The sequence below is a fragment of the Harpia harpyja genome, chromosome 20 (genome assembly GCF_026419915.1).
Source record: "Harpia harpyja isolate bHarHar1 chromosome 20, bHarHar1 primary haplotype, whole genome shotgun sequence".
Taxonomy (NCBI): domain Eukaryota; kingdom Metazoa; phylum Chordata; class Aves; order Accipitriformes; family Accipitridae; genus Harpia; species Harpia harpyja.
In genome coordinates, this window is record NC_068959.1 from 6,475,834 (window position 1) to 6,605,980 (window position 130,147).

General features: G+C 43.9%; 6 protein-coding genes across 25 annotated transcripts; 4 read left to right on the forward strand and 2 right to left on the reverse strand.

The window, feature by feature from the left end:
• The first annotated feature begins 10,595 nt into the window (after positions 1 to 10,595).
• Positions 10,596 to 26,907, forward strand: RUFY1 (RUN and FYVE domain containing 1). 4 transcript variants are annotated; one of them, XM_052816641.1, is made up of 18 exons: positions 10,596 to 10,893; positions 14,379 to 14,552; positions 14,899 to 15,016; positions 15,637 to 15,738; positions 16,068 to 16,191; positions 16,618 to 16,676; positions 17,401 to 17,466; positions 18,104 to 18,173; positions 19,227 to 19,328; positions 19,757 to 19,873; positions 20,561 to 20,728; positions 22,278 to 22,375; positions 22,825 to 22,944; positions 23,779 to 23,908; positions 24,742 to 24,836; positions 25,292 to 25,340; positions 25,529 to 25,606; positions 26,287 to 26,907. In XM_052816641.1, the coding sequence occupies exons 1-18, from the start codon at positions 10,626 to 10,628 to the stop codon at positions 26,512 to 26,514; spliced, it is 2,166 nt and encodes a 721-aa protein (XP_052672601.1). In that variant the 5' UTR covers positions 10,596 to 10,625; the 3' UTR covers positions 26,515 to 26,907. The 4 variants fall into 4 exon arrangements, with proteins under 4 accessions (XP_052672601.1, XP_052672602.1, XP_052672603.1 ...); XM_052816642.1 differs by having other exon boundaries at positions 10,597 to 10,893; positions 26,316 to 26,907; XM_052816643.1 differs by having other exon boundaries at positions 10,721 to 10,844.
• A 1,535-nt stretch (positions 26,908 to 28,442) lies between these two features.
• HNRNPH1 (heterogeneous nuclear ribonucleoprotein H1) lies at positions 28,443 to 46,805 on the reverse strand. Of its 13 annotated transcripts, XM_052816103.1 has the most exons (15): positions 46,702 to 46,805; positions 45,979 to 46,091; positions 37,751 to 37,810; positions 36,511 to 36,648; positions 35,484 to 35,639; positions 35,142 to 35,285; positions 33,479 to 33,617; positions 32,297 to 32,475; positions 32,004 to 32,075; positions 31,791 to 31,924; positions 31,483 to 31,618; positions 31,230 to 31,313; positions 31,045 to 31,095; positions 29,846 to 29,938; positions 28,443 to 29,233 (listed from the first exon to the last, which is right to left on the reverse strand). In XM_052816103.1, exons 2-15 carry the CDS (start codon positions 46,025 to 46,027, stop codon positions 29,109 to 29,111), a joined length of 1,560 nt encoding a protein of 519 aa, XP_052672063.1. In that variant the 5' UTR covers positions 46,028 to 46,091; positions 46,702 to 46,805; the 3' UTR covers positions 28,443 to 29,108. The 13 variants fall into 13 exon arrangements, with proteins under 13 accessions (XP_052672063.1, XP_052672075.1, XP_052672067.1 ...); XM_052816115.1 differs by lacking the exon at positions 46,702 to 46,805 and having other exon boundaries at positions 45,979 to 46,377; XM_052816107.1 differs by lacking the exon at positions 46,702 to 46,805 and having other exon boundaries at positions 28,443 to 29,336; positions 45,979 to 46,278.
• LOC128154900 (deoxycytidine kinase 2) lies at positions 38,617 to 45,161 on the forward strand. The gene is made up of 7 exons (XM_052816116.1): positions 38,617 to 38,831; positions 39,747 to 39,862; positions 40,342 to 40,535; positions 40,810 to 40,957; positions 41,504 to 41,619; positions 43,210 to 43,309; positions 44,818 to 45,161. The coding sequence occupies exons 1-7, from the start codon at positions 38,732 to 38,734 to the stop codon at positions 44,839 to 44,841; spliced, it is 798 nt and encodes a 265-aa protein (XP_052672076.1). The 5' UTR covers positions 38,617 to 38,731; the 3' UTR covers positions 44,842 to 45,161.
• A 9,037-nt stretch (positions 46,806 to 55,842) lies between the features above and the next one.
• On the reverse strand, positions 55,843 to 60,550 carry LOC128134398 (leukotriene C4 synthase-like). 2 transcript variants are annotated; one of them, XM_052772071.1, is made up of 5 exons: positions 60,231 to 60,550; positions 59,316 to 59,415; positions 58,163 to 58,233; positions 57,847 to 57,928; positions 55,843 to 57,407 (listed from the first exon to the last, which is right to left on the reverse strand). In XM_052772071.1, the coding sequence occupies exons 1-5, from the start codon at positions 60,286 to 60,288 to the stop codon at positions 57,209 to 57,211; spliced, it is 510 nt and encodes a 169-aa protein (XP_052628031.1). In that variant the 5' UTR covers positions 60,289 to 60,550; the 3' UTR covers positions 55,843 to 57,208. The 2 variants fall into 2 exon arrangements, with proteins under 2 accessions (XP_052628031.1, XP_052628032.1); XM_052772072.1 differs by having other exon boundaries at positions 55,843 to 57,457.
• Positions 60,551 to 82,828: 22,278 nt separating this feature from the next.
• Positions 82,829 to 102,290, forward strand: CANX (calnexin). Of its 3 annotated transcripts, none has more exons than XM_052816601.1 (15): positions 82,829 to 82,909; positions 90,878 to 91,066; positions 91,519 to 91,592; positions 92,143 to 92,201; positions 92,546 to 92,687; positions 93,977 to 94,058; positions 95,485 to 95,677; positions 96,603 to 96,792; positions 97,541 to 97,654; positions 98,148 to 98,304; positions 98,630 to 98,845; positions 99,248 to 99,367; positions 99,479 to 99,614; positions 99,762 to 99,853; positions 100,465 to 102,290. In XM_052816601.1, exons 2-15 carry the CDS (start codon positions 90,881 to 90,883, stop codon positions 100,516 to 100,518), a joined length of 1,815 nt encoding a protein of 604 aa, XP_052672561.1. In that variant the 5' UTR covers positions 82,829 to 82,909; positions 90,878 to 90,880; the 3' UTR covers positions 100,519 to 102,290. The 3 variants fall into 3 exon arrangements, with proteins under 3 accessions (XP_052672561.1, XP_052672562.1, XP_052672563.1); XM_052816602.1 differs by having other exon boundaries at positions 82,899 to 82,958; XM_052816603.1 differs by lacking the exon at positions 82,829 to 82,909 and adding an exon at positions 83,049 to 83,071.
• Positions 102,291 to 104,663: 2,373 nt separating this feature from the next.
• MAML1 (mastermind like transcriptional coactivator 1) lies at positions 104,664 to 129,579 on the forward strand. 2 transcript variants are annotated; one of them, XM_052816489.1, is made up of 5 exons: positions 104,664 to 105,177; positions 114,933 to 116,342; positions 118,699 to 118,968; positions 122,860 to 122,974; positions 125,141 to 129,579. In XM_052816489.1, exons 1-5 carry the CDS (start codon positions 104,809 to 104,811, stop codon positions 126,130 to 126,132), a joined length of 3,156 nt encoding a protein of 1,051 aa, XP_052672449.1. In that variant the 5' UTR covers positions 104,664 to 104,808; the 3' UTR covers positions 126,133 to 129,579. The 2 variants fall into 2 exon arrangements, with proteins under 2 accessions (XP_052672449.1, XP_052672448.1); XM_052816488.1 differs by having other exon boundaries at positions 104,665 to 105,177; positions 114,930 to 116,342.
• The last annotated feature ends 568 nt before the right edge of the window (positions 129,580 to 130,147 follow it).

Below are 130,147 nucleotides of genomic sequence, written 5' to 3' on the forward strand. Positions count from 1 at the left end.
AAAAGTAACAATAAGCCTCACAACTATAATCGTGAAGAAGGTCCCTATCCTGAGGAAACTTCCCAAAGCAAATTCTTACCAGCTTTCTGTGGCTTCTGTCCTGTTCATGAGTATAAATCGATGTTACTTCACAGAGATTCAGATCTCCTATCAATTATTCACTGCAGATATTGAAACTTTGATTAGCAAGATCTAAAATCACTTGGTCACATTATGTTTTTTTGTTTCCTTCTCTAAAAGCAGGGATCATATCTTTAATTAATGCCAGTGAAGTTCATCTTCATGAAGCAATATAAATTTTAGCTAAGAAAGCAATGTGATCATGACACCATGAACTCCGCTCACTTGGGGAACATAAACGAGGAAGACAGATGCAAAAAGCAGAATTGAGATCAGAGTACTCTGAGGGCCAAAGTTCAGATCTAGGCACCATCTCCAGTCTATCACAAGACTGGTTTTAATAAATTTTGGAAACACTTTAGCCACAAAGCAAGTATTTTCCTTTGGACTCTGTACTCAGAGCATCTCAGAGCTGCTCTAGAAGTAAAACTTTACATAATGACTAAAATCAGAAATCAAACAGCTCACTGCTCTGATTCTGATCTAAAATTGAATTTAAAAAGAAGTTGGCTAATTAGGAAGCTCTACAGAGTTTCATAGTCAAATGAAAAGAGATCTGTACCAGAAATTATTTTAAAAAATAGTTAACTTGCCACCTAGATCCATAGTTCCATTATTTTTTGTATCCACACTAACCGGAGATTAGCCTGAAAAAAAAGCTGGTTTTATGCTAAAATTGTGGCAACGCCTATATTAGGAATCAAACTGTTTTTTTCTTTAATTGGGTTTTATGAAATATGGGCACAATGGTGAGAAAACATAGTAAGTCAGTCATATAAGGAAAAAATATTAGAACTTTCCTCTATTATCATACAGTCCTAGTCCTCTACAATTGCACTACCAAAAAGTTGAAGTATGTTTAAAATCCTTTCTCACATCCAGTCTGTTCAGGACAAAATTTTGCTGTTTTTCCTTTCCCTCATCTTTCTTATTTTGGCATCCATCATACCTGCATCATTTCTCAAGTACATATGGATTTTGCAGCTCATCCTCTACAAATAACAAATAACCAAGATACTTTACTTTCAAAGACTTGTCATGAGCTGAAGTTAGAAGCCTGTGGCAAATATAGTTGGTTTTGTTAATGAAAATTTATAGCTTTCATTGTAAAACATTTTCTCTACAACCAGATATAAAAGTAACCTTAACTGGAAGCACTCCAACTCAACAGCAGCACTTTACGATAATTTTTTTTTAAAAACAGTAGCATTAAATAGATATCTACTTACCCAAACCACATTAGCTCTGATTGTGCCAGGCATGATATATGCATTTAGTAATACAAGAAGAAGTCCCCATTCAAAACAGCCTGCAGTCTAAGTAGAGAAAATGAAGATAGTGGCTATTTTGTAGAAAGAAAACTAAGGCAAAGTTCTGAATCATAAACAATATAAGCATTAGGACATAAACTACCACACATCTGGGAATAGAACAAAGATCTTCTAAGTCCCTCTCCAGTGTCTTAGCCATAAGGCTTCTCCTTATGAGTAAAATGCAGTATGACTTAGTATTGAACTGTGAAGTTTTTTAATCAAGTAGTATTTGTCTTACATACAACATTTTCTTCAAAAAGCAAACCCATTTTTCTGACACCATGCAACTCATGAATGACTTTTCAATTTACAAGTAAAATGCAACCAGCTGTGACTGCCTTTATATCCCATTTACTCATCTTTTTCAGCAGCATATCCAGATTTTCTCCTCTACCTGAAACTACATGTAGATTTTTCAGAAACAAAGAAAACATTAGTAGTAAAACTGAGATTTGCTCATCCTGGGAGCAGACGCCTGACTGGCAGGAACCATCACATTTGGAACATTTGGAGATGCACCTGAAATGCCATCCGTTTTTAAGAGTTCCAAGACAGCAGTGGTAACACACCAGTACAATACTGTGAAACAAAAGAAATCTTTTCCTTCATTATTTAGAGACTCCACAAGGCAACCCTGAAACAGTTAAAGACCAAAGTAGGGCCTCAGTATTATGTGAAAGTTACCACCTTGGGTGGCCTTACGCCCTAAACCATTATAAAGCATTGACTCAAGGGAGATCAATACCAACATATCCTGGCAGTACTGGTGTTTGGAGCTTATGAAATCTGACAAGATCACACCCTGAAATGTTAATTGGCAGAGAACGACAGGATTTTTTTATCGCTCTTATTATACTTAAAAAATAAACATGTTTAGTTTATGTTTATTGGAAAAACAAGAAAACTGTTTAACTTCAGCCTTTATTACTATTTTAGGGCCTCACATTTTTCTTCCTTGCTTCAGTCAATAGGGCCATTTTCAGATGGGGGTTTGGGGGGTTTGTTTTGGTTTTTAAAAAAGGGAGATTATTTAAATACAGGGCTAGAAAATTTTGCTACAGTTACTAACACCATATTTCGAAGCAGCAGTCAGGGCAATGTGTAAAATCTTCTGGAATTAATAGAACAAAGAGGAAAAGGAAAGATGGCAAGACACGGTATCTTAACAGCTGGATGCCAATTACTACTCTCTGTTAACAAAACACAGCCATCTACCGGAGGTTTCTTTGTCTCCCCAGTTGCACAAAGTGGCAATTCAATTAGAGGTCTCTTCCTTTCACACAGCTCGAAATTTTAAACAAGTTTCACCTAAAAAGATTAATGTTCTCCACTTCATTTCATTGAAGCCATTATTACACTTCTTTCTTGCCACCCTAGTTATTATAAATTATGGCTCTTTCACCTTTTGATAAATTCTGTAACTTTCATCTTTGTGTGCTTTTAAAGTTCACCCGTAAGGAGGAGGTCTTCTGTATAAAAAGGAACTCTCTTGATCATGTGAGATAGTTCAAAGAGATCTGTATTACATGAGGTGAGGTGTCAACAGAAATTTGCCATGGTATGCACTTCTTGTTAATGCCACCTGTAGCACACTAAATGTATTTGGTGTTATTAGACCCTTCTATTTTTTTTCTAGCTGAAAAATTTGTAATGCTTCCTTGGTTGCTCTGTTTCTCAGGATTTAAGGAAGGAAGTCACACATGCCCATATGACAATACCGCCAGCACTCAAGGTTAAAAGTATGTCAGGAACAGTATAAATTGAGGATCTTAATAGAACAAATTTGAAAGAATAATCATTTGAAGGCTTCTGGGGAGGTTTTGCTTTTGGGCATACAAGCCTTCAGTCTACACTCAGATCGTGTTTTCTCTTTATTCTCTTTATCTAACGGTGGCTACTTCAGATGCAACTCCTAATCACAAAGTCCCTAATCCACTGTTTACTAGATGCTTTGGGGATTTACCAAGGCAATGATTCCTCTTTCTAATTCTGGTCTTTCTTTCCCTATGCGTTCACTGCTGGTATGATGCCAGGAGGCCCTATGATTGACAAAAGATGGAAAGAAGGATGTTTAAGATAAAGCACTCCAGTAGTAAATCTGTCATCCATTTTACTAATCTGCCATGTGGAATCTCTGTGAAGAACTCAGGGCAGGCAGAAAATTGGGGTTGAACAGGACATCCATATAGCAAGCAATTCTTCCAACACACAATTTGGAAAATATGAGCTGTTTCAGTGCATTAAATCAGCAGAAAAACTATTCACTTTTGTTGTATTAGTTTTCTGCCAATGCAGTGCACTGACATGGGTCAGCAACCCAATGACCAAGGGAGTCGGGAAAAGGGTTTGGCCAGAGGCAAGAGATAGCAAGAAGGCAGCCAGCAGTTAGATTGCCTTAGGCTGCTAGAGAGCTACAGCCTTAATTTCCTGTCATTTTTTACCTTTGATTGCCTTATCAAGAGGTCGGATAGGGAGCAGTGCTATTGTAAGGAAATGGGAACACACAGCTGGAGGAAAAGGAGATCAGCAGCACTCCAGTGGCCCAGCTTAGATTAGTTTAAACCACTTGAGTCACTAGTGTCCTACGTTTTTCAGTTCCGTTTCCAAAGGTGAGATACTTACATATGATTAATTCCCTCAAATGGAAGAGCAAAGATATTTCTAAAGGATTGTTGGTGAGAGATCGCTAAGAAATCTCACTGTTAACATCTAACCTGCCTACCCAAGTTTCCATCTTACTCTTGATGCATGGAAAGGCCTTAAGAGAGATTAGCCTAACTTGTAATGTGAGGGGAACTGATAACAGAGAAACAGTGAAGGTAACTGAGCTACACGCTTGCATTATCCAAAAGCCTAGGCTTCCCTTTGATTCTGTCAATAACTAAGGTGCTTTTGCACATCTGTAAAATACCTAGTTCATTTTTCCCTTTTTCTCCCCATAAAAATTCCTATTGAATCAAAGGGTCTGGAAGGTATCCGTCTGGGAGTTATCCTTAAGTGTGGCAAACCAACTATTGGTTACAGCTCTGCAAGGATAAAAGCTCTGAGGAAAGAAAGGAAAGAGGAGAGAGAAGATATTGTTTCCATTTAAAACAGAAAATCTAGCTAAAGATTTATTGACTTCACTTTTAATTTAGGCTCTCTAGATATCTCACTAATTAGTATGCAGCGTCATGCGCAAAGCAATCGGAAAACTGAGAAAATCAAAAGCAACAAAAAAGTCAAGAATTGCACTTCTCACACTACCTGTTGCAATATTTTTCAGCTGTTTGTTTACTGCATCTTACAGATGTGACTCAGTTGTAAGACCTCAATTATTTGTGGAGAAGACTTAGCCAGTTTGTGCCACATTCTGCCTCAGGTGCACAAGCGCAGTGTCACCAGAATTGTATGCAAGCACCTAAATGTTCTTTAGTATCTTAAATGGAAAGGATTCTTTTAGTATTCCTATTGAAGAAGAAACTTACCACTTAAATATGTTATAGGAAACTTAATATCCTTTGCCTAATTTCTCTTTTTTCCTTTTTTACTGGAGCAGCAAAACACTGTGTTATCTGATATGTGCTGTACTTTGCAAAACTTTAAACTCCTCTAGAACTCTGCCATTCTTATAATACCATTCTTTAGTAACTTTAAAATAATTTTGCATACATTTCTATTGCTTCCAGCGAACTGGCAAATTTACAAAGCTTTTCAGAAAATGACTGTGTAGCCTAGAACAACCAAACTTCTCTCTGTGGTTGGGCAGGAAGGGAAGGAGAAAAACCTGGAAGTGTAGCTGGATGCCAAAAGGGTACTTGGCAGAAAAAAATACTAGGAACTACTCACGACAGATGAAGTGATTGTCTCACAATTTTTTGGAGCCATGATATAGCAAATCATGCCATTTTATTGGAGGGGGGAGAAATTCACTTTTAAGTAGAAATCTGAATTTTTTTCAACCTTCATGGATAATAGATTAAATTTTTAATGAACTTCCAATATTTTGTTTTAAAATATATGACTAAAATAACTAACAATGTTTTTGTGTAGCATAAAGGTGGTTTTCTAGACTTGTCTAGGGACTACATAATGTAATTCATTGGCTTATCATCTAATATCTAACAACGTTTTATTCTGCAACTTGCAACATTTCTGTTACATTAATAGAAGGATATGAGCCCATTTCTTCAGCTAATTAAGTCACAGATAAGTATTCTCATGTGTGTTAGTTGAAAACTTCATTAAGTAGCAAAAATGTCAGCACATTTTAAAGATACTGCTTTCATATCTTACTAGGATTCAGCCTGTAATCACATTTATAATTCCTTTGACCCTACACCCCTCAGTTGAGTCAATTTACTCCACTTCCATAAAACCTTCGAAATTATACTTGATCCAAAATTGTCTGCATGTAATAGTAGAAAAAAGCCAAGCTCGTAAGAGCCAAGGAAAAAAAAAAAAAAAAAAGCAGATAAGCCATGAAAAAATGTAACCCAAAACCACACAGGTCATGAAGTCTATAAATTACACTATTCAAGCACATGTGCTCTGATTTCTGATTTGGTCTGTAGACTAAACCAAATTATACCATTTATCCAAACATCCCGACTCTTGTAAAGTGCTTGGAACGTTATGTAACAACTTTTAACAGACCAAAATCTTTTGTAAAATACTAATCATTTCATAATCCCACATGAAACTCTAGAACTGGTAAATGACCCTGAATTAATTAACAGCTAGGATGACGTTAGCAAATATTCCCAGACAGATATTCAACAGTCACAAATTGAACCTCCTATAAAAGCTAGCCAAGCAACTACTTCCTTTTCCCCAAATGGTCTCTATTAGCGCAGCTTATATCACAGAGCACTACAACTTCAGGAGTTGCTCAGGTAAGCATCTTAGCTTGTTTCTTTTCCTATTTGAAAAACTTTGCTCCAAAAAAGTAAAGCTTTTAAAGAGACGTTGTACTGTTGCTCAGTTCTGTTCCCAACAGAAGACCACTTAAAGATTATCTCTAAAATCCACGTGGTCTTTTAAGGCTGGCACAAAAGATCTGATATTTACAGCGCCTGCTGGGAAGGTGACACCTTGTGAGCTATTTGTTTTTTCCCAGGTAGTTTCACAACATATTTGCTCTCAGTATGTCCTTGTTGTATGTCAGGTGCCGCTCTGTGAGTAAAGTAGTGCCGTAGTGTCACCTAGTGGCAAGTTCTGTTTGCTGCCTCTCTTTTTACAGTACCAATAACGTGTTAAATAACAAAAAGGAAAATCGGTGTCTTGTTTTTACCTGTTTTCTGATATTCCACATTCCAGGCCACTATACTCCTACTAAAAACTTTTTTTTTTTTTTTGCTAAAAAGCAGGCAATAGTTAAGAGTAGAACAATACATATACTACAATTTTCCTTGGGCTGTCATTTAATATATATCTGGTGAGTATTTGGTCTTAACTGGTTGATTTAAATATATACTGAGTTCTGTTGCTGTTCTTTTGATTCCATGCCAATATCTTCATGCAAGTTTCTCTTCAATATTCTACTCTGTCCTTTCCTTTATTTACTACAAGGACACACATTTCCACCTAATACTATTTCCACTTCCTCTCAGGGACTCTAATGACCTTTGAAATGAGTTTCAAACAGCTGATTCTTTCAGTAGTAACGAGGAGTTTTTCAAGGATGGCACTAGCTGGTACACTGGGATCAGAGAGCATAAAGTTGTGGGGTAAAAAAAAAAAAAAAAAGTAATGATTGCTTTGACTCAATACAGATGTGATCACACAACTGGAAATAGTACCTTTTTTTTAATCACTCTTTGATTAGAAGTGATTGGAAAGGATGTTAGCTAATCAGCTGCACTAGAGGTAGAACAACAGCTAAAACTGTTGTCTCTAATACCTTAATCACTGTTATAATGGGGGAATTTATTCACTGCTGTAGAATTTTTTGAGGGGTTGGGTTTGGGGGTTTTTTTTGATGACTTCCTAAAAAAAAAACATGTTATCATTTCCTATTATTGTTTTACCTCAACTGGCATTCACTTACCCCAGTGCAGAAGAGGAAGATTTAGTGGTTTAAGGAACAGGGAGGGAGGGAATAGTACAACACAAGCAAGGAACCTTTTATTGGTATTTGACACTGCTGTCATCACTGGAAGATGACTTTTGATAGTTGCACTACGTACACATATAGCTTATTGCTATCATGTTAGCACAGAGTGATTGCTCAGAACTTGGTGGATCCCGCTCTACTCAGCAACCACTGAATTCTTCTTGCTAAATACTGTGATTTGTATTGCTCTGTGAATCTTCTATAATATGCTGTTAAACACACAACACGCTGGGGGGGGGGGGGGGTTATGTTATTCCAACTACAGCTACACTTGGTATTTATTACTACTAGCCTTTTAAAGGTCAAAAACTTGACTAGCTCATTTGTAATGTAATCCATGTTTTGCTGATTGAAGATGTTATAGGAATGCAAGGTATAACTGACAGCTTATCATGAAAGTTTACCCTTTAGCATACAGTAGTATTTTTGCTGATTTAAAATATTTAAAGTGTGTGATTCACTTGAAATGTTAAATGGCAAAAAAGTTTCTTAAAACATTACCCCCAAAACCAATAAATCTGAGATAAAGACAAATTGACCAAATAAACTGTCTTGCTAAGTACCATTGCATGAAAATTAATATTCCTTTTAATATCACTGAATGCAAATAATATAGCTTCACCTATTCTAAAATTAACTCTTCCATTTTGGCTAATCAGACTTTTGTCTTAAATGTACAGTTTCCTGACTAAAATAGGAATCCCTCAGGAATAATCTTCTTCTATACTTTAAATTCACCATTATTTAAATATTTCAAATGTGATTTCTTCTGCCTCCCCCCCTTCAGAAGACAGAGGAGGGGGGATGGTAAAACCAAACAAGGCCATGCAAGAGCTGCATGAAAAAGGAACTGAATTTCACTTAGCTCAGGCAGCTTCATAATGATACTTTTTCTTTAGAAGCATCTTGTTGATTTCTATGGTTAGGAAAAGCAAAAAAGTAGTAAGTGGGTCACTTGGTTCCCTGACTAACTTTTCAGTGAGCCCTAACAATTTAAGTCTCAAAAATTCTATTTTTGTGATTACACAGAACTGACATTTATGTACTCTGGCAGACCTAGACAAGCCACATAATGGGCTTTCAAAAGAAACCACCGTTCATCTTCACATGAGTAGCAAGAGCTGGACTAGTGGTCTGTAAAGAGACTACAGTGCTGAAATATCATCATCTGCAGAAGACAGAAATTAAAATAAGCCCACTCTCGAAGCTAAAAGTGAATAGTTATTCATGCATAGTGCCCCTCCTTGATAAATCTGTGAATCAAAACCAAAGTAACACCACTTTTTTTTTTACTTTTTTTTTTAAGTGCTTAAAGCTGTATCCTGTATAAACTACATCCTCCTTGGCTGCCCCAAAGGCTTACTTACAATGTTACAAGACTTCTTGCTTGCTTTAAAATAAGAAGTGTGAGGGGAAAAGGGCATTTAATGCATTCAATGGCTGACTTCATAATATTTAAGTCATTTTGACCAAATAGTAATAAGTGAAGCACAATTAAATCATATGGCTGTGTAGCAAAAATTTTAGCAAATTTCTTATGTACAGAGTTTCCTATCTGATCTCAGCAGACACCTGAAATAAAATGATCAAATGTTTCTTTAGTAGTAACTTAAGAAAAGATGATCAGCATCTATGTGGTAGTTTCACTTAATATTTTTACGAAGTAGCTAATTGTAAGGCTGTAAAGGGGAGTCTGATGCATCATTACCTTATGGGAGCAACGTACTGAGAGGTTAAATAGGAGTCTTGCTTTGCTCTTATTTTCTGGTCGCAAAACTTTTATGCCCTATTCTTCAGATGTATTAAAAAAGAAAGGTTATTTCAATGCTTAGAATTATGCTTTGCTTCTCTAGCCAATAGTGCCCTAACCCAAATATTGGGTGCATAGTAAAAGGCAGAAAATCAATGTCAAGTCTTACTCAAGTCAAACAGAGGTATATTCATATAGTCAGCTGCAAGATAGCAACCTACAAAGCTGTTAGATAATACTTCCTTATAAACACAGCCAAATACTGCTGGAGTCCACAAGATGGAGTAAAACTTATCTCTATAAGCTTTTAGCAAAAGTAGCTTAAGGCCTATACTTAGCTCATATGAATCATGGGTGAATAAGAGACTGCTGATCTCTGAATTCTCAACAAAAATATAAGAGTTTCCCTGTGCTTTGTGGGGAAAAAAAGTTGTTAAATTTTCAGTGTCTGAGAAGCCAAGAAGACAGAATCAATCTTAAAGTAGCTTATAGTAGGAGAACAAATAAGATACAGACCTGAAGATTTATTGTGCTGCAAGACTACTGAAATTACTCTCTCCTATTCCCTCCTCCTCCTTACATTTCTTAACAAAAAAAACCCCTTTCCTCTACGTAGCAAAAAAGCTAATACGCAGCATCTACTATCTCATGACTAAATGAGTGATGTATCTCAAGTGCATACAGTTGCTGCATGGAAAAATGGATAATAAGCCATGCATCAGTAGGCTACATCAGTATTTGAGACACCCAGTAAGGTCACATTTTCATACTAGGGCAATTTTAGTTCCCCTTCATGATAAATCTTTTCGACCAAACACAGCCGAAATACATTACTGAAGTAGCCTTACTGACTACAGTTTTGTAATGTCTGTGATGCGAGCAAGCACTTTTCACAACAGTGAACCTGTCATACCAATCCACCACTTTAATCAAGTTACGATGACTTGAATTATATGCAGAGTAATGAAGATCTCTTTAAGTTGTCACAACTTAACTGCCTAAATCTGGGATGTCAAAAGATACTATAAATTTTCTAATAGAAAATGATGTTTGGGAACACAGATAGCAATAAGAACCTGTAAAGTGTATTTTTGTTACTTTCATAATTTGTTTAAAAGTAAAACTCTTTCTTCTTCTTCCGCCCCCCGGAGTCTTTAACTCAGAACATCAAGCAAACTGCTCAGTTCTGGAAAAGCCTGTCTTAGAGTCCTGCTTATGCATGCAGCTGCTTTAAAACCGTTCAGCTGGCTCTTCGGTACCTGCCTTCCCACCGGCAGGCAGGCAGGCAGGCAGGGCGTGGGGCTGCCGACTCGATTGCTCATGACTAGTGTCATATGACACGTTAAAGATGGCTGAAGGGGAGAGTTGCACCGCATCTGCCGCGGAAATAAAAGAAGACTTTGAGATTATTGACAAAAAACAGATTCCTAATACGACTGAGTTGAAAAACGAGGAAAAAGAGAAAACGGAAGAAGCGAGGTGGTCTGCTCCCATCCTGTCGCTGGCCAAGAAAGCCTCGGAAAACTTAGCGCTGAGCTATGGCAACGCTCTGAAGTCTGCATCTTTGGTAGGATTCATATCCAAACCAGTCAGCAATGACAGCACAGCAAAAACAAGTATGGTTATGCTTATTTAGTAAACTTGCTTTTATGGTGCGCAAATAAGTTTGCTCCCGTAAGTGCTGTTGCTTAGTGTCCGTGATGCATGGTTATTACTTTGAATTTATTTTTTAAAAACCTGATGCTGCAGTTTTTTATTTAAGCAAAATTATACAAACAACACAGATGTGGAACAAAATTTATTGCAATCAGAAGATTCCTAAACTCTTAATATATTTGGGAAAACTGACTTTAGTCTTATGCAGTAAGCTTTTATTTGATTCCTTTTCTCCCTCTCCCTTAAAGTTCACCTCAGCAGCAGCCTGACTGCACTCGTAAGTGATCTAGTCAATTCGTTATCCTTCCTAGGTGTGCTGGTTCGGAGAAGGAACTATACTGTGCTTCTCATATAGCTTTAATGTCAGAAAGTGGGCAAGTGAACCAAGATGCAGATTTGTTATAAATTACTTCTTAACTGCGCTAAAAATGCCTTCTATTTAACCACAGCTTGCTTTACTAAACATCTGTATTCATGGGTATAGCAACCATACAGATTTATACAACAGGTCTCTTAAAACTGAATTAAAAGGGCTTTAGTTGAATTCATATGGAAATTAAACCTCAGTGATATTCATAACATGGAAACAAAAACATTCAAATGTAGCAATAATTGGGCCTAGAGTCTTGTACTCCAGAGTCTCAGACTAGTACTTAATGGTTTTGGAGCAATAGAGCTGAGTTTTGCTAACTGGTGCTGACCTTTTTGTTTTTAATGATATTAAGTATTCAAGGTGGAGTTTTGTGGGGATGAATTGTGACTGCGTGGTGAAATAAGTTACTGCTGATGGACTTTTTTATTTTTTGTGAAAATTCCTCAGTGTCGCATAGTCAGAGTTAAGATTAACTCTGTCCTGAAAAAAACAGATTCTTGTCTTTCTCTGCATCTCTAAGTCTCACACCAAACTTTTCACATATTTGTTTCCTGGATGCCCATCTTGAGCACCTGGGATCTAACCTGAGGAGGGGCAGAATATCCCATTTTCTTCAGTTGCATTTGGAATAATGCTGTGAATAGATGCAATTCAAAACAACATACAGCATTTGGCAAGGGGTGGGGAATAAAATGTTCTCTTGCCTGAAATGGAGCCCCCACACTTAATGGAACTTTTACCATAATCTTTCAGCTTCTTATCTGTAAAATAAGGGAATACAACACTACCTCCCCAAATTGTTCGAAGTATTCAGATAATACGTTGATCAGTTTTATGGAAAATTCCGTACAAAAAATCTGTTCATAACTTAGATACGAAATGTGAACCGGCACTAAATCACCTGTTCTGGCTATTCATTATTACCTTTGACCAAGCACTATAAATTCAATTTAAAGCAGGTATTTTTAAAAAATAAGCTGAGGCCTGGAAGACCACTTGTGGAAAACTAGCAACTTGTTCCCTGCTGCCATCTTTTTCCAGAGATTTTATAACCTCTACCTGCTACTTCAGATCTGTTGATCACACGTAAACTGTGCTGCGTGCTATGCAGTCAGTTGGACATACAGAAAGGCACATCATAAAACCAGTGCTGCTATTGAAGAAACTATGTCCTCCTGCCTTGCAGAGAAGGCCGGGAACTACAACTCTAAAGAATACAAATCAGGAAAGACTTGCAGTCGTAAAGACCAAGAAATGGAGAACTGTTAGCTTTTCTTCCTGCTTCAGTGTTTTCTGACTTCAAAGCGTACTGAATAATTACAGTAAACAAGGCATGGGGCTTCAAAAAGATGTTAAAACAAACCTGTTGAATGAGATTCTAGACTGTGTGACCGCATTCGTAAAGATTGCAGCATAATGTCTCTGATCTTTTGCACTTAGGTAACCCAGTTCCTAATCTTTGAGGCTTGGCTTTGGTAATGTGTCTAATATCTGCCTATTTTGCATGTACCAACCTGTTCACAGTTTTGCAAAAGATGTACTTGACTGTGTAAATTTGCAACAGTCTAAAAAATATCATTCAAGGTATTAGTTAACTTAATACAAACCCTTATTAAGACACTGTTTAAGTTTGTGTTCATAAAGAACACTTCACAGGTTTGGTTTTGTTTTGTTGGGGGTTTTTTTAAGTCTTGTGGATAATACATGTACCTTGAGCAAGGCTTACAAGCAAAATATTCCTGATAAAGTAAAAATTCAAATTCAGGAAACCGTCAAAATAAGTTGGCGTTGTTACTGAAACACCGCAATACCCAAAGAAAGTCACTGATTTTGTGTTTCTGCAGTCAGCTTTTTTTCTGTTCCTGATGTGTACTTGACAATATTGACATCAAAATGTTACAGCCATTTTAATCCTCAGTCTCATCTCAAGGCATTATATGCAATTTTGAGGCATCCACTATGTTGACTATAGTCATTGATACAATAGGCTACTGAGAAGACAGGACTTGGTGTGCTTTGTGATTATCAAGATCAATTTGATCAGAATGACTCTTTTCACTCTTCTGATAGTTTTGCTCGGTTTAAATCCTAAATTAAGATTATGTGCACAAAAAGGTAGGTAATAATGAAAATTAGTACCGAAAGAGATTTTTGCACACTGTTAGGAACAGTGTTAACAATCTTGCGTGTGACTGACACAGGGGCTCTACCTGTTAAGACTTGGGTCTTCTGCAACTGCTGTTTCTGCAAGGGAGTATGACCATGTTTGATCCACAGGTGACAGCAGGATTCTCCTACTGCAACAGCGTTGGCTCAAAAGATCATTTAGGTGGCCACTGGTCTGCGGTTGGCAGCTTCTGTCAGAATCTGTTGTTGACTGAAGGAAAAGTGGTAGCTGGCAGCCTGTTTTTGTCTCGCCCCCCTTCAGGTTTAAGGGAGGACAGCCTGGCCCGCCTTGGCGGGGAGAAGCAGCAATACCCGTCTGGGGGGGAGGAGAGGCGCTGACGAAGGGCGCTCGGCCCCCCGGTCGCTACCCGCGCCACGCACCAGAGACTCTTTCTAAAATGGCGCCTGGCGCAGCCCGCCCTCGCCAGGCTCGGTCTCGCGAGAGTTCCCGGCCGGGGTGGCGGGGGGGGGGGTAGTGGTGCGTGTGGTGTTGCCGTGGTAACGCGGGCGGGGAGGGGTCGCCTCAGCCGGCGGGGGGGGCCGCGCCCCGCCGCCCAGGTAGGCCCCCTCCCCCCCCGCCCTGCGCGGCCGCTGAGGCGGTGCTAGGCCCGGGGCGCAGGTGCCGTGTCCCCGCGGGGGGCGGCGGGTGCTGGGAGCGGCAGGGCCGGGGCAGCGGCCCCGCTCCCCCCGGGGTCAGTTTTCGATCCGTGCGTACAGCCTGTTGCGGGGGGGGGGGGGGAGGCGGGATTCACCCGTGTCTTACACCCAGCTCTTCTCAAGCCGTTCACCTCCGCAAGATGGAGACCAAGCCGGGGAGGCACCGCTCTTGTCAGCGCTGTGAGGGGTCAGGAGGCGTGCGTTTCTAAAAGCAGCTTTTCTTTCTCCACCCGTGTCCCCCCACCCCAGGTGCGCGATACCACGCCATGGAGGAGCGTGCCAACCTCATGAACATGATGAAGCTCAGTATCAAAATCCTGATCCAGTCGGCCCTGAGCCTGGGCCGGACCCTGGACTCCGACTTCCCTCCCTTGCAGCAGTTCTTCGTGGTGCTGGAGCACTGCCTCAAGCACGGGCTGAAAGGTGGGCACCCGCTCCCCCACGGCTGCGCCGGCTGCCACGCTGAGGAGAGGCAGATAAACGAGCCTGTGTCGCGTCTCGCTGTGTCTCCAGTTTGACTTCTGTGTGACCTTAATATTAATCGCATACGCCGTGTGATGCTAATCAGTATTACAGATATAACTGTGTGGTTACCTTCTCATATACCCTGTATTCTGTGCCTCCTAGACTGTCGAGGTATTTTTAGTGCCCCCTTTTCGTTGACATGTTAAGAGCTGGTAAGACAAGTAAAACGTAGACTAAAATTTGTAATTCTGGAGTTGGAAGCCTGTCACTTTTCCTCACAAATTTCTCTGTATACTCATTTTAGTGAAGAAGACTTTTATTGGACAGAACAAATCGTTTTTTGGTCCTTTGGAGCTAGTGGAAAAACTTTGTCCTGAAGCATCAGATATAGCAACTAGTGTTAAAAATCTGCCAGAGTTGAAGTAAGTTGATGGTTGGGGATGATGCTTTTCACTTATACTGCTGGGAGAAAGAATCCTTCATATAGTCTCTCGCCTTCCTTAATGAGATCTTGTTCCCAAACAGAAAAAGAGGGTATGTAGGAGGCATTGACTTCTTCAAGAGATAAGAGGGATATGTCAAAATACCCAGTGCTTCTGATTCAAACAATGCTGTCAGATTAAAAACAGCATTTGGAAACATCTATAACCTTGCTAAAAATAACCGTAAAGTCTTCACAGCTATTTTCTTTCCTCTTCTTTCCCTCACTTTTATGACTTTCTGTCATTTTGTGCATGTGCTAGTAGTACTTAATTTGGGTAATTCAGGGTGATGGAAAGAGACTAGTTTTAATGCTAGGATGCATCAATAGTTGGGTTATGGTGGGAGCTGAAAATGTTTGCTGAAGCAATGGGATATACTTAAATGCTTCTGTGTTCTGGAGACAGCACTTCATTTCCCCAGGGATTTCTTCTTTAATTTTGGGGGTTTTAGTAAATAACAACCTTCATCTCCCTTTGTAAAGGAAGAATTTTGAATTGCACACATCTACTTAAAAAAACGCCTTTTTTTTTTATACCAAAACATGCACCTTCCATTTTAGGACTGCTGTAGGAAGAGGAAGGGCGTGGCTTTATCTAGCACTCATGCAAAAGAAACTGGCCGATTATCTCAAAGTACTCTTGGACCATAAGCATCTATTAAGGTAACAGTACAGACATACGTAGATTGTATTCACTGAATCACTGAAACCTTGCGTTGCTGTAGTGAGAGGTCATTAATTGACCAGTTTAACTTTAAGCTTGTTCTTGCAACCTGCAGAGGAGCAAGTTGTTCGTTGTTTTTGCGGTGAACCTACAGAAGAGCGAGTATTCTCTGTGAGAGTTCTGCATCTTCTGCCTTGCGCAATAAATTAGCGAGAAGGGGCTGATCAGCTGTGCTTTATAAGGACTACATTACTGTTCATATGATTTTAGTGATGGAAGTACTATTATCATTTTGATGTGCAGTGATGCCTTATAATATTTCTTTTAGTGAATTTTATGAACCTGATGCGTTGATGATGGAGGAGGAAGGAGCAGTCATTGTGGGTCTGCTAGTTGGACTGAATGTTATTGATGCAAACCTTTGCTTGAAAGGAGAAGACTTGGATTCCCAGGTGAAGATTAAAGCTTAGATAACATCAGTTGGTATGAGATTCTAATAGAATTAAGCACATCCATAAATACTTTACTGAGATGGGTCCAGAACTCTGTCCAGAATGTCCTGTATTGAAGCTTGTCATGTTTCCCACATTGAATCAAAAAAAAGTACATAGGTATCCATCTCTTTAAGTGGCAGTTTATGGAAATGCTGTCAAAACTAATAACTGCTAGGAAACTGAGCACACTGAATATGGTTATTTTGATGCTTTTATGACAAGCACTAGCTTGCACATTTGCTTCAGCTAGGAAGAATATAGGTATTACCTGTCTCTCTAAACTTCAGCTTCAGATTTTTACCTTTTTCCTAATATAAAGTAATGCCTGCTGCTATGCAGAATTGCACTGTGAAGGTGTGTTAATATTTTAAATATATTTTTCAGGTTGGAGTGATTGATTTTTCCTTGTACCTGAAGGAAACACAGGACAGTGATGGCAAACAGTATGTATGGTGAATTTATGATTCTAAGTTGGTATGGTTTTTGTAGAACAAACCTGTCAGTCTGTGGGAGCACATGAGTGTTAGAAACCTCAAACTCTTTTTATCATCTGAAAAAGAGAATCCAAAATAGATTTTGTTAGCTAAACCAAAGTACTAATTTTCAAAGGTCGAGCCCATGGTAGTTTTAACAACAATACAGTGTGGAGAGTTTGTGTCTTGAGCTGGGACCAAATTAAAAGCACCCAAAATTTTAGATTGTGTTTTCATTTGATTTTAGGAGGCATGATCTGCCAGGTCACCCACTACTAAATCACTGCTTTGTTTCTAAGCACTCTTTCAGAAATGCTCTCAGTTAAGGAGCTGTCTTTGTAGGAGAGATCATTTATGGAGGAAAAAAAAGTAGTTTTAGGTGAAATGTTATGTGAATTAGAGACTGTAACTGTTACTATCACTGTATCCAGAAGACCTGTAGTGAATGGAAGGGACTTCATAGTTTGTGTGCTTCTGGTACTTCAGAGCACTTTACTGTATAGCTGCTGAGGAGAAGCTGATAAACAGCTGCTTCATCTCCCTAGTCATTCCGGTCTAGCTCAGGCACAAGTATTTTTATAAGAAAAGGAGAAACTCAGTTTGCAAGTCTATGCTGAAAACCCTAGTACAAACTATAACACTTTAGAATGAAGGAGTTTCTTCTCAATCAACAAAGTCTCACTTTTACAACTAGAGATGGAGGGATTACAGCTGTCCTTGACCAGAAGCATTATGTGGAAGAGCTCAACCGACATCTAAGGTGGGATTTTCATCTATTCTAATATACAAACACTTGTCCTGTTTAGCTTTTCCAGTATGGCTTTGAATGTCTCTGCTTACAGTCTTGTAGATTTTTGTCTGATATTGAAATGCCTTTTCTGATTATTTCCCAAAATCTTAGTTTAATCTTGTAATCTTACTCTTCTGATGGCATATGCAATGCAGAAAACAAGTCTATGTAATAGTAGTTTACTTTTTTGAAACTTATTGGTGACTAACAGAAGATTTTGGAGCTACTTTTTCAAGAGAAAACTATTACAAGTGCATCTGGAAATTCATTCTTCAGAGGAAGAGTCTTTATTCTTCCCCCATAGGTTATTCAGTGGGAGGAGCAGGCCTCACTTACCCTCTTGAACATGAGAGGTGTTAAGACTGCAAAAGCTAAGCCAGAACAGGGCTGCCAACTAATACAGTAGGCTGCCAACTGTAGGGAAATGCATGGTCCTCTCAGTGCTTAAGAGGGACAGTTATCCTTCCTCCAGATTTTTTGCCAGCTCACCAAAGTATTTCATTGTTAACAAATGCAAGATGGTAAAAGCATGGTTTGAGGATAGGAATAAACGTTGGACATTGGCACTTCTTTTATTGTTTTTATGCATCTCTTTTCCTTGCTGCAGTTGCACGGTTGCAGATCTTCAGAACAAAATAGACTGTTTAGAAAAGACCAATTCAAAACTCCAAGAAGAGGTTTGTGTCTGGTCTGTTAAATATTTCTCATAGCTCTTTTCCATTAGAGGCAAAACTCCCTAAGAATATACCTTAGACCTAAAATATTTGAGTTGATACTAGTGGAATCTGGGGGATTGGTAGGACTGGCATGAGTCAGCACATGGGGAAAGCTCTGTGGAAAGCTTCTACGTTATGTTAGCTGTTAAGATGCTTTTGGGCACCTATTTGGTAGACGGGTTTCCTTAATCAAGTTTTTTGTCTTGCAATTGTGTCTCCACCCAAAAGTAATCATACCACTGTAATGAACATGACTTGTCCCTCTTCCTTCTGCACATACACATGTGTATGTATTTGTCATGTGTGTTAAACAGAACTTGGAAAAAGAGAAGGAAAAGAATCACACTTCAATTAGGAAATCTTTCCTAGCTGGGAACTGAAATAGAATCCAGCAGCATGCATGATAGTGGTTGTTCTGGGTTTTGTGGTGGTGGGGTTTTATTTTTATTTTTATATATATATATATATATATATATATATATAAAAAATGTATATGTGTGTGTATATATAATGTATATATATGTATATATAATGTGTATATATATATGTATGCATGTATATGTCTTGTTCAGAGTGTATCTGTGTAGTCCAATTTCCAATACTTTTTGGGGTATCTCCACTTGAAAATGCCATAAGGTTCCAGCAGTGAATGTCAAGCCTGACTTGCTGTATGACTTCTATTTCATACCAGAATTAATACCACAGATCACAGATCTGTGGTGGATTTTAGCCTGTTACACTAGGATGCATTTCTTTGCACAGTTAATATTTAAAAATAATTATGAGGGTGTGAAGCAGAAGTCAAGTGAACAAATGTTGGTGGGCTTATTAATTTAGGCTGTATAGTGAGTGTGGCTGCAAAAGGGTCAGGCAGCTTCTGGGGAGAATGAAAGGGACAAAAGGGGAAGTGAGCAGTGCACCTGCTACAAGGGTTGAGCTACTAACTTTAGAATTCCTCCAGATGTTGCATGCTTGTACAGTGATTAACTATAGATATGTTCTCTTTGTAAACAGCTTGCAGCAGCAACTGACCGAATTGGATCACTTCAGGAAGAGCAGCAGCAGTTAAAACAACAAAATGAATTAATTCGTGAACGGAGTGAAAAAAGTGTAGAGGTGGGACACCTATTTAAAGATAATGAGGATCCTTAAAATAAGTTATCTTTTTTGATCGACTGTAGTTAGTGCTTTCAAAAGCACTTTGAACCGGAATGCTAAGCACTGTTTAGCATGCTACTGCGTAGATCACTGTTTTTGTGCGTGGTAGGCACAGGTGGTAGATTTTGCTGTTCTTTACTACACACTTAAACATATACTTGCAGAAGGGAGAAAGCATTAAAAGTATTAGAATGGTTTATTTTTATTTTTGCTTTATTCTTTGAAACTTCAGCTTATTAACATTTGCCAGCTTATTACTTGTAAAATAGTAGGATTTTACTTGAAATAGCACATAGAAATATTGTGTTACGCACAAGAACTTAAGGCATGCTTTAAATACATAGCTTTGTGATCTTATGTGGCTTTTTTGCTGATGTTTCCTATAGGTAACGAAAGAGGATACAAAAGTAGAATTGGATACTTACAAGCAGTCACGCCAGGGTCTTGATGAAATGTACAGTGATGTTTGGAAGCAGTTGAAAGAAGAAAAAAAAATTAGGCTGGTAAGGAAGCTTAACTATAGAAAGTGAAATGAAAAATACAGGATTCTGCATCATTTAAGGTAGCATTACAAGTATAAGATGTATGCTGTGCACTTTTTGCAGCTATTCAGAATTCATAAAGGAATTGCAAGCAAGATGCTGGACATTGGTCATTAACAGTGTCTGTAAAGAACTGGAAATTGGGGCTTTTGGAATGCTGAAAATAAAAGGTCTTTCCCTGTTTAAGAACCTACCAGCATTATTATAGCAGAGACTAAGATCAAAACACAAGAGAGGCAACTGTCTTTATGGAGGAAAATATGGTATATGCACAACAGTCACTTGCACAGTGAACTGCTAATTAGTGACTGGTGAAGAGATTGCCCAGGCTTGCTGAAGCCTATGGTTCTAAGTCAACCCAAGTCCAGCTGCCCGGAGAAATGCTTCATTTGACAGGCTGCTAAATTACACACAGAGCTCTACGCTTCATGCCAGCAGATCTGCACCCTTGCCCTGATCTGGAGAGCTGAAATAGTATTTTGGTCTTGCTAACTTAATGTATTGTTTGAGACCTAGTTCTTCTGTAAAATCATAGTTCATTATTATATCAGAGTAATACATAGCTTGTGTATGAGGTTATATGGGTTTTGGAAATGCTTATTCCTGACATATGACTACATAGCAGTAACTAGGGAATCTCTTTGTAAGGAACTAGAGAAAGAGTTGGAGCTACAAATTGGAATGAAAACAGAAATGGAAATTGCCATGAAACTTCTGGAAAAAGATACTCATGAAAAACAAGACACTTTAGTTGCACTTCGCCAACAGTTAGAAGAAGTGAAGGCTATTAACTTGCAGATGTTTCACAAATCTCAGGTATGTACATAGTGGAGAATAGAAAGAACAGCTGTAGTGGTGGTCTTTACGTGTTAATCGTGCACTGAGGACATGTAGGCACTTATATGCATCTGAAGTAATACTTAGATGCAACAGTTTTCTTAATACCTGTTTTAAAACTGTAGAAGGAATTGTTTAATTTTTTAATATGCTTAGTTATTGGTATGATATTGGGTATGTTTGGAAAGAAAGGGGGTTTCCTTGAGTATGCTGCATAGTATGCCATAGGATCATCCAACAATCGCTGAGACAAATGGAGAGCTCTCACAGGGGAGAAAGTGTTTGCAGAAGTCCTTTGTTCTAACCACTGAATGATCAGTCTTTAAAAAAATGACTTACTGCAGCCAGGAACTGTCTTGCTTCTCCTTCCCATCTGTGTTGTCTTGCCTTTCACCTGCACCACATTTAACACTTTACTGTAGAAACCAGCAATAAGCCTCTCTAAACCATTAGAAAACTGTCAGTTATTTTTGCCTATCTCCTGTAGTCTGTACCCAAATGGTCAGCTGAGTGCTAGAGCCAGTGGAAAGGCAACACTGGATTTGGGGAGGGAGGAATTCTGTGGTCAGGCTGGCCTCTGGAGCTACCAAAAAGTTGTTGGACTGGTTTAGGAATTTCATTATACCCCCTTTAGCATAAGACCTGGCTCTCCAGATGTAAGATGGTTGCAGAAGTAAAATGAAAAAACACTTTGCTTTCTGGGCCTGTCTTCCTTACCCTGGCAGTTTTTAGAGTTTACTTTCTCCATCCTTTGTGTCATCTATTGCAGGGGTTTGGGAATGTTTTTGTGGGGTTTTTTTTGTTGTTTGAGTGGGTTGTGGTGTTTTGTCTTGTTTTTTTCAATTGGACAAAAAATGTACCGATAGGCATTTCTACAAGGAAGTGATGGAGTGGTAGTGTTCATACAAGATATACAGAGCTTGTCTCCATTAATGCAATAAGAGTTTAGCTAGACTTCCCCTCCCATACCTGGTGCCAGAAATCCAGAGGGGATTTCTCTCAGTTTTTATGGACTGTTTCCTCATGCCTGTTCAGGCTTTATCCTGGCCTTTGCCTCCCTCACAGATGCACAGAAACTTGCAAGGCAATGGCCAGTGAAACCCCAGTGCTGAGGTATGCCTTTGCTTTCAAAAGCAGTATTTATTTTGTATTTTTTTTTGTCTTTCTGGTTCCATGCTGACTGAGTGCAGTTGTTACATTCAAATCATAATTGATATTCTTATCCTGTCAATTCAGTCTGACTTATTTCTTCAAACTTGTTTCTAAAGAGAAGATTTGGGGCTTGTAGTCGATCTCATAGGTCAAAACTTAGTACAGTTAAGTTTTCTTCCGAGCTCTTAACAAGTTGAGGAGTGTCTGCTCTGGCATTATCAGCATTTTGTTTGTACGTTCCACTTAGACCCAGTCATGGCCATGTGACACGCTAAACATTGTTTATCTAGTGGCAGACTTTCATTAAACACTAACACTTTGTGCTTTGGAAAACTAAAATGTATTACCTGGAATATCTATTCACTTATTCCTACAGAATGCAGAGTGTTCATTACAACAGAAAACGGAAGCAATATCCTCTTTTGAAGGAAAAACAAATGAGATGTTGTCCTCTATGAAACAAATGGAAGAGAGGTAATCATTACAAGCTCAGACAGTCAACACTGAAGTTGGCAGAAAGTTTCCAGCTGAAACCTTTAGAGGATGACCTTCCATACACCTCCTATAAACATTTGGGCATGCGTGCCAGCATGACGTTCTTTTTCCTTTCTCCTTCTTATCACCCTCTGTGCTTGCCTTGTTCTCTTTTCCCAGGCAAACATGCCCATAATTGACACCATTTGAAAACCATAGCTCTTTCCATAGGCAGGCTGTTTCAAAACATGTTGACTTTAGTTTGAGAACAGGTATGACTCTTGCTTTTGGGTTTTTTTGCAGAAACAGTTGCTTTCAAAAGTCATTTTCTTCTCCTCTAACATTTTCAGTTCAAGCTTTTATAAAGATCTGTATGGTGAACAGAATGAGAGGGTGTAGGTAAGGAGGATGTGAATTTACAACAAATGTATATGTTCCTTACTTTGTAGATTGCAGCATGCAGAAAAGGCAAGGCAGACTGCAGAAGAAAGATGCAACAAGATGAAGCAGGAGCTTGCTGGCAGGCTTGACACTTGTCGGCAACAGATGTCCCAACTGGATAGTAAATGGTATTTAATCTGATCAGTTTTTTTTCCTTCCCTTCTGCCATTTCTTTAAGAATTGCTTTCTACTCCTTTTGTGCTAAGGTCTAAAGAGGGGTAGATTTGAATTATATTGGGTTCAGCAAGTATTGACAGAAGTATGCAAGATCTAGGAAAGCACAGCGCTTCTGTATAATGCACAGTTAGCATGAGGATTTGGAAATGTTTTTTCCAGAATATCCAATTGAGAGCACAGAGTGCCAATAGAAATCTGGCCATTCAGACTAGCAATGGAGCTTTCAATGGCTTTTTTGCTAAATCTGGAGATAGGTACTGTCATGCTTGTAGGATGAGCATTTAAGTGACTGTCATCCAAATGCATTGGGGTTTTTGGAGGGCTTTGGGGGTTGGGGAGTGTCCTGCTGTTCTTAGGGAATGTTAATCCTCTAAAGACTTCTAATACCTATAGAAAACATTTCTTTCACTGTTCAGACTTCAGGGTAGAGTCATTTTTAAACATGGCTGTTTAAACACAGGTAGTCAAGTATGTACTTGTGGGGATTGGTTTTGGGTTTTTGTTTTGGGGTTGGTTTTTTTGGTTGTTTTTTTTTTTTCTTCTAGCCATTCATTGCTGCTTGTTTTCTGTGACCTGAAAATGCTAATATCGTTTTTGATGTCTGCTGCCATAACACCCCTGTTCTTTCATGTCCCAGAACACCACTCTAGTTTTTGCCCTCTTTTGGGCAAGGTTTCTTCTTCTCATAGTGTTGCTATCCTTAAATGCTATAGAACATTTTTCTGCTATCTAAATGCTATAGAATATTTTTCTGCTATTTCTTAGAATTAATTATTTTTAAATAGCTCAACTCTGGAAAAGGAGTTAAAATCTGAAAAGGAACAGAGACAAACTTTGCAAAGAGAACTACACCAAGAGAAGGATGCTACCACTCTGCTTAAAACAGAATTGCAACAAATGGAAGGACTGAAAAAGGTATGCGCAGTGCCAACACGCCCCATGTTCAGGATTAAAGCTGACTTGGAAGCAGTGCAATGATTGCCTCTGTAGCAGAGTGTTTGTTCTGTACCACTGTCCCCTGAGGGGTTTCAAAAGCTTGGCTGGTATTAACACAAGTCTGCATGTGAAACGGCAACGTAGGGCTCAGGCGATGAAAACAGCTTAGCAACCTCCTAGGCCACCTCAAGCTATCTGCCCTGCCCAAGCTGCATGAGTGTCTGAGCCACCACCAGTCAGCAGCTGAAGCTGAGGTGGGATCTCTGGGGACAAAAAGCTCATCGGCTGTCCCGTGGTGAGGTACCCCTGCTCAGGTAGGAAATGGCAAGTTCACGGCTTTCAGTGACTGTGTGAGGTCTTTCAACTGTATGTAATAAAATAAGAACACGTTTTCAAGCATTTAAAACAACTGAATGCAATTTATTTTTTAAGCGCGAACATTCTTGTTAACCTGAAGAGAATTTGCTCCTGTGTATCTAGCAGTTTAGATTTTGAAGACACAATTGTACACCAGTATCTGTCTATACGCTCGTGTGTGGGCATAGGACTGCTGCATTCTAGCTATGCTCACGGATGTTTAAAGCCTGAAAATCTTTCTGGTAAATATGGTTAAATGATTTTGTTGTTTGTGCAGAACCCCTGGGTAGTTCACCCATGTAATTCTAAAAATCAAGCCTTAGAAATAGGTAGGTTTGGAAAGGAGCTTATTCTTGTGAAGTGCTTGGGTAGTTTGGATAGACTGATCTAGGTTATAGGTCAAACTTAGCACACAAAAAACTTTTTATATCTAATTTTTTGCTTGATTTTTATAGGAACTGAGAAAACTGCAAGATGAGAAGCAGCAGTTAGAGAAAGTCTGTGAGGAGCAGGAGCAAGCTCTTCAAGAAATGGGACTTCATCTCAGCCAGTAAGTTCTAGGAATTGAACTGCTGTAAGTGACGTAACCTGGAGGATGGAGTATCAAAATAATACAAATAATTTTAAAGCGCATCCAGTTATAAAAATCAATAAACATGAGAATTTTAGGAGGTAATTACTATGCACGGGAAACTAAACAGCCATGAAATAAAAGTGAGGGATGACCTTGCATGAGTAAGCTGGCTGAGATAGGAAACAATACAGTAAATGCTGAGTTCTGGCAGTGGAACTGTGCTTTTCCCACATTCTTCTGAATATACTGAAAAGGGGGCAAGCCCCAAGGTGACGAAATTTCCTGGTGATACTGAGTGGTTCAGAGTTGTAACAGGGAGCTAACTGAAGAATTAGAGTTTAGATTCAATGGCTGGACAGTGGAATGGCAGGTAAAACTGAAGACAACTAAATGTAAAGTCATGCAGAGGGAATGATTTTGCTTTTTTCCAGATCAAAGTTGAAGATGGAAGATATTAAAGAAGTAAATAAAGCACTAAAGGTACTCTACCTCTCATGGATATTTTGACTAAGCGCATGCATTTCATTTAACACCTTCACATTTCACCACGGTTATCCTACTTAAAAGATGGCTTTTAAAAAACACCAACAAAGTTGGTAAACTGCCTTTGAATTTTATTTTATACATTTATTTGAATCTACAGTGAGGTTTTCATTCCAATTTTCTAGGGCCATACCTGGCTGAAGGATGATGAAGCAACACACTGCAAGCAATGTGAAAAGGAATTCTCTATCTCGAGAAGGAAGGTAATGTTGTTCAGTGGATTATTTTTTCCTTTTGTCACAGAAAACAAAAATCGTGCTGTTGCACAGTTTGCTAGGGAAGACTGACGCTGCTTCAATTCCAGATCTTCTGGCATGATAACTACATAGAGAAGTAATTTGGCATTTCCCATCCTAAAAATAACGTTCTTCTGCTTGGGTGCTTTCCTTGGTAGGGAGCTGTTACGGGCTGCGTTCTCTTGTGCTGAGGTTCATCTCCCTTCCCCCTCGAGCCGTGTGTCCTGGGGACTGGATGCTGACGGGCCGTGCTCGGTGCCTTTCAGTCGCAGGGGACGGCCGCTGGGGCCCTGCTGCGTGGTTTGGGACAGCTCCGGGTGCCTGCGCAGGCCGCCCGGCAGCACAAGCACCAAATTTCTTCCCTGTAGAGCCGGGCCTGCGTGTGCTTTCCTGAAAGCACGGGCCTGGCTGCGTGCTGATCCAGAGAGCTGCTTAGTGGCAGCGGAGCAGCTCCTCCAGCCCCTGGCCAGGCCTGCTCCGCCTGCAGGGCCCGGGGCGAGCGCAGCTCCTGGCCGCGTTCAGGCCTCAGTGCAGGCAGAAGTGCTGCTGGGAGGGTTGGGCCGGTTGGGAATTGGAGGATGATGTCAGTGGACTCCGAACGCTTTTTTTAAGGTCTGATTTATCTCCTCGTGACGCTCTGTTTTTAGGCAGCTGTGCTTATTCTCTCTGTTTGTAGCATCACTGCAGAAACTGCGGGGACATCTTCTGCAACACTTGTTCCAGTAATGAACTTGCACTGCCATCGTATCCCAAACCTGTCCGTGTTTGCGATACTTGTCACACTTTACTCCTTCAGCGCTGTTCCTCCAATTCCTCCTAAGGCTTTCGTAACCTTGACCACCCTAACATTGGAAAGTAGCCATTATTTTTTTTAATTCTGAATTCCAGGCATCTTCTGTGCAGCAGACTGTCTGGTCTCTACTATTTTCCACTGTAAGAGCAGTGTGAAATAATTTGTAGGGATTATGCAAGCTAATGTTTCTCCAACTGGAATAATTAAGAAAATTGTATCAACTGTAATTTCCCTTAAAGTTCTATTTGAAACTAAAATGCAAATTCACTTTTCTGATTTTTATAGGTATTTGTATTAAAATTTGTATATGGCATTTCTATGTTTATTCGATCCCGCTAGATGCCACTGTCTTTTTGCACATTAACTTCAGTTTCTCTGTATCATCACTATAGCTGCTCCTGTTCGTTTCACTGGCTAGTGTACAGTTTTGTATTTGCTAAGGAAAGTCAATTTATGAATTGTCTATAGAAGGAAAGAGCTTTATGAATGTGCCTTCTGTCCACTGCAGAGTCAAAAACTACACCTTGTACTTGTTCTGAAAGTCGCTGTGAGCACATTGCTGTAGTTACACAATTAAAGCCTTTTGCAAAAACTGAAAGCAAAATTGAAGTTCTGATTTTTAACAGCTGTCAGTCACAGATCCTGGAAGAGAATGTTCTTGTAGTGCTGTGCATGTCGAGGGCTTAAGCTAGCGATACCAGAATGCATCGAGAGTAACTGACCAACATGTGCATGCTCAGGGACTGCTCCCAAGGAAGCCAATGCTCTGCAGGTGTAACTGCTTCTGTGCTTCCCCAGGAGAAGGGCAGTGACTCCAGCTGCTGTGCCCAGCCCCAGCACACAGCCAGGCTGCTGCCTCAACCAGCAAGGGTACTGCTGACTTCTGCCTGTCTCTCATGAACGAAGCCCTTTTCTCAAGGCTGAGCAAGGCTGCACTTAGGGCTGAGGCAGGCTGGTTCAGTGGCTCAGGCTGTAGTACACAGGGTGGATGGAGCACCAGCTCCACTGCATGTCAGGGTAGGGAGCTGCCAAATAACACCAGTGCTAACAGTGAAGGCAGCACTGTCCCCAGCTGTGCCTGTGCTGCTCATGGAGTGCTGTGTGGTGCAGAACAGCTCTTTGCTAAATGAGCACGCCATTGCGTACAGACTTTCCATCGAAGGTTTCACTTGGAACCATACAAACCCCGGCCAGATGCACACGCTGCCCCTCGCCTGTTCCATTCCCCCCAAGTGCTGCTGGAAGCTCAGCAGGGACACAGGTCTGGTGAGCTGGGCTCTGGCACCAACCCTGCTCCCTCCCTGGTTTCTGCTGCAGTCAGCAGCCAGTTGATGAAGCAGGTGAGAGCACCCTGGCTGCAGTATGGAGTGCTCAGGCCTTTAACCCTTATCACTCCACTGCTAGAGGGGGCAATGGGGTTCTCTACACTGTAGAAAAGGACCTCAGATTTCTTTCTACCCCTTCACAAAGGGGTTAAGAAAGCACAATTAGTGTTAATTAGAAAGGGCAAATTTACTATGGCAAATGCATGGAAGCAGATTCCATACTATTTCAGGGGAAGTTCCAGCATTCAGAAGCTGTAACTACGCTGCTTATAAAACCACATCTTTAACCACAGCCTTGCCAAAGTTGAATTTATTGAAACACAGTTGCACAGAGCACTTTTGCTCCACAGGAGAGACCCCTACAAGGAAGTACAGAATTACCTCTCAGCCCCCCCCTGCGGCTCCACAGAGCCTCAGTCACATCCCAGCCTTGGGGCAGTCAGAACCAACCCCCACTGGGCCCCCGCAGCAGCAGATGCTGGTTTTCTTCACCAACCCCACTGGGGTGACAAAGAGTTGTCACTCTAACACCCCACAAGGACAGCTTTCAGGTGAGAACCGTCCTTGGGAGCAGTCACAACGCTCACAGCAGACGCATGTTAAGAGCACTAGGGTCACCGAGGTAGGAACAATAATGCTGTAGGTATAGCTATACCATAGAAGCTGGAGGGCAAGAAGAAATGAGTTCCAGTTTTTAAAAGGAAGATTTATTTAACAAGTTTCACTTAGCGCAATACACCTAAAAAGGAAATCACAATACAATGAAAGATTAAATCAAGGCCTCAGAATTTTATACGAACACCAAGACCAAAATCCTAAAGTAGCCGTATTGCGTCTCAACACGTTTCCCCCATTAACTTAAAAAAAAAAAAAGCTTTAACGTGCCTTACAGGATATTAAAAGAAATAAACTAGAACTAACATGCCAAATGTTCACTTTGAATTTCAGACACAGCTCCTATATTGTTTCTTTACAAAAAAGCATGTCTCTCTCAACATGTATTCAAAACAGTGTTGGATGTAATATGGTATAAGAGCAACATTTAACGTAATTCAAACAGCTTTAACCTAAATACGCTTACTGCTTAAATACACTCCTACAACAAAACTAACTTGAGAAACGCTCAAAATTGTTTAACAGTTATAGTCTTTACTCAACTTGGTTATTACATCCTAGATGAATGTTCATTTCTGTATGTTCAAAAATACTGAACCTGAAAGGTTTTAAAATAACAATCCTGAATTCACTTACAGTAAAGCATAAATCACAAGCTTGTATTGCAAAACTGTTAAACTTAGTTTTTTGTTTTTTTGTTTTTTAAAAAAAGATGTGACCAAAAGTCAGCGATGGGTTACATTCCCCAGCCACCACTCATGTTGGACATGTTCGACATGCCGCCCATGCCGTTCACTCCCATGGACGCGCGGTTCCCGCTGCTGTAGTAACTGCTGTTCATGGCGCCCTGGCTCCCGGGGTCTGAGGGGAAAACCGACAGCAGGTTCACAGCTGGTTCAGGCCGATTCGAAGCATCCTTCCCCCAACGCCTGTCCTTGCTGGGCCACCTCGTAAATACCGCCTACTGTGCCCAATACTGCAGAGTGTCAGTGTACAGCTCCATACCCAAAATTAAGTTTATCAGTTGTTCAATGAAAGAGCCAGCTCCACCTTGCCCCCCCTTTTCCATTCAGCATTTTCCATCACCCTTCCATGGAAGCGGGGAGGACCCAGCCTCCCATGCACCCTCCCCCGTTTGTACTCGGTCTGTACTGTTTTTAAACCAGGCTGGTCCCCAGCTTCTGTACCAAGAAGAAAGCAATCAGAGTAATGGAAGTCTGGAGGCTGGCATTTCCCCCCCCTTTCAGAACAATTTCCCACATTCCCCCCACCCAGCTCCAAGTTCCTGCTTTGAATTTATTCCCCTCCAGTTCTCCCGTTAGTTCTAAAATTCACAGCAGCCAAGACTTCAACTGTCAGGGCTTGTGCTGCCCCATCTGTAGCATGACCCCTCCACACCAGGGGACAGCACCTTCAGACATGCTAAGCCAGCTGCACCCAGCCCACCTAAAACCAGTGAAGAAATGCTCTTACCATAGCCACTCATGCTGCTCTGACCACCATATCCTCCTCCATAACCCCCACTCAGCTGCTGGTTAGCTGGACCACCGTAACTGGATTGGCTTCCTTTCAAGTTAAGGATAAAAACGTTAAGAGCTCGCCTGTCACAGTCTGTCCCTTATCAAAAAAGCCCCTAACTAACAGCCCCTGTACTCTGGCACTAGCCCTCTCTCTCACCCGGGTAACTTTCTTACCAAGTACATAAGGCAACAAGCTCAAAGGAAGTGATCAGGTTTCTAAAGACATTCCTACAATCAAGTGGCAGGCAACAAGAACTTTGAGAACTACAGCAAGTGCTTGAAAGTCACAAGCACTTGCTGTAAGAGTTTACTTTTGCCATTTCTAGGGCTATACGTAGCAGGATCAATCTGCTGTTGTATATAATACACACCCCAAGAGACTTAAACTGGGCTTTAAGTGACCTCACACAGGACTGCTGCCCACAACAGTACCCAGCCCTTCAGGAAGCATGCTGACTCATTAACTGGAGTCACTCGTTTGTACGCGGTCCTGACAGAGACCTGCTCCCGTTCCAGACTGCCTGTGCATCGCAGCAGCACTATGGCTCACCCCTTGAGCTCACTAACTACTGCTCTCCACCTCATCACTTGCCTATCCTCCCACAAAACTCATCTGAAGTATCAGCATTAGACTTCAAGCATTTTGTAATCAAAATACTAAAAAAGCAGCAGTGTATCTACACAAACACCCCCACCCTCCCACCCTCAAGAAAGCCCCCAAAACCAACCACCACCTCAATCTCTAAGAAACCAGACAAGTCAGGTATCAAGAAGGGTATCTGCATTATCAACACAACAGCGGCAGTCATTTAGACTTGTGTTGCAACACGCACTTCAGATTTTCAAACAATTTTGGAGTTTGTTAGAGCAATTCAGACAGCTTCTCCAAATTCCAAATAGATTTTCCCTCACCACCAAGACCAGGCTTGAATGACAGGTCATGTGCCACAGATACATCCTCCATCACCAGACTATGTTCTGGTCTCCAAAAAAAGGGAGGGGGAAGGAGAATAAAAGGACAGGCATCTCCCACTTCACTTTCACACCACCACGCTCCCAGGAGCCACTCATCCCACCATGCACACCACATTCAGCACCACAGTTTATTCAACCTATTAGTTGTTCAAATGTATTCCCAAAAGGTTTATATACCTGGCAATGTGCTAGTGTTCCAATCTTGGACTACCCCTTCCGATTCCTTGACTGTGTGATTAAGACAGAATGTTGAATTTCAGTTTTTATGCCAGGCATAGAATAAGCAGGAGCTGCATAAAATCAGCCAGCTTCATTAAACATCAAGTGCTTGTTTAAAGTGCAGTTAGACTGTTTACACATACCCATTGCTCCCATCATTTGACTGCCATAGGCACCACCACTTCCTCCTGCTGTAGAATTCAAGAAGAGTTCTACATATCTGTGTTCTGGAAGAAGAAAGTTTTGCCATGAGAGCATTTCACACCAAACCCACACAGTTTGTCTCACTGCAAGTAAGGCTGCAATAAAACCTTTGGCTTTCCAGCTACAGCAGATGTGCTACACTGCCGTGCTGTATCTTCCCTAAAGCCACGTGTTCAGAACAGTCGTACTTACGCATATTTGCTTTGTCTTTGGACATAGCAGCCACTGCATCCTCATGAGTAGCGAATTCAACGTCTGCCTCTCCGGTTACTCTGCCATCTGGTCCGATTTCGATGTGTACTCTTACAGGGTTCAGAGGTGAGAAGAACTACATACGAAACAGTCACACAGATTAAAACGCACCAATGCAACAGCTGAGTTTTACAGCAAACCGTTTTCTCTAAAGGAACGCTCATTAACTGCAGTGCAGTTGACATGTCCAACACGATCACAGAACCGTAAAGCCATGCATTTAAGAGAGCAGCAGATTTGGAACTCACGTTATAGATGTCGTTCTCCGTAGCTCTGTAAGGCAGACCTCTCATGTGGACGCAGTGGCCGGTCGTGCTCTGGAAGGTGGATCCCCCGTCGCCGTATCTGTGGTCCGACATTCCTGCAGAGAAAAGAGTCCATTCTAGGTCTTTCAGATGTATTTTAGTTTCTTTTGAGATGTATTGAAAGTTTAGTTACTATTCCTATTAGAGAGATCTTACCTCTTCCAAATCTATCAGAACCAAAACCATAGCCATCATTATACCCATTGTAGTCATCATAACCTCCATAACCTACAAATAGATTGGACAACATGTTCATTTCAACTACAGAAAGATCCAAATATACATGAACACACTGCAGACAACTAGGATTAGAAAGTTTCATTTCTTCTAGATGAATTAAAACCAAGGACATATACAAACCAGTAGTTACAAAGCAGGGAAGACACTACCCGGTCCAAGTGTTGCTGCTTCTCAGATGAGCAGCTCCCTCTTGGACTTCGTATACTTACCTCCTCCGTAGGCTCCACGCCTCATTCTTTCCAAGCTACTTCCTCTACCAAGACTGTTATATCCCCGCGTAAGACCAGGTCTGTCGTAAGGACCGGGTCTCTGCATTGCCAACAGCTTGCGTGGAGGGTCGTAGTGAGTGCGCACTTCCGCTCGACTACTCTTGAAGATCTCAATGTACCTAGAAGTGTTTCCACAGAGAGAAGTCAGTCTTCAATTCCTTCCACGAATACCTCACAACTTTACATTAAAACAAGCCATTTAGTCATAGCCTTGAAACTGGCAATGTATTTTAAGCCAGGTTTCTTTACATTATGTAGGCAATGACATACTATTGTAAGTACTACATTACTTTCAAATCAGTGTTTTTTCAAGAAATTACAATTACTGAAGGGTTTCCATGCTCCTCATACTTCACAGTATCCCAACCTTAAGGGTGGGGGAGCAATATTGATTCCCCACCCTCCTCCCCCCAATTTAAAAAGTGTTAGTCAAAAAACATAGGAGGGACTGACGTCCGCTCAACTCAGCACTGTTTTGCTCATGTGGCAATGTAAACAGAGGGTTAAAAACCCGGTCTCCACCAAGATTTTAACCCATCAGGATGCTACAAAAAGCTCTGCATGTGCTAGTGAACCCAGCCTATGCTTCAGTAATTCAGCGTAGGCAAAAAGTGCATGCTTCAATGAAAAATAGTCACAAGTAAAATAGAATAAAAACCCTTTGTGACAATTTCTTGAAAGCTATGCTTATTACATTGAAGATTAATACAGTAAGAAAATTTGTTACATTTCAACTTATAAAACAAGTTTAGAAAGTATCACATTTTCTTATGGTAGTAAGAGTACTGTGCATGTCTTTAGAGCTAAAGGCATAATTGGTGCTATTTGAGAAGTTAAAGCCATAGTCTCTCAACTTTGTTGCTTTCAAGCTATCAGTTTTGCAGTCCTCTGTTATTACCCAGTTTCCAAAGCACACTTAGACTTAGCCCAATTTTTATCTTTCGTTTTGGGTAGATCCAAACAGTCTGTGCCATACGCACATTAGCAATACCTTTACTTATCACCGAGTTAGAGACCAAAATACTATTTCTATTCAGATGTTAACACTTTCAGAAGAGAGAATATGGATTTAATTGTTTACCATAAGAAAAGTGACATAGCCAACCAACCATCCATCCCCACCTGTGCCCTATTCTTTCCTTGTGTTTCTTTAGAGCCTTTTCAGCTATTTCCTGTGAAGCAAACTGCACGAAGGCCTCCCCCGTACTCCTCCCCTGGAAGTCCACCGGCAATGTTATCCCATTTGGCACGATTTCCAACCCTTCAACCCAAGGACAAATAACCCCAGTAGGGGGGCAATATTAACATCACAAGCCCAGTCATGAGTTTTTCTTATAGCTTTAAAAACACCAGAATTTTAACACTTGTAAGTGAATGGTATGTTGATTCTAGAACACTAGAAGAAAAAGCATGTCAACAAAGAGAGATCCACGATCACATACCATTCAGTTTACGTTCTTAACCCACCCTGCAGAGCACAGAAATGTTCTGAGTGTCAGGGACAACTCCTCAGATAAGGCATCTAATGCAGGGTGCATTAAGAAGTTCACATATTATTACAAACCTCTTCAATTCTGTGAAAGTATTTACGATGAACTTTTTAATATAACTTAAATTCAAACACAGCAAGTTAAACAGCTTTATATATAACAAGTATTTCTACTAGAAGTCACTCAGGTAAAATAGTCTTACGCAAACATCAAGTTTCAGCATTAATTTTTTTATCTTTAGGAGTGCTTAATTAAGAAAAAATCATGAAGTAATTTCAAAAGTATTAGTTTCTGAACAGAAGAGGCACATTTTGTATATTAAGCACGTTAACAGTTTTCAAAGCTTGAATCACTTAACCATGTAAGAAACAACTTAAAATGCACATGCTTAGGAATTGCTCTTGTTCACAATATATTACTGATTCAGAAAACAAAAAACAAGTTCTGAAATTGTAAAATTGGAAATATTTCTACTGTATTTTAAAGCAAAACAGTAAGCTCAATTGTATCTTGTTATAGCAAAACATTCCAGCTATTTTTAAACACTCACATTTAGAAATCTACTACACTGAAAACACTAACAAGTTAAAGTCCTAGATAGGTCAACAGATTTCATTCTTAGGCATTTATAATAGTATTCCGGTTCCTAAAACATATAACAGCTGCAAAAAAGTGAGAATGAGTCAATTCAAGACATTATCTCTTCATCCATAAAAACTTTAAGCTAGACAACTTCAAGGGATTTTTTTTTTCCCCGCCCCCTAGGAAGTGGAGGGGGGAAATCTGTACTTGGGTGGAGTTCAGCAGGTTGGTTTTTTTTCCGAACCTTATTCAATACTAAATCTACATTTATAGTTGTGGGCACAATGCGTGTCCCTCCTCAGATCCTGCTCCTCGTACTGAGCCCAGCAGTAAGGGTGTTCTAAATCCTTCACTGAATAGCGTGAACCAGCTAAGACTGCAGGTGGAAATATCCTCCCACCTAAATTGTTCACTTCTCATTTAGAAAGCAAGACACATGTTTTCTGTTATCCTTACTTGGAACAGTATGTCCTGCTAAGTTAGAGCAGCTTTTTGGAGTTCCCTCGATTATTAAATAAACAAGTACTTTAGGAACTGATCCCTCAAGCCCAGATAACTAATAAAGTATTTCTTATTTACTTTTAATACCCATCAGTATACTGTTGGAAGTACTACTGGGCAATCCATGGTGGGGGTTTTTTTCGGTTTTTTGTTTTGTTTTGTTTTTTAGCATAGACCAATAGTGCTATAGCTACTACTTTTATCCAACATACCTGAAAAAAACTGTACAATTTCTTCTTTACTACAGCCAAATGGGAGTCCTCTAAGACGTACAAAACCATCATTAGCCGTATCAGGGCTGTTGGGACCAGTATGCTTCAGAACCCAATCCATTTCAACGTTGTTTGACTTGAAAACTGTAAAAGGCACTTAGAATTAATGCATTCTGGAATACGCAACAGTTTTAAAAGTCATTTGCCTTGAAACTAGTCAACTTATGATATACAAGTCCATTTGTCCTTTCACATGCATTTTAAAGAGACAGAAAAGCAATTAACCAAAAACTGATCAAGCACAAACACATTTAGTCAGTTACTAGACCAACTGAGTCAAACCTTCAACATATCTGTGTCCCATTGTTTCTCTGTCTTTTTTCAGTGCCAATTTCACATCCTCCTCCGATTCAAGTTCAGCAAATGCTTCTCCACTTGGTCTGCCCTCCCTGGTGTAGATGAAACGGATACCCAAAGCCCCGTTTAGAATTTTGCAATCTGAAAATGAAACAGGAAGGCCAAAATTAGTTTAATTATTACAGGAACGTTGTGACTTTAGAAGTTTCAGATATTCTAAAAGGAAAAAACAACGATCGAGTTACATCAAGACGACAAAACCGGCAGTATTCTTGTTCTAATTTTTACAGTGACCAATAAACTAAGGGACTAACTAAAATCAAGCTACCCTTCTCGTCAAGTCCGTAAGGATAAATGCAAATTAGCTATCTGTTTTCAAGGCTTTGGTGCCTCAAGTTGAATGTGCTATCTGCTTTGGATTGTAAATGACTTAGACTTTCTCATCAGCATTAAGTGAAATCAGGAGTAGTAACTAGAACTGTAATGAACTAAATCAGAACCAAGTCCAATACCCCAAACTCCTCAAGCAGCTTTAAAATCTCCAGTCACTGAAGAAAGCATGTATTTATCACCACTATTTATTACTGCAGGATGTCAATAATTTGGGGGAAGGACACAACACACTGAACACTTAACACAAGGGAGCCTACTGGGACAACACCGAGAACTAAACTGATTTAGTCCAACCTGAAGCAAGAATTTTGAAGTTTTCTTTAAAATGGAAGCCTCTCTCTTCTGGCTGCTCATGAAGCTAAGTGGCTCAAGTGCTCAAGAAGTTGTGGCTACCCCAGCAACTTGCAGACTAAGCTCCTTTGCGTCTAGTTCCCACTAGCAAAAGCGCAGCTTTCCAGGTCCCAGCTGAGGCACTTGCTGCACTACAAACTTCACTAGCTACTGAAGTGCCCTGAATGCGTTCTGGAACTGCTCACTGCAGCACTCCCACTGCCACAGCGTCGCCTGGAGAAACCCAGAATTGACAACAGAGCCCGGCCTCCCCCCCAGTTCTGCTTACCGGAGAAAAACCTCTGCACCTCCTCGGTGGAGCAGGACCAGGGCAGCCCCCTGACTTTCACCACATATCCCTCGCTGCTCTCCGTGTTGAGCATCACATTGGGGGTGAGACTCGGCTCCGTCTCCGTTTCCGTGGTTGCTGGAGAAGACCAAAACGGGCCCTTTGAGACGCCGCACAGCACGGCCGCCACCCGCACCCCCTCAGAGCGCCCGGCGGCCCCCTTGGCCTGTGCCCACCCGCCCCCGAGCCTCCTCTACCTCGGACCGCTGCCCGCCTCACACACACAGAGCCGCTCCCGCCCGGCGCACGCCTGGCCCGCCCCCCCGGCCCGCGCCCAGCCCCCATCCCCGCACGCACACATGGTGGGGCTCCGCGGTGGTTCTAGGGCTCCGAGCCTGATCCGCTGTCCGGAGAGCGCCTAGTCCCAGTCAGGCGGCAGCGAGCGGGCGAGCCTGTGGCGAGAGCGCGCTAGGAAATGGCGGCGGGTACTCCCGCTTCCGCTGGGCCGGGCCTTCCGCCGCCGCCGCCGCACAAAGCGCCCCGGCCCCAGACACCGCCCTGGTGGGCCCGACGACTCGGCAGTCCCCGCCGACGCGCACAGCGAGCCGTGGCCGGCAGGAGAGGAGCGGCGGTGGCGGCGGCCGAGGGGCGCGGGCTGCCGGCGCCGCGGCCTGGCTGAGAGTAAGGCGCGGGGGGCGCATGCGCAGCAACACCCGGAGGGCTCCTGCCCCGCCCCCGCAGGACCCACCTGCGCATGCTCTCTAGTACCACTGCGCTCCGCCGCCCCGGGACACACACCCGCTACTCAAACGCTCCCCGCGCCGCTCCCGCCAGGTTGCGCATGCGTCCTCGCTACTCTACGGTGGTCTATCACCACCCACCGCCCCCGGTAGTTTGTGCGCATGCGTCGCCTGCCTACCACCCCCCCCCCACCACCCCCCCAAACAAAGCCACGGCGCGGACTCCCGCGCAGAGCGCGGGTCGGGCCTGCGCGCATGCGCCTCTCAGCGCCGCTCTCCAGACTGCGCATGCCCCGGAGGCCGCACGCTGCTTTCCCCCCCGTCCTCCCCCCGGGGCCGCGGGTGTGCGCGGCGGGGGGGGGGGGGGGGGGGGGCCGGTCCCCGTTACCGACACTCGCCGCCGCCGCCCCCCTCCCCCCCCCCGCACCAGCACGGCACGCCTTGCAGGGAGAGCGAGGAGTCTGGGCTGAACAAAGAGGTGTGTGGGAACTAGCACTTACCAGCTTCAAATGCTGACGCTACCCCACGTGAAACAATCTGCTCGCTTCGGTCACTGAAGCCTGGTGTGTTTGTAGGAGATGGGGAAAGAAGAGACATGGGTCACAATTATCATAAAAGAAAGGAAAATATAACTCCCTCCCATCTCCTCCAAACACACCAGACCTAGCTAGATTTCACCCTGAATCTCATTATCACACAGGCAACAGAAGTTACAGCAGGAACTATGGTCACGCAACCCCAGATAGTTGCGCCCATAAAAGCTATTGCCCAAGAATCCTCCATCCCCTTTTTTCTCTACCCTGGAAGGAACAAGCAGTTCACATTTCAACTTGCCCAGGCAGGTGATAAGGAACCCACGCCAGGAGTTCAGCCCCAGGCCTGCCCACACCAACATGGGAATTTTGGTGCTGAGAAGCAAAGCCGCTCAGAGCAGCACCTAACCCTTCACCCCGGCGTGTTTCCTCTCCAGTCAATGCCCGCACTAACCTATGGCCCTCGGCTGAGCTGTGCCAGGGCCTGCCTGCAAGTCCACACGGCCTCATCCTGCATGTAAAGTGTTTAGTTTAACAGATACCAGTCCGGGCCACTAACGACTACCTCCCCCCAAAGCTAGAGGCTTTTTGAAAAAGAAAAAAAAAAGAGAAGAAAGAATACTTTCAAGTTTATGCCTGTAAATCAAACAACAACACGGAGAACCCGTGTAAGTTAATGCAAATCGAAGCAGCATGTGGAACCGTTTTACGGTAACTTCCCGAACGCGGCAGCTCTGCTCCATTTTGCTCGCCAAACACCCATTTCACAACACCCCGACGAGCGGCAGCGGCAGGAGCGGCCCGCAACCCGCCGCGGCGTGGGAGGGGGCATCGCCTCCGCCTCTTCCCGGGGAGGGAAGGAGGCGGCCATCCCGCCCACCGGCTGGCGGGAGACTTAAAGTGGGCTGGAACAGCCGGGAGCCCCGAGTGCTCCCGCTCTGCGCCGCCATGTCCACCCCCGCCAAGCGGCACTGCCGCAGCCCCGCCGGCTCCCTCGACTCCAGCTTCCAGAAACGCCTCAGGAAGATTTCCATCGAGGGGAACATCGGTGAGCTCGGCGGCGGCGGGGGGGGAAGTCGGGGGTTGGCTCCCGCGGCGGTTGGGACCGGGGGAGGGGAGCGCCCTGAGGTGGTGGCACAGATGGGCGGCGGAGGGGCCGCTCCCACCCACCTCCACGGGCGGGCGGGCGCGGAGGGGGGGGGGGGGGATATCTTGCTGAGGGAGAAGCGCGGCCGGCGCTCATCCGCCGCCGGCGACACTCGGAAATTGGCGCCACGGCCCGGAGGAGGGGAACCCCGCCGCCCTGCCCGGGCGTCTGCTACACCGTTCTCGTTGGCGGCTAACCGCCGCCGAGGTGGGCTTGAGGAGAATAACCATCCCGTCCCTCCCGGGCTCAGGAGAGACCCCCTTCGCCTGCCCGCTCCCGCCCCGGGGACGTTCGAGCTCCAGGACCGAGCCTTTATCGCCGAGGGCCATGCCCGCGGCCGCCTCCCGCGTACCCGGCGCTCCAGCCCGCCGGCGCCAGCTCACCGCCCGCGCCGCGCATGCGCAGCGGCATTTCCTCACCACCTCGGCCCCGCGCCGCGCAGGCGCGGCAGCCTCCCTCTGCTCCGCCGGCTGCCGAACAATGGCGCGCACTAAGGCCCGCCCCCCCCCCGGCTGAGCCTGCTCCTAAAATGGAGGCGGCAGGCTCCGCCGGCTCCTTATCGGCTGCCCGGCCTAGGCACGGCCTGCTGGCGCTGGAGATTAAGAGCCGTGTTCTCGGAAGGGGCGCTTAACACCGTGCAGGCGGCCCCGCCGGCCCTTCCCCAGCATCCCAAAGGCTTGCCCGGGGTCCCGTGCAGCTCTGCACCTCAAACACGGCAGCCACGCTGCCTACAGCCTCTTAAGAAACCTCACAACTGCCACTCTGCCTTTGTCGGTAAGGCCAGTCTAATCCACACCCTGTTCACATCTTCCCCAGCTGCAGGGAAGTCAACATTTGTCAGGCTACTAGAGAAACACAGCGATGAGTGGGAGATCATCCCTGAGCCCATCGCCAAGTGGTGCAACATCCAGACAGCCGAAGATGAATACGCGGTAGGTGTGCTGGATGCGGGAAGCTGGGGGGGAAGGATGGGGCACAGAAGAAACCGCAGTGGTTGGCTGGGGAGCCATCCCAAAATCCAGCTATGCTGAGTCTAGAGCACCTGGAGTCATCCCCACTATCACACCATTTGGTCACTCAGAAATTGTAGAGGCTACTTAGAACATACTGTTGAATGTGTATTCCAAGTAACCACCCCTACTCCACAGGAATCACATTAAAGTCTGAAACTCAGCAACCAACCTATTCTAAAGAAGCTGTCATAGAAGACTACCATCAGCTGAGAAACAAATCTCTTTACTCCTATGCCTCAACATTTTCCTAAAAAACAAACAAAAAAAGCAAAAAAAACCCCACAAAAGCCCCACAACATACAAGGCCATGAATTCTTTCTTCAACATACCAGAATTCTGGATTAAGAAATAAAATCCTGCAAATACTCTGGTATTAAGTTTTCTCTCTTGCCCCCTAGGAACTTTCAACATCTCAGAAGAGTGGAGGAAATCTACTTCAAATGCTGTACGATAAACCTACAAGATGGGCTTACACATTTCAGACTTATGCTTGCTTGAGCAGAGTAAGAGCACAATTAAAACCTGTCTCAGCCAAGCTACATGAAGCAGAACATCCAGTGCAATTTTTTGAGAGATCTGTGTACAGTGACAGGTAATTACTCTCATAGTGCAACAAGAGTTCAGATTAAAAGCTCTAGGTCTTTATGCTCAAAGACATGGAGCTGGGGAAATACTTGATAATAAACTAGAATCTGCAATGAGCAGGCTTGATTCAACAGGTGAGAACTGGATGGTATTAAGAGTAGTTTTACAGATGTAAGAGCAGGCAGCTATTTTTTCAGTACCACAACTCTGATTCTAGTGAGAAGTGTTTTAGGAGTTTGCTTTGGTCATTCCTGGCATGTGACTATTGTCTTCCATTGCAGATATGTATTTGCTTCCAACCTGTTCGAGTCTGGAAATATTAATGAAACAGAGTGGGCTATTTATCAAGACTGGCACACATGGCTTTTGAATCAGTTTGAATCAGATATAGAACTGGATGGCATGATCTACCTAAGAACCACACCTCAGGTACGTTCACAGTTTTCACCTCCAACTTTTGTTTCCAGGAGCTTAAGAGGGGTACAAAACCCTAAGTATTCATGACATAATACTGCAGTGACTTAACACTGAATTAGCTCCCCCTCACAACACAACAGGAAGCCTATCGTAAATTCAGGTTTCATTCACAGGCCAAATTAAAAACCCTCCCTTCTGAGCTGCTCTTCTGATGTCAGCCAATGCTACAGTTGCTAGCATCCACCACTCTCAGTAAGGATCCAAGGATGAAATTGAACTAAAGTTTGACTTCCCTTCCCATACAGTCCTGAGCTGAAGTTAAGATAATTTTTAATGAACTACTAACATTTAGCTAAAGTGGCTCAAGTTTTGGTTTTTTTTTAAAGAAAAGTTATTCTAGATTTAACTCACATTCAGCCAAACATTTAAAATTAATGCTTACTAATGTCTAGCATTAGTCCTTCTCATTTAAGGACCACTTGATCTCTTTAGCCGATTTAGCCTTCAACACATGATTAATGTCCAGGCTTGTACCTTTTTTTTTTTTTCCCCCCTCAGAAATGCATGGAAAGACTACAGATGAGGGGAAGAGAAGAGGAGCAAGGAATTGAGCTGGAATATTTGGAAAACCTCCACTATAAACATGAAACCTGGCTTCATGAAAGGACTATGAGGTATGAAACCATTTTCTGTAGACAAGTTTCAACTTACAGGCAAGGCTCTTTCCTACCTTACACTAAAGTTGATTAGGGATAAAACTTAAGGCTTAAGTCTAGCTTCACTCAGGCACAGTTGGAAGGACTTATCTTTAGACCCACTCCACATTTCTTGGCACAGATATTATTACTCTAGGTTATATGCAGAGGGAAGGTCATCTCTTGGCAGGGAAGTAAAAATTGCCAGGAGATGAAAATTCATCTAATTTGAAGCCTTTCTTTGTTAAGCATTAGCTTCAACTAGAAAGCTATGTAGTTCTGACTCCAGCAAGGATATGATGTTTTTTAACTGGAAGTACACAGGAATAGGATAGACTTGAGATTGTGTTCAGTGGCTGATCACATAAATTATCTACTAAACAGCTTCCAGTTCCAGTGTAAGGGAGGGCAAGGTCCCAACTACCTTTAAACTAGGATGACTGTATTTCAACAAGGTTTAAATATTAATCCTAGCTTCAAAATAAACAATGATCAGAAAGGCTTTTGGCGGGCGCTGTTACACACAAGAAACCCAGCCAGCGACTAAGCAATCTCTGCAAACCTTCCCCCCAACTTCCTTACTGACTCTTACTAGCTTTCCCACATAAGGAATCTCTAAATATGAAAGCAGACTTCAGATTTTCCCCCAGAGGACCTGAAATCCTCTACTGACTGGGAAGTGTAACAATTCCAGGAAGAGTACGTTATCGGTCACATCTACTTTCTGAAGTTTCATGTGGGATGACCCAAATGCTTAGGAGACAAGGCGGCACTGCATATTGTGGAATTTTGAGAATGTTTACATTGTGTACTCATTCCAAACTTGTGAGCAAGCATTTCCTGTGTTTTTCACAGGAACACTTAAGTCTGCAAACACAAGTTAACAACCTTGATCAGCACACTTACTGCATTTTGGAAATGCTTTTCACACATAGGAAGAGAGAATAAATACTGATTTAAGAGCACAATACATCCACTTGCACAACTACTGCTCCCATCTGCTCCTAACCTGTAGACAAAATGGTCTTCCTTACCTCCGAGCCATTTTAAATATCAGTCTTACAACCTGTTAAAGAGGTCACCTCCATGAAAGGAAGCTTTAAAACTGCATCTTAGTAAATGGATTAGCAATTAACTAGAAGGGGGTGGGGGAGACACAGGGCAAGTAATATTTTAAAAAATATTCCCACTTATCAAAATCACATTCCTCATAATTGATCCTGTAACAAAAAGAATGAGGTAAAGGAAATTAAGGTAAGCAGCATCAACTATCTTCCCCCCCCACACACTGGTACAATAAAAATAGCTATTAGAAGGCCAGAGTTGTGAAATACATTAAAGTTATGGTGATACAATGTTGACAGGGTTATACAAGAGCAATTAAGTATAAAGCCCAAGTCAAGTCTGTCCTTAAGTCATGGCCATCAGCATTAACATCTCAGGTGCACATGGTAATCTGAGTAATGCTGCACCCTTAGATGACTTGGGAAAGCAACTGGAAGAGCTAGATTGTTTTATACACAGTACTTTATACCATTTTTACTAGCATGATGTTCTTCTACTCAACAGAGTTGATTTTGAGAACCTTAAAGAGATTCCAATTCTCGTTCTGGATGTTAATGAAGATTTTAAGAATGACAAGATTAAACAGGAGTACCTGATTGATAAAGTAAGTATTAAATGTTTCCTCATCTGCTTTTCTTCTGCAGTAATAGCTATAAGTTATCAATTTACATTCTTGAAATTTGTAATGAAGTACTTGTTCAGGGCTAGTAGTCTCCTTCATACACTTAGGAAGCTACATGGCTGCAGAGAAGGCTTTTTGCTTTCCTTCAAAAAAAAATCATAGGGTATTTTTAAAGAGGGGCAATTGCGGGGGATGCAAGTACACACCAGCTGAACTACTCAGACTAATCTCTGCCAAGTCTGCACTGCCATACCGTTCATTAAATAGTTCACAGAATGATACTGTCCAATTCATGTCAGCCATGATGTCCTAAAAATCCTGCAGTAAGCTTAGAGCTATTTATGCCCCCTCACATTCGAGGGATCTAGGCTCTTCCTGGAGAAGAGCACAACACATTGACAAATGCAGAGATAACTGAACCTTGCACACAGTTCTAAATGCATGAAGTGACACTTCCAAGCAGAGCTGGGAGGGAGAATCAACAGCCATTTGAGGAAACAAGGTGGTAATAAATAGGTCACAAGTCAAAATGGTGTTCGCTAATTCCAAGGAAAGGCAAGACTTGGGAAGTAAATGCCCAAAGAAATTCTTCTGCTGGAGCCACGTGTTGTGTGCCCCAGTCCACAGCAGGGGGGGAAGCAGCACCTCCTAATACTTAAAGACACAGGGCTTATCCCCAACCCTCCAAGCAGAGCTGTAACATTACTTACTTCAATCTCTGGGACGCTTTAACCTTCCTTTCCCCCACTGCCCCAACAAGAGTGTTCTTGCAAAGGAAAGAAGTGCCCTCCTATCAAACTGTATGAACTGTTTTTTCCATCTCATTCTGGGTCATCATTACTGAAGAATGACTCCTTCAAGCTAAGCCTAATTCTCCCAGTCAAATAGCTCTACATAAGCTGGGGAGGGGAGCACAATGTTCAGTTGTGGAGGTAATTTGTTGTTAAATTATATCCTCCTGGAAACCAGCAGCTGACAGCTTGGAAAGTTACAAACCAGACTACACTCATAGCTGCTATCTTTTTTAACTTGTCCCACTGAAAGGCCTCTAGCATTGTCTCCACCAAGCTCCCTTCATCACCCAGCGTAGGAAGAGGTCAGCTCTATGTTCAGCTTGGGGTAGTGGGTACAGCACCATGCTGCAAGCACTACCAGATCTTTGGCTTGGTTTTCAGACAATCCTTCTCTTCCTAAGGAACTCATTTTTCTTTAATGAAGTAACACACTGTAAAGCATTCCAGAAGCTACCTTTCATAAGTACTTGCTATTTTCCAGTAATTAAGTTACTCAATTCTACCTAGTACTTAACTTGCAAGTCTTGGGTTCATAGCCATCTGCTACACTGAAAAGCATTTCAGGTCATGAATTATATGTAGAGGCAGAACAGCACAGAGTAACAAACCATTTGTTCGCCAAGAAAGGAAGGGAAAAGCCTAATGATTTAGCTTTTCTTTTAATGCCTTAAATATGTATGCTTTTTGTTTTCACAGGTCAAGTCTTTCCTGACTTCTTAAGAAATGAAAATTAATTTGGATGACAAGTTCCTGAAGTTCAAGAGTTAAACCTAACAATCAGTGTGTTCTTAGACAATTTAGTTTAACGGAATATATTACCTGGATAACTTGTTTTAAGGCAAGAACTGAAGTGCAAACTATGGTTTTGGGGGTTTTGGAGTTGTTTTGGGTTTTTCAGGTTTTTTTTGCTTTTGTGGTTTTTGATAGAATTTTCTGCATAGCTAAAGCAAACAAATACAGAGTGCTTTGATAATGTACTTTGTGTATATTCTCTGCTGTTTAATAAAGATTTTGAAATAAAACTGACTAGTAACTGGCTTTAACAACGGAGGAGTTAACCGGTTATCAGCGGCTGACAACCCAGTAAATAGCGATAGCAGGCGCTGAGACAGGGTTGTTTTGCAATAACTGGCATAGTTCACCATTTTAAGACGAGACTGTTATGGCGTCCAGAAACCTTTACTTTCAACTTCTGCTTTATTCAAGAGCTGTTTTCACAGGATTTACGCTACTTAAGGATGGACGTTACTGTAGTCGCAAGGGTTACACCTGCAATAAACTGTAATTTACGCGTATCTTGTTCACGACCTCCCCCCCCCCCGGGGGAAACGAATTCCCGCCCACCCCCCCCAAAAACGGTCACGGCAGGGAACGGGCAAGGAGGGACCCGCCGGCACTTGCACGGGCGGCCGAGGCGGGACAGCAACCCCCAGAACTGCTCCCACCACCCCCCCAAAATGCCCCCAACCCCCCCCCCCAACCCGGAGCGCGGCCCCCGCCCCGAGGCCCCGCCGAGCGCCGCGGCCGCCACGACACACGCGGCGGGGGGGGGGGGGGGGGAAGGGGGAGGGGAGCGGCGCACGCGGCCGGGGCCGGGCCACCGCCGGCAGGGCCGCCCTCGCCCGGGGCCGCGCCGGCAGGGCGGTGCGCGGCCCCCGCCGCCAGCAGGCGCCAAGGCGGGGGCTCGGCGGCGCCGGGGCCCCGGATCGGGCGGGACCGACCGGCCGCCCCTCCCCCCCCCCCCCCCGCCGCCGCGGCCCGGCCGCCCCACCCCCCCTCCCCCTCCCCCCCCCGCGTTTCCCGCTTCCCCCCTCGCTACCGCCTCCCCCCCCCCCCCGCCCCGCCACCAGGCCTTACCCAAGCCGGGGATCTCGCCCTCGGTCTCCTCTGTGTGACAAGGATCCATCTTGGCCGCGCCTTTCCCCACAGGGGCCGGGAAAAGAACAAAGCTCGGGGGGGGCGCTCGGGCGCTGCGCAAACGGAAACGAAAGCTCAACGGCCACCGAAGGGACGCTCCGGCGAAGGCGGATCGCGGTTTTTCGGTCTCTTTTTCCCTGCTCCTACGGGGATGAGGCGCGATGAAGCCGGCGGCCTGACCGGGCCCGACCCGCCTGCTCGCTCCTTCTGCGCAGCGCCCCTCCGCCCCTATAAATAGCCGCACGGCCGCGCTGCGCAGCGCCCTAACGTCACGCACCGCCCGCCCCTCCTCCTTCACCGGCCGCCAGCCAATGGCAGCGCGACAAATTAAACTAGCCAGTCACGTCCGGTGGCCCCGCGCGGGGGGAGGAGGGGGGCGCGGGGGGTGAGGAGAGTGCCCCCCCCCCCAACCCCCACGGAGGGTCCCACAACGGCTGCGGCGGGGGGGGGGCGGCGACGAACGCCCGTGCACCGGGCCGGCGGGCCGGGTTCGACCCCCCCGCTCGAGGGTCCGCCTCGCCTGTTTTTCTCCCCAAAAACATGGCGGCGGCTTTGTCCCTCCCCGCCCGCCGTGCCGCGCCGGTCGTTCCCCCTCCCCGTCTTCCCCCCCCCCCCCCCAGCTTCCCTCACCCCCTCCCCTCTCGCCTCAGCACCCCCGCTCACGGCGGGCTGCGGCCGCGGAGCTCCGGCGGCGATCGGCGGCTCCGCGCTCACTGCAGCAGCGCCCGCCGCCGTCAGGTGGGCTGGGCTCCGCCTCCCGCCGCGGCGGGGAACGAGAAGGCGGGGGGGGGGGCGAGGGGGGGCCCTCTCCCGCCGGGGCGGGCGCCGAGCGGCCCGGTCGGGTTCGTCCCGAGGGGAGCTAGGCCGCAGGCCTCTCCCCGCCGTGAGGAGGAGCGGACGCGGGGGGGGGGGGGGGGTGTCAGGCAGGGTCTGCCAGCCCCGGAGGCGGCGGGGGAAGGAGCGAGGGGCGCCGCACGGCCGGGCGGGGTGAGGCGCGGCCGGCGGGAGGCCCAGCACCGAGATGGCGGCCGGGCAGGCTGTGGGGGGAGGAAGGCAGGCAGGCCTTCCCCGGGCAGGCCGTGGGGGGAGGAAGGCAGGCCTTCCCCGGGCTGCCCGCGCACCGTCCAGATGAGGGTTTGGGGTTTTTTTTTTTTTTTTGCAAGCCCTGGCGCGGAAACGCGAACAATGGGGATAGTAAGCGCAGCGGCTGAAAATCTGCCAACCCTGAGCTTTCCAGATCGTGCTTTCAGAGTGACCGTTTGTTTGTTTGTTTGTTTGGGCTTAGATGCAGGCAGGTTTATTCGCTGGATCTCCGGCTGGAAATCCCCCAGCAGGGTGGCGGGAATGGCCGCTCTCTCGCACGCCCTCTGCACCCTGCAGTCCTTTCGCCCTACACCCAACCGGACCAATCCCCTCCGCAAAATACTGTTGCAACGAATCATTAGCTAAAACAACTGTAGATTAAAATAGCTGTAAGGGAGCCAGTGCGATTGAACAGATAAGTGGTGACCTTAGGACTGTGGAGGTGTGGCATCTATTCACAGCTTTGTTTCTGACCCAGTGGTTAGTGTAAAGCAAATCCCCTTGCTAATCCCCATTGAAGCCTTTGCATTTCTAACAGTTAATGATCATTTTTGTCTTCTTATAATGTATACTAATAATCGTACACTGGGGTACGTTTACTACGTGTCATTTTATTAGGCCGATTGGTCTTTCTAGTCCCCATTACCGCGTTCGAATAATGACGGAAAATGGGCTCTGTTTACGCATCATGATCCACGTGACTTCATGGCTTTGAAGTGGGCTGTACTGGCTGATTTCTTGCTACCTTATTTTCAGTGATAAATAAAGCCTGGTTTGCCCAACATTTTCTTGATCGTACGTTTATTGTAGTCAAACAGCATTCTGACTTAAGTTTTCTCTTTAGAGGTCTCTTAGGAAATTAAAATCATCCTGTGTTCACACCGGGAAGAAGTTCTGCTGCACGCATAGTCTTCCAGTACTAGAAGAAAGGTCATACGACTTTTTTGCAAATATGTAATTGCTGTTAAGTGTAGGCAGAATACCTGCCTGCCTTGAAACTTGGCGCATCCAAGAGGAAGTTGGGTACAGCCACTTCTAGGGGAAGAATGTGGCTGTGAACAGCAGAGGCAAACAAAGACATAAATAGTTATCAGAAGAATTATAATTAGCCAACATATATGCGGTCTTTGAAAGATGAAAATAATTAACAATTGCAGTGGAGTTACTGTTAACAGCAGCAGCCCTTTTCCTGAGAGGCCGTCCCTGGTAAGTGCTTTTGCAAGTAGGGGTAGTCCCATGGTATGTGAGCACTTGCAAAGAATGAGATGGGGCATAAAAATCTTGCTGGGAACATCTGATGCAGGATTTTGTTAGGTTTCTTGAGCAAGGATACAACTATGTATGTATTTTACACATGTAAACTTGCAGGTCTTGCTTCTGTGATTTCTTCTAGGACTCTGGCATCATCAGTTTACCTGGCTTTTTTGTTTTATGGTGCCAGCCTGACACCTGTACCTTCCTCTCCAGCAGACACAGCTGAACTGTAGTGTCTCTGTCAGCATGTCTGTCAGCAACTCGAGCTGCAGCGTCAGGTACTTGTTTTTCTCTGAAAGGGCTTTGTTCTACTTCAGAATTTCACTGGCCCGTTCCTGTGAAGGGGAAAGGCCCACCTGCCGCCCAGATTGCTGGGGAGGGGAGCTGCTCTCATTTTCCCACTTGCATTCCCAGATGATAAATTTCACCTTGTTCAGTTCAGCCTGGGGAGGGCTGTAATCTAAGCTGAGCTCAGCCTGCTGGGTTTTGTAGTCCATTTGGTAGAAAATGGGCAAAGTGGTGGCCTCCTGGGTAGAAATCTGCTGGAGAAGTGATCTGCCAGATAGTCACACAGCCCCTGTCCAACATCCCCAATTCCCTCACAGTTCATGGCGAGCGGGGCTGGGAGCAGAGACCCGCACCAGGACAGCATAAGCACTGGTCCAACCTGCGGAGAGATGCATAAAGCTGAGTAGACATGTTAGATGTTAAGCAGGACCAAAGTAAAGCTCTTCCTTGAAGCCTGCTACCTGCTCAGGACATTTCTGTTCGGTACCAGTCATAAATCTCTATTTGTTAGCTTGCTTAAGTTTCTTTCCTGGGCAAGAAAATAATGAGAAAATCCACAGCTCTGGTTCAAGGGTTTTATAGGCATCTAAGCATATGGAGACACTTTGCGTGCCTGGAAGTGATGCAGGTGCTGATTTCTGAGTAGGTTTTGCAAATGCAAAAAGCAATTACCAATAATTCTTCTATCGGTCCGCATTTGCCATTTCAGGGAGAAGAGAACAGTGATCAGAGTTTAAATACCTTCTCTGAAAAGATGACAGAACTCATTATGCACCATCCTGATCCCATTGCTGTATGCGCCTTCCATTTCTCTCTTTCCTAGCTAGGTGTTACCCATTTGTTCTTCTGGCTCCATCATAAGCTTCATCCTTCATGTCTCAGCTATGTGTGTTGCATGTTCCTTGTGTTTGCATGTAAGCATGTATAATTCAGGATCTTACAGTTAATCTGCAAACCTGATTAACTCTCAGCAAATACTGCTAGCAGCTGACTTGCTTTATCATCTGAGGTCTGAAAACGGGGAATGCATGGAAGTCTTATACTACGAATGCTTTGTAGGTTTCTCTGTATGTGTGACCTCCAGTCAAAAGCCCTAGAACTCAATTATAACCTTTCTGTCCCTACCCATAGCTTTAGAAACAGCCTCTAACTGTGATGCTGTGACAAATACAAGCTAAAAATGCTATTAAATATGGATGATGTGTGTTCTACTGTATTAGATAACATGGCCACGTTCAGCATGTGCTAATGCTGCCAATGCACAGCTTTGCTAATGCAGCTTCCCTCTCGCTTTTGCTTTGGGCAATTTAAGAGGCTTTTTGGTTACACTTTACTTTCTTCCTTTACACTTTTTTTTTCTTTATTCATTACTCTGAAAATGGTGGTCTGCAGCAGAGACTGGTCAGAGCTCATGTTTCCCAGCTTTCCTAAGCTGTAGTTCACCAAGAAGCCAAGCCGGTCTGGAAACCAATTGGAGAGGTTGGTAGACAATGCTTTAGTGAAAAGCAGATACCCAAGTCCCTCCTCCTCTCTGAGGCCACTGCTGTACTGTTTGAATCTATCACCCTTCCCTTTATACCACCAGCTTATCCACAGCTTACGGTCACCATCCTTTGTCAAAAGGGAATGGAAGAATTGCCTCTGTTCTGCTCCCTCGGTGATCGCATCCTCTCGGGGCTCAGCTGGGAGTTCACCTGTCTGACCTGATGCTTTTCTGTTCATTAGCGTAACTCAGGCCTGTTACCATTTCAGTTTTGCAGCATTATAATTATGGCAGTTGGCAGAATGCCTTTTGCTTTATACTGATACGGCTAGCTACCTTGCTGTGAATGCAGTTACAGCAGTAGAAGAGCTGTCTTCCACCAGCATACTTTAGGTATCTGCATGTTTTGCCTGACTCTGAGCTAGGTGGGCATGAGTCAGCTCTGATCCAGAAGCCATCTGGCCGTGCAGTGCTGTACTGAGCTCATCAGGCTGCTCTCTGAGAAGGTTTCTTCGCTCGGGCAAAACATTTACAGCTCTTTGGCAGTTCAGCCATGTACCCGTCAGGAGAGAGGTGGGCAAGTGTCCATTTGCATCCCTTGCAACAAGCCTTGTCTGCATTTCCTTACGGCCTCCCAGAAGGAGAATGAGCTGTAAAGCTGTAAATACTTTACAGTGGGGTGACCGAGTCCAGTCTTGGGAGAGCGTGCTGCGGTATCTGTATCAGGGCAGATAACACAGTTAACACAGATAACACAGCTCTCTCGTTATTCTAGCCACACGTGTTCATGAAATGGAGCCTGTTTTAGCCACTTGCCAACTGCAGGTTCAGGAGCAGTGACCACAGCAGCTCACTGGTTTTGTCCTTGCTGACGTGATGATTCCCGACTTCCACCCCTTGCAGGTAATGTTGCCTTAGCTGTTTGGGGTCACCCAGCTTTCTCTTGTCAAGTAGTGCAATGTCAAAGCAATGCAGCTGATGCACATGCTTCTGGCACAGATCCTCTTCTACTCTCTCACTCCAGAAGTGCTCTGAGAGTCCTCCTGAGTGCTGACCCTACTTTTGCTCTTCCTACCTAACTTTTACCTTTAGCTCTTAAACCCTGGAAATCCCCGAACACAGAGTCGGGCACAGCATTGGCGGGGGCCAGAGCAGGGCATGCACTTTCCTGAGCTACCACAGTATATGTGTAAGTTTTCCTTTGGAAGGAGGGCATTCACAAAAGGGCACGTTAAGCCCTGTCCACTTTGTATATATTGTGGCTCTGCCCTCACCAGGGGAAAGATGAACTCTTGGTGCTCTCTTACAAGTGATAATTGCTGGGAGGTATAAAACTGATGAAGATGAGGCAAATTGTAACCTTAGAGTGTGCATTTTCCTGGCTTCCCTTTTCTTGACCTGCTAACATACAAAGTGGCAGATGGCTTTGGTTTTGCTTGGATTTTACCCCACTATCTAATCCAGGAATAGTTTTTACTGCATAGGGCTGTGGCCCGTGGTAACGTAAAGGGAGTATTTGCCTGTGGGCGAGGGTCCTGCTCTCAGAGGCCTGTCTGAAACACCCTGTGCCTCCACCCATGGCTGCGTCTCTTCTGTGACGGTTCGGCGTTCAAGTCAAACACAGTGTGCTCAAACCACAGGTATGACACGGGTCAGCCACAGTCACGCTCTTCACCGCAGTCCATCTCAGTCTCTCTGTCCTGGTTTCAGCTGGGATAGAGTTAATTGTCTTCCTAGTAGCTGGTACAGTGCTATGTTTTGAGTTCAGTATGCAAAGAATGTTGATAACACTGATGTTTTCAGTTGTTGCTAAGTAGTGTTTAGTCTAAAGTCAAGGATTTTTCAGCTTCTCATGCCCAGCCAGCAAGAAAGCTGGAGGGGCACAAGAAGTTGGCACAGGACAGAGCCAGGGCAGCTGACCCAAACTGGCCAACGAGGTATTCCATACCATGTGACGTCCCATCTAGTATAGAAACTGGGGGGAGTGGGGAGGGGGATCGCTGCTCAGGGACTTGCTGGGTGTCGATCTGCGGGTGGTGAGCAATTGCACTGCGCATCATTTGTACATTCCAATCCTTTTATTATTACTGTTGTCATTTTATTAGTGTTATCATTATCATTATTAGTTTCTTCTTTTCTGTTCTATTAAACCGTTCTTATCTCAACCCACGAGTTTTACTTTTTTTACCTATTTTCTCCCCCATCCCACTGGGGGGGGGGGGGAGTGAGTGAGCGAGCGGCTGCGTGGTGCTTAGTTGCTGGCTGGGGTTAAACCACGACACTCCAGTGAGGGTTGCACTCTTGCACCTAGACGCTCCAGTTCCTCCCAAGCAAAACACTCCTCCTTCCTCTGATCTTGCTCTGTTACACACCCCACGGATCTGTGTGTCCGTACGTTTACGCCAGTCAAGAGGGTTCTGGGTCTTACTGCCTATAATGTTCTTCTCAGTTCTGGCATTGATGGATACATCGTTCTAAATCACTGTAGTGCACGCAGGCAAGCACCAAAACCCTGTTATGTTGACAGCGAGGCCTCTGCAGACTCAGCACATAAAATGGGTCACTACTGTCGTTATTTCAGTTACACAACTCCAGTGTGCCTGCCTTTCTTTTTCCTTGCCCTTGAAGTCACTTGAATGTAAACAAGTAAAACAAGGGGGTAACAAAATCAGGATGAGGCATGGAGAGGGGAAAGGAAAGCATCCCACAGTACTGGTCTGGAGACTAGCATCCTCACAGCTCCAGCAGGCTGGTTCCCCAGAGCTCTGATCCTGGAGCTGCTGCAGAAATAAAGACCCATTGAGAAGTCTGGCTCCAAATTAGCATTTGAATTCCCTTGTAGTCTGTTGTCAGATGGGCAGGAGGTGGGTGCTAGTCTGGGTCTCTCAGTACTGATACACAAAGGTGGCTTTAAAAAGTCCTTATTCTTCTGAGGGAAAGAAATGCATTGCTCAAACTATGGGTACTTTGTGTTTTCCTTCTTTTTTTCTTTTTTTTCTCTTTTCCTTCTCCCTTTCTCCTTCCTTTCACCCCCTTTCCCGGATCAGGCTGAGCTGTAGAGAGACACGTCTGAGTATTGTTAGCCCAGTCTGACCTACTTCTTTCCCTCCCCTTGGCCCCGTGTTATGGATGCTGGTGCTATGGAAACCTGGGTGACATGCCAGTGCCACAAAGCCAGGGCCACCAGCTGCACCCTCCTCTCCCAGCCCCACAGGAGCTTCCCCTCCCAAACATACCCCCAAAGAAAGTCAACAGTGCTGCTTGCCGGGGAAATTCAAGGGTGTGCTCCATCCATCCCACCAAGCCGTGCTCTGGAGGAACCAGGCTGCTCTTCCTTGGGCTCAGGTGCATGGCTGCATTTTTTCCCCGGTCCCAGGGCACAGCATTTTGGTGCTGGCGGCCACGTGTAAACCCGCCGTTGTCTGCACACCAGACCTGTCTGTGCACATATCCTGCACGGGCCGTCACGTGACGGGTAGGAAAGTACACGTGGGCGCCCTTGAAGTTTTCGAGTTAAAAATAAGCCACAAACTTCTGCAACGTGGTACAAAAGCCTTACAGGAACCTGGCTAGGTTCCTGCAAAGACAGAAATGGGAACACGTGCACCGGTGATCCCTGTAGAGGATGGCAGTTGCTCCGTCGGTGGGGCAGAGCTGTGCGGTTTCATTGTCACGCGTTTGCTTGCGTAGGAACAAGCCTTATGGGGGATGGAGGGTTGTTTACAACTTCAGTCTCTATGTTTCTTGTGATAAAAAAGTTCTCGCTGGTTCTGCAGGTTTCCTTTGCTCTCTGCCGGCCTCCTGTCCGGCTGGCTGCCTCGCCTGGGAGGCTGTGGCAGTACCAAATTGGATTTGCTTCCAAATATCTCACGGCAAACCTTTTCCTCCCGGTTGCTGACGCTGAACTGGCGGGCGTAAGAGGAGGAAGCAGGAAGGAGCTCGGGAATCCGTAAAGCCCTTCGCAGGGGGCTCTTGTGTCTCTCGTAAGCCGTCTCCAGGGGATTTCTGCGAGTCTCCAGGACTCCCCCACCCCAATAACCTTAACCCCAGGGCCTGGCCCAGCACAGCTGAAAACTTGGAAGCAGGAGGGTTTGCGCATGAGTGCGGCCAGGGCTCTGGGTGCGGGCAGCCTGCCTCAGCGCTGCCCTAGCCACGTTTTGGGGTGCAGCCAGCGACGCCCTGGGCACCTCTTGGGGGTGCAACGAGAGACGCCTCGGCCCGCAGCAGCTGGCTGCCGGACCCCCTCAGACACCTCCCGGCTCCCCTCTCGCTCCCCCCGGCCCGGCGGCCGCAGCCGCGTCGCACCGGCGCCCTCTCCCGAGCGGCGGCGGCGGCGGCCGGAGCCCGGGGCCGGACGGGGCGGGGGGGGGGGGCCGGGGAAGGGCCTCGTAGGATGGGGCTCGGGCACAGCCCGGAGTGCCTCGGTCCCGTTAAGCTGCGGGCACAGCAGCCCGGCCTCGGCTCTCCCCCCGGCTCTTCCCTCAGCCAGCTTAGTTCACCAGAGCAGAAGAAAATGAAGCCGGGACACAAATCCCGCAGGTTGGGGGGGGGGAGGTGAGCTGGCTTCGTGGGTCGCCCCTCGCCCCTTCACGGCTCCCACTAGGCCGGGCAGGAGCGGGAGGTGAGGAGGGGGCACAGCTGGGGACGGGAGCAGCAACCGGGAACCTTCTTCACCCTCTCAGCGGTGGAAGTTGCGGTTCTGCAATCGGCCCTGCAGCAGGACCAGTACCGCCGGGCGGTTGGATTGCCGTTAAACTGGAGCTCGCGGGACGATCTTCACACCGGCTGGACGGTGAACCGGGAGCCACGTAACCTTGGGGTGGCCTGGGCAGACCCCGTCCCACCCAGCACGCACCTTCCCAGTCCAAAACCGGCCCCTCGGCATCTCTGCACAGGATGCGAGTGGGCAAAGTGGTTTCATACGGCACCGGCGCAACGTGCTGTGCGGCGGCAGCGCTTCGAATTGGGTAAATCCTGAAACCATCGACTGCATCGTTGAACCGTGGTCTGGTGCAACGTAATTTTCTCTGATGACAGTTATGAAGCAGCAAAGTAATGACAGCATCCCTGGGTGGAGGGGAGGAGGTTTCCTTCTGCTAGAGGCACCTGAAACGACCCCTCTGACAACTGTTTGAAGGGGCTGATGTGCCGGGCAGTTTTTCTGTGACAGAACTAGCGACGGCAGGCAGCCGAGGCCAGAGCCTGGCTGCGCTGCACCAGGATTTTTAATGGTCCTCCGTGCCTCCAAGGGGAGAAGCTGGCTCGCCACAGCCTCGCTGCTGAATCATTAACTTCCCTCCTCTGAGTCATTCTGCAGCCCTGTCACACACAGAGAGCCGAGATAAGCAGGGCTGAGGTGGTAGTGGCTCCAGGCTGATACAATAGGGTTAGAAAAGTGGTTGCAGGGTAAAAGATGGAGGTTGTGTCTGCAGAACCAGTGAGCACCCACTTGGACTAACCTGAGACAGCAGGGCTTTGAGATGGAGCCAGGACCTGCACTGGCAGCTGGGGCTGGTCCTTCTGTATTAACCCTCTGGGAGGTGACTGGTAAATGCAGGTAAAAAGGTGGGGACAGAGAATTAACTTCAGGAGATGGTGGGAATGTAAAGGCTAAGTAAAATCTCACTGGGGGCAGGTAGCATGTCTGTTCCTCCCTGGCCTTGCTAAGGCACAGCCGGTGTTAAATGATGCTCAGCCTTTTCCAAAGTGTTTTAGCAAAGCTGCTAGAAAAGAAGTTATTTTGTTGTTGTTTACCTTGCTGTGACACCCAGGGGTTTGTGTGATTATGGGGCCCTGCTGCACTGAAAACTTTGCAGAAGCAAGTGCTGTACAGTTATTTTTGTTTGGATTTAAGGCTTTCCCTGCAGTGTTTGCCGACTTCAATGCAGCAGCATGACTCCAAGGCAGGAGAGCCCGAATGGGAAACAGACTGGGGGCTTTGCGGGATAAGCCCATTTAAAATGCAGGGAAGGAAATGAAACAATGTGAAAAATTAATCACTTCTTCCAAAAAACCCCTGCCTTTTGTTCTTACAATCTAGATATGCCTACTCCTGGGGAAAGGAGGGGCGGACGGCAGGCTTTAAAGTGTGGTTAGGCTGGCAGCATGTTAATGCAGTTATTTTCGCTCTCCAGGTTTGATGTGAAATCCCCCTGTGACAATGGCACGGAGCACTGCTGGTGTTTTCTGAGCTGTGTCACTAACATGAGCGGACCAGTGGCCAAAAGCATCAATGTTGTGAACGCTAGGCTCCCGTGAAAATCCTGGGCAAGCCTGGATGGGGACCTGAGCACCAGGCAAACCACCCAGCAGGGACCACTGTTTGGTGCTGAGCAGCTTAGCCCCCAATCTGGGAGCTCAGCACCTCTGAAAATCAAATTCTCCCTACTCAGAGCTCTCCTCCCATGGGACATAGGGTTGCAGGCTGTGTTACGCTGCACGGCAGGGAAACTGAGGCAGCCACCTCGTGTTCAAACATCCGTGTTTTTGTTCTCTGCTAGTTGCAGACCCACAAGGAGACACCCAGCACAGCAAGCTCAGTGCCTTTTTATTTGTGCACGTTGTCGCTCAGCAGTATTCAAAGTTATACATGCAGTAGTGGTTATGAGTTTGCACAGTCTGATTTACAATATTGTCCGAGGGCAATGGCTGATAACCATTACAAGGGCACTAATAGACTTTCACACGACATGTTGATGGCTACTCCTGTCTACCCGTTGACTCTTGTTATGCCCCAGCCCCCATCTGGTTTCAAATGCCTGTCTTAGGTGTGGGCCTTGGAAAACTGCCATGAACCCACGTTTGGTGCCTGGGCTGAAGGCAGAGCTGCTGGAGGAAGGGGAACACATGGCAATTCACTGGGAAGCTCATGCTGAGATTAATTTCCTTTTATGTGTCCAGTTTTCCTAAAATTCTCCTTGTTTTGAAGCATTGCTGTTTCTGCATCAGGCATGATGGAGCTGCCAGGTATGGAGCACTTGGCACAAAGAGTGCTGTGGGGGAAAAATACCTCCTGAAGAGCTCAGCAGTTCATGCCGGTGCAGGGCAGTGGGGAGGGAGGTGTTAAAAACTCAGGTGAGGGTGGATTTGTTGCTTAGCTGTATTAGGTACAGCCAGTCTGTTACCATGGGCAGGAGGGAGCAGGACTCGAAGACAAGGACACCGATGAGGGACAGAGGAGCAGGTCACGCTGTGAGAAGCTGGAGGATGTTCAGCCCCACGTAGTGAGAGAGGAAGAAATGCAAGATGCCCAGGGCTGATGCTGCAGTGAGAATCCAGAGAACTCCAGTGCTAAAGTATATCGGGGCGAGCCTGGTGGAGGAGAGGGACCCTGCTAAGACCGAGCATTGCTGCTCTCACCCGGGAACAGTCCCTTCCTCCTTGGAGAAGGGTGGTGGAAAGGCAGCCCCTGGCTGTCCCCTGTCCCCTACATGGGGCCCTGTGCCCTGCTCCCACCTCGAGGGAGCACACACGCACCCGCAAGAGCTCGGGGCAGCTCCAGCCTTGCCCCGTACCTGTGTCTCTGGCCCCAGCCCCGTACCCATGACCACGTTATGCCCCGGGGAGAGCTCGGCAAGGCTGAGCCATGCAGGGACCCTGAAGCAGCCAGAGGGAGTCCTGAGCTTCCCCAAAGCACGTTATGCTCCCAAATGCAAACCCCCAGGGGTTATCATGTACTCCAGGCTGGCAGAGGTGTTTACCTTTTTGAGGACGATGCCCTGTATCCCATAAAGTAGCAGTAGCGGGCGTAGAGATAGAGCAGACCCAAGGCTGCAGCCAGACCTGCAGTTGAGAGAGATGACAGTGACCATCTCCAAAGGCTTTTTAGAGCTACTTTGAGCCAAGCAGGTAGCCCAAAGTGAAGGAATAGAGGCTTTGTGTCCTCTGGTTCTACCGTCCCATCAGAGACAGAATTATTGCCTGTTTTATTGTTCAGAAGGTGAGCAGGACCTGAGGACTGAGCAAGCACTCAGGGGAACAGATCCAGTGACAAACCAGGTAACGGGCTATTCTCACCTTGATGGAAGAAGAGTCCAGCCTGCCACAGAAGCGCCAGGAAAATGGGAAAGTACTCAGAGGAGTTCACCCTGGCAGGAAAGAGGAAGGGCATAAACAAGGGAAAGGAAGATCTTCCTTTTTTGCTTCCCCTAGCAGTTTCCAGGGGCTGGAGGCTGTTGCTTTTTAGAGCTGATATCACCATAAAAAGCACCCAAGGCTTGCACCTTTCCCTGCAGTTCCGTCCCACCTTTATTCACAGGAATTAAACAGTGGAAGGAATGGGGTCTCCAGGGCACAAGAAATTAAGTAAAAGATACCCAGATCAGACCATGCACAGAAAGGCTCTGTGGACCACCCCGACTGCCCCTTCCCAAGTGCTACAGCTCAAACCCTGCTGTAGAAGCCCCCAAAGCTGCAAGGAAGGTCTGCCCCAGCAGGCTGCAGACATATTGAGGATGAAGTGCATCTTAAGCAGATAAGGCCAGAACAGCTTGGGCTTCATGCAGGAGTGGGAGGGAGCACTTAGCTGTTTGGATTCTTTGTACACCATGCCCTTTTCCCCCCAAAGACAAAGTAGTAGGACAAAGAGATGCTGGATGAGGCTGAGTCTAGGCTGGCAAAGGAGCAGAGAAGGGGATGGCTGAGGGCATCCTGCTCCTGCTGCCCAGTTGCTTTTTTTCAGTGCTCAGCTACGGCAAAAGTGGAAGCTTCCTCCCTCTCTGCTTCCCTCCCCACTGCAGCCCTAGCACAGAAGTCACAGCAGAGACGCTGGATTGTCACTATCCTCGTACCAGCCTCAGCTGAGATCTCTCTGGGATCTTGTCCTTCCCAGTGAGCAGGGTTCAGAGCAGGGCTGAAGCTGCTCGAGGCTTTGACACTGCTTGGCTAAAACCAGCCTAAGGCTCAGGCACCCACAACTTTGTCTTTAGCAGCCCTACGCTCTACAGCAGAGATTTCTCTGTGATTTCTGTCAGCAACGGCTGGTGTGTTTAGGACTGGTGAGCCAACAGTCTTGATGCTGACTCTTAAACCCATTAATTTACCCCGAGGGAGGTGAGTAACTGCTGAATTACAGTCCCGAGAAATAAATGGCAAAGCAGGGGAGGGGCAGTGCCGTTAGACGTGAGATCTGGAAAGCATTGGAAAGCATCTTGTCAGAGGAGTTTCTTACTGTGCTCGAAAGATCCTTTCAAATTCAGGTGGGCCTGAGATCTTTGGAGGAGAAATGCCAAACACCCTCCTGGCATAGATCACCTGGAGCAAGAAGTAGGCTGCAGCAAAAGAGAAAAAAGTAGCAGTGGTCAGTCCTCTGCTGGAGACTGCCAGAGGTAAGGGCAAAAGGTCTGTGGTCTCCTCCTAACTTTGCGCTTCTGCATAGCAGAGAAAACTGGATGAAAATCCCAGATTAAGTTTCAGACAAGGAGAAGGAATGACCCAGTGCAACGGTGAAGGGAGGAGTATGCGGTCACGTACCACCAGCAGATATCTGCTTTCTCTCTTGTGTAATTAACAGATGATCTATTATCTACAGAAATTGTTACACAGTTTAGATGCACTTACTTTGTTACTGCCAATTTTAAGGTTTTTTCAGTCTTTAATTTTTTGCCCTTCTAAATCCTGATAGCTGAGTAGGGAGGGAACTGATGCCACAGATAAGCCACCCAGACACTGAATTAAATTGTCGTGCAATGTGGAACCACGGCTGGGGGATGTTCTGTGTGACCCACCGCAGCCCGTTCTTCCACCTTTCTGCATGGCAGTGCTCTTTGTATGCTAACGTCTACATGAACTTAAGGAACTGCTGTAAACACATTTTTCAAAGAAAGAATTCTACATGTTTGCAGAGGAGAACATCTACCAAGACATTTCTGAACTGAGGAGGTAGGTCAGTTCAGAGGAAGGGCTTCCCAGGCACTCGTTTTGTTGAATACTTTTCAAAACCTAGACAAGATATCAGTCTGTTGTCTGAAAAGCGGGGAAGCACCAGTGCAACAGCAGAAAGGAAATCTGAAGTGAAAGGAAATCCCTGGAGGTACAGTAGACTGACCCAGCAAGTATTTGGACATGTGTATCCAATGGTCCCTACCTTGCTCCAGGACTCCCAGGACTGTCACGGCAGCCAGCAGGTGAATCTGATCCAACATACTGACTCTTCCAGACCCTAGAAAATCTGATTTCTTGATCAGAAGCTCCTCTGGCCAGGTTTAGTCCTTGCAGATGTGTCAGTCGGCGGTGGTAGCTGGCAGCATAGGTTTGCTCTAATTGAACAGGGAAGATTTGTATGTGGTGCTTAAACCCAGGAGGAGTCTGGCTTGCCTGTTACTATATGCACCATGGAAATATAAATCATCGGAGAGAGGTCTAATGGCGTCTTTCCGTTCCCACCCTCCCTTTTCCAGGAATGAGTTATGAGGAAGTGGGAAAACCCAGCAGAGAGTGAACATGTGAGAGGTAAGAGAGGGGAACTGGGAGCTGAATGGGGGGACAAAACTCGACAGCCCAGCAATCCACTCCCCCTGGGGCATCTGGTTTAAAACCACTCCTAACCAAGGCCAAGGCACGTCCCTCTTGCTGATGTTGCATGAGGAACCACAGCCCCGCTTGGGCTGTTCTGCACCTCTTGAGCATCAGGACAGGCAGCGTTTCACGGTATGTATCACTGCGTGCGCAGGCTCTGGAAAGCACACATTGGGCACAGAGCACAACTTCTGGCCATGACACTGAGACAGCATCGAATAAAGCCCCCAAGTAAAAAACCCACTGCAACGGTAAGACAGGATGCGATAAAGTAGAAAAGGTACAGATCTGTCTTGCACAGTGACACTTTATATGGGGATGGGACCTGCGGAATGACTGTCAGACACCAAGAGGGTTTCAGAGCCTGCCCCCGTACTGGAAAGGCTGGGAGCTGTGCGTTTAAGGCTTCTGATCAATCCTCAGCCAAATTAACTCTCATCGTAAACACCAGAGAGAGTTCTGTGTGGGTAAAAACCTGCAGAATTCATCAAGATATAGCAAAAAGGAAAATTACGTTTTCACGTGTCAGGGTAGACCCACTTGGCTAATTCCTGTCTAAGAGCACAAAGCTGGCATGGCTGCGAGCTGCTGAAACTGCTGGCTTTGCTTCCTTCCTCTCCCTGCATTCGAAGAATTTTCCCTTCAGACCAGGGACAAGTTAAGACAAAGTGATCGTTAAATGTCACTATTATGGAAAATAAGATCAGATTAAAGCAGTTTACAGAAATTACATTGTATGCCTAATGTCCTTGATAGACTTCGGAAGAAGCAATAAACTGGTTCCGGTTTTCTGCGTCTCTGTAAGGGAGGGATAAAAGCACCCGAAGAGGCTATAACAATGTCCCAGCCTAGTATTTCTCCAAATATCAAACACAGACACCACTGTTTGTCAAGCACCAGCTTTAAGAATAATTCCTTCATCTCAGAATTGATCCTTTTTCATTCCAGCGACTGTTTAGAAATACGAGGAACATCGTGTTTCGTTTTCTCCCATTTAGCTGTCAAAGAAATGAAGACTTTCCTGTGTAAGCTCAAAAAGGGCAGAGGTCTCCCCATGCTTAATGATGTTTGATTTCCTTCTGCTCCTGCCTGATTACAACCCGCTAGCAAAGAAAATACAAAGCAAAGCAACTGAACAAAAAAGATATGAGTTTACACCTCCTTCAGATGACAGTGCAGCGTAACCTGCGTCAAAAGTGTCAAATATGTGTAAGGAAACCTGAGCCAGGAGGAGCTGTAAAGGCAGCCATAGAGCACTCCCACTCCCCAGATCATCATTAGATGCAAAATACTTCTAGTATCATCTAGCCTAGTCGAAATATAATAAAGGCTAGTAGAAACATGAATGAATAAACAAGCACAGATGTCTCTCCCCTCCTCCTCCCTCCCCCATAAGCATAATTTTTCAAGCTGTCTTTACCTCCTGAAGGGCACTGCTGGAGATACGCGAGAAATAAAACAAAGGATGTTACTTAACCTCTGTAAAGAGTTAACGAGGCGTGACCCTGAGCGAAAGAACAAAATTACACTGTAAATCAGTCGAACAAGGGAATACCAAGATAAGCACAAGGGGAACTCTACTACTGATAAAGTCAAAGAGCTACTTGAATTTTGAGTGAACTAGCCTAATTAACATGGTACAAACCCTGCCCTCGGACAGGGAAAGCCCCTACCACCAGCAGCCCCTTCCTCAGGGCACATGTGCAGTAAAAAGGAGGATGCTGTGGTTTTAAGTGGAGCCAAGGCTGGCGAGAAACAAAAGGAGCAAAGGGTGATGGAGCGAAGCTGTGAAAGTACTGATCGCTGTTGCTCGGGATGTATAAATGTTGTCTGCGTGTTAACCGAGGAGTGCTGGCTTTGTGGGGTCACCACCAGGCACCCATCTCTGCGCAGGCACGAGAGAAACAAATCTCTCGGCTCTGGGTGTTACTGGCTCTTCGCCCACCGGGCAAAGAACCTCGTTTTGGGATAACATTTTGGCACCCCAGGTGGGATGGCCGTAAGACCTTGCCTGCATCATCTTGCCATCCCCAACAGCGGACCGGACCGGAGCGAGGCCCAGCGCGCACCCACCTATTGATCGGGGTCTTCTCCGGATTCGCTCCGAAGTCGGGGTGATGAGCAACTCAGAGGTGCAACACTCACCAGAGATATTTGTAAAAGGGTGAAAGGGGGCGAATTTCTGGATTGGTGAGTATTTAATTTAATTTAATTTAATTTAATCTAATTTAATTGCTTCCATGGAAAGTCGCACATAGACGGTCGGCAAAGGGTGCCTTAATTGACCAGTGGGGTTAGAGCCGAGTGCACACGAGGGAATTACTGACCGGGGGGTCAGAGCTGGCGAATAATTAATAATCTAGATATTTGGTGAAAATGGGATCAGGCCAATCCACAATTCCTCCCTGTAGCCCTTTGGGGTGTGTTTTGAAAAATTGGACAAGTTTGGGTGAGATCCAATAACTAAAGATAAAATAAAAAGATATTGTAATCAATGGTGGCCGAATTATAAACTGGATGACAATGAAGTCCAGCCAGAAAATGGATCGGTAAACTATAATACTATATGACAATTGATGTTCTTTTGCCGTCGGATGGGGAAATGGGACGAAGTACCTTATGTTGATGCCTTTATGACTTTGTACAGAAAGGAAAAATGTAAGCTAACTACTGACCTAGTGATGTATACAGCTTCTGAGAAAAAGGAGAGCGGTTGTGGCATAGGCTGTGATAATAGAAAGTTGCAGAAAGTTGATGGAGCTGGGGGAATGTCAGTCTCACAGTTGACAGAAATAGCATATAAAGTGTGTAACAATTGAGATGAGAGAGAAAGAAAAGAAAAACAGAATAGAATGAAGTTGCAAGCATCTTTGCTGGCAGCAGCAATAAATGGAAATGATGTCAGAGGGAAAGGTAGAGGAAGAGGAGGACACGGAGGAATAACGCAGGGAAGAGGTCCACCAAACCGAACCCCTTTAGGACCAAATCAGTGTGTGGTCTGTAAACAGGAAGGGCACTGGAAGAATGAATGCCCAAACTGAAAGGGGTCAGAAGAACAAGGTCATGCAGGAAACGCTAAACTTATGGTGTTAGAACATTCAGATAATGAATGAAGGGGACGGGGGAAAACATTAAAGTTGATCCCCTGGTTCCAGTTAAGCTGGGGAATGAGACCATATCTTTTTTATTTGACAGTGGATCCACTCATTCAGTAGTCACCAGTTGTAAAGGACCTCTAAGTGAAATAATTATACCTATTGTTGGGGCAATGGGAAAAAGAACCTTAAGACCATTTTTACAACTAATGGAATGCACAACTGGGGGAACTAAATTAATTCATGGGTTTCTATATGTGCCAGAATGCCTGTACCTCTGTTGGGATGAGATTTGCTATGCAAACTAAATGCACAAGTAACCTTTTCTGAGAATGCTGTACAGCTCCATATCCTGCCTGAAACAGCCTGGAGAGCCCAGATCTGCTTGCTGACAGATGAGACATAGGGAGAATCCAAAGAAAATATTCCAAACACTGTGCTAAATGCGGTAATTCCCCTGGTATGGGCTTCTAAGAAACCAGGTAAAGCAAAATACATAAGTCCAATTAAGATAAAACTAAAAGAGGGGGCAAAATGGGTGAAGGTGCACCACTATCCTATTAGACTGGAAGGTCACAGAGGCCTCGAACCCCTGATAAATATCTTTATGCAATATGGACTGCTCAGGGAATGTCAATCTGAATAAAATACACCAATCTTACCAGTGGGGAAGCCTCGCTCCCAGGAATACCGATTGGTGCAGGATTTGAGGGCTATAAATCGGATAACCAGACACACATCCTACAGTGTCTAACCCTTATACCCTGATTAACATCTGTACCAGAGAACAACGCCTATTTTACAGTGCTAGACTTTAAAGAACAAAGTCAAACACTCTTCACTTTTGAATGGGAGAATCTGACTACTGGAAGGAAAGGACAACTGTGTTGGACTATTCTTCTTCAGGGATTTAAAAAATAGTCCTACTTTGTTTGGTGAAGTATTGGCTAAAGAATTAGAACAATGGTGAACCCATAATGATGGTGTTACTCTTTTACAGTATGTGGACAATATCTTAATTGGAGCTGATGCTGAAGAAGTTTGTACAGAAGGTATGGTAAGCCTGCCAAACTTCCTGGGACTGGCTGGATACCAGGTCTTGAAGAAAAAGCACAAATTGTGAGGAAGGAAGTCCAATACCTTGGTTTTAATATATCAAAAGGACAATGAGCACTGGGGGAAGAATCAAAGGAGGCTATATGATGAATAGCAGTACCAAAACCAAAAAAACAGTTAAGGGGGTTTCTGGGGATGGCTGGATTCTGCCGAATATGGATCCCCAATTTTGGACTTGCAGCCAAACCCTTACAAGCAGCCACAAAGGGCCCAGGGGAGTTGTGAGAATGGACTCCAGAGTGTCGGAGTAGTTTTGATGAAATTAAAACTGATGGAAGCCTCCGCCTTGGTCCTCCCTGATCTGACAAAACCTTTTCAGTTATATGTAAATGAAAGACAGCAAGTGGCCTCTGGGGTCATGACTCAGATGCTTGGAAGCTGGAAAATGCCAGTAGCCTATTTTTCGAAACAATTGGATGAAGTGAGTAAAGGATGGCCGGCTTGTCTCTGAGCTGTAGCTGCCACTGCTCTGTTAATCCAGGAAGCCTGGGAGCTCCCCTTGGGACAATCAATAACAGTACTACTCCCACATGCAGTGGTGGCTGTTTTAAACCAAAAAGGATACCATTGGATTTCTCCAAACCCACTGGCCAAATGCCAAGCCGTGCTACTAGATCAAGAAGATGTCACTCTAAGTGTAGCATCAACTCTAAACCCTGCCACCTTGTTGCCAATGGCAAAACAAGAACCTTTACAACATGACTGTTTGGCAACTATCAAACAGGTCTATGCCAGCAGGCCAGATCTGAGAGATGAGCCATTGAAAAATGTGGATTTGGAACTATTTACAGATGGCAGCAGCTTTATACAGAATGGAGAAAGAAAAGCTGGATATGCAGCGGTTACCTTATGGGAAGAAATAGAGGCCAAATCCTTACCTCCAAATACCTCAGCACAGAAAGCTGAAATGGTTGCTCTTACAAGGGCACTTGAAATTGGAAAAGATTGAAGCATCAATACGCCTTTGGAGTTGTACACGCTCATGGAGCTATTTGGAAGGAATGTGGGCTATTAAATTCCAAGGGGAGCAGTATAAAATATGGACAAGAGATTTCAAATTTGCTTCAGGCTGTAGTAGAACCAAAGGAGGTGGCAGTAATCCACTGCAGAGCCCATCAAAAGGGACAAGGGGAAATAACCCAAGGTAACAGGTTGGCTGACCAGGCTGCAAAAAGAGCTGCTTTATACGAATTGATAATAGGAGCCCTCATACCCAACAGGAAACCTGATATGAAACCTCCATAATATTCAGAAAAAGAAAAACAGTTGGCAGAAAATTTGAAGTGCACAAAAAGTGAAGAAGGATGGTGGGTAACTCCAAATCAGCAAGCATTAACCACATCTAAAATGATGGAGACCTTCCTTAAAAAGTTGCATGAAGAAACACGTATGGGATCAGATGCAATGATGAGCAGTATCAAGAGATATGCTGTAGAGCCAAAAATGCAGACAAATGCAGATATAATAGTAAAGAAATGTCTAGAGATATTTCTCTGTGCCCACGGTTGCTTCTGCCACCTCTTCCTGCAGCCATTAATCCTTTCTGCCTCCTAATTACCACTGTAGGGCTGCACTGTGAGCCAGATAGCAACACCAATCAGGATTAAAAAAAATCTTGGGAAGAAAAATAAGCAACACAAAAGGCTTGGAGGAGTTTTAAGCATCTGCAGAGTTTGCAGTACCTATTATTCCCCAGGAGCAGTGGGGCAAGAAGAAGCCAGCAGCACTGAGTCCACCACCATTACGTGCAATACCATCCCCCTAGAAATGTATTTCATGAGAGTACAATGGGCCAAGAGCTTTCTGTTAGTGGAAAAGGGAACATTTTGCAGCTAAGCAACTTACCCTTCAGCCGTGAAGCAGGGAGGCACTTTGTCCTTCCAATCGTATTGTAAAAATATGGAAGTATTTTCTAATCTAGTTAGCGCTTGTGCTTCCTTTCCCTTCGAATTCTTTTGCAGGCACTGAGCACATCCAAACCCGTGATTGTGGAACCGCTTGTGAGAACAGTTAGTGTCTTTCTAACAGTCACAGAGGAAAAAAGAGAGGGGGTTTCGCTGAGAAGAATTAAAAGCCCCGCAGAGAAAAGAGTTTTTCTAGTTCAAGAGAATGAAAGAGAGCTCAGCGCCAAGCACCTCAGTCTGTTCAACTAACAGCTCCCTCCGGCTGGGACGGAGGGGCCGGCGACACGCCTTCCTGACCTCCCATGCCTGCGGAGCCTTCTCTTAACTCAGACCAACGTGTGTTGAGATTTTCCTGGAATTCTTGGATTTTGCAGCTGTAAGAGGAAGGACGGGCTAAAAACAGGGCGGGAAAAGGCCAGTTCGTGATTTCATCCCTTACAAAGATGCAGTTGGCCACATGTGGCTGTTCCTAGGAAGCGGGGACGGCTGCAGACAATTTCTGCTCTGCAGTTCCCAGCAGGGCTCCCAGCAAGACGCAGGCTGGCTCAGAACTCCTGAGCATTTTGAAATATGTCCAGGGTTCTGCATTTTGCAATAACCATAAAAACTTTGCATGAAGAGAATTACCTTGTCTTCCTAAAATGTGCGTCTATACAAAGGCTCCTTCTTTCAGACAGTAAAATAGCAGGTGGTTGGTTTTGCCAGCAACATCCAGGCTGGCATTGTGCAAAGAACCCCTTGGAGTACAAACAGTGTATATTGGAGATGTGCGTTAGACCGTTCATCTAGACAGATTTCGGATGGATATTCCTGAGATTTCCATATCTGTGGCATGTCAAAGAGGTCACATAAATGTTCTCAAATGATTAGTTACAGCAAAATTTCTAAGGGCCAAACCAATCTTCTTTAGGCTGCTTTAACCCTCTGCTTGAATGCCACTGTGTGGAGCAGGATCATGGCCAAGCGCTGCTATTGACAGTGCTTCTCATCTCGGTAAAGGTGAAGGGCTTCACTTTAAAGATAAGATGGGGAGAACATTCAAAGCCATTTTCTAAAAAGCAAGATGGAAAGCTGAAGCTTTGGGAAGCTACATAAATGAGTATATGATTGAGTATATGATACTCATTTAGTTAGGGATAATTTGGAGAATTTTTTTTTAAAGCTTTCTTCTAAAGGAGTTTGGTGAGCTTTATCTGTATGCATATTAAATCTAACTAGACGGCACATGAATATAAAAGCAATGCCAAAATTGTCCCCTTGACCCATCATCAAAAGGCATTGATACATGCAAATGAATAATACCCCTTCCTTTACAGTCAACATCTGTTAAAAATATTGAAAGAGGCAAATTAAATCCCTCTCTTGTCCTGCCTTGTCTTGTGTTGTTGTCACATGGGAAACTCCTTTCCATGTGTTTTGCCAATTTTCCTACTCCCTTTTCAGCAGAATGTCAGAAATAGCAAATAAACAAAAAAGAACACCACCAAAAAGGCAACTGCACTTCTGGCTAGCTCGAAGAATGACTCTCTGGAGCCATAAGTGCATATGGCAGGGAGGGGGAGGATTTCCCTTTGTGGAGGGACAAACAAGCCTTTCAAACATCTTTGGCAGCTCTTATGTTAACACACATTTAGTATTACCCTATAATGATGCGGGGAAAAAAATTGCAAGGCTACAGGGCACATCAAAATACATCAAAGGCTGAAGAGCGGTCATGGAGTGCAGCTTCCCTTTCCCTAAATTATAGGGGTGAAGAAATAGAGCTATTTAGCTTTTCTATCTTGTTTGGACCAGAAAGCTGGATGCCGGCCAGCCCTACCTGGTTATGAGATAGAGCTGGGCAGGGCATCGGTGAGGGGCTGAGCGAGGGCAGCTCTAAGGAGACATTTTCTAGCGGGGGAGAATGGCATTCCTGATAGGTCTCCTGTGAAGGAGAAACCCTTGGCTTGCCAGGCGCGGGGAAAGAGTGGGGGGAATTTGCCTGAACTGGGGAGGTGTTGCTGTTGTAGGGTCGTATCTGCAGGGATGGGGCAGTCAGGAGGGCAGTGGTCCCTCTGCCGTTACGGTGACTTTTCACACCAAAGTCCTCTCCCACGCGGGGCTAGGGGAAAGGAGGAGTTTCAGGGAGACAAAGGAGGTGGTCTGGGGGGAGATCTACAGTAGGTGGGATGTGATGTGGACAGAGATCCAGGCTGGGCTGCCCGCGCTCAAGGCCAGCTCTGTAAGCGGGGACCACACTGCTACGAAGATGTGTGACCTGCAAAAAACTTCGGGGCGGGCTCCTTGGTTTCCATCGGGAGCTGCATTTAACCTCAAACCCTTCCACTTGTATTTTGCCACAGCCACCTGCGTCCAGTCACATGCCTTGACCCTGAGCTTGGCTTCCTCGGATGTCACTCGTTGTGATGGGCTGGCGTGGCCATCTCTGGGCTCCGTCTGTCCCAGTCGCACTCACTGGAGCTGCTCTGCTCTCCTTGCTTGGTGCTGGGACTGTGCCCGATGGCACCCGCGTCCTGCCGAGGGTCCTGCCCCGTGTCACCCCGTCCATCGCCCCGGGCTGCAGCTGAGCTGGACAAACACGGAGGGTGAGACCACAGGGTCTCCAGCCATCGGCATGGGACAAGGGACGAGGCCGGCGGAGGAGCTGATGCAAGGGCAGAAGGCGCTGGGGGAAGCACAGCTGGATGCTTTGACAGACAGATGTTTCTGTAAAGCTCCTCTGATGTCAGTGGTGTTAAAAGCTTTTGAAATACATCTTTGGAAGGAACCAAAGGCAGATGCTGCAGTTGAGAGTGGGTCATTGTTTGGACTGTTGTTCTTTGAGGTCTTTCACTCTCATGCCCCCAGAAGATGCCCTGAGCGATGTGGCCGAGGGGACGGGGCAGCCGGGCAGGGAACGGAGCCTGGGTACCGGGTGGGATGCTGCCAGCGAGGGGTACACACACTGTGCTGCAGCTGCGAGGCTGCAAGCGCAGCATAAGCAGTGTGAAGAGGCTGCCCGGGTCACGTAAACAGCTGAGCCCAGAGGAACAGAACGGGCTCTGTCCCTTCTCCCGTCTCCGAAGGAGAACTTAAACAGAGCCAGCCTCCACGTCTCCTGCTGGCACAGGACCAGGGAGCCGGCGGCAGCCACGGGTCACAGGAGCAAGACGCGAGCAAACGGGTTTCTGGTTACTGGCTGTTACTTCTTGTAGCCTTTGTGTGTCGGAGCCTGGCCGAGGTCGCGCTGACCTGGGCATACTCGACAGTGGTGGCAGCCGCGGGGAGAGCCGGGCTGGGGACGGTCCCTGGGGAGAGGTGCCACGGGAGCGCAGCTTCTCCGGCCTCACGTGGAGCCCAGACGCTGCATGAAGGCTGACCCAGCTCTGCTGTCCACCAGCAAGGGCAGGTAACTCCTACCCCCAGCGCCTCAACTTGGGGGGGCACCATTTAAGGAACCACAAGTGGAGGCTCCTTCTGAGCCTTTCCCTTTCTGTCCTCCCTCCTGGCTTGCAAAGCTGGGCCAAGAGGAGTCCCAGAGGTGCCACTGGGACCAGGCACCCATCCTGGCATCGGTCTTCTTCCAGTACCTTCTGAGCAACTTCAGCCTCTCCAGCTACGGGGGTGCTGGCCCACAGAGGCAGGCAGCTAGGGGCTGTGTTGTGGGAAGCCAGGACAGACTGACAGAGGCTCTAAGGTAGAAAATCTTGCTCTTCCAGAGGTCTTTGAGAAGCAGCTGATGAGTTAATCAAGAACAGGGAGCTTTTGCAAAAGGCAAGAAACTGCCTCTCAGCAGTCAAGGAGCGGTGACCAACCCTACACTGGGACAAAGGAATTGCTTTAAAACCAGCTGGGTTTATTTTTAGGGTGTGAAATGGTTGCATGATGCAATTGTGTAAAAGAATAGAATGACCAGAAACAGTGCTAAATACCAAACTTGCCTGCACACCCTTGCTTTTAACCACTGGGAGGCTGAAACGGCAATTGAAGGGATGTTCCTTTGCAGACTATCTGCCTCCCAAAATCCGAAGGTGGGATGGATGGTGTCTGTAAGTGCTCTGACAAGAAGAGTATTCATCTAGTGACACTGGGCAGTTGTTGAGCTCCTGGTTAGAACTGTACTACTGGTACCCTGGAGCTGTGCTGGGGAAAAAGGCAGAGAGAGCCTGCTCTAATTTGAGGATTTCTTGTAGCCCTTACACAAGAAATGTTTCACCGCTTCCAGTTTCCTGACATAATTCTACTGCTCTCTTCCAGCAAGGTGCATTCCATGTTTGCTTTAAGGAAAATTTGCTTTCTTAGTGATAGAAATCCCTCACAAGCCATCACGCTTTCAATACATTGACTGCAAACCATGTAGACATACTTTTTTTGATTTGTGCCTGTGACAGCAATAAGCAAGACGGGCAGTACTGGGACGTGGAACTCGCTGCCTGTTGCATCACACTTAAGGAAACCCATTTTCCAGCATCCATCTATCTGCTCCACACTGCACAGGACTGGGATGCTGCCTAATAGCTTTGCACGTCTTGATGGTAGTCACTTCCATTAAGAAAATTCTCAATGCCCAAGTCAGTGCTCAATGCCTCCTGGCTATACAGGCTTCTGTCTGCAGGACAGCATTCATGCCCTACCTCTGCAAAATTGATCCGAGTAGGCTTTTATCTGGGGTTTGGTGTGGCAAAGCAGAGTCGAACACAGCACACAGGACCATGGTCTTTGGCATTTGAAAGCCCTGATATTAGTGCTGGTCATCTCAGTTTTACATCACAATTTAGTCCTTTTGTCTAGCACCTGCAGAGATCCCAAACGGGAGCTATGCCCTGCACAGTTTCAGTGATTACATGTAACAGCTTGTGCACTTTACTCACTGTCTTGGTCTTCTCTTCCTGAATAGGCCTCTCAAATTTTTGGCCGTTGCTATAGTTCTGCAAATACCAAAGAATAATTTGCCTTGCCCTTTGAGTGGCCAAAAGAGCTCTGGTATCTCTGTGACAACGAAGCTTTTGGCAGCAGGAATAACAGCACTAGACATTAAAAATAAAAGCAGATTATACAAGAAAAGGATTTAAGTGAGCTCAACCTCCTCAAGAGGAGCACTGGTGTCTCACAATCTATTTAAAAGATCTTTCACTAAGCCACATGCCACAGAAAGAGAATTAGCAATAACCTGTATGACTGCTCATCATTTGCTGATATTATCCAATGCTATAAGGGTATTGCCTGGGCCAAGGCAGCCAAATAGGATTTTAATTCATTGACATCACCAAACCAGTAATTTCTTGCTGTTTATAACTGCCAGACTTTCTAGTGCAGGCAAGACTAGAAGTGATAGTTATGAAGCAACCAGAGAGCTTCTGGGACTGACTACAGCCAACCAAGCAAGCAAAATCCCTTCTGAGCTAGTTGTCTGTAGCAGGGAAGGTGGGCAAGAGAACTGGGACATCAGCTTGAACCTCCATTTGGAAAAGTGTATCTGGAGGAGAACGTGGATGCTCACCTACAAGGGCATTTATTGTGTGCTAACTTTAAGGATCAGTCTCACCTTTTCTATAAAGAAATGCCAACAGACTATGCTGCAAGGAAAAATCTTTTATTTTGTCTGATAAATAGCAGGGTGGATGTCAAGCAGACAGTAAGTTCCTTACAGAGTTATCCTTCATTCAAGTTTTTGGGGGAGGTTTTATTAGGACACTGTCAGTTTCTATAATTTTTAACCTCTGTCAAAGAAGGATGTGGCTTTGGTACAGGACTTATCAGGGATCAGTGTTTAGGTTATTACTAAAGCAAACAGAAAAATCTCCACCCATAATTTCCAGAGGTTCAATATTTACAATAGATTAACAGAGTCAGCTGCGATCTGCAGAATGCTTTTTTTTACTCCAGTGAAAATGAGTTCAAATTCCTCCCCAAATCCTCTAATGATCAACCCTTTCAGTATTTCTGTACCAGTGATCTTCTTAACCCTAAATACAGGGTTTCTTAAACAGATATATATATATATATATATGGATTTTTTATTATGTATATTTTTATTACATATAGATTTTTATTATACATATAGATACAGATTTTTAATATATATATACACACATGTGTATATATATTAAAAAAATCTGTGAAGAGCTATAAAGCAGACTCTGGTTTAGTAATCAGTTAAAAATAAGTAAACAATTAGAAACAGGTTTCATGTTAAATTTAATCTGGGGATTTTTCTGAGTTTGCCTCAGATCTACATCTTTATATTCATAAAGGGAGGATCTCTTTGCTTCTTTTTGCTGCCTTGTAACTAGGTATCAGAAAACAACCTCTAACAAAAGTCTATCTAGGATTACAGAAAGCTTGCAGCTCAGTCCACTCGTATCTTGGATAGGGGTTGTCCAGTGGGAACAAAAGGAAAGACCCTTGTCACTGAGTTGATGGACAGATTAAAAATGTACCTGTTCACAGGATAACGTCTTAGATTAAAAAGTCCCAAAATAACAAAGGAAGCTAATTATATGCTTTTATAAAGTAAGTCAGTGACTGATTCCAGTTCCACATACTGACACTTGCAAAAGAGAGTCTAATGGGGGAAACATTTAGAATAAATGAAAGGAATAAACTGGAATTATAAAACCAAAATAGTGAGCTTGTCTGATACGCACTGGATAGTTATAATCCACAGTTTCTATGAAGGCAAATGAGAGGGCCGCTCAGCTGCAAGCCTCTTCCTCTAGGCAGGGTTAGCGCTCTGAAAGAATCCAAGCTCTTACCTAGCCCAGTTTCTTGATGGAAAACTAAAGCACCATGGTTTTGAATCTGGAATTTGTGTTTGAGAACAGCAACTTTCCCTGAGGCACAGCTGATATTTTTATTAGTCTTAATCAGATCTCTTTCTTCATTCCTCCTCATTCTTTCGAGTTTCCATTGAGCTTGGTAGCAGCTTGCCTTTATAATTTGATCTATTTCTCTCAGTTATAATACTCGCCCCATGATTAATTCAAGTCTTGAGTGATAAGATCTAACTCTAAGCTATTTGACTTGAAAATGAGAGCAAAGGTTGTCATGTTTCACTTGTGTAACGTTAACCATTCCTTTCACTCTCATGCCAAGCAGACATTTTCAGTGACAGACTCTAGACTGCCTTTGTTTTCCTATCAGCCCATATATCAAAGGAAGCCTCTCATCCCTCAGCTACTGTTTGATTTTTAAATAGCCAGCCAGTTCTGAAATAAATCCCTACATCCACAGTCTCTTGGGTTTCTACATTAGAAAGCTTCTGCATCTTCTAACTCCATGGAGAATACTGTACCACTTGTTGCACACAGCCACAGAGCTGCTTTTCAATCTGTGACTCACCATTTTCCCTGGAAATGTTATTAGAACAGCCATTTTTAGGGTTTTTTAACAATTTCCAGCTTTTCAGCTGGCTTCACTGAAAACTGGGGTAAATCTAAGCTCAGGACAGTAAAGAACAGAAAGAACATCATGCCCTTAGGGTCACACTAATCACTCTCCTTACTCTGAACTGGAAGAAAACCCAGTGGATCCCAGATTCTCACTTACATCTTTGGTTGACATGCTCTTGCCTAGATCTGCTTTTAAAAAGGTTCTTTGGTTTCTGAAATAACACTAAGCATTGCTTCCTTTCATCCCCCCATAATCAAACAGCAGTGGCAGCAAGACCCAAACTTGGCAGGTAAGCCTGGAGGACAGGCTCTACTGTCCCCTTGGTCTGAGTCAAGATGGGCAGAAATGTTTGGTGTTAATACAAGGAGAAACAGAGTCATGAGGTCCCTCGTCTCCACTTTGTCATGCACAAGCAGCTCCAAAGCTGAGCCCTCGGGCTGACACCGGGGAGGGCTGCAGAGCTCTCATGGGCACTTGCCAGTGATGTGGACAGCCTTGGCTTCGTATGCAAAGGGTTTTCAGATGTCTGCAAAGACAATATGGACACCACAGGCTGTGTCTCAGGTTCATCCTCCACTTGAGGGAACTCCTGGGAGCAGTTGGCTCAGGTACAATCTAAACATAGATATTCTCATGAAAGAAACCTCCAGTGCCTCTCCATGGTGCACACCTTTTGCCCCTTTCCAGATGCTTTTGGGCAAGAGTTCAGGCTCACAAGCAAATGAAAGGAAATTTTCCTCTGTAACCATTCAAATGAGGGAGGAAATGCATACATCACCGTAACGGTATGTCGGTTTTGTCAGCCACAGCAATGCAAGAAAATGTGGCTTTTTCCCACAGAAAACTCCGGCAGACCACCAGCTTAGACCTGCCAAGGTCACCTTCACTGCACACAATGCCACGCAATGGGCTGGAAGTAGGGGCTAGCCATGGTCCTCCTCTTCATCCTGCTGCCACATCTGTGCCGACTTTGCTGCCGTCCCTGGTTACAGTGCGGCTTGGCAGCCGGTCGCTCCGGCAGTGACAAAGTCCTTAGCACACCCTTTGTTCCCGCTGGACTTCGGAGGCCAAGCAGGCGCAGGACCACCTCTGGACCCAGCAGCTAATCCTTTCCTAGGAGATGACTATCACAAATACAAGCAGCAGCAAATCCTATAAACCCTTCACTCCTGGCTGCTTTGCTCCTGGCAACTGGGGATCCGTTCACCATTCCCGACCAGCTAACGCTGGGCAGCCGGAGCAAGAGAGACCTTCGGAGGTGCCTGCACTTTTTTGGGGGATGTTGGCAAAGGGCTGCCAGGAGCTGAGAGCCCCTGTGAGGCAGAGAAATGTTGGAGACACGTCTCATCCCCGGAGGCAAGAGTCGGACCCTTAGAAATACAGGGTTTGCTTATTCCCCACCTTGCTTTCTGGCACAGAATAGCGCCTTTTTTCCTGCAGAAAAGAGGAGGAATTTCAGAAGGACTCTGCAGGGAGGGGAGGGTCAGGGGATGCCAGGAAGGGTTTGAGGCGAGGACCCAAACCACACACCCAGCCCAAGCGTTTGGCACCCGCTTGGGAGGAGAAGCCCGGGCTGGGAGGGAGATTTTAATGCGTTTTTGCCACCAGAAGGCAGTGGGGAGCTGCAGATGTGAACAGTGGGTGTTTAAAAGGACCTTCCCCTGGGAGAAACGGCAGAAGGAGCCTCTCCCTGTGCTGTGCTTGGTTATAGTCCTCTGGTTCAGCCCCCTTTGCTGTCCTTAGGAAAGCACAGGAGACTGCAGCTTGCAAAGAGAATCTCGTTATCTTTTTCTTTGGAAAATAAATGTGCATCAGCCTTTTTTTTTTCCTGAGTAATAGCTATACGAGACAGGAAAATAAAACCATCAGAATGGGAAGGTGCAGATGGTCTCCAGGGGCAGGGATGCAGAAGCATCCACAGGACAGCAAACGCGCCTGCGGTGCTTTAGCTGGGAGCATCGCAGCCCCCCCGGCGCAGCAAGCGCTGTCCCGCCTGCAAAGGGAAGGATCCCAGCCTGGGATGAACATGCTGGAAATCTTCCGGCCGCTCCCTGGGGCAGAACATCTCTGCGGCCGCACAGGTCACCTTCCCACCAGGCACGCTTAGGTCTGGGAATACCCCAAGTAGTGGAAGCGAACGCAGACACCACTGCGGGTCAGGGATTTGGCATCAGTCCTGGCAAGGCAGCTGGGAGGGAGCACCGCTGGCCAGGCCAAGGGCAGGTGCAAGGACCGGAGCTGCTGGCGAGTGCAGCTTCTGTAGGGACTTTGGTAGGTTGGTGAGCTTAGAAGCTGGCGTCAGGAAATAGTTCTTAAGTCATTTCCATTTAAAGGGAAATATTTTCCCCTGATTAATGACCAATTTACGTTCTAACTGAGAAATGGACATAATTCCTTGTCCTGGTTTCAGCTGGGATAGAGTTAATTTTCTTTCTAGTAGCTGGTAAAGTGTTATGTTTTGGATTCAGTATGAGAAGAATGTTGATAACACACTGATGGTTTCAGTTGTTGCTGAATAGTGTTTAGACTAAGTCAAGGATTTTTCAGCTTCTCATGCCCAGCCAGCAAGAAGGCTGGAGGGGCACAAGAAGTTGGGAGGGGACACAGCCAGGACAGCTGACCCAAACTGGCAAAAAGGGTATTCCATACCATCATGCCCAGTATATAAACTGGGGGGGGTTGGCCTGGGTTGGGGGGGATCACTGCTTGGGAACTAACAGGGCATCTGTTGGTGAGTGGTAAGCAATTGCATTGTGCATCACTTGTTTTGTATATTCCAAATATTTTATTATTATTATTGTCATTTTATTACTGTTATTATTATCATTATTATTTTCTTCCTTTCTCTTCTATTAAACTGTCTTTATCTCATCCCGCGAGTTTTACTTTTTTTTTCCTGATTGTCTCCCCCGTCCCCCTGGGTGGGGGGGAGTGAGTGAGCGGCTGCGTGGTGCTTAGTTGCTGGCTGGGGTTAAACCACAACAATCCTCAGCACACACAGACTTACCTTGCCCCTCCATCTGCTGAAACCTTCCTGGGGTGAGCACAGGCATGGACCACCCCTGGCATGGACCATCCCCTTGAGCAGCAATTCTCCAGCACTGTTGTTGTTTTTCGAGGGGGAGCTAAATGTTCAAAGTCACTCTGCCCTGCAGCTCCAATGTATGACCGAGTGGTTATTAGGGATACAGTGAGTGCACGTGAATTTCTTGTTGGCTGGCTGCAGCCACCATGGCCACAGTGCAGCTGTGCTGTGACCCTCCCTGTGGGTATGTGCTCTTCCTCACATCTCATGCATGGTGCGAAGGAACTGTTTCTAGGAAGAGTTTTTCCCTGGGAGGATTGTTTCTCAGAAGCAAGTCCCTCCTGCACATTACTGACTTACAGAGCGCTTGATGGCAATTTAAGAGGTTGCCGAGCTCAGTTTTCCACCTGGGCCATCCACCAGAAGATGATGCTCCATAGCAAGGGCAACTGAATAGGTCGTATGTCCCACCTCGGCCATTCTGACTGATAGTGGAGTATTTCAGCACAAACCTATCTTCATTAGCAATTACACTAGGTGTTAGAGATTCAATTTCACAAGTTGTGCCACTCCTAAAAAGGCCAATCCTGCTAATCCATCTGAGATCAAACCATGTGTCTTTTAGCTGATTTACTTTCAGCCGGGACAGGTGCCCGACTCCAGCCATGGCACAGCAACGCAAGCACGAAGGAGGAAGCCACACAGAGGGTGGCATGGTGGTAATATAAAGAGAAACAGGCTCAGTGTGAAACCACACACAATGTTTAAGTGAAAACAGTACAGAAGTGTAAAAAAATAAGGCTCAAAAGCCAGCGTGCAGAGTACCAACCACATCTGGGTTTCTGTCTTCCTTAAAAGAAGAGAGAGATGAGGGTTTTTTGGTCAGACATGAAGACCCACCAAAATGACTGAAAGATTTGTCTCCTGCGATCCAGCCTCTTCAGCTCCAGGAGCTGATGGTTGCGAGTGGGAGTGGCGCATCCAGAGAGGTCACCGAGTTAAGTGCTGCTAATTCCCTGTTTATTGACTTCAGCAAATTGGGATTAGGACAGGCCGGGGGTGCGAAGTCGCCTTGTGCTGTTTACACGGCATGTCAGGAATGCAGCTGCTCTAGCACGATTTTTGTCTGTTTTTTAAGAAGAGGACGTGGTGGGGAAGGCAGGCAGCTGCCGAGGGGGAGCACTGTGCTGAAGGCAGCTCAGTTACCCCAGGGCTGCATTTGGCCCCCCACGCCTGGCTTGTCCCGCAGGGCTGGATGCGTTCATGTCCCCTGAAGCCAAGGGGTGAGCGGGGGGTGGGTGGGGGGCTCCTGGGCAACCCTGGCCATGGGACCTCGCCGTGCCCTGGAGCAATCACATGTTGGCGTGGGAGAAGAAGAGGTTTCCTGCCTTCTTTCCCTCGTAGGGTCAGTCCAGATGTTGCCCTGCCCCTCTCTCCCCTAAAAAATAAACCCATTTACCTCTTTCCTTTCTCCCTGTGATACCCTACATATTAATGGAATTTCAGTTGCCATTAATCACACCCAATCAGCCTGTCAAAACTTAAGATGTTTGGGAACTTGACCATTGAGAATTGAAAATGTTCTTCAAAACAAACAAACAAAAGCTTCCTTGGCAAAACAACTGCTTCCAAACAAACAAACGAACAACAAGCCCTGAGCCAGACAGCCCGCCGGCTGGCCACATGCAAGGCGGTACCGGCTCACAGCAGGAGTTGCGTGTTGCTGTACAGACACTGGTCATAGAGGAGTTAGCACGGAGCCATGAGCAGCTGGGGGAGAGCAGCTATTGTCAGTCACTATCAGCCCTGGCTGATCTGAAACGGGTGAGCTAAAGCGGAAAGACTTTCTGTTTCAGCACAGCGTTCTCTCTTTTGGCCTCGTTGCTAATAACACTCACAGCCTCTCTCTGTGCCCTGGCTCCCACCAATCTGTGTGGAATGAGCGTTTTCTCCTTTGCGAAAATTTTGGGCATTGCTGATGCACTCAGGCCACTAAGGTGGTGGTAGCCTGTTGCTTTTGCTGGCAAGTCTTTAGCTGGTTGGGGAATGCTGTGTTTGCATCTGAAGGGTAATCTGCATTTCCCTAGCAAGGGAATAACAGCACAACCCTCAACATACCAGAAAGCATCTGATGTCCAACTCCTGTCGCATGTGTTGCAGCCGTGCTCAGATAAAAGCGCCTCAGATATGAGACCCTCAGGGAGGACACAATTCTGGGGACATTTGAAGGCCACTCTCAAGCAAATCTACAATGGGTCTGTAAAAGAACTGGTGGAAGGGGACACAAGTGGGAACCAAATGGTGCCCAGCAAATTGGTGCAAGGCCTAAGTGAGCCAGGAAAGCTGTATACAACCCATGGAAACCATTGGGATTTCCCTAGCTTTTGTCCAGCCCAAACTTGCACCTATTGTCTTGTCCTGGATAACTGAGCTTCTGTGTCCCAGAAGTCTTCTGTAAAGTTCCTGTTCCCAAGGGCACTTCCTAGCTTGTGCAAATGGCATCAGGTGGATGTGTTCTCTTCTTCCACCTCAGTACCGTGTCACCCCGTCTCCTCCAATCCATCTGCTAGTGCTCTGCTTCTGATTCTCTGTTGCTTTTTCCACTTATCTGCCTCCTCTTATTACAATTATTTTATAACACTTACATTTGTGTTTATTAGCTTTGAAAACAACAGGACTTTATTATTTCCTTTAGACACTTAGCCCCCCCCCGTTTTGATAATGTCAGCATATCTTTTCCCATCCTTTTCTCAGGCATGCTCCCCAGAGGTGTCATTGTAAAGAAATGTGTTTTCCATGAAAAGCGTACCAGGGCACATGGACATTGCCCCTTACAGAGATGTGAGCTTGTCTTCCCTCCTGCAGTTCAAAGTTTGAAAGAGCAAAAGTCAGCGTTCTCCTGCTGGTCATCTGCCTTGACTGCCTGCTATCTGTCAGTGTGGTGTCACTAATGTCCCGCAACTCTGACCTGCTTGATTTTCCGCTCACTTCTTGCCAGTTTTCCAGAGGAGAATGAGTCTGAAAAGATCTACTACTAATGCTTGAAATGCAAGGAGAGTGCTAGCGATGGGGCAATGCCCTGCAGGGATTTAAGGAAGGAGGAATTCTTCAGAGATCGAGGTTAGAGGGAATTAGGAATGGAAAGTGCCGACTGAAAGTGTGGGAGGTGTCTCTGTCTGGTAACAGTCGGGGCAAGAAAAGTTCCCAAAAATACAATTATTCAAAATTATGGTTCACTTTTACGCTGAGGATTGCCTCTCACTTCTGAGTTCTGCGTGTTCAGGCTCTGCCAGCCTTGACACACTGCCCGTTTTCTGCCTTTCCAAATTTAATGCCAAAATCAGAGAACAACATGCTCCCCAAGTGTTTATCAGTGGAACGAGGCAAATCTCCTGCGGCAAAGCCTCAACACACCTAAATGGTTTTCCTTGACAATGTCATGTTTGCTCTGTGGTATCTGCCATCCCTCTTTCTTTCATTGCCCACTGCCCTGGCACTCCATAGTCTGATCTAAAAATATCACCTTCTCAGCTGCCAAAGCAGTTAAATCTCTGTGCATGTTTCTTCTTTTCCCTTTATCTCCCTCCCCCCTCTTTCTGGATTATCTGTCTCTCTTGTGTTGATTTTGTATTCCTTTTATCTAAGTTCAAACATCTTGAAAATCACAGCTTAGGATATGCTTTTAGCAGCTTGTATTGTTTTTTAACTTAGGCTTTTCTGTTCCCCTCGATGACAAAGCAGCACAGGCAGGAGCGTGCTTCAGGGCTGCCTGCCTGTGCCATGATTCAGCAGGTTGTAAAAGGAAGGAATGTCTTCTTTTTTGGGAAAGGGTGGGAGAGAAAGGGGAAGCATGTGTGTGTATATTTGACTTCCTGGTGTTTGTGTGATTGCAGCGGTAGTATTATGCTGTCCTGCGAGTTATGTTAGAGTTAATAACCTGTTTCAAAAGAGGGCCTTGAAAGATATTTGGTGGAAAAATGGAATTTGCCTAGATTGAGGAGGGAGCCTGCTAAATTATACTGCTTTCTTACGCTTTAAAGTATTCCTCCGTGGTGTTTTTAGTTTCTTATTTAAAGCACTTGGTATCTCCCGTGCTGCCTGTCGTTCATGGCTGTTTCCTTGCCTGTCTGTCTGCATCTTCTGTTTAGTCTCTGGGTGTAGGTCAGTCAACAGGGAACTTTAGGAGCCAGCTTGGTGGCTTTCTGGAAATATGTGAGCGTTTGATTCCAAACTTCAGTGTAAACAGGGATTTGCTGATTTCATTTATGCTGAGCCTTATTTCTGAATGCCGGGGCCCTGCTTGCATTGTCCTAACGCAGTGGAATTTTCTCTGTGGGGAGACTTATGTTGCTGACTCATTGCATCAACTCAAAACAGATTTATGTTTACAAAAAAAACCCCTCTTCTTTCTTCCCACCCCTCCTAGCAATATTGAATTTGATATTCCTACAGAATACCTCCTATCTGCTGCAACAGGCTGCAGCCCACAGACCACACAGGAGCTGGCTTTAAACTAGGTAGTTCAGATACAACTTTCCATTTAACTGTTCTCAGCTGGAGCAGCTCAGATACAACTTAAAAGTGGTATTACTGATAGAGTAACAGGAGTCCACTTTCCTCACCGTGGGGGCTTGTTCATTGCCATCCCACACTGCTGTACATACGCAGCAGGAGATGGGGACTCCCGCAGTTTAATCTTGCTCTGACAGTTACTCGTGTGGTCCCATACAAACCCATTACCTCCTTCAGCCTCTCCTTCCCCGTCGGTACAGCAGGGAACAGTTATTGCTGCATTTCCCCGTGCGTCTGTACTTGTTCGGATGTATACATTTTGAGCATTTACACCGTATTTCACCTCTACAGAAACACATTATCTTAATTTTGGAAAGACAGGATGGCTTAAAGCTTCTGATAAAACACAAGGCCTTTAAACAAGGGTCTGCCTGAGCAGCACTACCATGTGCTAAACACATTGGAGCTTGTGTCACTTTTTACAGTTTTCTTAAACACTCAGCTTGTAACTGAGCAAAAAATACCAGACATACTGAATTTTCCGAATAGGCAGGAAAACTTGAAAACCCCTTCCGAGGAGCCAAGGAACGAGCAGACAGACGCAAAGGTGACTTTGCTCTTTAGTACCGTGGTGCTCTTGCACTGGGACAGGCAATGGCGTCCCCAGACAGACCTCCCGGGTGAGTCCCCCCCACCCCCCCGCCATCTCCAGCTGCACAGGCGGGACGAGGGCCCTCCTCCGCCCTTCCCCGCGACCGGGCCGCTTGGGGCGCCACCATCCCTACCGCGGGGCGGCCGTGAGGCGGCGGGGGCGGCCGTGAGGCGGCCGAGCGCCAGCGTCGCCTCAGCCTCAGCCCCGTCCCGCCGCCCGCGCCGCCCTCTCAGCCACCGCAGCGCCCCTGGACGGAGATCCGCTGAGTGCCCGCCCACACTTCAACGGCCTCCCCTGAGCGAGCCAATCCCCCAACACTTCCTGCAACCCCACCAACCAATAACAGCGCTCCACGAAGGGCAGCGCCGTTGGGGCGTGTTTTGAGGCGGGCGGGTCGTCGAGAGGCGGCGGTGTTAGCCAATCAAAGCGCCAGACCGGCTGCGGAGCGGGTGGGCGGGCGCGCTCTCCGCCAATGGGAGAGGCGGAGCGAGGTGGGCCGGGGGCGGCGCTGGGCGCGCGGTAGATAGGCGGGCGGGCGGGCGGCGGCGCTGGGCGCGCGGACACGTGACGGAGGTGAGGGGCGGCTAGGGGCGGCGGACGGGGGCGCGCGGCGCTGCGGGGGGTGAGTGCCCCCCCTCCCCCCCAACCGCCGCGGCCGGGGCAGCTCCGCCACCGTCGGGAGGTGGAGGAGCGGGGAGCGGGCCCGCCCGCGGGGCATGCCGGGGGATTGGCGGGGTGAGGCGGCGGGGAGGGCGGCGGGTTCCCCGGGGGTGGGGGGGGACGGACCCCCGGGATCCCGGGGCGAGAGGGGTGGCCGTGCTCGGGGAGGCCCGGCGGCTGGGGGCGGGTACGGGGCTGCTGCAGGCGCCGCCGGCGCCCGGTCGGCCGTTGTAGGCCTCTGAGAGAGGCCTGGCGGGGAGCGGCGGGTCTTCTGGTAAGTTCTGGGATCTCTGGGCTGGGGAGCGGCTTGTGGCAGGGCCGCGGCTGGAGAGGCGCCGATGGGGCGCTTGGTTGCCCGCCCGCCCGCGACGGGGTGGGACGGGGACCGGCTTCTGAGGGGGAGGGAAGCGGGGGGTCGGAGGTGGATGTGGGTTGGCGAGCGGTTTGGGTTTTCTCTGGCTTCTTGTTCTAACGTCGGCCGCTAACGTGTGGAAATAGCCTTGAGCTAGCTAAAAACGGTCGCCGTCGGTAGGAAGCCCCGCAGAGCTGACAGAGGAGGCGGGCGCCCAGCATAGCGTGTGGCCTGGTTCGGGCCCTGCGAGGGGAAGTAGAAGTCTCTGGAAAGGGGGAGTTGAAGGCGCAGAACTGGAGGCCCAACAGGTGGGGAAGATGTGGTAATCAAACAGCGAGGGAGGCCAAAGGTGAAGTACAGGCGAGGAGATTCTGCAGCAGCAAGGCCTGAGATTTTTGGGGGGCTTGAAATGCATGCTTTGATTTTTACTGCCTGAATATCGCTTTTTTGGGTATCTTCAAAACAGTATATAAATGACACCTTCGTTCTCATATTTGGCAGAAGATTGTGTTGTGTGCTTTTAAAGCAAAAACCCCCACACCTTTGAATTAAAACATGCATAGCTTAGTGCTCTCTTGTCTGTACTGATTCTAAAGAGTGAATTTTCACATGCAGTTTGTGGTTGAGAACTTTCTAGGCTGTAGAAAGAGAAATCCTGCAGGTGATTTGGTTGTGAAGGGAAGCAGACATGTATTAATAGTAGTAGTAGTAATGGTAAAGGTCCAGACTGTATTATTACTAGTGTTAACATAATGCAGCAGCATTTCTGCAGAGCATCGTGGGAAACTTTCTGGAACTTAAGAGTATGTTAGATGTCTGAAAACTAGTCTCTAGGAATGTAATGTATTTCTAAATGCAGTATGTTTACTTAACATTGTCAAATAAGTATAGCTAACACACAGGTTTTATGGGACACTTTACCCACTGTGGTTTGGGTTGTTGCTAAAATATTGCAAGGAGATAGCAGAACTATAATAACATATGAGATAATGTAGATAAAATACTGGTTAAAACCAGGTTGAAATATGTTACTCTAGGTTCACTCTAATGCACTTGAAATTACTTCAAAAACTTTCTTACTGTTGATTTGGCCATATTACATGGGCTTATCCAAAACAATTAACAAAACTAGGAAAAGCTTTGAGTTAAATTTTGTGTTTATATTAAGTCTCAGTATTTCTAGTTTTTTAAAAAGATGATAATACGAAGGGCATACTCGTACAATTCACAGACAACTTCACAAGCTGTGTACAAGATGTAAACTGCTTCCTGGTATCAACTGCCCTCCTAGGAGGGGAAGCCTAATGCAAAACCGTAAGGAAGCCTGCAGCTTCTGTTAGATGACCCTCTCATTTAATGTGCTGCAGCACTTCCCCTTGGGTAAATGAATAAATCCTTTACTGAGAATACGCTGTGACTTGTACATAGCCCTGCCTTTTACTTCCTTTTCTGGCCTTTCATTTTTCTGCCTCTAGTAGTGATAATGATAGCAGTCTGTTCTTGCTGGAATCAATTCTATAGCAGGGCAAACTTGAATGGATTTCTAGGCGTGGTGGTCTGAAAGAGCTCAGGGCACCTCCAGATCCCCCCCTGCCTAATGTAATTTCCCCTAGCAGCCCATCTGGTTTATGGTCAAAAAGCTTTGCACTGCTGTCTTTGCCCTCCAAGGGCTTCCAGTTCTGCGGGAACGATCTCTTTGCTGACAAATGGTGCATGGTGTTTTCTCCCTTACTGTGTCTGCACCATTGTACATTATTTTTAGAAACTGGCATATTTGAAATGCTTATTAAAAACAAGCTTTGTTGCTGTCACCTTTCACAGCTAATCTCTTGCCTGGTTTGTGCTCCTTACAACCCCAGCAGAAGGCAGCTTTCTCTGCAGGGCTGTCGAGCTCTCCAGGAGACTTTCCTCCAATCTTATGTAGCAACATATCCTAGCCACCCCCTCCTTTAAAATAAAAAAAGAGGAAGGTGGGGGGGAACCACCCCACACAGAGCTCCTGCCTCTTGCCTGTTGTAAGTAAGGCAGTTTTAGTTTAGCCTTGTCTGCTGTTCATCGCGTTACAGTGTTAAAGGCAGAATCTTCACAATGCTGGAAGTTGTTTCGCTGTCTGCGTTGTACGAATTGCTGCATATACATGAACATAATTTTATTATATCCTTCTCAGAGGGGTGGTGAGGTAATGTACTGGTTGCTGAAATTACAGCGTTTGGCCACACAGTTGTTCAGCTTTGCCATAGAGTTTAGATCTCCCAAACCTGCCCAAAGACAGGTCTGTCCTGGACAAGTGCAGATGACAGAACTGCACCTGAAACTATGGCATTAAGCTGACTCTGCTGCCAACAGCTTAATTTCCTTTATCCTTGGCTACTTACTTTATCTCCTTGTGCTTTCACTTGTCCTACTACAGCTCTTTTTGCCTTTGCATGCTGGATTGGACTGGGGTATTGATTCAGGGTTAAAATAACATGGCAGAAGGACTTCGAGCCATCTTAAACCAGCTGCTAGTTCATGATGAGGCTGTGTAAACAGTTACCCTGGCACCGCAGAGGAGCCAGGATGTGGAAGGTGGAGGGACTGTGAGATGTAGAAGAGATTTCCTCTGCTCTTCAGTAGTTCTGACTTTAAGAAACTAGTGGACTACCAAGTAGGGTAGCCAAGACTTTGCTCAGAAACCATAAAAATCTCATTTGAGAGGGAAAATGTGTATTTGTCTCAGCCTTTCTGTTCTTGTCTCCTTGCATTTTTTTGTGTTATGATGAATTTTCTTTACTTTTGTGTCTTTCAGTTTTTCTTCCATAATTCTTACCTTGTATGAGGACGCATTGTGCTTGTTTTTACTGGTGGGCTTCCACTGTAAATACCATACTGAAATCCAGTATTTGAAACACAGGACTTTGCTAGCAAATTTTGCTCCTCTTACACTTAAGTCATTCAGCTGTCACCTCAGATGCTGCTGAAATAGAAACCAGTGATGCTCTTCCAGTTAAATTGCTGAGGTGTAGTTCGTAGTAAGTGACTTTTCATAAGACCCCTTTAATCTGACTGTTCTTTTAAAAAAAAGTAAGTAGTAAACTAGATAGCCAGTAGCAATTCAAATGTAGTTATGCATTCTGAAATATGCAGTGTTAAGAACTGGCTTGATGAACCACTCAAATAGATTAGTAACCAAGGAGATGATTAAACTGGTTTTGCAGGCTCTGTTTGACCTGACAGGGAAGTTACTTTCTAAATAGTATATTCTGGAAGTATGATAGCAAAGGACTTAAACATCCTTTGTGTGGGCTCTTTCACTGTCTCTCCTTCCCCAGGACATCTATGTTAGAGAGAATGGTGACAACTGTCTGCTGTATGGGTCAAGTGTTTCCAGTGTCATGCCAGTAATTAAGAAGAACTTTCCACTTTATGCCCAGTGAAAGGGGAATTCTAAATAAAAATAAATCTCTGAATCTGCATGACTTCCTTGAAAGCCTTGAAATCCAAAGGTAGCAATCACTTAGCCCTACATTTTAAGAGTGCCACTTCTATGGCAAGAAGCTGATCCTGTCTCTGACTCTTATTCCAATTTGGTTTAGTTTTTACTTTTAAAGTCTGTGTAGTACGGCTGTTCCAGGTGTCTGTTTTCAGTGCTCTGCTATAGCTCCTGTAAATTCCAGGGGAAAATGCTTTGGCCTTTTGACAATCAGGTGAACAGTGCTTAAATGTCAGCTATAAATTTTCTAGTGTAGAAGCTGGCTGTGGATGGACACACAGACAGAGAACAAGTGATTTGTTAGCCCTGGCAATCCCGAACTCTCTTCCTAGTTAGTACTTTGGTGGTATACTGTGGTAGTTTTCCCTTCGATCCAAGTGGTGTGCCAATGTCAATAAGTGTCTGAAGACCTTACCAAAAAAAAAAAAGTAGATGAAGTTTTAGTCATGTCTGACTTGAAACGTTGTTATGGTGAAAATGAGGGTTGCACTGAAGTAGAATGGAGAGGTCAGAATTGTCTCGCCTATTATGAAAGGGTTCCTTTGTTAAAGGCTTTTGGCAGTTCCATGATCAGAAATACACTAACCTTCAGAAATATTACACAGTTAAACCTAAAGAAGGGAAGTGCAGGCAGAGTAAAAAATGGCTAATGATGATAATTGTTTGGAAATTGGACACTTCTTCAAGGGAGAAATCTAATCATAATAGAGTAGGTGGCTGTGTGTCTGAAGGTTAGACTACATTTTAGGTGACTAATTGAACACCTGTAGTTGCTAGCAGCTTTAAAGCTCCACTGAAAAATTGGTTTATGCCTACTTTGTATAAAACTTGAGTTTCTTCTCTCCCCTCCTCCCTTCCTTTTCTATCTTCTGTTTAGGAATAACCTAATTTACTAGGGCATAGTCATGTTTATGTTCTGTCCCTAAGGATTGTGTGAAGTGAAGTTGAAATTTTCTCCTGTAGCAGTACATCCATTATGGGTGGAAGTAGCTTTTTAAATATCGAAAATGTGTGCTTCACTTAAATTGCTCTTCTGAGAATGTAGTGTCTTTTATTTCTTATAATTTAGTTTTTATATTGTTACGGATTAACAGAATAAGGAGCTTGGCATGACAACTGGCAGTTGCAGGAGATTCTACCAGTTTGTACTCAAGGTGTATGAATGGTAGCTTATGTGGAATTTGGGACTGATGTAATATGTAGGAGGTGTCCTAAACAGCTTTCTGTAGGGGTATAAACTTGAGAATACTGCTTGCCAATGATAATAAAGAGGCAGGGACATGAAACTAGATTAGCTTCTCTTCATGCTTTTAGCTTTTTTTTTTTTTTGAGAGGGGAAAAAAAAAAAGCTTGCTTGGGAACTTGAACAGATAGTACTTCTACCTTGAAATGAGGTTCAATGAGGCCTCAAATTCAGACAGCATTAACTGATAAATGTAGACCTGCAAGGTCGATACCTATGGTTGTATCAGGAGCACAGATGTGCAGAGTGGCATAGGTTCTGCCCCTGCTGTACAGGTCACTGGTAGAATTGTCTGTTTTCACTAGGATGCTTTGACAGAAGAATTTCTGGAGCAACCTTGCCTGCAATATGAAGCTATGTGGCTTTGCCACTTATGTACTAGCATTTACTGAAGTCCATTTGCTGCTGAGTATTTCTGAAGGGTTGTAAGTTGGGGTAGGATTGTGAAGTAGGTAATTATTGCATATGGAGTCAGTACTGGCGTGAAAGTTGGGGGGTGATTTAATTCTTTCACCAAAACTTTATTGCCGGTTGGCTAGTGCTGAGATTAGTTAAGAGATTACTTGCATGCTAAATCATTAATATCCTTTGCACAGGCTTGGGAAGAGGTATGCAGAAACTCCTTCCTCTTAGAAGGAGAGGAGAGAATTGGCTTATTTTTAACCTTGCTATATTTTTAAGATTAATTTCCTTGTATCGCTTTCCAGATCATGAAGTGGTCATTGTATGTGCATAATATAATTTGAAAGTAGTTATAAAACTTGGGGTAAAATCTTGCTGAATTTAGCTCTGTTAAAAATGTATTTGGTGAGGCACTGTTGGTAAGGTAAGACAAAATTCAACCCTTCCCTTGGAAACGTGTCCTTGTGCCATCTCATCTGTAGCTGCTTCAGTCACACTGGACACATCCAGAGCTCTAAAGATCGCTTTTTCAAATGAAGTTTCAGGCGCTTGTTTTTTCTACTGTTTGTATGCTGGTGGGCATGAGTTTATTTAGCGAACATGGCATCTGTGCAAGAGGAACTTGAACTTCCAAGGGTGTGGACGTTTGCTTGACAGTTTTCATTCCTTGGTTTTGTATCGTGGTTCCCACATTAGTAGTAAGAGTTATGAGCTGCTATGAGGTGTCTAACTGTTTTCAATTTTGGCTGTACACTGTGTGTTAAGCAAACAAGCTTTGCTCATATGTAACAACACTTGAAAGTTTTTGTCAGCTGTTCATGCTGTGAATGGTGTCCTTTTGGCTTAGAGGTGCTTCAGTGCAGTTGCCTGAACTGTGAGGGGGAGGGTTGTGAGCATGCATTTAGACCGTAATCCTCAAGGCCATCACTATTGTTAGAAAACTGGCTGCAATTGCATGTTGCTGTAGTGACAAATGGGACATGACCTCAGCACAAGTCTTTAAAATACAGTTTTGTTGTAGTTATAAAATGTGCCCTCTGTCATTAGAAGTAAGTTAAAGAATAATCTAAGGACGGTAGATCTGGTATGCAACGTAGTTTTGGAGTATTGGATAGTGCTGATAAGCCTTTAAGACTAAATTCTTTTAGTTGCCTAAACATGCTTTGGAAAGTTGAAAGTTTGTGTTCTAGCATGATCTTATGTTCCTGCAGGCACTATTAACTCTGCTTGAGTTGCATTTGTAAGTCTCCAGGGCTACAGCCTGAGGCAGGAGTGTAAGGGAAGGAGGGGATGTTTGGTTTTATACTTGCTTTCAAAAAAGTATTAGTCTCAGTTACAACTCTGGTTTTGGAAGAAAAATTTGGAATGTGGTTCAAAGCAGAAAAGATGAGCAAGGATAGGTTGGTTTTGTGGGGGTTTTGGGCAGATAAAACTAAGCAGCATGCCAGGAGTGTTGCCTTCTATATCAACCTAAAGATGCAGTGATCTTGTAGTTTTTTCTAGCAAGAAAGTCAAATCGAAACCCTTTTTACTTACAAGATCTTTTGACCTACGGCTTGCCAAGTTCTACCATATTTTAGGTGTGACAACGTGCTGGGCACCTTATAAATTAGTTGAAGTGTGATATTTTAATTCTGTAAAGCCTCTGTTAACAGATATTCTTTTTCTTTGGTCATCCTGTTAAATTAGAGATCAAAAGAGGGGAATCAAATCAACTGTCTTTTAAACAGTAAGAAATTTTCTCCTGGTCTGCCTCAGCAGCCTCAAATGCATATAGACATCTGCCAGTAATATCAATGACCGTTGGCAGTAATTCCAGAATAAAACCTGGAGAAGGGGACTGATTAATGAAAACTCATGTCCTACAGTTGAAAGGACAGAAGAATATTGAACAGGAGATAGAGGATTGATTACTCTCTACTTGAAAGAGCTAGCTAATTGTATTTCAATTCCTGAACTGAATGGAAATTTCAATTTCTGCATGATACATTTCAAGTCCTTCTTAAGCAAGAAGTAGGTTTTCTGTTTAGACTTCTGCAGTTACATAGGTTGTGGTGTTGTGTACGTGTGTCTGCTGTTCTGCTTATGGACTGTGGCAGTGTAAGAGCAAAATTATGACACTTCTGCAGCATAATCTGCAGAACTTGCACACATGGTCCTCCACTCAGTTAATGTCTGTTTTGTATTAAATACTTCAGCTTTATGTTGTATTCCTCTCCAGCTTTTCGAGCTGTCTCAGCCAGCCAGATGCAGTAAATAACAGAGCTGAAAAGAGAAGTTTGCACTTTTCTTTCAGTGGTATGACTAGGCACTTCACCTGCTGTCTTGAATGCTTGGTTTTGTACCAAGAAGCAATGCTTTGCTCTGTGTGCAGTGCTGGCTTGACCTCTTTGCCTTGTCTTATTTACTCAGATCATGGAGCTGAAATGGCTACTCTATGTGACCCTGCTCGCTCTTGGGACTCTTGCTGTCCAGGCACATGATATGGATGATGACAATGATGGTGATGATGTAGTTGATATTGAGGATGACTTGGATGATGGCATTGACGAGGTAGAAGAGTCAAAGCCTGAAACGAGCACTCCTCCTCCAACTCCAAAGGTTTGGCATGGAACTTGTTTTAAAAATTGAATTACTGCTTGTGTTGTGGTTGACGTGAGTCTCATCAGAGTTGTCTTTACTTTGCTAACATTTAATATGTTGTGATATTACCAAAGATGTTATCTGGGAGTAGAGCTTGGAATTAAGCTTAGCTGCTTTGTTCCTTTTCTCATGTACCCCACGTTCTTCCTGAAGACTTAGATCTACCCTTGAAATCTGTGATGTGACTATCAGGAGTTAATGCTAATGTTTCCAGCTAGATATATACTTTAGTTGCAGACGAGAGCACAATGGCTTGGCACAAGCAGCAATATTTATGTAACTTCTGTATTTATGCTGCAAGGGTGTTCCAGGTAAGCTGTACTTGAGTGTAGAGGGGGAATGTGAGCTGTATTTCTTTAGAGTAGAGAATATGTCTTGAAAGGTACGTAAATGCCCCTCTTCTCCAATAGGTTACCTACAGGCCCCCAGTCCCAACTGGCGAGGTGTATTTTGCGGAGTCCTTTGATAAAGGAACTCTGGATGGGTGAGTATAATCTGAAGGATGATTCAGTATAGCAAATAATAAAAAATCTTGGTGAAAGGTAATGAAATCCTTGCTAGAGCCTGTGTTATTCAAAACTGAATCAAAGGGCAGTGGTTGGCAAGGATTACAGCAGTGACTATATGAGGCTGGCTGTTAAAGTGCTGAGCTAAACTGGTATTTCCTTAAGTTACGGTAACAAGGGGGAGGTAAGCCATACATGTGTAATGTTTTAACCCTCATCTGACTTTTCACTTTCTTCGGGTAGTGTAAGGATGGTGAGGTACTACTTTTGGGGTTTTGTTTGTTTGTTTTTGGTTTTGCTGTTTTTTGGTTTTTAGAAGAGCAAGACACTGAGGCCATGATGCTGCTTTGGGGTGGGGTGGGAAGTGGCAAATGCAGAAAACTTTGCAGGCTTGGGCATAGAACTCCTTGGGGGATCAAGACACTGGGGTGTAGTCATAGGACAGCAAGAGTTACCTTATCTTAAGGGCAGGATTTTTAGGGGGGAAAAAAAAGTATGTTGTTTTGACTCTGGATATCTGTCTTCTAGATGGATCCTTTCCAGAGCGAAAAAAGATGATACGGATGATGAGATTGCCAAATATGATGGTGAGTCCAACCCAGGTTTTGGATGATAGATATTTCTGATGTCTTCTGTCATACCTGAAGAAGAGGTGCAAGCTTTCGGTTTCTGCTTCTCAGTTAAAATTGTATTCACTGAAGAAAATGGAAGGAGTGCTTTTATACCTGGCTAAGAATATAAAGTGTAGTTCCGATTTAGACAAAATACCCACTTGGAGGTTTTAAAATAATTTTTAGTGAAGATATGCTAATAACTTGATAAGGTACCCTGTTGGGTGTTATTTCAGAATGCTGACTATCTTGTTCAAAATTGGGCTAAACAAAGACTGTCTTGAACAAGTTTTGATAATGTTTGGTTAATGTCTCTCCAGGTAAATGGGAAGTCCAAGACATGAAGGACACTAAGCTTCCAGGAGACAAAGGGCTCGTATTGGTAACCCGAGCCAAGCATCATGCAATTTCATCCAAACTTTCAAAGCCTTTTGTATTTGATACCAAACCCCTTATTATACAGTAAGTAAAGGATAACTTAGTCTTCTGTTATTTCAAGGGTGACATGGTAGCAGGCTGAGGTTAATTCCATAACTGAGCTTTTGTTGACTGGGAGTCTAGATACTGTAACATATTATTATACTGTTTTTAAGTAAGAGTAAAATAGCAATCTGTATTCCTGAAGTGGGAAGTTAGGAACAGCATGGGTCCCTCTGAAGCCTGAAGAGGAAAGAAGTGTATGAAAACTAGACTTGGTAACCTGTCTTGGGACTTCAATTCACTTGATTTAATTGTAGTAACAAGGTCAGGCAACTGACTTTTGTACTGCTAATTGTGAAAGTCCTTGTCCTTTTGGAGAAAAGCTGGTCTGTATGTAGGTCAGTGCACTTCCTTATGCAGTAAACTGCCCCCTGTTTCCAAGGTGGTGTGGACAGGATGGTAAAGATGCACTCATTTCCTCCTTCCTTTGTCTTGGTTCATCTGTCATGGAAGATGAATAGCTTGCCTAGCTGTGTTTGGCCATGACTGATGTAGAAGAATCTACTTGCATGTAGGTTAGACTAGCAAGAAGGAAAAAAAAAAAACATTCAGTGAGAACAGTTGAATTGTGGATTATTACCTACTTTATCAGTTTTAAACAAAGAGTAAGCTAATTTGTATCTGCACAAGGTAATGAATTGGTCGCTTTGCTTTGCATGACTGTTTAGTTTTGGCTCAAAATACAAGGCTAAAAATAAATCCCAGTGGTCATCCACTCAGCTGCTGGCATTGGGAGAGGATCAAGCATACTTAGCCTATTCCTGACAGAGATGTTTTGCCTTTTTCAGACTTCTTAGCATCCCTAAATATACTGTTGTATGCTTATAACCCTAAAGGGGCTTCTCCTAGGATCCAATTGTTGTACCTTTGGTAGTCTTGCAAATTGAGTTATGTGTCATAGTGGTTGTGGAGAAAATAATTGGCTTGCCTTAATCTCTGTTGCAGGGCCTTACATACTGGAAAGCTTTTTCTTCCCTTTTGCTACTTCTAGATCATAATCTAGACCAGCACTCGATTCCTTTAATCTTTTCTGTAGGTTAAGTCTTCTAAATCCTCAATTTTTCTCGTTTCTCAGGCCCTAATGAATATTTGCTTAGTCCTTAGAGTGCAGCATGTATTTTTAATATTCACTGGACATGTGATTTAAAGCAAACAAGAACAAAACAGTCTTACTCTTCATTTGTACTTGAAAACTGTAATTGTGCGTTACAGAAGTAATTTTTTCTCATGTATAACAATTTCTCACCTTCTCTGTCCAAAACTAAAATTAGGTATGAAGTAAATTTCCAAAATGGAATAGAGTGTGGTGGGGCCTATGTGAAATTGCTTTCAAAAACCCCTGAATTGAACCTGGTGAGTAATGCTGCTACTTTGAGTGTTAGCTGTGAAAGAAAACTTTTTTTCATTTTGTTTCTTCCTTAAGCAACCTCTTCAATAAAGGCAGTTGGGCATATTTAGGGCCTGATCTCCAAAGTACTTTGCACTCAGCAGTTTCTGGCCTCTTGAGTGAAAACTCTGGAGTTTCCTAGTAGCTGAGCAGTCTTAGACCTTTGCTAAAGTCTGCAATACTTCAGACTTCCCTAGATTCTAGGACCAAAGAAGGGGTATCTTATGAGAGTAGCCAGTGTATGAGGAGAAACCTTCTCAGGAAGTTGTTGCCCAGAAGGGAGATACCATGTTTCATCTTTTAAAACAGGCTAATGCAAATAACTAAAAATATACCTTGCATTTATTGCCTTGTCTTTGACATGTGAACCCACTTGTGAGTTACTGGGTATATTTAAAAAAAAAAAAAGTCTTGAGAGCTTGGACTGGATATAACCTTATATGTTCAGCTGCACATGCTAGATATATATAGAACCATTTGCTTCATAAATGACCCTTGAATGCATTGTCTTAAAAACGTGGTCAATGGAAGAGACTGTGCTACAACTCCTTAGGATTAAGAATAATTTTCTCTGCTCTCAGTGATATAACAACCTAAAGTGGTTTAGCCTGTTCAGACAAAGCTTAACTGCTGGGTCAGCTTGCATAGGCTTGTGTAGCCTATGGGTTTTCTTTAGCCCTCTTCCTAGACTTTATAGGAAGTACCTTTTATGACTTGTTACCCATCCTTTCCTTATGCAGTCTTATTGGAGTTGTATTATTAATACAGATTCCAAATTATTAAAAAAAAAAAGACACCCAAAAGACTACTTGACTGTCTAACCAGTTTCATACATGCATTGAATTTTAAGATAATGTTAGCAAGAACAAATAGACTTGCTTGCAGTGTTCAGTGGTGAGATTATTATATCCAGTTAGCTCTTAGATTGAGACAGTACCCCACTTTACAAATCTGTGAACTAAATACAACTTGGCCTCACTTTTAATGCTGGTTATCAGTTTGGTGAAAGAAACTCACTGGACTAGCTAATCATTCATTATTACCAGTAACTGATATTTCTATACTGATAGCTTTTAGAATCCTTTACTGTAACGTAGAGATACACTTAAACATTGTGATTGTCACTTTACACTTATCTTTTTGATAACACTTGAATAGCTGTTGTTTTCCATCTGGAAAGTAGAGACCAAAGGTGCAAAATCAAGTAGCTGGGGTAATTCTGGTGTTTTCTCTAGAGGCTCGTATTCATCATATAAGCTTTAGTGGGGGTACTTCACTGGCTTGGTATCCAAGTTGCAGAATAACTTCTAATGCATTGGGAGTTCTTATGCCAGGCAGTGACTTAAGTTGTATTTCAAAATAATGGAACGCAGTTTTGCATTGTTTTTAAAGGATCAGTTCCATGACAAAACTCCATATACAATCATGTTTGGCCCTGACAAATGTGGAGAGGACTATAAACTGCATTTCATCTTCCGGCACAAAAACCCAAAGACTGGCAAATATGAGGAGAAGCATGCAAAGCGTCCAGATGCAGACCTGAAGACTTACTTTACCGATAAGAAGACCCATCTTTATACTCTGGGTATGGTGACTGTTAACTCTGCATGCTAATAACTACTACTGTGTTTTCTGAATCAAAAGCTCATAAAATGAGCCAGATGAACAACTGAATATTTGTGTCAACACACCATACAACTAAAAACCACTTGAAAGCTCTGAATGCAAAACCTGATCTTCTTATACAAAGGCTTATTTCTTCCTTGCAGGAAGTCTTGATTCATGTAAGAAAAGTCATGAGACCTTGAACTTAATAGTTAAAGGAGAACTGAATTTCATAGCAGTCGTTAGTAACTTGATATGCTAAGTATATCCAAAACAATTATCAACACTTATAAACTGCTTGAATGCTGCCCCCTAGTAATTTGGGGTATACTAGGCTTTAGATTTAGAGGGATTGTCCTTTTTTCTTGCTGCTTTCTTAGTACCAAACTCAGTGGTTCTTGAAGTACAGTGTCTGGTGTGGTGTATTAGCTATGACTAATGTCTTTCAGGGAGTACTTAAGAGGATCTCTCTAGTTCTTCCTACTACAGAAGCAGCAATGGATAAAGGAGTGAGATTAAAATCTTGTGAGTCAGTAGTAGGGAGTCTTATTCTTGAGTAGAATATGAATATATACATTCTTACTATTAAAACAATACTTATTGTGTCAGAGTCAACTTGCTGTGGTAACTGGTAAATCACTCTACAAGCTTCTTTGTGCTTTTAGCATATTTAAAGTAGGACTCCTGCAATGAGTCGTCTTTCTCACAAGGTGAGATGTGATACATCATCACTAGTTATACTTTGGCATAAGGAGAAAGGTTCTTAACAATTCCTTAAAACAGTTGCTGGGTAGGTGGTAGCTTGGATTGCTGAAGTTTTAGTTGTACAGTGGGGATGAGTGGTAATTTATGATGCAGGCTTTGTATCATATATGTAATGGCTACATCAACTTTTTTTGTTACAGTCTTGAATCCTGATAATAGTTTTGAAATACTGGTTGATCAAACGGTTGTCAACAGTGGGAATTTGCTAAATGATATGTCTCCTCCTGTGAATCCACCCCGAGAGATTGAGGACCCAAATGACCAGAAGCCTGAGGACTGGGATGAGAGACCAAAAATCCCAGACCCAGATGCTGTTAAACCAGATGACTGGTAAGCTCTTGGAGGGGTGGAATTGAGGGAGGCCTTGGCCTGATAACTTGACCCTGATCAAAAAGTCTTTCTCAGATGACTTACAGAAGGTTTTGAGTCTCATCCTTGTAATCAAAACACAATCAGTTTAGGCATCTGAGGAGCAGTTTGGTAGACAAAGGCAGACAGGATCCATGTCCTCTGGGAATTACTGTTTAGTGCTCCTGTTACTGTGCTGGCCACAGATGAAGGTTTTACTGGAACAGCTATGCTAGCTGATGCTTTACTCCTTGATGAAATCAAAAGATAAACTGCAGAAGGTATAACTGTAAGATGTTTGTAGTTGTTTGTGTAATGCATAGTTACAAGTGACTGAAATATCTGACGTCCTAAATCAGAAGCTGATACTGGGTTTCTGTCTTTAAACCTATGCTTTGTGAACCATAGACTCAGTTTCAAGCTCAAATGTGTGTTTGCAGCAACCACCAAGATACAGGATTTTCTGTAATATGCCCTTTCTAGGTTGGTTTTAAAAAGTAAGTAGTCTTACCTTAGAGTTTGTGCCGTGACTGTGCCATGAGGCACATGTATAGGTAAAAGCTTGCAAGGCAATTCTGTTATGAAATCACGGTGTTAGGCTTACCCTATCAGAAGTGAAGCTGGCTGGTTGTCTAGATCAGTGGGCTTGTTCAGGGTCTGTAGAATAATGCCTTGGGGTTAAGAACTTTTATGTGTTGTGTGTGTTAATACATAATATTCTATTCTCAAGGGATGAGGATGCTCCTGCAAAGATAGCAGATGAAAATGCTGTGAAACCAGAGGGCTGGCTGGATGATGAGCCAGAATATGTAGCAGACCCTGACGCTGAGAAGCCTGAAGATTGGTATGTTTACTGCCTATTGTAAATGACAGTAAATATTTCTTTGGTACTGGCTTTTACAAGTATAAGAATAGCTAGTTGCATTGTTGCTTGCTAATAAAGTTGTCGATTCAAGCTATCTTGCTTCAGAAGTAGAAGGCAGAGTTGGTCTGAGGAGTGTTGTCCTCTTGCGTTCACCTGTGCACTTTTCAACTCTTCTGTGATTGTGAGCTGAACAGGGCAAGGATGGTCACTTGCAGTTGTACCATACTTGGAAGGGGTGGTGGGGGAGACTGTGCTCAGGGACTGGGTTTTGTTGAGCTTCAGTACTTCCAAGCTACTTGTTGAAATTCTCATTCCTTCTGTGGTGTCTTTATCTACAGACATATGCTATACAAAGTTACAGTATCTCCATTTTATGGTAGGAATTTTAATTTTCACAGAAATCAGGTGTTGTCTAAGTCTTACTTGGTATAAAGGCAAGGTGCGGACTTCAAAACTGAATTTCCCTTTCCAGGGATGAGGATATGGACGGTGAATGGGAGGCACCTCAGATTGCAAATCCTAAATGCGAGACGGCCCCTGGCTGTGGTACCTGGCAGCGACCAATGATTGACAATCCAAACTACAAAGGCAAATGGAAGCCTCCTATGATTGATAACGTGAACTATCAGGTTGGTGTTTTCATTGCTTAAACTGCTGGCCAACGCAGCATTTCTCTCACAAAAAGCAGAATGATTTCGATTCAGCAGGTGTAATTAAGAATACAAGTACTGTCATGATTGTACTGTGTTTCAAGTAGACAGATTCAAAGTGTTTTCTTACTTGTCTTCACTTCTTTGTAGCACAAATGAAAATTGATTCCCAAAACCTGACAAGTTGTGCCTATAGACACTGTAATTAAGTGCAATGGATTTGTCTTTATCTCTGTTCAAAATGGGCTGAAAATTAAAAATTTTATTATAGCAGGTGAGGCTGAATGTCTTTTGTCTTTCCTAGGGTATATGGAAACCTAGGAAGATCCCAAACCCAGATTTCTTTGAAGACTTGGAACCTTTCAAGATGACTCCCTTCAGTGCTGTGGGACTTGAGTTATGGTCAATGACTTCTGACATCTTTTTTGATAACTTTATCATCTGTACTGAAAGAGCTGTGGCTGATGATTGGGCCAGTGATGGATGGGGACTGAAAAAGGCAGCCGATGGTGCTGCAGAGGTGAGAAATAAAGGTTTAATTGTGTGCTCCTGACTGAACAGTAGGAGCATTGCTGCTGTTCTCTCCTACAGTCTTTATCAATATATACCTCTATGTACCAAGGCCAGGGGTTATGCTAAACCAGACTGGAACCTTAGTTCCTAATTATAATATGGTAATGGTTGCTATAAGTAGCAATGAATACTCACTGCTCTTCTGTGAGGTTTTTGCTCTGACAATTGAACTGTTAACTTTAGACTAATTCTTAATTCGTAAACTATGGAACAAGTACTTGTGCAGGTTAGCTTTAATTCTTGTGAGGTATTAAATACAATGTTCAAAGCTGCAAAAAGCCCATTTGAAAATTCTGTAGCTTAAACTTGCTGTATGGGATGAAATTTGACAGGTTTTGTTATCTTGCAGCCTGGTGTTGTGGGCCAGATGATGGCAGCTGCTGAAGAGCGTCCCTGGCTTTGGGTAGTCTACATCCTCACTGTGGCTTTGCCAGTGTTCCTTGTTGTCCTTTTCTGCTGTTCTGGGAAGGTATGCATTTCCTCCAATAATAAGTAGTATAATGTTTAAAAAGATATTCAGGAAAAACGTGCCTTAATGTCACAATAACTGCCTGGTTTTGATAACTGACAATTTTTTTAGAAACAGCCAAGTGCTGCAGAATATAAAAAGACTGATGCTCCTCAGCCTGATGTGATGGATGAGGAGAAAGAGGAAGAAAAAGACAAAGGGGACAAGGAAGAGGAGGAGGAAGAGGAAGCAAATGAGGAAAAGCTAGGTAGGTAAACTAGATAATCTTGAAACAGTTTGTTTTCTCTCTGGTTGACTAACACAGCAGGATTGGTTTTACTCCATGTCTGCCAATGGTGAACTGAAGAGAAGTCAGAAGTGAGAATGAGATTATTTCTTTTTTTATTTCCCTTAGAAGAGAAGCAGAAAAGTGATGCTGATATAGGAAGTGCTAGTCAAGAGGAGGAGGAAGAGGAGGAGGAAGAGGACAGGAAACCCCCATCAGAGGTAAGAGTGCTTAATCTTTGAGGGAAGTCTTGTGCGTTTTTTTTTACCTTAAGTACTGTAGAACAAGACTTACCGAAGTGTTAAAAGTTAACCTGGCTCGTGATACTCCCTCCCAGTGTCAGAACTTTTGGAAAAGTTAATCACTTTGCAGAATTGCTGTGGCCAACTTCAGCAGAGCTGGGCACCTTACTAAAGGCACTGCCATAGACCCTGCATTGTGAGAGGAGAAGGATTGTGTGGAATGCCTCTTCTTGAGGCAAAAGGCTTTTTCAGCTTTGTATGCAGTCAGGATGTGACCTCTTAAGTGCTCCACACTGACATAATGGCTGACTTAAAAATGGGTGGAGTGTTGCTTGAAGTTTAAGGGATTCTCACAGCAGCAGGTGTTGAGTACTCTCAGCAAATAGTGTACAGCCACTGTGAAAACAAGAGGATTTGTGTGTTTGCCATGTATAGAAAGGAAGGGTAGTAACAGCAGTAGGTCCTTTCAAAACATAAATCCTAACATAGAAGTGAAAGTAGATTATTCTTTGTAGGTTTGCTCAAAATGGTTTTTAAGGGTATTCTTCAGTTTTATTTCCTTGATGTTTATACAAATTACTGTCTTGCAGGAGGAGGAAACTGTGAATAGATCACCCAGAAACAGAAAGCCAAGGAAAGATTGAAAAAAGTCCTAAGAACTTGATCTGTGATTTTTTTTTTTTTTTTTTCTTCTTCAAACATGGTTCTGGGAGAGGACCTTGGACACCTTACATTGAAACTTGGACAAACCTCAAGATTTCACCATCCACAGGTTGCAGTCACACTATCCAATGTAATGGAGTGTCTAGCAGTAAAATATTTGCAATCATCTGTTTTAAAGAACATCATTCCTGTAGAAAGAATGCATTTAATATAATGGGCTGTGGATTTTGGAATGTAACATAACTAACCTTTTTCATTTTTGGTTTTAAATATTCTTTTCTGTTTTTAAGTAGATTGGTAGAATTTTTCCGGTCTCAAACCTTGGCTTAATTTAATATATTAATTAGTGAAAAATAACAATGAATCTTGAAAGTGCTAGGTGATAAAAATGCAGTTTTGTAACTAGTTTTTTTTACAAATATGTAAATTCCTAAATGCACCAGTGTCTTTATATCCCTTAAAATTTGATAACTGTTTAAAGAAAAGTTGTCAATGTATTTGACAACCCCTCTGCCCTCAGAAGAAAACTGGGGGGGGGGGGGATGTATGGGGAAACCAGTAGTGAAACTTTCTAATCAATCAACTTCATTTTTGGGGGGGAGGGGAAAGAGGAAGAAGGGGTGGAAGGAAGGGGTTAGTCAGTCTGTAGAGTATGCATACTGTGCATGGCTAAAGCCCTGTTAAGTGTTGGCAAATGATCTAGGATTTGGAGTGGGTCATCTTAATGTGGCATTTAATCCTGCGGACCTTGCAGATAATGGATTTTGTTAGTTCCTGAACTCTTCTTGTAAAGCTAATGGGTTGTTGGGGGGGGGGGGGTTAGACTACTTCCCCCTTTCCCCTCTGTTCAGCCACTGACGCTTTCCTTTCTCTGTGACCGTACAGCTTTTTCTGAGTGCAGCTTTGCCTCAGTTGCTGAAGTGCTTCGTGTTCAGCTCATCGTCGAACTCTATTTTTATAGCTAGGCCTACTCCTTTCCAGGGTCCAAACACTGGATAGGACAGTGTCCCATATCCTCTCACTGTTATCACTGTATGTCTACTCCTGTAGAAATGGGGGAGGTAGTCAGGTAGACAAGTTAAACTGAGTATTTGTTAAGAAAAAAACAACCAAGATGTCAGTATTGTAGGTGGGGAAGGAGCATGTGGAATATCTTAACTGGTATGTGAAACTGTTTAAGTCTTTTATCTGCTCTTCATGTAACAAATGCATCCTAAATTATATTGTGAATGTTAGGGAGTTCCAATTCCACCTGAATAAATTTTTTTAAAGCGTTGAGTCTACCATATTACACTGTTTCAAACACTTTTTTTGTGGAATGCAGGTGATCACTACAAGAGCATACCTCTGAGGGTGAAATCTATGTAACTTCATTACACTGTACCAAATATGTTGGCGTTTGGATGTCTATATAGATAAACTTTTGCCTTTGTTTAGAGTGAAATTAAATGTCCTGAAGTTACTCTTCTTGCACTGAATTTAAACACTCCAGTGTTGTTTGGTCATAGCATAGGTATAATGTGGGGAATAATTCCCAGGGGTTGGGGAGGGAAGAGTGTTCCAATTACCTTGCAAACAATCTAACCAATTACTAAAAGACTCTTGTTTTTGGGGGTTTTTTGTAAAACACCTTTTGCTGCCTGTCCTTATGTTGTATCCCTTGGTTGTTGTGTTTGAAATATTAGTGATCACAAATGCATAGCAGGATTTCTTGATCTTTCTGCAGTGTGTAAATAAACTATTGTAAGCAAGATACTGGAAGTAATTTCAGACTTCTGTTGGGAGCTATTGCATGTTTAGAATGCCTTTGCCTGTTGAACACCTGGTAAATACTGCTCCTTATTGCAAAAATAGCTTATACTCTGACATGGAAGATGTCATAGCTTAAGCATTGCTACTAGCTTGTTCTCAGGACTGTATTTTTATCAAGGAGCAGCTGCTATTTATGACTCTCAGTCCTTTGAGATGAAGTATATGTAAATGATTTCAATTCAGCTAACATTTTGAGCACAACATAAAAATCTATTAATCTAATGTTTTTTATCTTAATATGCAAATTGCCTTAATTTCCCAAACAATTCATGTGCATACATGATCTTTCAAAGCATCAAAAGTGAACTTAAGATCTGCTATCAGCTTTTAAATAGTATTATATTAAAGCTAATTGTAAATCTGCATTCGCTTCTGCTAAATCTCCTGAAAAGGTTTCCTGTCTGCATGTTATGGCTTTTTTTGATACCATAGTGTATGCTTCTTAAATAATCACTACAATAAATGAAGACTTTCCAAAATGGATAGACAACTCCAAAGTGACTTTTTATCCTGCTTTCTGATTTGGGTGGCTCAGTTCAGCTGGAGAATCACTCTTACTTTTTAAAGCCTTGGAAGAAAAAATTTAGCTACCTGCTTATCCCGAGTATTTTTAAAGCGTAGCTGTGTTTTCAAAGTACTGAAGCTCTACCTGGCTGTAACCTGTGAACTAGGTTTGGAACTGTTACAAATACTTGAAGGCATATTTGGGCCTTTTGTGTCTGTGCACGCAAGAGTGGCAGCTTCTGAAAAGGATGCTCTGCTGAACTGAACATACTGTGTCTGAGGATTGGGGAGGTGGTTTAGATGGAGATGGTAAATGAAAACAAAACCCTAGGGAAGTAGGTGCAGACGGTCTGAAGCACAAGGCAGTAGAAATGCTAAAAACAGTTTTTCACCTGGAGTTGGTAAAGATGCAGCTAACCAACTAACCTGTTCCAGAAGCGTCACTGGATGTGATGTAGCCTTTCTGGGTCTGGCTAAGAGCGAATTACCACAGCTTGATGCCGTGACCTATAAAATGCATTGTGAATGTCTGTTTTTGACTCCTGGGCCTGAGGAGGGATTCTTGCAAGTGCTAATTGCTGGTAGATGTGCATCTTTGCGGTTGTCTCTCACCTTCTCCTTGCTCCTTCCTCAAAAGCAGTGCTCCACTCAGGCTGTGGTTATGTGTGTGGGGCTTGTGACCACTCTCTCTATCCCTGACTGTGCTCCAGTTACTACCACTATTGCCTCATGGTTTCAGAAAGGGTCTTCTGCTTTTTTTTTTTTTTTTTTTTTTTTTTAGTGTTGCTGAACAAGGACTGATTTCATTTGCAGCAAAGACCTGTCCATATCAAAAAGGTACCTGTAGATGCAGCTTGGAAAAAAAAAATGTACAAACTAATCAATAAAGAAACTTAAATCTGTTCGGCTTTCTTTGTCTAATTAGCAAAACTGCCTCAGTCTTCATCGCTTCTGGTGGACTCGCAGTGAAGGGAGCGTGTCTGGGCTAGGAACTAGCTCCAGCCAGCGACGAAGAAGAGGTGACCCCATGAGGTGATCAGTAACTCTCTTTGCTACAGCACTCCACAGCCAGCTGCCAGGTAAGCTCGCGTTTTGACCCAAAAGAGCCCGGTTTGCGGGGGCCGGCCCGTGGCTGAGGGCCGGCTCGGCGCCGGGCCTCGCTGCCGGCAGGTGGGGCGGGGCGGGCTCTGCTCCAGCGCCCCGGCTCCCGCCGCTGCCCACCCCTCCCTGTCAATCACCTCTGGCTCCGCCTCCCGGCGCGCCTGAATGGCTGCGCTGCCGCCGCCCCGCCCCCTCTTCGCCCGAGCCTTTTAAACGCGCCGGAGGCCGCCTCCAGATAGCCGCCCTGCCCGCCCACGCCTCTGCGGCTTCATTCGCTCTTCCGCGCCTTCCTATTGGCTCGGAGGGGTGTCCCTCACGGCTCGTGACGCGCTACGCGACGTGACGTAGCCCACCACCCAGGAAGCTCCGCCTATTTATTCTCAACTCGGCTCTTGAGGGGAAAAACAATTTCAAGATGGCGGCGGCGCGGATAACAATGGGGAGTCGGGGGTTCGGGCCGGCCCGTGCCTGAGAGCGGCGGCCGCCGGGCCGCGCCGCGCCGGGGGGGGGAGCGGAGCAGGCTCCGGCCGGGCCTCGGGGGGGTGGGCAGCGGCCGCCGGGCAGGGCTGAGAGTAGGAGGCGGCGGGGGGGGGGGGGAAGCGAAGCGGCACCGGCCTCGGGGGAGAAGGAGGAAGTGGGGCGGGGGGGGAGCGGAGCGGACGCCGGGCCGGGGAGGGGAGGAACCGGGGCGGGGGCGAGCCCGGCGGGGCGCCTAGGTAAGCCCGCGGGAGGGGGGGGGGGGGAGGAGCGGCGGAGGCCGGGGAAGGCCCGAGGCGGGGGGAGTCCCCGCCATGGTGGGGGCCGGTGTGAGGAACCGGTGAACGGCGGCGGCCGCCCCCCTCGCTCTCCGGTCCATGGTGCTGCCCCCCTGCCCCATGGCGGAGTTCGTGGTGCCGCGGCACAGCGCGGTGATGGAGCGGCTCCGCCGGCGTATCGAGCTCTGCCGGCGGCACCACAGCGCCTGCGAGTCCCGCTACCAGGCCGTCTCCCCGGAGCGCCTGGAGCTGGAGCGCCAGCAAACCTTCGCCCTGCACCAGCGCTGCCTGCAGGCCAAGGCCAAGCGGGCCGGCAAGCACCGGCAGCCGCCCCCGGCGCCGCCGCCGCCCGCGCCCCCTCCGCCGGCCGCCGCCGTCGCGGGAAGCGCCGACAGGACCGGAGCCAACGGCCTGGACGCCGAGACGGCGAGCGGCGAGCAGCACGGCCGCAGCAGCACGTTGATCGCGGTAAGGGGCCGGCCCGTTCCCGGTCGGGGGCCGTGGGAGGGAGCCGGCGGTCGGCGTGGTCGTGCCCGGCTGGCACCGTGACCTCTCCTCTGGAGCTGGCAGCGGATGGAGGAAGGAGAACGAGCTCCCGCGGCTGGTGCGATGGCTTGTGGTGGGAGGGCTGAGGTCGGCGCTGCTCTGCGGAGTACTGGTGTCGGCTCTGTTACAACTTCGCAGCTGGGAAGGGCTGCTCGATTGTCTCTCTTGTCACCTTTGTGCGCTGAAAGAGTCCGCAAGAACTGCTGCCTGTTGAGGTAGGAGTAGGGGGTGGCTGCCTGCGGTGGTTACGGTCATTCAGAGTAGCGTCCTGGGAATCGCGTTTCTGGCTAATTCACCTAAAATGTCCCTGCAGAAACTGTCACAGGAGCATTGATACTGCCGTGGCTTTGGATTTTTTGTTCGCTTGCTTACGTCTTTAATTTAGGCTGTCGGGGTTTAGTGGAGTCACTTGATAAGGATATGCTTGTTACTGCGGGGGAATTTTTAAGACAAAAAACGTGTCTATTAATTCTGGTACATATTGGAAAGAATTTTTGTGGAAAGGCAGCTGCTTATTTGCCACTCGCTCTAGTGGGTGTGAACACTATGGGAATCCCACTCCACCCATTAAAAACTGGCTTAGCTCAAAATCTTAATGTTTCTCTGGCTTCTCTAGCATTTCTGGTTGTCAGGATATATTCATGCAGCCCGGTTTGTATATCAAGATAGCTACTGCTTAACTTATTCTGAGCCCTTTAAATATACTGCTGTGTACTAATGTGTCAGTAATGTAGGTTAGTAGGATAACCTCTTAAAGGTTGCCTGTCTTAATACCCATCTTCCTTAAAACCAGGTGTCTCTAAATGGTGGCCTGCATGAAAATGATACAGTACTGTTCTGAATGTCTTTAAAAGGGGACACTGGATTAACCTGAGACATTTCCAGGTTAGCATATAGATCAAATCTTATTTTTAAGATGGTATGTGTGCTTGATCAGGTTAGAAGCGAAGGTGGTGTGATTCTCTGCTGTCTTGGACCTCATTTAGTTACAGTTTTTAAAATGGAATCATGATAGAACTTACTGCATACTTGCATATGACTGGACACGATGTGAAATAGTGAAATGTGGGGCACAGTGATGGCAGCTTTAATGTAACTAGCGCTAGGCAGCATGTGTGCAGTTTGTAGTATTTACAAGATGAACTGAAAATGTTGTTCAGCTGAATTGTTTCTATTTTTGCTAATATGTATACATGAGAATCTAGGACATACTGACTTTTTCTGAAGACGAAGATACTTGTGACACAGTTAGAGCATTTCAGGTGGTTGTTAAATAAGGGTACTTGAGGAAGAGAGGAAACCTTGTGCGTTCCTGACAGGCATTCTGTAAAACTTTCCAGGTAGCTGTTGTTTAGTAGGCTGATTTTGAATGTAGACTTGTGTCAGAACAAAAATGACTCAAACTCCTATTTTATTATCTAAATACTTGGTGGGATTTCTATTTATTTCCTGTCTGGGCTCTAAGGCTTTTTGCATATGGGGCTCTATCCATTAATAATGTGTATTTTTGTTACACACAGAGCTCTTTAGCATGTCAAATCCTGTTGCTTAAACTGCCACCACACGTCTTCATATTGATCTTTTAAAAGACAGATGCCTTTAATTCATTGGTGTTGTTTCTTTTAAATTGCTTTGGATGTGGATTTGATCTAATTAGCATCCATTATAATGAGGACTCTCAACAGCAGTGAGGTTCTGAAATACACTGCACATCTGGGGAAGCCCTTCTTGTACAGGAAGCTGCTGCCAGTGGCCAATTTACACAACAGAAGAGGGTTTTAGTGTATGAATGACTCTTCCTCGTGCTGGCCTGCTGTTTCCTTCCTAGGATACATGACTGTAAGCTTAATTGTAGTTGCTGATTCATCACCTCGTTACTAGGGTATAAAGTTGGTTTGCTTAGTAATTCAAGTTTTGAAAAACAACAACAAAAACCCCTCTGCTGCTAGTTTCATTCCTTTGGCGTAAAAGGTACCTCTGTAGGTTGGTATTTTACCTCTAGCAATCATTTAGTTGTTATCAAGACCAAGCATGTGCTTTGTACGGGAAGGACGTGGGTTTGGTTTACAATATTGAATAAAGTTTGGACGAACACCAAAATTATCTTGTTTTAAAATATCTTGGACACATTCCTATCAAAAGAATGCTGGTAGATCAGTGAAACATGCATTATATCAGCTATCACTGCTGTTACAATCCAGAGTTTTCCATGAAGCTGCATATGAGTCTTCTCTTGGAAACTGGTACTTTGTGTTGAAAGTTAATGAAGCGTTTATTTCGATCCTTGAAAGAGAAGGCAACTCATGTAAAGGTAAAGGATTTGTGATCTAGCATCAGAGGGCTTGTAGTAGAAGGATGTGAAGCTGCACTGCCGCAAGTGTGGACAGTGGACAATGTGTGTGCTCCCAGATGCTTACTTCAGAGCATCTTCTGCAAATTCAGAGTGGTCATGGGGAACAGTGTAGCACCGCCACTTCCTTCTTACCATCTTGTATGATTTTTTCATGTGGCCAAAATCAGGTATTTTCTCTTCCATTAGTCTTTCCTCTGTTTTAGATCCTGAAGTTGGATAGATCTTGCTTACAAGCAGAGGTAAGGGGTAGATTCTTCCTTTGTTTTCTTAATAAGAGGCTCCAAAATTTGAGCCACAGAAGCCAAGAGAATGCAGTATTGATACAGAAATACCTTGGATGATTTGTGCACCACATAGGCCTGTCCTGCATTTGAAGAGAAAGATGAAAAACTTATTATCTTCCTATTTAAAAAAAAAAATGAGACCAATATTTAATGGGAAATTCAAATGTTGAAGTTTACTTCACGTTTCTGTTGTTTAAGATGACATTAAGACTATGTTCAAAGTAGAAGATGCTTAATGTTTGGATAACATATTGTTTGTTGTGTTTATCTTATATTTTTGAGGAACAGGGAAGTTGGGAAGAGACAGGTCTTGTCCCCTAGAACGTTTTTTCCTCTTTGTTAGGTTCTGATTTGAGGAAGTTCATTCTAATAACGCTGTTTCAATTCTCAGCAGTAAAAAGGTAGGCTTCCTTGTATTTCTCTGATAGACTATAATGTAGTGTAACACTGAGCTGAACAGAAGGTGTTTCATTGACATGTGAATGAGGAGAATGGCAAGATCTGGATTTTCATCTCCACTCCTTGTTTTGTGATGTGGTCTCTTGGCAGGAGACCTGCTCCCTGTTTCTTACTGTTTTTTTTCTGCACCTGAGAGCAGTTGTTGTGTAGATGGCTTGCTTTGTCTAGGGCTGCCACAAAACCACAAACAGCATTTCTGGAATGGGCAGAGAAGGTCTAGTCGGTGGCTTGTTTGGGGAATGCTTTGTGTTAAAGCTGAAGAGCAGGCCAGTATTTATTTGGGAGCGATAGAAGTTTTTATGTTAATAATAGGTAAGTTCTAATTTAAGCAAAGGCACCAAGTAAAAAGCTTAAAAAGAAATTTAAGTATAAGGACAGCAACGCGATGTTTCTTGGTTGAAAGACCTAAAGTAATAAATTAAAGAGAATAGATTGCCTGGATTGTACTGACAAGCATTAATTGTATTCCATTAACGAAGCTCAGGCTGGTACACTAACAATTCAGAAGACCTCATTTTTCTTTAAGCTGTGGTGCAGGGGTGTTGAATTGTGAAATTGTTTTACCACAAAAATAGCAAATTATTTCCACATTATTTATACATAACTATAGTGCAGTGTAGTCTTGCCACCATTGTTTGTTTTTGCTGACAAGTCTGATAGTTTGTTGCCCAACAACTCAGACAGGTTTTTCTTTGTCTCCTTTTAATTCTATGTGAGGTATTGTTGTATGTTTGAAACGTTTCCCTTACTAGATTAGTTAGATATGCAGTGATGCTTCCTAAATTGTAAGGATCTGGGAGTGACTGATCTGCTGCTGCTGTTTTAAGTTCAAGTGAGGTGGAGGATCCGGCATTGCAGCTGAAGGCACAGCAGTTTTTTTGATTGAGCAGAACAATTCCTGTAGCAGAAGCTGCCCCTTGTGACTAATGCAGGCTTGGGATATTTATAGACGTGCATATCCACAGCCCTTCTTCACTCCAGCAGGCAGTCACCCAAATACAAAAGTCTTCTGGAATTAAAGTAAAAGTCAAAATTAAAATTAGTCCAGCAGTTTGGTTCTGACAACACAGTGGAATGCAGGAACACATTGGGTAATAAAATGCTTTCTTGTGGGGGAGTGCAACTTTGGAAGCTGTAGATAGATGCACAGTAAACGGAGAGTTCTTATTGCGTTGTGTAGTCAAAATGTTATGTTTTCTATCCAAAACTCATACACCACAATTTCTGATATTTGCATCGTTGTTCCAGCTTAAGAGGTTGTCATCTTTGTTGCTCCTGTCCTTGGTCAGGCAGGAGAGGAGAATCTGTGTCTATAGAGTACCTACTGTAAGCTCTGGTTCATGGGAGCTTATCTGCTCTGGAATACTACCACTTCCATGGCAGAAAAATGGACAAATCATATTTTGGTTTCCCCTTCTAGATGAGAATGCTGGTATCTAGCTAGGAGGCATATTAGAACTAGATTTTTATTATGTTTCTAGAGTAATACAGCATTTCTTCTTTGAAAATGACCAGCATTATGTTTCTTTTGCTGGTATTTAAGGACAAATCCTTGTAGACATAACTTAATTCTGAGACTGAAATGGTAAACTTATTCCAAATAAAATACAAAAAAATTGAAGCTCTATTGAATCCTGTAAGAATATTTTAATCTCTGTACAGATGCTTTAAAAACCTAAACAAGAACATTATATGGAGCCTAAAAGGCGCAGTATAAACCCCCCCGTTTTTTAAAGTTTTGTTTCTGCAATGTTCAGTAGGCATTTTTTCAGAAAAAATGAAACTTGCATGGAGTTTCTATTTTTTTATATATATATATTTACTGTCTTCAATTACAGCACTCAAAGTATAACAAATTACTGGATTTTTACAAAAGTAGTTTCGTTGACTGTCCTCAGTTTAAAAATTCTGCATTATGAAGGATTTCTTGGTTTCAAGTGAACGATGTGAAGTAAACTGTCATGCTTGTTAAGTTCTAATGCCTTAATGTCCCTGGTTTCAGATTATTATCTAAAACTAGTTTTAGGTATTGAGTGTTTAACACTGATGTTTTGATTCCTGGAATAATCTTTTTCTCTTTAAAAAAACCAACCAAACAAAAACAACAACCAAAAACCAGAACAACTTTGTGCCACTGTTTTGATCAGTGATTCATGCCCCTTTACCACCAAGGCAGTAAGAGTGCACTGCACTGGACTGAAGTTTTGAACTTTGCCAGTGCTAACAGAAAAGCTATAGATGAAGTTTTAAAGCTTTTACAGTTTCTTCTTGTTGGGCTTCTGTGGTGGTTTGTGGATGGCTTTTATGAAGTCTTCCAACCTGCCCCTGCAGTAAGACCACAATATGGCTGAGCATCATTGTGGTAAACCTGGTGGGTGTAAGGCAGAGATTGAATATAGCTCATCAAAATTATTTGTGTGCTGTCCATTTGCTGATGGAAGCCTTGTCATTTGGCAGGATGTGCATCCATCTCTGGCATTGTGGTCCTGTGTCCTAGTCAAGTATAGCGTATATGTACTGTGAATTATATGATCAGGGGCTGCTTGTGTTGGACACCCCTTTTGTTGTGATGGATGACACCTGGGTTTTATCAGTTTGTGTTCCTCGCATGAGGAATCCACAGTTATGGCCTGACTTGCATGTGTGCTCCTGCCAAGTAAGTGTATTTATGACCATGCTGAGGACTGTCTGTTTTGCTCATGTGAATAAAATGCAGCTCTGATGATGTGATGTGGAGGAGGTGCAGCCCATGGCCCTTCAGTGGCTCTTTAAGAAACTGTATGTCCTGTTTCGGGCCAAAGGATTGAGGCCTGCTTACATCCGTTTCTTTGCACTGTTCCTATATTGGTTTAAATACTTTGCATAAATGCTTTTGGGGTAGTACTTGTAGGCAAAGCTAAATAGCAGAGATCTTGGAGGTTCATCATTTGCTGGGAAGTGGAATAGGCTGAGAAAATGGGAATGCATTTCTGTACCTGTTCTTGTGACAATGGAAAGGATTGGCTCATGTTACAGATGAAATTGATTGATTCTGCTAAGGAAACCATGGACAGCATACCCGAGGGCCACTGTGACTTACAGAATGATAGTGGACAATAAAATTAAAGCTAAAGGGATTTTCGTAGTGAGTAGCAAGCTGTGCTTTACTTTGTCAGTGTTTCTTTTATTTTTTCTTTTTTTTTTTTGTTTTGGTAGAAGAGAACAGGTTTTTCTTGCCTTGAGGACTCTGTTGGAGCAGCTTGATATGTAGATAGTTTGCAGTCTGACTTGTATCTCACATGCTCCTTGTTATTTTTTTCCCCCCAAACCAGGTTATTTGGATAGACACTGACAAATTGGGGAAGAACTGAATTTAATTTCTTTTTCTGTTAGGAAGTCAAGAGTTGAGATAGTATGTACAAAATGCATATAAGAAAGGAATTTCACAAGAGAAAGTTGCATTATTTGCAGAGTAGTTATATGAATGTATTTCATGTGAGAATTTCAGGTTCTGTTACTCAAAGTTAAACATGAGTAAATGGAAGGTATCAGGATGTATTTCTAATGGCAGAGGAGAAACAATCTGTAACTTTTGGCTCCCACAAATTTTTATAGCGCTGTCTTTTCTTGAGAAGAAAGGAGGTAGAAAGTGGAACACTGTTACTAGGTTAGTTTTAAGCTGGTTAGGTGGCTGTATTGTAGATAGCTAACTACAGTAGCATAAATCTCAGTGTAGACTTACTGCCACAATATCCAAGTACCTTTTTGATTCTTTTTAACGTGAAAAGTGAACTAGGATGCAAGTGCAGTTGGTGAATAGCTTCTAAAACTCAGAAGTTAAGTGTCCTGGTTACAAACTGGGCTCAATCTTTTCTGATAGGGATAGAAGATAAGCAGATTTTCTTCATTCCTACGTGTCTATTGGCTGCCGTGTACAGGTAGGATATCTTTCAAATAATCTTAGATTTAGCTGGGGTGAAGCAAGGCTGGAAGCAGTCACCCCCAAATTTTACTTCATTAGTGAATTTATTATTTTTTCTTGAAGCTTTTTTGACAAGGGAATATAGTTTTAGGTGAAGGGAGGACTTTGTGTAGAGGAACTAAAGTCAAGATATCACCAAGAATCAGATAACTGAGCGTTATGACTTAAAACCCATATAGATATGAAAGCTTCTATGTGTTTTTATTGATGGAAAGAGCCTATGATGGATATTAGGACTCTGTATCTTTTTCTAGACTACAGTAAGTGTAGTTTATAAGCGTGGATGATTTAACCTTAGACTAGTTAGCTGCATATATTGCAAATGGTGTAGTACAGTAGCAAAGACCTTAGGACAGATTAACTTCTGGAATATTTGTCCAGCAACCCAGGTGGGTTTTGCAGCCTGTGAAAAGCTGTGTGCAATTGTAGCTATAATGCTACCAAAATCCTAGTTGCCTTGAGTTGTTTATATGAATTACAATTACAGCAGTGACCCCAATGGGCATATATTCTGTTTTAATATAGAAATTTGCTTCAACTGTGAGAAGAATACGCTCAGTGTACAAAACTAAGTTACTACTTGTATGTCAGTTTTCAGGGAGTGTGTTGTTCACTAATGATTTAGAATTAAGGAGCATCCATTCCCAAACTTTGAGTGATTGACTCATCATATGACCTTGGGCAAGTTACTCATCCACCTTGAGCTTCAGTTTTCCCAGTTGGAGTATTAAGTAAACAATGGGAAACTTGCTGAAAGCCAAATGTTGTGATTGAGTTGAGGCTTCCTTGCTTTCTGTTGTTTTGTCTTTTTACAAAAAAGTAAACTTCCATTATTCTTTCAAGTCGGTATTTGAAAAATTCACTCTAGATCTGCTACTCCAAGCTGTAGACCTAATGTTCAAATTAAGAGAATTCAAGTTCCAGCCTCCTCTCCAAATGTACACCTCACCTCATCCTACTAGGTCTTCTGCTGATCTTGCTACTCTGCTGCTATTTCCATGAACCATCTAGAATATCATAGTCTCCTGGGAAGCGGCAGCCAATCCCTCAGATAAAAATAAGAATTTGCTGCTACCTATGCAAGCATTAAACAAATAGTGTTTTTTTCTGAAGATCAGCTAACTGTTGACTGTTTAAAAAAAATTACAACAATTAACTGTGAACCAGTTCTTTTGTCCTTAAATCAAAGAATGCTGTTGCCCAGGCAAGTGCTGTAAAATTCTTCTGATAATTTATGCTGGCTCTACATACAATCTCTTGCTTGAGTACTGAGATCTTGAGGTTTCGCCTGTTTGTTCTTGATGAGACAGTTTTTCCCAAGGGTTAGTGGACTGCGATGTGGAGACTGCAAGTAATATTAAAAAAAGCATACTTGTCTTGAGGTTTGTTTAATGAGCTGCTTTTCTGCCATCTGAGAGAACTGTTGTTCAGTATTCCATGCTTCAGACGGGTGGCTTTTTGTGGGGATTCTCCTCATGTGTCCTGCCGTGATGTACGAAGGCATCTCGTACAGGTCAGGGGAGCTGATGGGAGCTCTCCCTCTGTAAGTGCACTGCTCTGTTCCAGCAGTGTCTCTGCCCTACAGGTTTGTCTGCGTTGGTGTAGTGTTCCAGCACAAACAAAGCACAAGTTTTTTTACAGAATGCACCTGAGGGAAAGAAAAGTTTTTAGTCATCTTTGATGTGTGCAGGAGTTCTGTTTTCAGATGTTTTTGAGGTCCATGGAAAGAACTATTTGAAAGAATGCTGCCAGGAAAGAGAGGTTGAACAAAGGCTCTCAAACTCTGGTTGTAAAACTGTTGCTGTACCCTCTGGTTGCTTCTAGGTGGCACTACAAGAAAAAGAATATGTACATTCACTAGCTATGAGAAGCCAACTGTTGAGTTGATTGGGGCTCTGGTGGTCATAGTGCAGAGAGGAGCAGCTGGCAAATACTCTAGGAGAAAGGAGGAAAGGAATAAACTTACTCTGTTGTGATAGAATTGACTGAACTCTGAATTGCGTTTTATGTAAGTGTGAAACAGTGGTCCCTTAGTGACAAGCTGGTTTTGCTTTAGTGCCAAAAGTGTGATTGTGTACAAAACTTATATACACAGTTCTTCTCCAAAAATTATAATTACAAGAGAAATGGTCCTCTTTTTCTCTAAATATTTAAATGTGAGACTGCTTTATAAAGCAGTCTTACAGAACAATTATACCATGTGTACATGGGCCAAATAAAATACAGGGTTTTATTCTCATCTAAAATTTGAATCTTAACATTCTTCAATATTTTTTCATTTTGAATAGGAAAAAGCATAATATATTCCAGTTCACAGCCATTTCTCAACTTTTTGTTGTTAAAGTACCTGGCAGCTTTTGGTTTTGTTTGAAGGAGGGGGCTCTGTTTGATACAGTACACGTTTTTGAAAGTTTACCCTAAGAGACTGTAGTAAGGAGGTCATCTCATGTAATGACTTGTAAAACAAATCTTATCAAAGCAAAGATGTAACCATTCTTTTTAACCTTTTTTCCTAAAATGTTTTATTCAGAGGTAGACAATGTTCTGGTAAGAAATAAAAATCCTAATCTATGAAGCATAAAACTAAATAACTAAAGCCTGCCTTTTTTTTTTTCAGCAGCTCCATGAGACTGTGAAAAGAAAGCTTGATAGTGCTGCTTCCCCTCAGAATGGAGACCAGCAGAATGGCTATGGTGATGTATTTTCTGTGTCCAAGAAACTGCGTCGTGATGATGGTCTTGGTGGAGTGAGTGGTTCTTCCAATGGAATGCCCCCTGTCTCACCACTCCATCATCTTGACAAGAAATCTGGCAGTGGAGATACCTTACAACTTAATGGAAAACATCCGATGGGTCTAGATGGCATCAGCAAGAAGTGTCTTCCAGACTCCAGCCTGCAAATGAATGGAGGTGGTGATGCTGATGACTCATTTCCTCTGAGTTTGAACAAAGAGCTGAAGCAGGAGCCCGTAGATGATCTTCCATGTATGATTGCTGGAGCAGGGGGTTCTATATCTCAGAATAACTTGATGCCTGATCTTAATCTTAATGAGCAAGAATGGAAGGAACTTATTGAGGAGCTTAATAGATCAGTGCCCGATGAAGACATGAAGGATCTCTTCAATGAAGACTTTGAAGAGAAAAAAGATGCCGATTCTTCAAATTCAGCTGCACAGACTCCTTTGCCACAAGATATTAACATAAAGACTGAGTTTTCCCCAGCACCCTTTGAACAGGAACAGATGGGATCTCCCCAGGTGAGATCCACTTCATCAGGTCCAGCATTTATTGGTGCTGCAACTGTACCTGTAAGTGCTGCTTCTCCAGCGGTTGGTAGTTCTCAGGCTATGTTTCAGCCTTCCAGTCAGTCAATGACTGAAAATCCTAATCAGCCCATGATGCAGGCATCAAACCACTCTCAGAACGTCCAGAGGCCTCTCCCCAATGTGTTGTTACCTGGGAAGGGTACAGGAAGTGCCAAAGAAATGTCTTCTGCTCATCAACTTCAGCAGATTGCTGCCAAGCAGAAGAGAGACCAGATGTTGCAGAACCAGCAGCAAGCTTCACAAGTCCACCAAACAAATCAGATGTCTACGTGGCAACAGTCTGGGCCTTCTCATAGTCCACTGGCTGTCCCATACCCCATGGAGAATCCCACCAGCCCATCAGTTTACCAGCCGGACTTCAACAATCAGAAACTCATGATGCCTAACATGGGAAATAAAAGCTCACCGAGAGCAGGAGGCAATTACCATGTGAACATTTTGGGTCATCAGCAAAACAGCTTGAACCAGAACCCTGTGAATAGTCAAGGCTCTATGCTAGACTATGGGAACACCAAACCTCTTTCCCATTACAAAGCAGAATGTGAACAGGGGGTTACAGTACCTGGTCAGAACAAGACTCCCATGTTGGCATACATACAACAGCGCCCGCAGCCACCGCTGTCTCACGTGAGTGATGACCAAAATGGGATGATCCTGTTGAAACCCAAGTCTGGAAACATTGCCTACCGGCTCCCGCACAGTCAGGTGAATGTGCTGGGTTTTGTTACCTTTGTTCAGTAGCAGATCTAAGGTTTTGCATGAAGTTGTTGGATGGGTAAGGCTAGAGTAGAGATTACTTGGTATTGTTTCAAAACAGTTGCCGCATGATTTCAAAGAAGAAAATGATAATATGCAATAAGCTGAGACAAGAATCAAGAACTCTGTTTTCCACTGCAGGCAGTTTTTAATACTCAGTACTAGGTCATGTGGTAATGTGTGATTTCCAGCTTAATATACTTTGTGGGCAACAAATTATGTCACGCTTCATAGAAGCTTCTACTTACAAAGATAAATAGATGCTTTGTAAACTTTTGCCTAAAATAACTCATGTAAAACTGTAGTGTTAAACAGTGTTCTCAAAGAAGCTTTGATTTCTTTACCTTCTTTTTAGTTCCTGCTTGTGTCATAGTTGGCTTACTATAAAAAGACATGCCTTCAGTTGCTTCTTTTTTGAAGAGAGATGGAAGTGGGGGCTGCATTCCTGATTTCTTGGGTGTTCCTTGGGGCTTTTCAAATCTAAGAATTTGTTATTGGTTAAGTCTTGGGGGATTGGGAAAACATGGGATAGGAGAGAAATATATTTTTAAGAATGAGTAATAGTAATATTTGTCTGCTTGAAGCAATATACTTCAGGTTTTCCTGTAAAGGAAAATTGCAGATGGTGCTTCTTTGCCTTATGTATAACTGATGCTACAGGTATGCTGCAGGTGAAAATTTATGTAGTAGATGGGGGGTATGGACTCATTGGGATTCTGTAACATGTGCCTGCAATGCACATACTAGAGGGCTTGTTGAGAAAAAAGGGTCTTTGTTATAAGGATTAAAGCTCCTCTAGCAAAAGCTGTTGGAGATCCAACTCTAGTAACATGTTCGCTCAACAAATCAAAATAAAAAAAAAAACTGTGAAAAAGATCTGATTAGTCTATGCTAAAGACCACACTGAAATACAAATAAAAATCTGAGATAAACGTGTGCTTCATAAGGCACAAAAAATATGATCTCTTTAAAAGCTAGCAGAAGTAACAATCTAATGACACTGATGGAAGAAGGGGAAGGGTGGAAGTAATTGTGTATGTCACATCTCCCCTGCACTAAAGAACATGAGGGTGACCTTGTATCTACACTGCCACGCTTGCACTGAATTAACAGAAATACTGATGAACGCTTCTGGAGAACTTCTCAAAAGCTTGCATATAGAACAACTTAGCACAGCATTACCTATATTTGGCTCATGATTTCTTATGAAACTGCAGAGAGTGAGAAGCAACAGCCGAACCCATTAGCTGAATTCTAAACTTGAAAGTAATATTTGTTTGCATAATTAGAGATGAGGCTGAACTGTGGTTAAAAATGATAAAAATTGTCAAATTTCAAATGGATTTGCTGGTACAAAGAGGACAGTATCAGATCTTGAATGATAAACTTTCCATGTTATTTTTGCTTATCCCAAGTTCCAGTCTCTAAAAAAAGCAGACTTATGAAAAATTAATAACCACAGGCTTATCTGTAATAGTATTTTTCTCTGTGGAATATGGTGATGGTTGGATTGCTGGAAAAATACGTTAAGACTCATTTTGATCAGTGATAGCTGCCTTCCCCTTCACCTGCAAATAGTAAATACTCTCATACTAAAAAAAAGCAGCTTTAGGAGGGGAGGCATAAACACTTGCTGAACTAAATGTTGACAGAAGAGGCAAGATTTAAATAAATGCTTTGTATAATGAAAATTTAAAATGTAGTGTTTGAAAAGCTGCTACCAAAGTAAACTAAAGCTGTAACTGGCACTGTTCCTCTGGCTGAGCAGAAGCACACAGAGCTATACTCACCTGTTTGAGCTGGACTTTCGGAAGTACTTTGAGATTGAAGTTAAAGCTTCTATTCCTAAATGTTGCGGAGCTTCCGACCTTAACTCTGAACTGTCGTTTCTGTGTCTGGCACTTTATAGATGGGGTTTTGTCTGTCTTTGATTAGCTGAACTGGAAACTGTATCACACTTGGCCTTTTGTGGTAGAAGCTTTACAAGTGAAGAAGCTATTGCATAAAGATGGCACAATACAAGGAACTGATCTAATTTTTATTAAATAGTGTAAACGTACAAATAAGCAATAATTGGCAATTTCTGTTCTTCTGTGTTGTGATTCCCTTCCCTGTGTAGACTTTGTTTATAAAGCCTCGTTTATAAAGCCTCTCTTCCTTATCCTGTAAAATGATTAAAAATAATACAAATTGTGGTCATCACCATGAAAGTGCCTTTCCTCGTCTGTGTAACTACAAACAGTTTCTAAATTCTGGAGGGCTAACCTCTTTTTGTAACTCATGTCACTTTTTGTATATTTTGCAGGATCAAAATCCTTCTCCTAATGTTCCTCGCGTTCCTGTTTCTGTCCCGGGCCCTGGTGTGGGTGCCCAGGCTCCCAATGTCTCCATGGCAGGTAACCACAGCAACCCACCTTATCTCAGCAATCAGCAGCAAGCAGCGGTGATGAAGCAACACCAAATGCTGATGGACCAGCAGAAGCAGAGAGAGCAGCAACAGAAGCACTTGCTCATGGAGCAACAGAAGCAGCAATTCCTAATGGAGCAGAGACAGCAACACCTTCTGGCTGAGCAGGTAAGAGGGGCCAGCAGTCATTTTTTTCTTTGCGCTGATTTGCTTTGGTGGATGAAACAGCATTGGAGATTTTGTTGAACAGTTACCGCATTACAAAATAGCGGATGTAAACTGCAAGGTGCTTTGGTATCATAAGTATAATCACTGTTTTATGTTTCCGTAAAAGTAACCCAAACACATAGCACTTGATTGCTGAGACTTACTTTTTCTGTCGTTACAAGGCACTGTGGTGACTGAAAAGAATGAAATAGGTAGAATTGAGTAGTGTGAAAATACAAGACAATACCTACATGGAGAGAATGTGTCATACCAGTGATGGTGTAATTCTTTGTGAAAGAAGGAAGGCAAATGGAATCAGAGCAAAAAGAAAAGGTTGGGATACTGTTGGTGTGTTCTGTAGAGCTTTAAAAATGGAAGAAATGAGCAAGGGACTCTAAGCTCATTGTGCTTTTTGCCTTTCTTCCCTGTGAGATCCACAGCAGTTCATGTTTCAAATTTTAAAACATCTTTCCCGTGTTTATTTGGGGAAAATAATTAGACATCTGTATCCAACTTGCATCTTATCCTGCCAAAAGAATTCAACTCTGCTGTCCATCAGACTGCAGAAAGCTGCTTTAGCCTCTCTCAGGGAAACAGGCTCCTTGTGTAAACATTTTTAAGCTTTAAACCTTTTGCAAGTCTTTCAGCTGGGAATCAGCCCAAAGGGCCTTATTCCTGTCATCAGTGCTTTTCTGCATTTTTAAAAGTCCATGCAGGCATGTTCCAGGCATCAGCAATGTACATAGAAATTATCAGTATCTGGTGTGTGGAGGAACGGAAAGGTGAATTTTCAAAGAAATTTTGGGAGAACTAGGGAGAACCTGGTATTCAGATCTTCTGGAAAAAGTGTAATGATCTGTACTGCTGAAAAGTTTTGTGTTTGAAGATGATGGGGGGAGGGAAGAGCCATGGGAACTGTTGTCTTTGGGGATAATGGGGGGAAAGAGCCAGTGGTTTAATGGAAAAAAATGTGAAATGCATCTATCCCTGAAAATTAAAAAAATGTTAAAAAAATAAAAACTTAAATGCTCTGGAGTCCTTCAACTAATAACAGTTGGGAATGTATAATTTCCTTAATTTTCAGCACTGTTAGAAGCTGATAAATCTCAATGTTCTCAACTTTAAAATTGGGAGTTGTTATCCTGGTAGATAGGATTTTTGCTGTAATAATAGTTTGGAAAATAGAGGTGGTGAGAGAAGGTCAGGTAATGGGGGGGAGGGGACAGGGGGATGCCTTAACTTTTATTGCAGCAACTGTCCATCAGAACCTTTATTTGAGAACGAAGGAAATAATACAGTCTCCTCTGAACTGAAAACATGTGGAAGCCCATGTTGAGGGGAAGGGTGTAGTAGAATCTGGAGTATTGTGGAGCTGTGGCTGTGCCAAGTCGTAGTGAATGGAATGGCTTTTTTGATCCCCTGGAGACTTCTGTTAAAATTGAGGACTAGATTGAGGTGACAGAAAAGCCCCTTCAGATCTTGACCCAGTGTAGATAAAACATAAGAATGTGGTGGGCGATGTTTTAAAGAAAATTGTATGAATGTTGGTAAAGGTACATTTTTGATATTTGGATAAAAATACAATTTGGGCTAAGGGAATATCGTGGTGGAAGTATACTGTCAAAGACTGAAGGACAAAGAATGCCCAAATCACCAATAAAATCATATTTTCTATTTGAATTCTGTGATCTATAAATATAATACTTTTTAGTAAATCATTCAGGTTTTGATGACTTGTATGTTAATATCAAATATCAAAAATTACTAATCATTACTCTCCCAAGATGTTAACGAACAGGTACTCTTTGAAAGAAGGTGGCGAGAAAGGAAATAGGCGGTGTTGGCATCCTGCTTGTACTTTTGCACTGCTGGTGAATGACGATTAGTAGAGCTCTATTAGAGCCCTTCAAGCTTGTGGCTCAGTGGGTTTCCTTAGCTAAGTAACGGACCTAAGAGGTGTCAGACCTCTCTGAACAGTGGGGTGGTGTATTAACAGGGTGATGAGTAGCATATCTCAAACACAGTGTTGAAATATTTCTTTTTCCTTCCTATTTGCTTCTGCTTAGCCTGCATGTGTTGCTGTAGTAAACAAGTATTATGAAAATATTTTATTCCTGTCCTGGTTATGGTAACTATGACTTCAATTTGTGTCTTTGTATAGTGATACTGGGACACTGGTCCCAAATAAGGAGCAGCTTTGCTTTGGAGCTGAACAGACTTAGATACTGCATTTGCAATGTTTCTTGGCCTTGTGCTGCCCAGTCAAGCTACATCTTGTTAGCATTCTAATTTGATATTTATTTCTTTTGATACACATGATGCTGGATGTAGTTTTACAAAAAGATTTCTGAATCAGCTGATCTCTATTTTGCAAGAGAATTATAGTTTCAGGTAGCTTCAGTGCCATTCCCTGCCACTCTAAAGCTGTCTTTGCATTTGGTATTCTGCATCTTTTTTCTTTCTTTTTTTTTTTCCTTTTTTTTTTTTTTTTTTTTTTCTGAGCCAGGTTCTGCAGCTCTTGGTTTCTCTCAGAACTATGGCATCTCTTCTTGGCTTCTGTGGTCAGCCTCTTTCAGGTTTGACTGGTCCTGCAAGCAGCAGGTCCTTTCTGTCAAGCAGCCTGCCCTCTTCATTCCTCTGCATGTCTCAACAGCTTCTTAGTTGTAGACATTTCAAAAGGATGGTAGTAATGTGTATCTGTCTATTTGTTACATTGCACTAGTCTCTTCTTTAAAAGCTTATTGGTTGTGTCTTTACCCCAGTACTCTTGGAAGGGAATTTCTGTCCCCTTCTGTGCTCTGTGTAACTTTTCAGATAAGTAGGTAGTTGTGCATTGTATCACTACTTGGTTATCTCAGAATTTCGGTCTGGTTGAAGATATCTGTGGAAGAAGAGCCAGAAATACTATGCCTGATACGTTTCATATTGTAAAAGCAGCCTGTTGGCTGTTTACGCTGTCTGAGTGTACTATGAGTGCATGTACATACACTCTTGACATTCCCCTCAAGGCTTTAAATTTCATTTTCCCCCAAAGTTTTCTAATAGAAAATTTGCTTGTTTTATTTTACAAATGGTTTTATCATAAAGTAGGTATGGCTTGAATGTGCTTTTAAAGAGGCAAGGTTATTTTGAATCATTAGTAGGGTTTGTTTCAGTTGATTGGTGCATTGCTAAGAAAATGGGTTTGAACAATGATTACAAAACTTGTATAGCTTCTGTTATAAACTTAGGTCTGCGGTTTTCCATAATCTTTTAGGAACACCTGTGGTATATAAGAATTCAGGTTTATGTATATTTTTTTCATTTTTGAAAACAAGGGATAGAAAATATTTACATGTTCAGTTTTTACTTTTCTGCGTAACATTGTTGATATTTATGACTTGTAGTTTAATTTCTAAAGAGAGGTCTAGAATATATTGATCTGGGGGTAAAGAGCAAAAAAGTATATGTGGTTTTTTTTTTTTTAATACACACTCACATTTGCTCCTTTTGTACCTGTTTAGTGCCTTTAGAGTATTGCTAAAAATGCCTGTTGATTATGTTACTGATTAAAAGACTAACATCTCAGATTTTCAATGTTTTAAAGGCTTCAGACATGCATTGGAATAACTCCTGTAATGTATGCTGTTGTCCTGTTGTCTCTTGAGTTCCTAGTCTTGTCACTCATCAGATTAAACTGACTGTGTTTGAACCTTGAGAACAAAGGTCTGAAGTGACTTTTAAGGCTGCAGAAGCCCCTTTAATTACCAGCTCAGCATAAAAGTATGCAGATAGCTTGTTTTTATACAAGATGGTCACCCTTGGAAGAGGCTTGACTTGTTTTCTAACTGTCTTGCATTGGACCTTTGTTAGGAGAAACAGCGGCAGCAGCAAGAACAACAGCTGCAGCGGCATCTGACTCGACCACCTCCCCAATATCAGGATCAACCGCAGAATCCGTACCAGCAACAGGTTGGACAGTTCACAGGTAAGTAAACATGGCAGTTGAAATAATGGCAGAAAAAATATCAGGAGTAAAAAACAAGGTGTCTTCAAATTTCCTGGATTGGATAGCTTTTAATTAATTAATTGCAACATCTTCCCATGTCACTGTGCCTTAAAACTTTTAGACCTATACTTAGATTCAGCTGCAGACTAACAGCTTCCCCTGTCCCAGATAAATGGGACAACTTAAGCTTCTGATTCTTAATATTGCTTTGGAAATGTGTAAAATTCTTAAGTACCTTCATTGTTCTAAAGGCCTTTTTATACTACCATTTCCTTTTACAGGTTGTAAATTCTCCTTAACTTTCATATATTAGGATTCAGGTTTTTTTCTGAAGCCTAACATCACTACTGCTTTTATCTATCGCAGGCCCTCATTATAGAAAAAACAAGCGATGTATTATTTCCCTCATTTACTAGGATGAGTTTAAAATTCTCTGATATTCTTATACCTGCTACCTTTAGAAGGGAATGCAGTTTGAATTCTCTTCATTACATCTTGGTGTCCTACATGAGTTTTTTTGTAGGAGAAGCAGCTTGGTGTGTGTTCAGTTTATTAACGCTGATAAATAAAAGATGTTGTTACCGTTAAGCTGGAATAGCTTCAGGAATGTAGAAGAACTAGAGAACAGTAAAAACTCATCTCCTTACCTGAAAAATCTTTACTTAACAGGGCATCAAGAAGCCAGTTGTCTTTTTTCATAAACCTAGAGTACAAAAAAGTGCTTATTTCCTTCATTTTTGTTTCCTTGCTCTCTATGTTCCCACAGAAATAAATACTGAAGGGAAAAGATGCAAATAGAAATGTGATACCCTCATTCTGACAGCATTCATGACTATGCAGTGTCTGGTAGAGCTGTGACTGTGTGTTGTTGCTTAACTGAAAAAAATTGATACCAATACAAAAGGATTGTGATCAGCAGCATCCTTGAAATTGCACTGAAACATTTTTTTTCTCGTGCCACTTTTCTACAGAAGTACAGTAGTACACCTGTTAGAAACAGAATATGTTTTGCTATAATAAACATCAGTATTATTAAAACTATTTTTCCCTTGTTGTGCTGATTTGTAACTATTTTTTGCATCTTAAATCCTGGTATGTGTACTCTTCACTGTAGTGTTCCAGTAAGGTTCTCCCCCCCCCCCCCCCAATCCACGCCCACCCCACCCCCTGCCCCCCAGTAACATTGGTGTTTTTATGGTGTGCTTTGTTGATAATTAATTTCATATAATTTGAATTATATTTGAATAAAAATTGAATTAAAAGTAATGGACAGCTGATATTCCTTAGCTATCTTAAAATATGAAAAAAATCTGCATCTTACTTTTTGGTTTGAAAGTAGAGAAAGTACTAGTGTAGGCAGGTTTCCCTTGATCGACTGTAAGAAGTGGGGGGGGATTATATGCATTTCACTTCACAGTGCTTTTCTTTTTTTTTTTTTTTTTTTTTGCTTTAAGTAGGGGCCTGTTTCTTCTACAGGAAGGAACTTTTTTTACTCAGAATTTACAAGAACAAAGGACTTGGTTTTGGTTTGCTGAGAAGACTAATTTTTGCAAATCATCTTGCTTGGTTATCAGCATTGCATAGTAACATAGTGAAAATTTCATTGTGGAAATCCGAAAGATACTTGGCCAAAAATTTCTGAAAGTTATATAAAATAGAAGAAATTTCTGGAATTGGGAAAACACAGGACTGGAAACCCTACAGTTGTTCAATAAGAGATACACAGCGTATTCATGGAATAACTGACTCTGTGTGTGTGTGTGTGCAGTAAGTGGTATTTTTTTTAAGAGCCTAGCAAATGTGCATGCACTTCAAAGTATGTGTGTATACCTTTGTTCACAAAGAAATATCAGAGTCCTGCCTTTAAAGTCTAATTTTTTTTAAATTGATGATGCTGAACTCTTAGAAGTGGTATTCAGATTTTTTAGGACATTGGCATATCTGGGTTTGAGATCAAGGTGGAGGTGCGAACTGGAGCAACAATTGACGCTCTTTAATTACGTGCTGCTGTCTTTGCGTTGGTTGCATAGGTCAGTTTATACAAATGCAGCTGCACCTCTGTTCTGGATTATAGTGTCTACAAGCCTAGCTTGGCTCTGGTTGAACCGAGGTATTTAATGTACAAAATATTTCTTTGTATTTCAGGGTCATCTTCAGCCATGCCTGGGGTCAGTAATTTAGGACAGTCCAGCTCCAGTAGTCCACGGATGTTTCCTCAGACCCAGAACATGATTCAGATGGGACCTGGACACAGTTCTGTTCCTGCACTCCAGTCGGGCTCCAGTCAGCAGGATCGGGGAGTGACTCAGTATACCAATATGCAAAACATTCAGCGAGGGGGATTATACAACTTGGCGTCTGGCATGACACAGATGGTTCCCCAGCACGCAACTCAAAGTGCCAATGGACAGCCACCGATGCAGAGACAAGGCAGCTTGGGCCAGGGTGCTGCCGTTCCTGCTGGATATGGGCAGAATACCTTAGCAAACTCAAGTATTTCTCAGCAGCACAATAAAGGTGCACTGAATCCAACCTTATCTAAGCCACAGATGGCAAGAGTACCGGCTGCTATGGGGGCTCAAAATCCATCTTGGCAACACCAAGGTATCCCTAATATTAACAACCAGACACAAGCAAACAGTGGCTTAGGACCATTTACTGCCAGCTCCTCTTTCCACATGCAGCAAACTCATCTAAAGATGGCCAACCAACAGTTTGCCCAAGGAATGCCTCAGGTAAGCCTAAGCACCAGCAGACCGATGACCTCTATGAATGCTGCCGTCTCTGGGCAGATGTTGTCGTCATCTTTAGGTGCGCAGCAGCGGACAAACCCACCTACACAACAGCAGGTACCCTCACAGCAAGTCTTGCCTGGCATGAACCAGACTGTTACAGATCTGAATGCTTTCAACCAGAATCCAAATCAGCAAATGCCCAACAGAGGTAATCTGCACTGTAGTCAAGGGTACCCTGTGAGGACAACCAGTCAAGAGCTGCCTTTTGCCTACAGCGGCCAGTCGGGCAATAATGGACTTCAGAACTTAACTGGTGACACAGATCTGATAGACTCTTTGCTGAAAAACAGGACTTCAGAGGAGTGGATGAATGATTTGGATGAATTGTTAGGAACTCATTAAAACGGGGCTGGGGGCGGGGGTTCTACTTTTTTAATTATTTCATGAAATATAAACAACACTTGGACCAAAAAACCTGTGGCATTGAGGAGACTTGCAGGCATTAGAGGTAAATGGTTGAGAAAGGGACTGGAGCTGCTTCTCAATGAGTGTTGATACATGGTAATGGCGCACCAAGCAGGTCTGCAGGAATAGTGCGCTTTATCTTGGTGTCTCTGAGGAGTCACACACTCGAACAGGTCAAAAAATATTGTGGGTGTCCTAGCCAGCCTTTCAGAAATCTCACTTGCAGTGTTCTAAAATTAAATTTTTTAATTATTTAAAATAAATTCCACAGAAATAGTGCAGAAAAAAAGCAAATAGTTGCACAAATTTTGTTTAGGGCTTAGTCTCCTGCAGCTATTACTTGCAATCATTATTTGTTCATAGCTTGACATGCTATTATAGTACTGTCCATCAAACTTGTGACTTTTTATTTGAGAAGAGGCTGTATGCACCTGAGTATGCTTGCAAAATGTTTTGAATTGTTTCTTTTCCCCATCGCTGAAGCACGTGCCTGTACTTTCAATAAGCAAGTGATATTTCACAGTAAATATTTCTAGATGCTGGTTAATAGATGAAAGAAAGTATTAAAACCTGGCCAGTTAGTCTAGGTAGTCGTCTTAATAGATTGTAGTCTTTTAAGCTGCAGTTTGCACTCTGTTGTAGAGAGGCACAGTTCTTGGCTTATACCTTGCTGTGTTTAAAGGGGGAATTTCTTATGGGAGAACTTTTAAACTATAGTAGGTTTAACATGAATTGTAAAGCCATTTACTTTGCACCTGTTTCTTCATAACTTATTTCCAAAGGTAGTTGTATTTAAATGAAGGCTTTGCTTCATGACAGCTCATCTAGTTTTCTTTGTTGTAAAAAGTAAAACTAACTTTTGAGATCAGTTCGTTCCCCAAAGTTAGCAGTGATGCAATGAGCACAAGACTTTGTCACTTCAGAATAAAAATGAGGAAAAAAGAATTTGGCTGAGAGGTGGAAAGTCCTTACCAGCAATAATAGCACAGGCAGCCTGGGAGAATGCTTGTATCAGGGTTGCTCCAATATGGAAGTCTCCCCCTTTAAATACCTTTTTTTTTTTTTTAATTTCTTTTTTTTAATACTGGGTTACGAGTTTGATAATCTTTCTATAGAGTGGTGGATTTACTTCTTTAATATCCCTTGAAGCAGATGCTGGTTCTTCAGCTCAGCCCAAGGAGACCTCTTATCCATATGTTGGGGTCAGTCCCAGAAAGGACAAAAACCACAATGGGAACAGTCAGTGTTCCAAAGTCCTTACTTTCTACCAAAAAAATCCCCTATCCACCAACAAACCACCTTGCCTTAACCTTTATTTTAAAATGAAAATAAAGTTGAAAGCTTTTGTTTTAAATGCACAAATACCTCTTCCCTTTTAAATCCACTTTTTTGGAAAACTCCTTTAAACTTTCTAATCAAACCCAGCATTGTGATTTAAAAGCAATTTCCTTCAACACAGACTGGCTTCTTCAGGAGTTTTCTGCACTGCAGAGATGCGCGAGAGAGCGTTTTTTCCAGAGTGGGTGAAGGGAAGTGAAGGATAACATTGATTTCAAAGAAGGAAGATATTTTACTGTATCTGCAGCTCCTTTATGAGACAATTTGCACTTTTTAAAACTGCTTTTTAACACTAATACTTTTACCCTTTCCAAATATGCATGGAACATGGTTTGTCCAGCACACTTACCTAGTGTGGATGAATTACGCTCTGTTGAACAGATTTGATATTGTATCATGTTGAACTGTTGGTGAAAGATGTGCATTGATCAGTGGATCCCACCGTTGAATAGTGGATAAAAGTCCACTGAAGCAGACTTAATCCCTCGTAGAGCTTTTGAAAAGATAACATAAAGATTGTCTTTGGATGGGAAGATGAAGGTGTTAGTGACTTTGGTTGTTGACACTTCTGATATTTTCTAGAATAAGTAGTTGAGATGCAAATAACTGATGCTAACTTTTCTTACGCTGGCAATCTAAGAAAAGAGCTAGTGAGTTTGGTTTACTATTAAGTTAAACCAAAAACTGGTCCAAGGTAAGTGTCATTAGAAGAGTATAGATATAAACTAGCAATGGCAGGGGAAGGAGTGTTTGCTGTATTTTTATTTTTAAGGGTTAACTTTGCACCAGTGTGCCTTCCCTTCCTGTTGGGGGTGCTTGGGACCTCATAATTTCAAGTGACATCCTTCAATGTCACTAGTTTTTTCTCCCCCTTACAAACACTTGAGAGAAATAACAGGGTAGTAGGATGCAGCTTTTCTTTCTTCCCTGTTTAGGTTGTGGCGAAATCTGCTATGTTTTCCAGTAGATTTTGCACACAGACTTTGTTCCGAGTAAGTCAAAATACAATCCATCCAGTTGTGATTTCTTAATTGGAGGAAAAGAACATCTGCTGTTTGCATTATTACTACCAAAAAGGCGATCCAGCTAAATGTCCAGGAAAATGCAGATTGTACTCTTTCCTCCACTGTTTCTGGAAGCTAAGGTGGATATTGCCCTGCTTGACCAGAGGGTTTGTTCAGGAGGGTGTGTAGATTTGTTGACAGGGCCTTTTCATGGTACTGTTGAAGTAAAATTAAGTGTGATTCTAGGCAAACTGGCTTATAATGCCCATTGGTCTTCATATGTGAACAGGATCCAAACAGCATTTAACCTGATAGAAAAAACAGCCCTCGCTTCTGGTTTTGGTCCCTGTCCACATAATGCAATCAGATTGTTGGAAATACGGTATCGTATCACTGTAACAAAGTTGAAACAGTTCAATGGAAATGAAAATACGGTTTAGATGTACATAGGTGCATGGGTAGGGCTGGGCTTTGCCTTTATGCCCTTTAACGTGTAGCTGTCTATATATGCACTTGGGCTTTCCATTTGCTGCAGCTTCAGAGCAATAAAATGTGTCTCCCCTGAACTGTACCTAGCCAGCCGCCCATGGCTTTATTTATAAACTGCGGTTTTGGTTGGGTGGGAAAGGTGAGAGTGTCACTGTGCAACATCCACTGCCTTCCAAAAACCACGATTCAATTGAAAAGGGTGCTCAAAATTTTGTTATACACATTTCCTTTGTGTAAATAAATGTTTACAATTTTATATTAAAGATTTGAATAAGAGTTAGATCTTCTGACTGTATATTTTTTACTTTTTATAGATTTTAAAACTATAATTCTTTATATATGTGTTTGGGGGGTATTATGGTAAGTTTTATGCTTGTAAATGGAGAACAGTTGAATTTGATGCTAACCTTTATGAATTTTTGTCGTTGAAATGTATAAAGAGTCCATTAATCCCCTTATTCTTTTACTACAATTACTGGTGCACACCAAAAAGAAATCCTTCACTTCTGTTTTATCATTATAAAATAAATATTTTGCTAGTGTATTAAACGTACATGGTGTGACTTTATACATTTGTGTGAGCTGAGCGGAGTTCAGAGTTGTTGTGCCTAGTGAGATGGTTCCCTTCATCCCAACACACAATTTTGGTCAGCCTGTTACTTAGGCTCAAATTCTTCTGCTGTGTCTTGCCAATTCTTACAGTTCCAGAAAGTCCACTTAAACAGGCCAGAACTGGATAAAGAGGCCTTAGAAAACTTTACTTTGAAAACAAGGCATTATGCTATACCCACTGCTTCTGGACTTTTTTTTTTTTTTTTAATGCAGTTGTAGGCCTTAAGCTAGGAAATACGACTTCAGAGATTGTTGTTACTAGTGAAAAAGATGTTAATAATGGCTGAGACCTCACATGTGCAAAATTGTAGAGTTCCAAAAATATGCTCAGATTCCCTCAAAATAACAGGCCTTAGAGGTTCAAACTGGTTTCCTTGAGACTTGAAGAAAGACAAAGATTATGTTTGTTTGATGTAGGCAGATGGCACACACACACAAAAAAGAACCAAACTGAGAAATGAGGAACATGTACTGCAAGCGCGAGTTAATGTTTCTGAACAAGGAACAAA

What these genes read in the sequence shown, in the direction of transcription:
- RUFY1 (XM_052816641.1), top strand. Translation starts at nt 10,626, where the DNA reads ATGGCTGAAGGGGAGAGTTGCACCGCATCTGCCGCGGAAATAAAAGAA. An exon ending in ATTCAAAACTCCAAGAAGAG is followed by an intron (nt 18,174 to 19,226) that starts GTTTGTGTCTGG and finishes CTTTGTAAACAG; the next exon opens with CTTGCAGCAGCAACTGACCG. An exon ending in AAGTAAATAAAGCACTAAAG is followed by an intron (nt 25,341 to 25,528) that starts GTACTCTACCTC and finishes CCAATTTTCTAG; the next exon opens with GGCCATACCTGGCTGAAGGA.
- LOC128154900 (XM_052816116.1), top strand. Translation starts at nt 38,732, where the DNA reads ATGTCCACCCCCGCCAAGCGGCACTGCCGCAGCCCCGCCGGCTCCCTC. An exon ending in TTCCATCGAGGGGAACATCG is followed by an intron (nt 38,832 to 39,746) that starts GTGAGCTCGGCG and finishes CATCTTCCCCAG; the next exon opens with CTGCAGGGAAGTCAACATTT. An exon ending in ACCTAAGAACCACACCTCAG is followed by an intron (nt 40,958 to 41,503) that starts GTACGTTCACAG and finishes TTCCCCCCTCAG; the next exon opens with AAATGCATGGAAAGACTACA.
- HNRNPH1 (XM_052816103.1), bottom strand. Translation starts at nt 46,027, where the DNA reads ATGGATCCTTGTCACACAGAGGAGACCGAGGGCGAGATCCCCGGCTTG. An exon ending in GGTGCAGAGGTTTTTCTCCG is followed by an intron (nt 35,640 to 36,510) that starts GTAAGCAGAACT and finishes TTTCATTTTCAG; the next exon opens with ATTGCAAAATTCTAAACGGG. An exon ending in GCGTGGAGCCTACGGAGGAG is followed by an intron (nt 32,076 to 32,296) that starts GTAAGTATACGA and finishes ATCTATTTGTAG; the next exon opens with GTTATGGAGGTTATGATGAC.
- LOC128134398 (XM_052772071.1), bottom strand. Translation starts at nt 60,288, where the DNA reads ATGTTGGATCAGATTCACCTGCTGGCTGCCGTGACAGTCCTGGGAGTC. An exon ending in GAAAGGATCTTTCGAGCACA is followed by an intron (nt 58,234 to 59,315) that starts GTAAGAAACTCC and finishes CTTTCCTGCCAG; the next exon opens with GGTGAACTCCTCTGAGTACT. An exon ending in TGGACTCTTCTTCCATCAAG is followed by an intron (nt 57,929 to 58,162) that starts GTGAGAATAGCC and finishes TCTCAACTGCAG; the next exon opens with GTCTGGCTGCAGCCTTGGGT.
- CANX (XM_052816601.1), top strand. Translation starts at nt 90,881, where the DNA reads ATGGAGCTGAAATGGCTACTCTATGTGACCCTGCTCGCTCTTGGGACT. An exon ending in GACCCATCTTTATACTCTGG is followed by an intron (nt 95,678 to 96,602) that starts GTATGGTGACTG and finishes TTTTTGTTACAG; the next exon opens with TCTTGAATCCTGATAATAGT. An exon ending in TTTTCTGCTGTTCTGGGAAG is followed by an intron (nt 99,368 to 99,478) that starts GTATGCATTTCC and finishes CAATTTTTTTAG; the next exon opens with AAACAGCCAAGTGCTGCAGA.
- MAML1 (XM_052816488.1), top strand. Translation starts at nt 104,809, where the DNA reads ATGGTGCTGCCCCCCTGCCCCATGGCGGAGTTCGTGGTGCCGCGGCAC. An exon ending in AACACCTTCTGGCTGAGCAG is followed by an intron (nt 118,969 to 122,859) that starts GTAAGAGGGGCC and finishes GACCTTTGTTAG; the next exon opens with GAGAAACAGCGGCAGCAGCA. An exon ending in ACAGGTTGGACAGTTCACAG is followed by an intron (nt 122,975 to 125,140) that starts GTAAGTAAACAT and finishes TTTGTATTTCAG; the next exon opens with GGTCATCTTCAGCCATGCCT.